Here is a 141,735-nt window from a genome sequence, read left to right as displayed (position 1 = left end):
GATGCTGGGGAGCTGAAGTACAGAGACATTCTGCTTTCTACAAGTCATTTGTTTACTTATCCCCTTCCCAGAGTACTTTCTCTTTGTTAGATGCTCGGCACTGGGGTGTGCTGGATCTTCAAACTCAGAAATTTAGCTAGGTAGATGCAATTTTTAATTTTAATTAATTTATTTATTTTGGGTGCTGGGGTCAAACTCAAGGCCCTGTGCACATACTCTACTATTGAACTGCACCCTCAGTCCAATGCAAGTGGTTTAATTCTGAGTTAGGGGTTATGCTGGAGGTAAGTACAGAGTGCTGTGGGAGTCAGAGAAGGCTCCCTGAATGAGATGGTATTAAGAAAGAGAACTAAAGGGAGATGAGTCTCCCTAGAGAAGACCCAGAAATACCAACCAGGGGGTTGGCATGGGGCAACACAGAGAAAAAGAAACTGAGGTTAGGCCAGGGACTGTTAAGTGCTGTCAGCCTCAAATCCAGGTTCGTGTGCACTTGGAATCCTACTGCAGAAGCATTCTAAGTAAAATAAATAAGGTAAAAATAATGAGAGCTGCAACTGGTAGTGTGTCTGCTGTGTTCTGGAACCTCTGTGGAATGTTTGGCATGCCATGATTAAGTGCTGTTTAACTTCACCCGTTTTGAGAATATGTTCATTTTATAAATGAGGAAATCAAGGCTTAAGGTCACACGCTGAGGAAGTAGTGGTTTTGAACTTGGCTTCTGTCTCCAAGCCCATACTGCTTCCCTTGGAAGAAAGCTCTTCCTAGGGCTGTGACAGTGGGCAGAGGTGCAGTCAGTGAGGCACCTGGGCTGGGCAGGGAGCCTCAGGCTCTGAGTTGGATGGTTGGCCCGGCTTCCCTAAGGCATATATTGCCTTTCCTTCACATTGGTACTAGAAGGCTACAGACAGGCTGGTGGGGACCTCCTGAGAAAGTGGGGTGACTGCCAGATCAATAAATGAAGGAACACTAACTGAAAAAAAAGGGCTCCAAACTCTATAAACTAAGAACTAACTGGGAAATAAAATGAGCTCATGGAACAAACAGAAGGCTTTAAATGAACTGTGATAACTTCAGAGGGCAGAATATTGCTACTGGGAAACAATCACAGATTGTTTAAAAAATAACTGATTTGTTGAGCACCCTGGTGCACACTTGAAAGCCTGGTGCATGCCTGTAATCCTTGTTTCTCAGGAGGCAGGAACAGGAGGATCACAAGTTCAAGGCCAGCATCTGAAGTTTAGCAAGGCCCTAATCAATTTAGTGAGATCCTGTCAAAAAAAAAAAAAAAAAAAAAAAGGCTGGGGATGTAGCTCAGTGGTAAATTGGGTTAAAACAAAACAAAACAACCTGATTAGATATTTAGAACATACCAAATATTGTAAAAATAAAAATCTTAATGGAGAGGCTTAATAGAAGAGATACTTCTGGAATATAAACAAGAAGTTTGGGGTTAAGGAATTCTCCCAAGAAAGTAAATCAAGGCACAAAGATATATTTTTAATATTCCTTTAAAGAGATATGAAGGACATACAGATTTCACAGTTCAGACAGATCTGGCAAATCCCAGGAGAAAAACCAGGGATCCTTAAAGTGATGGAATTTATTGTCTCTTAACTGGCTCAATGTCAATATCCTGGCTGTTGTCTTGTGCTATAATGTTGTAAGTTGTTACCATTGAGGGAAACTTTTTTTTTCTTTTAAGAGAGAGAGAGAGAGAGAATTTTTTTTAATATTTATTTTTTAGTTATCGGCAGACACAACATCTTTGTTTGTATGTGGTGCTGAGGATCGAACCCGGGCCGCACACGTGCCAGGCGAGCGCGCTACCACTTGAGCCACATCCCCAGCCCCCATTGAGGGAAACTTGACCAAGCTGCATGGGATATATTTCTTACAAACTATGTATAATTCTATTATATCAAATAATGTTTAACTAAAAATGAATTGTTTGCTCCCTGTTACTGAGTTGTAAGAATTCCTCATGTAATCTAGATACAGATTCTTTATCAGATATGTTTTTGCAAATATTATCAATCTATAGCATGCATTTTAATTTTCTCCAAGAATGGAAGATTTTTATTTTCATCAAATCTAATTTATCACTTTTTATAGTTTGTGGGGTTTTTTGGTGTCTGTAATAAAATACCATTGGCCAGGTGGCTTATAAACAACAAACATTTAATTCCTCACAGTTCTGTTGGCTGTGAAGTCTAAAATCAAGACACTGGCAGATTCAATGTTTGATGAGGGCTCCCTCTTAGTACATGGTGTATCCTGCTGTGTCCTCACCTAGTGGAAGGGACAAACAAGCTCCCTTGGGCCTTTTTTTATAAGGACATGATCTCATTAATGAGAGCTCTACTTCTACCACCTAACCACCTCTGAAAGACCCTAGTCCTTACTACCTTGGAGGTAGTATTTCTTCATGTGAATTTTGGTGGAATGCAATTTTTCAGACCATAGTAGTGTCCTAACTAAAAATTTATTTCTAAAACTAATATTGCAAACATTTTCTCCTAATTATTTTTTTTGGATAGTTTAAGTTGAGGTCTATAAACATATATTGAGTTATTTTATATATGGTGTGAGATGAGAGGGGCAAGATTTTTTATTTCCTATATGATATTCAGGTGATCCTGTACCATTTGTTAAAAAAGATTTTTATTCATTAAATTAACTTGGTACCTTTGTGTATTTGTATGTAGTCAATTACCTAGCATCAAGAATGAGAAAATAGGTGGAAGGCTTATCCACTGACAGAGATAAAGAAGATCTAGTAAATGAAGAGTTATAGATTAGAAGTCTTAATGCTTTTAAGAATCAATTCTTCTCACATGAATCCATAGAGTCTACACAGTCTGCATCTGAATTATATCAAGCCATTTCATAGAAATTGACATGTCGTTGTTACAATGTAAAAATTTAGACAGCCAAAACAACTTTGAAAAAGAAGAGCACAGATAACTTACACTGCCTTATATCAAGATTTATTTTAAAACTACGATGAAAGCCTGCTGAGGTTTTTGATTGGTATTATGTTGAATCTGTAGTCAATTTTAGGAGATATGATACCATCTAGTTTTTGAATATGTTGTACATCTCTATTTATTTATATCTTTAAATTCTACTCAGTAATGTTTTGTAGTTTTCAGCACACAGGAAGAACACACACTAACTTAATTTACCTATAAATATTTAAATTTTTTAGCCACCATAAATAGTATTCTTAAAATTTCAGTTTCTAATTGTTAGTATATTGAAATGCAATTAATTTTTATACATTGGGAATGTGCTTAGTAGTTTTAATGACTTTTAAAAAACATATTCAGGGCTGGGGTTGTGGCTTAGTGGTAGAGAGCTCGCCTCACATGTGCGAGACCCTGGGTTCGATCCTCAGCACCACCTAAGAATAAATAAGTGAAATAAAGGTATTGTTTCCAACTACAAATAAAAAAATATAAATATTAAAAAACATATTCTCTTGGATTTACTACCCCCCCAAATTATATTAACTGCCAATAGAGTTTGGGGCCTTAAAAGAGGTAATTAAGTTAAAAATGAGTTCATTAGGATGAGTCCTAATCCAAAATGACTAGTATCCTTATAAGAAGAGGAGATTAGGACATAGACATGCACAGAACAAAGACCATGTGAAGGCATAGGGAGAAGATGCCACCACAAGCTAAGGAGAGAGGACTCAGAAGCAGGCAACCATGCCAACACCAGGATCTCAGATGTCTAGCCTTCAGACTGTCAGAAATATCTATTGCTTAAGCTGCTTGGTCAGTGGCATTCCAGTATGGCAGCCCAGGCAGACTATTTACAGTTTTCAGGAAATTTGTCCAACCCACTAATTAGCATAAAAGTGTTTCCTTATTATTCTGTCAATGTCTGTAGGCTTTATAGTAATATCTCATTTCTAATTTTGAAAATTTGTTTTCTTTCTAATACTTCTGACTAAAATTTTAAAAGTTTTTGGATTTGTTTTCAAAAATCCTCTTTTGAGGGCTGGGGTTGTGGCTTAGTGGCAGAGTGATTGCCTAGCATGTGTCAGGCTGGGTTCAATTCTCAGCACTGCATATAAATAAATAAAATAAAGGTCCATTGACAATAAAAAAATTTTTAAAAAATTCTCCTTTGGGTTTTATTGATTTTTCTCTATTTTTTTTTTCATTTTCTATGCCACTGACTTCTGCTATTAGATTTTTCTGCTTATTTTAGGTTCATTTGCCCTTATTTTGTGTCCCTTCTTTAAGAGTCATATCCCATCAATATCTGCCTTCTTTTGTTTGATCTTTAGTTCCTCAAAAGATTGGTCTTTTCATATTTTGTCCAGAGTTTGTAAATGTTATTGGCAAGTAAATATAGGCTACTCTTATATTACTAAAAGCTGTTTCCTAAAACCACTGTTTCTGAAGGACATTGTGGTCATATCTGTTACAGGTAAAAATGCCCCCGTTTCCTGATTTCTCTTCTAGAGCTCTTCTTATATATGTGCACATAGAGGAGAATGCAAAGATTTTTCATCTCAGTATTTTTTTATAGTAGTAAAATAATAGAAACCCTGAATGTTCTGCAGTGAGGGTTGGCAAACTTTTTCTGCAAATAGCCAAATAGTAATTTAGGATTTGTATACCAGAATCTCTGTAGGAACAATTTCACTCTGCTGAGGTAAAGCAAGATTACCCATACAATATATAAAGGAATGTCACAGCTGTGTTTAATAATACTTTATTTGTGAACTCTAAATTTGAATTTCATATAGTTTTCATGTGTCACAAGACATCTCTCTCTGTCTGTCTCTCTCTCTGACACTTTCAACCAAATTCTTAGATTGCAGTTCATAGAAAAATAGGCATTGGGTCAGATTTGGCCTATGATTCATAGTTTGCCAACACTCATATAGAAAGTTAACTATGCTTGATTTATTTTCTCTTAAATTCTAATTTCAAAATATAGATGTATAAGAAGTTGCAAAGATAGTACGGCAATCCATGTACCCTTCACCTAGTTTCCTCTAGCAATTACATTTTACATCACTACAGGACAATATAAAAGCCTGATATTAATACAAAGTGTACTAGTGTCATTTTTAAAATGTGTAGACTTGTTTAACTAACACTGCTAACAATGTTGGTTAACAGTGAACTATCCATTCCACAGAGATCTACCTCATGCTACCCTTTAAACTTTCATCTGTATGGTTGTGTCATTTTGAGAAAGTCATATAAATGGAATCACACAGTAAGTCACCTTTAGAAACTGGCTTTCTTCTTTTCTTCAGCAAAATGCATTTACCTTCAACAAGTAAATTCTTTGTGTTCAATAAAGCTAAAAGCTTTAAGTTGAATACTCTACATGGACATGATTTTTGGCTTTGAAATAGAGTTGCTGGTTTACTTGGGACTCCCAAGTTCTCTTGGGGAGAAACTTCTATAAATTTTGTGTCTGACATTTTTAATTCTTTGAAAAAGGAAAAGACGTGAGGTCTGAAACGTCCAGGGCCTTGATTCTACTTCACTGTGCCTATCTCCCTCCAGCTAACTGCTGAACTGGATTTTCTTTCTTTCTTTTTTAATATATATTCTTTTTTAAAATACATATATATTTTCGTTATAGTTGGACACAATACCTTATTTTATTTATTTATTTTTATGTGGTGCTGAGGATCAAACCCAGTGCCTCACGTGTGCTAGACGAGTGCTCTATCACTGAGCCACAACTCCAGCCCCTGACCTGGATTTTCTTGTATTGACATGTTTAACCAAAGGTTCTGAGATGCTGGTTGAGGAATCAGTGGAAATGGGCGTCCACTTGCAGAAATTACAGAACAGTCCTTCTTCCGCCCGTTGTGAGCCCCAGGCAGCAAGCCAGTGTTCCCTGTTAGACATCACATGGGTGGCTCATTTGGGAAAGCACACCAAAGGGGACTGGGTCCCCTGGAGTGAGACCAGCTGGGGGACCATATTTGCTACCTGGGGGGAAATCTTCAGCTCCTCAGAACACTGGAATGAAAGGGACTCTTTGCAGCAGGGAGGCAAAGATCTCTGGTGGGCAGAGCCAGGTCCACAGAGCTTCCTTTCCGCACTGTCCCTGCCTGTTGGGTCTCAGCTGAGCCCTTATCAGGGTTGGGCAGTGAGTATTTACTTTCTGGTGTTGTGGTCAAGGTAAAGATTTGGGAATTAAATGGATCTTTATTTGATCCTGTTAAATAAAATTGTAAAATATCTCAAATGTATAGACAAGAGGCTGTGAGAACAGACATCTTTATATCCATCAACCACTTATCTTGAACAAATCCTGATGTCTATGCCCTATATGCTTTACAAGAGTTTTTTTTTAAGACAACAAAGCATAACAGTTATTATTGAAACTCATACTTTTTCATATTGAGTTATAGAAATTGTTTGTAAATTCTAGAATCTGATCCTTGGTGGTCATACATGTTAGAAATATCCTTTTTTTAAAATTGTAGCTTATTTCTCCATTGTTTTTATCCTATTTTTTGTTGAATAAAAGTTTAAAAATTTTCTGGTGGTCCAATTTATCCTCTGCTGATTTGGAAGCAATAAATATTGATATTCGTTTTATTATACTTTTTTATGGGTTTGATTTTATTATGTTACTTAGTATTTCTATCCTCCTCCTTAACAAAGGAATTTTGCAAAATTTAACTACCCACCCTACCCACTTAAAAACTCCCATTTTAGTCATTTTCAAAAAAACTATAAGCATGATTAAACACAGAAATTGTTATTTTAATATGACCAGATTTATTATTAATTAAATTTAATTACCTGTTTATTTATCACCTTTGCTTAATATTGTATCTTAAATCCTCTAACTTCTCTCAGTTCATTTCACTTTAACTGAAATAGAATCTTGTAATTTTGTTTTCTGTCTTTTCTGATGCCTGACATCTGGGGTCTTGCTAACCTTGGAGGGACTGCCCCTTCCAGTGTTAGCCCACTTCTGCAGAGAGTCAACAGATCTCCTGAGAGCAGGTCTTTCTCATGCAAACCAACTAAATCAAGGACTTGTACCTCCAACTACCTCTTCTAGTCCCTCAGGGCCCAGAACCAAACAAGACAATCTCTATACCCCATAATTCTTCACAGCTTGCTAAAATTATTCAAACTAGTGATCCTAAACCTGCTTTCACTACCTTTCTGCTTCCTCCCATGGAAACCATTATAAAGGATCCTGCCCACATTCCCCCGTCACTCCCTCTGCTGGCCCTGTGCTTCCCACAGTCTGCATGGCCTGCTCTGCCTCCTGTTTGTAAGGATATGTGAGAATAGCAAACATCTTCCTTCATGACAGTCATTTCCATGTCTGTGTCTTTATCATGCTTGATTAAAACAAATCCCAGGTACCCTTAACATAAGCCATTAATTTGGTGTGAGTCTGTAGGTGCTAAACCCTCTGAATCTTTTAGGTATTTAAAAAAAAAAAAAAAAGTCTTTCATGCCACTCACAAATGATAGTTTATCTGTCATAAAATTCTAAATTGACAGGTTTTCCTCTTCAGCCCTTTTGAATGTTATGCTCGAATTCGGGACCCCCAAAAGACCACCAGAGACCAAGATCGATGTAAGCAGCAAAGAGGTGTTTATTGCGAGCTAGCTCGGTCCTCCACGCACACACAGCAACTGGTGACTCTGAGAGGCCCCGAGCCCAGGGTTTGCAGCAGTTTTATACACTCTTTGGGGAAGGCCGGGACTTCACATACATCATAACATCTCTTAGCAAATCATCACACACCGCGAGAAAATCATAAAACAACTCTAAAACATGATTAGCACATTCACTGGCGGGAACAAGTTGGGTAGGGGTGATTGGTCAGTACAAGAGGGGGATTCGTTTGAACTGATTGGTTTAAGCTACGAATGGAGTACTTGCTGAAGTACATGATTTCCCAACATGTTATCTACCATAAACTACTGGGAGGGTCATCTAGCATCCCAGGTATTTTCCCTGTCTCATGCTGGTTGGTGGTTGCTAGGGGGTTGCTATGGGTCCTCATCTAGCCTGACTGAGTCAGGGATACCTGGAGCAGCAGATCTCTCCTGTTATTTGTAGATAAACAACTCAGCAGGGTGGGTATGTGCCTAGGGGTGCTCTGTGGATCTTTCCAAGGACAAGGGTCACACCCCCTTCCTTGGACATGCTTTTCTCTGAGATAGAGGCTGCTTTTTCATGAAGATAAGACTCCATTCTCTTTGGCTCTCTTTTTTTGTGCACGGAGAGTCTCCTCTTACTCTTACTATTGCTCTAGTAGCAGTTTGTTTTCCCTGTATGGTAGCATTTAACATTTTCTCTTTCTTTTCTTTGTCTCTCTCTCTTGCTTTTCCATTGCTGGGAATTGAACCCAGGGCCTCATGCATCTTAGGCAAATGCTGTACCACTGAGCTGTACCTCCAGCCCGTCATTTCCTTTTACCCTTGATGTTCTGTACTTTTGTTACAATTTCTCTAAGTTTAGATTTCTTTTCTTTCTTTTTTTTTTTATTCTGTTTTATGCTCGTTATGCAGTCTGAGATTGTTTTACTCAATTTTGGAAATTTCTCTTCTATTATCTTTTCCAAATTATCTATTATCTTTTTCAAATATATTTCCCCCATATATTGCCTCTGTTACCCCTATCAGATAGATGTTAGAAGATCTCAAAGTAGACTTCAGGTCTCATAACTATTTTTTCAAATATATCTTTTAATTTCTGTCTCTGTACTTGTGTCATGGGTGAATTTTCCGATACTATCTTCCAATTCAGTAATGTTTTTCTCAAATAGTTTCAATCTAGAATTTATCCTCTTTAGTGAATGTTAAAAATTTCTGGGCATATGCTTTTTTAAGATTTCTAAATTGTTTAAAGCTATTTAATATTCCAGTATGCATTATTCATTTCTGCCTGTTTCAAAATATTTCCTTTTATTTTGATGACTTTTATAAATCTCTTTGAGCAGCTTATAATAATTTTGAACTATTGTCAAGCTTCTTTAAAAACTTAATTTTCTCTGAAGTGAATTCACGTTCCAATTGTTGATTTTGTTGGCTATATGTTTTCTGTATTTGCATTCTCCTTTTGTTTTGGAATGTTGATTTTCTGGCTTCTTTTAAGTGGGATGTTTCATTTTGTTTTGTTCTCTTTTTTCTCCTGCTTTATCTAGTGGTTTTTCATTTTTATGGTTGTCTTCACTAAGCCACATTAGTCATCCAGGATTGAGTTCTCAACAGCAGTCCCCCCTTATCCTTGGGGTATGCATGGATGCTTGAAAACTTGAACAATATATTGTTTTCCCCCTATACATACATAACTGTTTTACAGTTTAATTTATAAATTTGTCAGAGAAAGAAATCAGCAACAATAATTTACAATAGATCTTAGCAACCTCAGTTTATGATTTTTCTCTTTTCTTGTCAAGTCGAGAACTTTTACTTTTTTTGCATTAAGGAAGCACTTTACTGCTTTCTTTGACACATCTGAATTGCCAGAATCACTACTCTTGAATTGTGGGGTCATTATTTAGTAAAATAATGGCTACTTGAATATAAGCACTGTAGTGACCAACAAGTGGGTAGTGTACTCCCATGGATATGCAGGACAAAGGGATGATTCACAGCCCTGGAGGGCAGGGGCCAGATAGAGCAGACAGTAAGAGATTTCATCATGCTACTGAGGAAGGCACACAATTTAAAACTTATGAATTATTTATTTATGGAATTTTCCATTTGATACTGTCAGACAGTAGTTGACTGTGTGCCGCAATCTCTGGCTGGGCACAAGATCACGAGTCACTCAAACAGGAACAAACTTTATTTGAAAGAACCGCCAATAACACGTCCGCCCGGGAAGCTTCCCGATCCACCCACGCGGCGTTCTGCTGCTCCTTTCCGGAACTCCAGCGCAAGCGCCTCCCCGGAATTCCCTCCTACTGTACTTTCCCAACCAATGGGAACTCTCCAGGAGTCCCGCAGCAGGAGTCCGGTATCCATATGAATGTAATTTTTAACATAATCATATCATCTCAATGGCTAGCTGGCATCACCTTTCAATCAAAAATGCCATGCATCATATTAATTGGCTGTGGCTCCCAGCATCTCCCCCCTTCTGTTTAATTAAGAAGCAAGTAATGTGGCTAGGGACCGTGCCTGTTAGGTTTGTCCAATTTAACATATGGTTCTTACCCGTCATTGGAAAACTGACCTTTAGGCGTCAGCCTCCTGTCTTAGGTTGATACCATTGCAATTGGATCATACCCGTCACTGACTACCGGTCCAGCAAATAGCCATAATTGTGGATAGGCCTATGCACCAGTGGGGGGGTGAGGTTCTTTGCCTCACCTCTGTTGGCCCCCAGATTTGGCCTTGGTGCCAGTGGGGGGGTGAGGTTCTTTGCCTCACCTCTGTTGGCCCCCAAAATTAGACCATCACTAGTAGAAGGGAGGAGGATACAGAAATGCCACAACACCACATCAATTGACGACTCCTAGGGAAAATTGCATCACTGGTGACACATCAGCAAAGATACGCCAGCATTACCATAATTTGTTGTATCAACGGATAGATCACAGTGCATACAAGTGATACATAGTCCAGGCAAGTTTTGTAAGCAGTTCAAAGTGGAGGAATCTATCAATATGTCCATTTCCTCCCAAGATCATTGATATATCAGTTTATACAGTTTGTTGTGATAATTATTGAAGAAGTTGTAGTTTGGTTTCATCTTTGTCTTCACCGGCACTGGGATGAAAAATAAGAATTCTGACAATGATGTTAAAGAGAAAAAGAAAAAAAAATGTAACATTTTAACAGGTACTAAGAAAACATTTTTTTTTTTTTTTTTTTTTTAGAACAATTTACATTATCTTGAACAGAATTATTAAATATAATGAAAAGGAAAGATGAAAATAAACAAACAGATTTGTTAACCTGCTTATTTGTACACATATTAAAATAATTTTTAACAGCTGTTTACCCAATTTAAATTAAACCATTAAAATGACGTGAATAATAAAAAGTACTTGGATCCATTTTTTTTTTTTTTTTTGAGCACTCCTCATATATGATCTATGGACATACGCACATATAGACACATAACACAAAACAGAAGTGTGCACATATAACATACAACACATAAGACAATAGTAAAGGCCTTGTAGTTTCACCTAGGTGAAATCTCCATTGCAATGTTAAAAACTCCACAGTTAAAAAATAAAACTGATCAGAAAAACATCAACCTAGGTCTGTATGAGCTCAAAAATAAAATAGAACCTATGATATGGAAAAATGCAATAATAAAATAGATATTGAAAAAAGCATCCTGGTTAATCAGTCGCAGATGTAAGAATGGCCAAGCTGGAGTTCTGGATATCAGCTGTTATGGATTTGAGTCAAATTATCTTCTTTTTGATCTGTAGAAATCGTTTTAGTTAGTCTTTCTGGAATCCAAATCGGCTGCTGTTCTCCCTGTGGAAACACGCAAACAGAGCCCCGACTCCAGACAATTACTGGGTCAGGACCTTTCCATTGTCCTGTTAGAATATCTTTCCAAAGAACTTTAGGCTTATGCACATTTTTTGGATACATATGCCTTTCCGCAGCACTAAGTCCTGATGAATCCAAATTTAAAAAGTTTAGAGTAAAGAGGGTTATTTTAAGTTTATCTTTGGGGGATATATACCCCTTTCCAATTCCCTCCTTTTGTTTTAATAAGTACATTTTAATAGTTTGATGAGCTCTTTCAACTATGCCTTGTCCCTGTGGATTGTATGGAATTCCTGTTATGTGAGTAATGCCAAATGATGAGCAGAATTGTTTAAAAGAGGTAGAAGCATAACCGGGACCGTTATCTGTTTTTAACTGTTTTGGAACGCCCACAGTGGCAAAATTTTGTAAGCAATGAGCTATAACATCTTTAGTTTTTTCTCCGGCATGAAGGGAGCCCATCAAAAATCCAGAAGAAGTATCAACTGTAACATGCAAATATTTTAATTTTCCAAATTCTGGCAAGTGTGTGACGTCCATCTGCCAAATATGGTTAGGTATCAGTCCTCTAGGATTGACTCCAAGATTAACTTGTGGTAAAAATGTCACACAATTTTGACATTGTTTTATTATATGTCTGGCTTGTTCTTTAGTTATTTTAAAACGTTTTTGTAAAGTATTAGCATTGACATGAAACCTTTTATGAAAATTTATAGCTTCTTCTATTGTGGAGAAAATATGTATGTCATGTGTAGATTTATCTGCTAATTCATTGCCTAAACTAAGGGCTCCAGGCAATCCTGTATGTGCCCTGATATGTCCTATAAAGAATGGATCTTTTCTGTCCCAGATTAGACTTTGTATAGTGGAAAACAAAGAGAAAACAGTAGAAGAAGGGGAAATCCTACCTGCATCTTCAAGGGATACTATAGCATTAACTACATATTGACTATCAGAAAATAAATTAAATACAGAATCTTTAAACATCATAAAAGCTTGTAATACTGCATTAAGCTCTACCTTTTGAGCTGATTGTTTGGGTACTAAAAATGTAAAAGTTTGATCAGGGGTAACTACTGCTGCTGTACCATTATTTGACCCATCAGTGAATATATTTGGAGCATTCATGATAGGGGTCTTTCTTGTCATTTTTGGAAAAACTACAGGATGCTTAGACCAAAAAGACAACAAAGGATTAGATGGCAAGTGATTATCAAATGAAACATTAGATTTACACATGATTATTGCCCAAGTATTTAACTCATTGGCTAACTCATCAATTTGATCCATAGTATATGGAGTAATAATTTTATTGGGAGAAATCCCAAACACTCCCTTTGCTGCTTTTATTCCTTTGAGTATTAATTGTCCTACAGCCTCAGGATATCTAGTAAGAATAGTATTAGGAGAATAAGATAAATGTATCCACAATAATGGACCTTCTTGCCAAAATACTCCTGTAGGAATATTTTTTGTTGGTAGTACAATAAATAATAAAGGCAAACTTATATCAATTCTATCCAAGTGCATATTTTCCATATATGTTTCAATGATTTTTAATGCCTTTCTTGCTTCAGGCGTTAGCATGCGGGGTGAATTTGGATCTGATGGACCTTTTAGGATATCAAATAAAGGTCCTAGCTCTCCTGTTGGTATGCCTAGATAAGGCCTTATCCAATTTATGTCTCCCAATAACTTTTGAAAGTCATTAAGTGATTTGAGTTGATCTACTCGTATTTGAATTTTTGGTGGACGGACCATGGTTGAGGATAACAGGACTCCTAGATAATTAATTGGAAGATTTAATTGTACTTTATCTATTGCTATCTCTAGATTATAATTTTTTAATAAGTTTGTAAGTGTGGCATAACATTCCAGCAATATGTTTTTATCTTTATGTGCCAATAATACATCATCCATATAGTGAAATATTTGTAGTTCAGGATTTTGATTTCTAAGTGGTTGGATTGCTTTGTTAACATAAATTTGACACATAGTTGGACTATTAGCCATCCCCTGAGGGAGTACTTTCCATTCATATCTCTGATCAGGACCTTCATGATTTAGTGCAGGGATAGTAAATGCAAAATGTGGACTATCCTCAGGATGAATAGGAATTGAAAAAAAACAATCTTTAATATCTATAGCTAAAACATACCAGGTTTTTGGTAAAGCAGACAATTGGGGAATCCCTGATTGAGCAGGTCCCATAATAACCATCTCATTATTAATGGCTCTTAAATCTTGTAATAATCTCCATTTACCAGATTTCTTTTTAATAACAAAAATGGGAGTATTATGGGGAGATATGGAAGGTTGTATATGTCCTTTTGCTAATTGTTGTTTAACCAGATCATGGGCTACTTGTATCTTTTCTTTAGTCAGGGGCCACTGAGGAACCCACACTGGTCTTTCTGATTTCCAAGTAATTTTTATTGTCTCAGTGGCCCTTTCTGAAAATCCAACCCATGTTTGTCTGTTCCTTGATCTATTTGAATTGGTGCTGCTATATTTTGTCCTTGTTTTCCTAATCTTTTTTCTTTTTTAAAACCTTGTTTAGCCCTAGTAGTGGGCGCATTAGGATTGATGTTATTTGTTAACGTTAAACCTAATTGATCTAGGACATCTCGTCCCCATAAATTTATAGGAAGATGATCCAATACATATGGCTGTATAGTTCCCTCACATCCTTCAGGATCCTTCCAATCTAATACCATTGCACTTCTATGGGGATTAGTAGCCACTCCTAGGCCTCGAAGCGTTTGAGTGGCTTGTTGTAATGGCCAATGTTTTGGCCATTCCTGACTAGATATGATGCTAAGGTCTGCACCTGTGTCCAGTAGCCCATTAAAGTCGTATCCTTGAATATTTAGTTTTAGCATGGGGCGAGAATCTAAATTTAAAGACAGCATAGCCCAATCTACACCTGTGGAGCCCAATCCCCTGGTACCTCTTTCTACAGTACGACTAGAAAATTTATCATGTAGGCTGGGTATTATTAGTAACTGTGCTATTCTATCCCCTGGTGAGATAACTGATATGCCTCTTGGAGAACTAGCTATAATTTTTATTTCACCTTCATAATCGGGATCAATTACCCCGGGACTTATCATAAGTCCTTTTAGTGTGGAAGAACTGCGTCCCAATAATAAGCCTACCGTTCCTTGGGGAAGAGGTCCTTTTACTCCTGTGGGAATAATTTGAATTCCCATCTCTGGAGTTAGTACTGCTCTTGCGGAGGCGCAGATGTCCAGCCCTGCGCTCCCTCTAGTTTGTCTGATGAGGGATTTAATGGATAATGTGTCCTGGGCACTACCTTGATGGTGCTGTTGGGTTCCTCCATTGCCCCGTATATTTGTGGTTTTGGGCCCCGGAGCATTGGGCCCTCCAGTCCGTTTTTTGGCAATGGAGCCTGATGCCTTTCTCCACGATATCGTGGGTAAACACTTGATCCTTGTCCGTTTTTTGATAACGGAGTGCCCTCTATGGTAGTTTGAGAACGGCATTCATTAGCCCAATGTCTCCCTCTACGGCATCGTGGGCAAATACCTGGTATTCTATTTCTTTGATACCTAGCTTTGTTAAACCCTCCTCCTATGGGACAATTCCTTTTAAAATGTCCTGTCTGATCACAATTGTAGCATGTTTTTGGCCTGGCATCTAAAGCCTGTTGTACTGCTGCTAAGACTTGTCCTTGTTCATTAATGTCTCTACATAATTTAATATATGTGTTTAAATCTTCATGTTTCCATGGTCTAATGACCTCTCTGCAGCAACGATTTGCTTGGTCATAAGCCAGTTGTTTTATAAATGGCATTGCTTGTTCTACATCTCCAAATATCCTAGAAGCTGTCTGAATAAGCCTATCTACAAATTCAGCGTAAGGTTCGTTAGTTCCTTGTATTACCTTAGATAACTGTCCTTGTAAATCTCCATGCCCCTGTAAAGTTTTTCATGCCCTAACTGCATCTGCAGCAATTTGTGCGTATACACCAGGATCATATTCAATTTGTTGCCGTTGACCCTCATAAGGTCCCTTTCCTAACAACATCTCCAGATTTCTTTGAGGGTAACCGGCTGCTGTATTTCGCCTAGCTGTCTCCATGCAGAATTCCTCATTGGCAACCTTCCATAACAAATATTGTCCTCCATTTAGCACAGATCGACACATGTTAGCCCAATCTGTTGGTGTCATGTCTAAGTTGGTAATAGATTCAACCATGCTTATGGTGAAGGGTGCTTGCGGGCCATAGGTTGTTACAGCCTCTTTTAATTGCTTTACTGTTTTGAAATCTAGAGCGCGATGAATTCGTTGCCCTCCTGCCTGCTCAAGTACAGGGCATGCTAGTCTTTGGGATCTTGCCTTAGGATTTTGTGCATTAACTACAGGAATTGAGGGCCGCTCAGCTCTTACGCCCTCTGGTGATAGAACGGAGTTAGTAGCAGCCTCCTGTTGTAACTCCCCAACTGATGGTCGTTTTTCCTCTAAGCTTTCTTTCTTCAAATTTTCCTCTGTCTGACTAGCTGGAGAGACCTTCTCTTTTGCTTGACCTGACATGTTTTCTACCACAGTTTGGACCTCTAACAATTTACTTAACAGTTTTTCGGTTTGTTTTTTACTAGTTTCTAATCTACTATAAAGGTAACGCAACCCAGTTAGGTAGCATAAAACAAACCCGAAACAGAATGAAACAAAAACGGAGCAAAGAATAGTTGTATCAATTTTCTCTTTCTCCGGGCCAAACAACTTCAAGCCTTGAGCCAACCATTTTTCCCAGTTTGCCTGAGAAAATTCTAGGGATAGGCAGCTTGAAACAAAAACAAAATAAATCAAAAGAAGAACACATTGTTTTTTGAAATGGTCACCCATTCTGTCGCCTTCCCTCAGGGGCGAGCAATTTTACTCACCTCCAAGCTTCAGGCGCTCCCCGTACAGGGCCACCAGTTGCCGCAATCTCTGGCTGGGCACAAGATCACGAGTCACTCAAACAGGAACAAACTTTATTTGAAAGAACCGCCAATAACACGTCCGCCCGGGAAGCTTCCCGATCCACCCACGCGGCGTTCTGCTGCTCCTTTCCGGAACTCCAGCGCAAGCGCCTCCCCGGAATTCCCTCCTACTGTACTTTCCCAACCAATGGGAACTCTCCAGGAGTCCCGCAGCAGGAGTCCGGTATCCATATGAATGTAATTTTTAACATAATCATATCATCTCAATGGCTAGCTGGCATCACCTTTCAATCAAAAATGCCATGCATCATATTAATTGGCTGTGGCTCCCAGCAACTGTGGATAATTGAAACTTCAGAAAGCAAAATTGTGGGTAAGGGAGAACTACTGTAAATTAAATTTTATCATAGCTATGTGTAGTACAGGAAAAACAGAGTATGTATCGGGTATGGACTATCCCTGGTTTCAGGCATCTGCCAAGAGCTTTGAAATGTATCTCCCATGAATAAGAGGGAACTACTGTAATGCAGAATATAGATCTTGTCTTGCAGTGATGATGCTAAAGAGATCCTAGGCCCAGACATGAAGCCAGCAGGGAGCCTTGATTAATTTAGCTTCTTTGCCCAGTCTCCTATTTAGGTACAGAACCTCAAATAAACCCATCTTCCAGGCAGTGCATCAATTTTGTTTTAGCCATATTTCCTGAGAAGCAGATCTGCATTTTGACACCTGACTTTAAACAAAGATACAGATGCCATCCCTCATTTCATATGAAATATTTTAAGTCCTGTTACCCTATTAGAAGCCAGACTCCCAGATTCCTTCCCTGCTGTCTCCAGTGCTCTGATGCCTTGTGGCTTCTGTACCATCTATTACATTGACCTTCTGCCTTGTTTCTGTTCTCAAAGATATTTATTTATTTTTTCAAACTGACTATGTCTTAGAGTGCTCCTTTTTCAAAATTTTATCTGTCACTGTGATGTATTTGGGGTAGAGTTGTGTGCTAAAGTAAGATGATTTCTTGAAGGATGTCTTAGAGTTTTTTTCATTGGAAGCCATAGAAATGACCTCTGGAATTTGCATGTAGAAAGTCTGGGAAGTAGTTCATGAGGTGGAGGGATGTGACCAGAATAGATCTGGGCATTTGAGCAGCAGGAGCTAATGGACATGCTCTGTTTCCAGGACGAATTCCTTGACTTTTAATCATTTTCAGTCATTTTATCACTATTCCTAAAGAGTTGAATTTTGGGAAAGAATATTCCTTTGGCCATTCATCTTTCTTGGGATAACTTGATTGACAGTTGACCTAAGAATATATGTAATAAATGGGGGATGAAAATTGGGGTATGGTTTTCAGAAGGAAGGATATGGATGTTGGGCAGAACAAACTGTAGGTGAGCATTCTATTTGGCCACTGAAGTGGTGTGAAAATAATAATAACAGTTGATATACATCAAATATTTTCAAGTCTTTACTATGTGTCAAACACTGTTCTCGGTCCCTTCTACATGATTCTCTCATCCTTACCACATTCCATGAGGCATGTCTTATTTTCATGCCATTGATTAAGATGATGAAACTCAGAGACATTAAGTAACTTTCTGAAAGTCACATAGTTGGGATTCACACCTAGCTGATTATGTCTAGTCCTTTGAGCCCTGACCCCTTACTCTCTCTGGACTCAAATGCTTCCTTATAAGGTTTTTGTGAGAACTAAGTGAGGTAAGGAGAGCACTGAGCCCATGGTGGCTACTTTATGCCCAGCCACATTGGTCAAAGTGGGTCTGATGGGGACTTACTAGGTTTTCTCCATATGTGGGGAACGGGAGAGAACAATGAAAGCTGTTTTGTCTTTGAATATCCAAGGAAACTTCTAACATAACAGGAGGGAATTCTCAACATCTGGAGGCCAGAGTGGAACTATGTTACAAATTATCTACCTCTGCATGCTGTTTGTCACTTCTCTTTCCTGCCAAAGTGCAAAATGAAAATATCCTGTGGGCATTTCCTTTTCAGAACTGCGGGACCCAAAAAGGCCACAGAAAACAGATGCTGCAGCTTTATTGCAGATGATCCTGAAAACCAAACTTTATGCTTTTCCTGATGGTAGAAGTAATATATGTCCTTTGAGCACAAATGAGAAAGTACAAAAAAACAAAGAAGAATAAACACTGACTTTTACCGAAGACTTACCAGTGTACCAGTGGGCGGTTATCTTTGTAGGCTTTTATTTTGTCCTCATGATAGTCCCAGGGGGGAGGTGTTATTACCACCTCCATTTTATAGGTGAGAAAACTGAGAATTGAGAGTCTGAGTAATTTCCCAGTAACTCGGTAAGAGGGGAGCTGACATTCACATCCCAGCTCTGACTCTCCACCCCTGACCATGCAGATTGCGAGTTAACAAAGAAAGCGGCAAAGTGTGTCTTTTTTTCATGCTCCATTTCATAAAATGATACACACATTTTTATATGAGCAACCCTGAAAACATTTTTCAAAAATACAAGTGTGTCCCAGATTGTGTCAAAGATATTGGGGCACTTTTTGCTGGGATCATAGCCTTCGAAATGTGCGTTTTGAACAACATGGCAGCCATCCGTGCTAGGTGGGGTCGGGACTCCTACAACATGCAAGTCCTGCTGTCTGGAAAACAGCAACAGTTGCTGTGGCAAACCGAGCAACATATTGGAAAGGGAGCTATTTTCCCAAACATATCACAGCTACAATCATTTTTCTCAGGAAAACTTCCACTTCATATACTTTTTTCCTTTGCCAAAAGCCCTAACATGTTCTAACACCTTTTCTTCTTCTAATTAAGTGAGTCCAAGTGTTCTCAGCCACCTCTGCTGTTTTCTCCTTGTTTACCAGCAACCCCCCACAGGAGCCATTTTCTCTGATCAATCTGGGCCACAGAGACCAGGATTTGAACCCTGTCTCTCCCCCTAGCTAGCCTTGGGCCTGTGGGCTGTTGCCTTCACTGTTGAGCTACTGTTTGTCTCATACAATCAACATAGCTACAAGAGAGAGATTTGTTTCCATCACAAAGAAATGATAAAGAGTTTGAGATGATGGGTAACCTAAGTGTCCTGAGTTGATCAATACACATGCACATGTCAGCTTTTTAAAAAGCCCAGATAATAAGGCTTGTTGCTCACAGGTTATGGAGAATTCATGATTGTATATGAAGAGCTTGGCATGGTTACCTCAGTCAAAACAGGCAACAGCTTCCAGAACTGTGGCCTACGTTCCCTGGAATGGAGTCAAGGGGAGGAGTTGACTGAAGAGAAAACTGAGGGAAGTGGGAGGCTGAGGATGTATGGGGAGCAGGGAAGGGCTAGGCTGGGTGGATGAGACAGAAAAGAGCCTCAGGAGTAGGATGAATCCAAGGAAGACTTTTTTCTTTAATTTTTTTTTTTTTTTTTACTTTTAATTGACACATAATACTGGCACATACTTATGGGGCATGGTGATGTATACATGTATACATTGTGAAATGATCCAACCGAGCTAATTAATATATCCATCACCTCAAACTTTTGTAATTTCTTTGTGATGAGAGGATTTAAAATCTTGTCACTTAACTATTTTGAAATACACAGTACATTATTGTTAATTACATTTATCCTTTGGGTTTGTCAGTGAGTATGAAGTTACAGTTAAATAAGAGGAATAAGTTCTGGTGTTCTGGGAAACACTTTTAGAGCATTTGCTATGAGTATGGAATAGAAGCCCTCTCTTTCCTCCCTGGGGGGTCTTCTACAAATTCTGCTCTGTGTACAGAGGCCGTGAGTGAGTGGACTTATCTGGGGGTGCCCGAAATGAGGGGAATGGCCATAGCTCCTATAGGAGTAGGTGATTGGTTCAAGTTCCAGACTGGAGCAGGATGTGCCTGGAGCTGCAGGGAGCTGCCTCAGTTTCTGTGTGAAAAGTGGCCCGGGATCTGCACTTTGCTCTGGGCACCAGATGATTTCATCTTGCTGAGCACTCACTGTTGTGTTTAGTGACGGATTTATTGAAAAACATTTCGGATTTAAATAATAGGAAATTTAATTCATTCTAACCTAAGAAAAGTTATGGCCTGGGGAATGTGGTGCTCTGATTGGCCAGACACGAGTCCCAGCAGCAGCAGAGCTGGGCATGGAGTCCCAGGGACCATGTACACTGAGTATATCACTGTCCACCACAGTGGTCAAAGGATAGAACCAAGTCTCCCCATTCCACAATCACAGAGATTTTCCAGCTAGCAGGACCCAATGGGGTCATCAGATCCCCAAGGAAGATACTGGGAAGCTGTAAGCAACAATGTGTACTACACACTCTCCCCCAAGGCATTTAGACACTTCCCAACATGCTTTTTGAATCAAGAATGCCTGCTGCCCCTCAAGCAAGTATAGGGTATCTGTTCAGGTTAGCAGGGTGAAATGTTGATTGCCTTCAGGTGTTGATCCCTTTGATTGTGGAGAATTGATAGGCAACACATGCTGTGATAGGCTCAGGGGAAGAGGCACAAGGATGTAAAAGATGACTTGAATGCTGTTTTGAGGTGCTCTCTGACCCTCCCAGGAGATAGACACACAAATGTAAAGTGCTAGGCGTTCACTCAGCCTACGTAGCATGAGGGCTGCGGGAGACCAGAGGAGGAGCCCACCATTCTGTTGGGGGAGATGGGCGGAAGAAAGATAACAAGTTTGAGTTGGGCAGCATCTTACCTGGTGAAGCTGGGATGATGGGAGGGCAAAGACCTGTACATGTATAGGGTCCAGCTGCTGGTCTTTTAGAGCTGTGGGGTGGGAAATGGACAAGTGAAGCCAGATCATAAAGGGTCCTTTCTTTATAGCCAACTGAAGAGTTTAGACCTGATTCTGAAGCCACCTAGGGATGTCTTGGTCAAGGTCTATTATTGTGGGCAATAAAGTTGACTCTGGCTGAGACAGATCAAAAGGGAGTTGTTTGAAAGGAAACCAGGAGAATCAATTACCAAGAAATCTGGAGAAAGAAGCTGAATAAAAGACAGGGACAAGGAGAAGCTCTGAAGCCAGAGGGACAGCCCAAGTCACACCACAAAGTCAGGCCTGGGATGAGCCTACATACAGCATGACTATCAAGGTCAAACATGGCAGCTTGCACCATGGACCATGGTGGGACATCAAGGTCATAGGATGCATGGTTGGTATGCTTTCCCAGGCTACACCCAGAAACCAAGCATAACTGTCACTGCCAGAACCACAGGTTGCATCATCCATTCTTTCACTGTCCTCATGCCACAAGTCCCAAAGACAAGGTGTAGGGCAGGTGCACCCAACTGACCAAGTAGGCCATTTGCTCCTGTCACTCAATACTTTGCTTCTACCAAGATGCATAATGTGAGGAGGTCCCCACATATAACATGATGACAGGAAGCTAAAAAAGATCATTTTAGCAGTCCTGTGGAGAGTGGTTCACAAGAGACCACAGAGACTGAATTACAAGCTAGGAATTGAGTGAAATAGTTCAGGTAGGAGATGTTGCAATTCCAACCTAGTGCAGAAGCATGGTATTATCGAGTGCTGTAGTTTGGATCTGAAGTAACTTTTAAAGGTCCATTTATTAAGGGCTTGAACCCTACAGAGGTGTTATTGGAAGGTATGGAAGGTAATTAAGCCTTTAAGAGGTGGAGCTTAGTGGCAGGTGTTCTAGTCATTGGGGATGTGGGACCAAAGTCCCTTTCTCCTCCTTTCTTTTGTTCTCTGGCCTTGAGATGAATGATTGGCTCTGTCACTCACCCTCACCAAGGTGTGCTGCCTTGCCACAGGCCTAAAAGCAATGGGGCCAATTGATCAGAGCCTACAGCTCCAAAATTGTGAGCCCAAATAAACCCTTTCTCTTTGTGAGCTGATTATCTTGCCTATTTGATATTGTGATGGAAAGCTGGCTAAAACATTGAGGAAAGGGCAGATTGGTGATCTTTCAGGAGAAATAATATGGTAAAGGAGTAATTGTGGCTGTCCCCAACTTTCAAAATTAGGTAGATCATTGATCATAACTTTAATTAATGTGGGGGTTGTAGTTGGGAAAAAGAGCATTGGAGAAAAAATGTGTTGGTTTTACTATGAGTCGTCTGTGAGACAACTGTTGTTTGTGGCTACTCAGCCTCTCTTCTTTCTTACTCTGGAAACAGATCCGCCATTCATTTTCTTCTGGGAAAATAATTCCTTTCCCACTATCAATTTTGTTGGTTCTAATAGGATTGAGTTTCCATCCTCTCTACTCCAGAAGTGAACGTGTGGTTCAGACCTGGCCAACTCAGTTCACAGAGATTGGTCTTAAGTGGACACAGGACTGATCCAATCTGAGCTGATAAAAATCAGGCTGTGCTTTTATTGGCACTCTTGGGAAGAAAAGCTATTCTTTCTATTCAGGTTTCTCAGCCAGTGAAATGTCAGCCTGGGCCTGCTGGTGGCTGTCTTGTCACTACTTGGGGTGAGCTTGCCTGAGAACAAAGTCAATGCTGAGGACAGCAAACAAGCAGCAGAGACAGAGCCCTGCTATTGCTTATTGATCTCTTGTGTTCAGTTATGCTAGAAACTGGACTTTTCAGTTATACTAATCAATATATTTTTTATTTCTTGAAGCCAATTGCAGTTGGCCTAACCCATTTGAAGAGGAAAATTTCCTTACTTGGCCATTGAGATTTGGAATTTTGTGCTCTACAAAGGAGTCAGGGCTAGAGAAAGATCTCGGGAAGTTAGAGCTGAAACTGTGGGTGTGACCTCAGGACGTACGGGGGAGAAGGTGGTTGTGGAAAGAACCACAAGATGGGCCAATATTTGGGAATTACATCCAGAAACACCTCTAACTTCAAAGCACTGAAACCTTCTTATAAATCCTGGAAACTTCTTATAAAGGTCTAATGTTTGTAGCAAATTGAGAGGAACATTAAGACAGTTAAAAACGGTAAGGTTCTATTGGTTGTTTTGGGAGCATTTTACAGAAAAAGGGAAAATAGATGACTCTTTAGAGACAGTTTCCAGAGTACCTCTACTCAAATGCCACTGTGCTGCCTAGATTTAGTGCTTCTCTGCTGCTTTCTTTAGAAAGTACAGCAATCAACAAGTAGTTTGGATATTTTTCCATTGTGAGTTGAGGCATCGAACTCATTTAACCCATCTTCCCAGTGATGCTGAGTCTCCAGTGAATATTAAATGACTGGCACATTTTGGGGGGTGTACCGGGATTGAATTTAACCACTGAGCCACATACCCACCCTTTTTATATTTCACTTTGAGGCAAGTTCTTGCTGAGTTGCTTAGGGCCTTGCTAAGTTGCTGAGGCTAGCTTTGAACTTGCAATCCTTATGTCTCCGCCTCCTGAGACTAGCACATTTAAGTTTTTCCCACATTTTTATTGGTTAATTTTAGTTGTACATATTGATGAGATTTACTGTTACATATTTGTACATGCACACAATATAACACCATAATTTGGGAGATGGTCATATTTTAAAGATAAGAATTGATCAACTCTTGGAGTTGCTCTGAGCCTCTTTTCATGTTATTTAGGCTCTTGCTTAAATTTTTTTCATATTTGGAATTAGTTTCATGAACCTGGTTTGTTTTATATGGGTACTATAGCTGGATTATGTTTATTGTTGTTAAGGTAGAATCCCAGAAGTTTAGTGTTGAGAAAGTTGCAAAAATAGCTCTAGCCCCATTCTAACAACTAAAGGGGATAGAACAAGAAAATTTAGAATTGGGGTCCTAAGCTTGGGCATGGACTCTACCTCCAGGCTTGGCCACTTTTTACCTAAGTGTTCCAGCCTCAGTAAGTACCTCACCTCCACTAAAGCTCAGTTTCTTCATCTGCTATATGAAGAAAACATTGCATGGGGCTGTGTAAGGCTCTTGCAAGGGTTCAATGGCATTAGCCACATCAGGCGATCACATCAGCTTATGTATAATAGGCAAGGGTTGATAACTGATAGACATCACAGTAGAGGAGTTCACTTCTTGGCTTTGACAATTTTTTATTGTATACTAACAAAGTTGCCTGTGCTCACTGTAAAGATTTCAAGCTATGTAGAAGTATATAAAATAGAAAGGAAAGTTTCTCTACTGCTCTCCTACTTCTTCAATTTGTTCTTGGATAACTCTGGCAATAACATTATTTCTGATATATTTTTCCTTGTGCAAACGTGTGTACATTCACTACATACAAACGGTTAATGTATTTGCGATATGGACAGCTTTGAAAAACCAGTACATGTAGACGGGTTGTTTTAGTTAGACTTTCTTCATTATGACCAAAAGACCTAAGAAGAACAGTCTAAAGCAGAAAAAGCTTATTTTGGTCCATGATTTCAAAGGTTGAGTCTATGGTCAGCCAACTCTATCGTTCTAGGTCCAAAATGAGGCAGAACATCATGGCGGAAGGGCATGGCAGAGGAAAGCAGCTCAGAGCATGATAGCCAGGAAGCAGAGAGAGCCCAGCTCATCAAGGACAGAATATAAACTCCAAAGTCATGCCCCCAGTGACCTACTTCTTCCAACCACATCTATCTGCCTATAGTTACCAGCGAGTTAACTCGTATCCATGTATTAATGCACTGATTAGGTATCAAAAAGGAATCCCTTATTCTTTAGCCATCACCTCTGAGTCCCCCTTCTGTTAGCCCTATACAACTACTTTCTGTCTCTACATATTTGCCTATTTTGACATTTCATATGAATGGATGCATATGATATGTGGCCTTTTATAATTGGCTTCCTTGACTTACCATAATGTTTTCAAGGTTCATTCATGTTGTTGCATGTATCAGATATTTGTTCCTTTTTGTTCTAGAGTAGTATTCCATTGTAAGGAGACACCACATTTTGCTTTTTCATTCATCAGTTGATGAACATTTACAACTTTTGGCTATTATAAGTAAATGCTGCTTTAAGTATTCATGAACACCTTTTGCATCAATACATTTTCTTTTTCTCTTGGGCATATAACTAGGAATAGAATTGCTGGGTCATATGGTAATTGTATATATTCCTTTTATAGGAACTGCCAGACTGATTTCCCAAATAGCTGCCCAAGTAGTCCAACCAGCAATGAGTGTATAAGGGTTCTGATTTTTTTTTCACAGACTCAACAACATGTGTTGACTGTATTTGTCAGTTTTGCATTACTACAATGAAATACTTGAGGTAACTAATATACTTAGAGAAAAGGTTTATTTAGCCCAAGTTTTGGAGGTTAAAAATCCAAACAGCATAGCACAGGTTGGGCAAGGGCCACCCTCTGACTGCATCATCTTATGGCACATGGTATGGCAACAGTAAGAGTGTGTGTCAGAAGCAAGCAACTACATCTCTATAAGGGCAGTTGGGGAAAAACTCAAGCTTTATAACAATCCTCTTGAAAGAACCACCAAGGAGTACCTTCTGAGGGCAAACATACAGTCATCTAAGGACTTCATTAGACCCCACTTATCAAAGGTTCTATGGAGCACTTCCCAATAGCATCACCCTAGACACAAGACTTCAATCACAGTGGACCCCTGGGAGTTACTCAGACCATACCAAACCAAAGCATTGACTGTTTTTGGTAAAAGTCATCTTAATGGGTGTAAAATGGTATGTCATCGTGATTCTCGTCTGCATTTCCCTGTTGACTAATGTAGTTGAGCATATTTTCATGGGGCCTATTGACCATTTGTATATATATTTATTTATTTTTTAAGAAATACCTATTCAGATCTTTTTCCCATATTAAAATTGTGTTTTGTCTTTTTGTTATTTAGTTGTAAATGTTCTTTTTATATTCTAGATACAAGTACTTTATCAGATAATATGATTTGCAAGATTTTTCTCACATTTTTTGAGTTTTTACTTTCTTAATGATGTCCTTTGAAGGGCAAGTTTTTTTTTTTCATCTTGATAAAGTCCAATATATATATTTTTATTTTTGCTGCTTATACTTTTGGTGTCATATCTAAAAAAAATCTATGGCCAAATATCAGGTTATAAAGATTTATTCCTAAGGTTTCTTTAAGGGGTTTTATGGTTTGGGCTTATATGTATAGATCTTTCATCCACTTTGATTTTTGTATCTGGTATGAGGTAGAGGTCCACCTTCAGTTTTTTGCATGTGACTATATAGCTATTTGAGCATCTTTTCTTGGGCCAAGTGAATTTTGAATATATATATTTTTCCAAATACTGAATTCTCTCTTTAGTTCAACACTCTTTCAGTTGCTTCTTGGTTTTCATGTCTTCAATGACCCTCTCTGCTATGCTAGAATCTGGTTTCTCTGTCAAGCTAAACCCAGATGCTTAATTTTTCACATTACTTTTTAATAGCAATATATGTACAATTTTAAATTTAAACACAAACTTAAAAGATAAAAGTGGTGTAGAGTGAAAGGTCTCCCTTTCATTGCTGTCCCACAGCCACCCCAGATCTCCCTCTCTGGAGGTAGCTACTTCCTCTTTTTTGATATTTTATAGAGATTTAGCATGTATACATATGTTCTTTCTCATTTTTGCATAAACTGTAACATAATATAGATATACTTTGCTATGCTCAGGTTTTTTTCTTTTTACTTAAAGCAATGTAATGTATCTTGGAGATCTTTCCATAAACATACTCCAAAGGTCTCTCATTCTTTTGACTGGACATGTTGACTTCACTGCATGAATGAAGCAGAGTTTATTTAATTGGTCTCTTGTTCATGGATATAGGGCAGCTTCCTTTCATTATTACAAGCCAGGCTCTAAAGAGTTTTTTTTTTTCCTATGTAAATAAGTATATGTAGATGTAGAGCTTTAGGATAAGTCGCTTAAGGGGAATAATACTTAATCAAGAGATATATACTTTTAAAAAAGAGAAACATGCTTTAAATTTTTTGGCAAATAATGCTAGATGGCTCTGCAGACATTTTATCAACTTATACCACCCTACTGACTCAGGAATGCCTGTTTCCCACATCCTCACCAACATAGAGTATTGTCACTTTTTGATTTAGTATCTCAGTTTCAGTTTGCATTGATCTGATTATAAGTGAGGTTAAACACTTTTTCCTGTGTTTAAGATCCATTTGTGAATTCTTTTCTGTGAATGGTCTATTTATTTCCTTGCCTTTCTTTTCTACTCCTGTTGGCTGTTAGTCTTCTTATTGATTTGTGGGAATACTATATTAATTAAAAATAAGAGTTGAAAATCCTTTTTCCCACAGGTATTTTAATTTTTTTAAATATTTATTTTTTAGTTGGAGGTGGACACAATATCTTTATTTCATTTTTATGTGGTGCTGAGGATCGAACCCAGTGCCTCACGCGTGCTAGGTGAGCACTCTACCGCTGAACCACAACCCCAACTGATATTTTAATTTTTGATGGCAATTTCTCTTTTTTTGTTTAAACACAAAACCATATTTATTCTTATGGAATTGAATTTATCCATTTATTCTATTGTGTCTTTGGTTTTTTGACTCATAATTAGAAAGGCCTTCTTTATTCCAAGTTTATAAAAATTTCAAGTTTATAATTTTATTTATCACACTTAAATATTTGACTCATCTAAAATTTATTCCAGAAGAAGGGTAGGTATAAATCCAGCTTTCCTATAGATAGCTGTCCAATTTTTCTGATAATATTTAGAAAGAATATTCCTCCCTAGTGATTCAACCTTTATCATAAGACATGTTCCTTTGTTATCAAGTTTGGATTTCTACTCTATTTTTGGCTATTTTACTTATCTATATTTCAATACAAACTCTATAATCATTTTGTTTTATTTTCAAAAAGTCCTGTTGGTATTTTTACTGGGATAACATTAAATTCAGATTTACTTAGGGCGATTTGATGGTTTTTCATGAATCTACCTATTATATCCAGCAGGATGAGGGAGATAAGATGAGAAGGGTTTTAGAACTGGTCTAGAAATGTTCCCAGACCTAAAACAGTTTGTCCTAAGACCAGCATCATAAGCCCTCAGTGATGACCAGGTCCCCTGTAATACAGTAGCAGACGATCAGTGAACACCTCCCAGAGCCTGCAGGTGGCAGACGCTGCTGGCCTCCTTCCATTCACCATCCTGCCCAGCTACTTTATTAACAAGGTGTTTTAGCAGTGCGTGGCAGCTTGGCTGAACATCTCTAACCTCCAATTCCTTTGGAAGTAGGTTTAGCCATGTGAGTGGAGGATCAAGTGGGGCTTCTGAGAATTCTTAAAAGGGAGGGGGTAAGCTAGGCAAGGTGGTGCACAACTGTAATCCCAGCTACCCAGGAAGCTGAGTTGAAGGACTGCAAATTCAAGCCCAGCCTGGGAATCATTATGAGACCTTATTTCAAAACAAACAAACAAACAGACATGAGGGAACATGCCCTTCAAGCCATTCTTGTCCCTTCCTCTTTCTAGCTGCCTGCAACACATACCTGATGACTAAAACTCAGTATCCATGATGGACCAGAGGGCTCCAGCTGAGATGCCAGAGCAGAGGGGCAGATGGAATCAGGGTCTCTGGAGACTGAGGAACTCCAGACTTTCATATTGTTCAGTGTTCTTGAGAGAAACAAACCAATAAGATACTTATATCATCTAGGGCTGGGGTTGTGGCTCAGCGGCAGAGCGCTCGCCTAGCATGTGCGAGGAGCTGGGTTCGATCCTCAGCACCACATAAATAAATAAATAAATAAATAAATGTGTCCAACTACAATTTAAAAAATTTAAAAAGATATTTATATCATCTATATTTGTATCTGTCTTTATAACTATATTGATGTGGCATTGGCTTCCACAGTTAATTAAGGCAGAGATAGTTCCATTATCTTCTATCTGCAAACAGGAGAACCAGGAGAGTCAGTGGTGTAGTTTCAGTCTGAATATGAAGGGCTGAGATCAGGAATTCTGCTGCTATAAGTTCCAGTTTGAGTGTACAAGAAGACCAGTAATCCAGTCTGAGAACATTTGTCAGAGAAAGCAAATTTTCTTCCCTCTTCTTGTTCTTTTCAGATCTCCAATGAATCAGATGAGGCTCACTCACACAGGTGAGGAGGAGTTTTGCTTTACTGAGTCCACTGATTTGAGTGTTAATCTCATCCAGAAACACCCTCACAGACATACCCAGAACAATGTTTGACCAAACATCTGGGCACTCTGTGCCCGGGTCAAGCTGATTCATAAGATTAACCCTCAGAACTTCTCACCACTAACTGGTTTCAACCAATGATATTTTGGATATTTTCTCAATAGGCTGATGAACTTGATTCTACTCTTCAAGAGCACAAAGGTGGAGAAAAGAGAGTGCCTCATTGCTGAGCTGCTCCTGCAGAGGTGGCAGGGGCACCAATAAACCAGCATCTTCAGCTTGTGGCAGGAAGTACCTGCAAGGTTGTACCTGGTGCTGTAGGTCGGGGTGGAGTAGGGGCAGGGAGGGTGTGATAGATGAGCCTCTGGGATCTGAAGGATTCTGTCAGTCAGAATATGGGTATTCCAAGAGGAAGCAGAAACAGGAGAAGAGCAGAAAAGAGTAAAAGCTATGACTTACTTGGAGGAATTATGAGAAACTTAGAGTAACCAGATCATATGTGTATAGGATAAGGTCTAGGTCAGTCGTAGGACTTAAAAGTCCTGAAAAACCATAATGAATCTTGGGAACAATTTGTGATACAATATTAGAGCAGTTCCAAAGCTTAAAATAAAATTTAATGGAAAAAGGAGTGCTTTATACAAAATTTGTAGTCATGGTCCTTAACCTAGTTTTGCCCATTCAATGTACGATTGCATTGGTATTAGAGGTTGATTGAGCCGCATATTCATGCCCTGGATATATTATATCAATCTCCATCAGAAGTGTCTGCAGATTGAACAGGCTGAAATCTGATAGTCCTTGGGGAGGTTGCTCTCCCTCTCAATTCCACTCCTTCCCTCAAAAATCACAGTTCCATAGTGCCCTTCTCTTTAAATAAAATACAAAATAGGTCTGGGGATGTGGCTCAGTGGTTGAATGTCCCTGAATTCAATCCCCAATAAAAGTAAAAGACCCACTAATATAAATGTATATTTTAACAAGTAGATGTGTATAGAAAGGTAAATGATTTTTATATGTATAACCCAAAGTCTGCCCCCGTCTTCTTGGTTTATGGGTACAAGTGAAAGATTTACCCATAAAACTCCAAATTTGCTCAGAAGTATCCTTCTGCATGGTCGAAGGACAAATCGACATCCTCCAAGGTACCCCTTCTCTGGACAGAAGTGGTAGGGGCTGTGTGCTCCCACACTCTGGGTGGCCTGCCTGTTTTGACTCACTTCTAGCAGATTCCAGGGCCACTGACTTCTGAGGCTACCACTGCTGCTGTGCTCATGTTGGGAGTACCCTTCCTGCTGGGCTTTGCCTCCACCTGAAGAGTAGATACAGCCTTTGCAAAATAAATCTTTCCATGTCAGTTGTTGCTGTAACTGTTAGCAAGAGCTGGCTGGAGGCTTAGGGACAGTCAATCATGCTCAAGGAGCACCAACCACAGGATAATTGCCAGCCTAACCCCAACATACCTCCAAGCTCTGAAAGCAGCTTCCCCACCCCTCAGGAGTATTTCCAAGCCTTTCTAGGTTACCTGGAATCCAGACCCAAGAACATGAAACCAAGAGGGAAGAAATAGCCCATTTCACTTGTCTAGGACTAGCCTTCCAGCCCTTTTTAGGCTGATTGATATAGGGCAGCTCCATTTTCCTTGGGGCAAGTGCCCATCTCTATTTGTAGGATGTGGTCGTGTCCTGACATCCCAGTGCCAACTATATCAGAACACAGATGAACTATGAGCAGCAGAATCACCCAAAGCATGTGTTACAAAGGCAGATTCCTGGATCTTACCCCAAATCTATTAAATCAGAACCCAGGAATGGGACTCAGAATCTGCCTACAGGAGAATGTAAAGCCAGTACATTCCTTAGAGGTAGAAGTTTGGGTCGTAAGTGTTACATATTGGGGGCATCGATAGTACAATTTGGACTGAGCTCCTCCTAACTTGTCACTCCCATGGGAAGAGGGGACTGGGAATTACCATTTTTCTTCCGTCTTCTGGGTCTCAGTTCTTGACTTCCTCTGAAGGACCACTCAAACAAGAACACACATTGTCACAGAGATCTGCGACTGTGTATGCAGATGTAGTCTAACACTTCACTAAGAGGCAGTCCCCATCAGAAAATGTGAGCCAAGAGAAGCAGCTCTGCCTAAAATGCCCTCCCAATAAAATGCCTTGATCACAGGAACAATAGGCTTTCAGAGACTCAGCTTTTCAGGTGTTATTTAAGAGATCTGTACTCTTTGTTTTTTATTTGCATAACCAAATGGTTGGGTCAAGCGGTTTCATTGGAACAAAAAAGTGTCTACACACATCACCGTTGTAGACCGGAAGGCTACCAGGGTAGAGAAACCTGTAGACAGGGGAGAGGGACGATGGAATTTATGTGGAAAATGATGCCCATACAATAAGGGGGAGAAGAGAGGTTCAGTGGATTAGACAATGGAGAATAAAGGGAAGGAAGGGGGGATGGGAGTAGGAAAGACAAAAGAATGAACTGGACAAAACTTTTCTATGTTCATATGTGGATACACAACTAGTGTAACTCCACATCATGTGCAACCACAAGAATGGGATCCTAATTAGAATAAATTATACTCCATGTACGCATAATATGTCAAGATGCACTCTACTGACATGTGTATCTAAAAAGAATAAATAAAAATTAAAAGAAAATGATGCCTAGACCAAAGAAGTATATTAGAGTGGATGATCCACAAATGTACTTGATTATGTGTTTCAGTTGGCATTATGTTTTTTAAAAAATTGAGCCAAAAGTTTGAGGGACTGGGGGTATAGCTCAGTGATAGATGCTTAGCTTTCATGTGGTCCTGGGTTGGATCCCCAGTACAGACACACAAAAAATGAAGTTTGAAATAGAAATCCAGATTCCTAGCCTTTTTGGAAAAATCCAGAAGATTGATGACCACCAGACCAGTTTCCTCCTGCACAGAAAACAGTGGTATTGGAGTTGAGGGGTGGTCACCCCCTCTAAGCCCAGGCACCTGTTCTACTAGTTCATACCATTCCCCCTCCTCCTCACAGTCCCCACATGAGGCGATATTCATGGTCCTCCCCATGCTTTACCCCTGTTTTCTTATCCTAGCTTAGCACTCAGCCTGTTGCTGCCTGGACTCTGTAAGCCTTAGAACACAGGGCCCCAGAACAGAGGTTCACAGCTGGTTACACTGAGTGCCTGATTACACCACAGTCTAATATGTTCTTTTCCATGATCCTTTTAAATGTTCACACAGTTTGGCAAGAATCTCTCTCCTCCCTTTATGTCAGACACCTGGGCTGGTAGTTTCTTGTCTTTCATCTGGATTTGGCCAGCTGATGTGTTTCTCCTGGAAACTTGGCATCCACAAGATGAACACACATTGTCGTCTGGGATGTTCCTTCCCTATAACCCTGCAATGCCTGGTAGCAGGAGGTAAATGTCACTAGCTAGATACATCTCACCAGGAGATGTATCAAATGGAGCAGACTTTGCCACTGAAGGAATAAGGATCCTTTGGGGGTTCTTCCCCCATCTCCCCACTGCTCCCTACCCCCAGTCCCTCAAACTTTTTTTTTTTTTGGTATTGGGAATTGAACATAGGGTGCTCTACAACTGAGCTACATCCCTGGCCCTATTTCCTTTTTGTTCTGGAACAGGGTCTTACAAATTTGCCCAAGCTGGTCTTGAATTTGTGATCCTCCTGCCTCAGCCTCCTGAGGAGTTGAGATTATAGGCATGCAGTGCTGTGCCCCATTGGGAACTGATTTTGAACCCAGTTCTCTTCTACATGGCTTTTTCATGGTATTGGTTAAGATTCTATTTACTTATTTATTTAAGATTTTAAAGGCCAAACCTAAGGAAGAGAGCAGGTATAGCCAGTGAGGCCCCAGGCAGCAGACCTGGAAGACACCCTGAAAAATTATTCTTTTTAACTGTTAAAAAGCAGAAGAAAGAAATGGAGCAATCTCAAATATCTTTTGCCGCAGTCTCTGGCTGGGCACAAATCACGAGTCTCCACACAGCTTGTAGATTCAAACAGCAATTCTTTATTCCCGAACTCACACCGGCCGTTCACGCTCTGGGGGAATCCACGTTCTCTGCCCAAAATTCACACCGCATGGGCTTCTGTCTCCCAAAATATACTGTCTGACCCTAAGCACTCAAGAGGAACTCAGCAGCAGGATACGCCCTATTCTAAAGGGGGAACACCCTAATCTCCTATTATGCTAAACTGCCCTATTCTAAAGGGGGAACACCCTAATCTCCTATTATGCTAAACTGCCCTATTCTAAAGGGGGAACACCCTAAACACGGATCCTGCCCTGGTCCTTGAGCAAGGTCACCTTTCAGAAGTCCTTCCACTAGACAGCATGGGAGTAAGCTGGCAAGGAATTTGTCATACCTACTTGGCTGATGGCTCCCAGCAATCTTTTTAAAACTACTGAGAGTGATATTTCTAATTTTATTCTAAAAGGTCACTTTCTTTATATGTTCCACTAATAGTGGCATTGATTTGACATTTTATAAAACTTAAAATGTGATCTAATTAAGTATTGTTCTAAAAGTGTTAAATGTATCTGTGTGTCTAGGTTGTTAAGCACAGATCACTTTTCCCTTGATAGGGAGCAAGCTATGTTTCCTGGCCCTCTGAGGGAGGTATGTTCAAGGAGACAGAAGATAGACAAAGGTTCTTCAGATGTTTCCAAAGAAAAGTTCTTCCTAATGGCAGAGGAGAGTTAGATTACTGCTAGCTGGAGGTAAATGTCACTAGAAGATAGATGGCTTCTACATCAAAGTCTTAATTCTATTTTCAATGTTTATTTGAAAAGTACTCCTTCCAAGGTTTGGATATGGTTTCTCCTAAAGATCATGTGCTGGGAGCTTGATCGCCAACAAAATAGTGTGGAAAGGTGGCTCAATTTTTTAAAAAGAGCTGACTGGGAGGTGACAAGGTCATGACCACTCTCGTGCCCTCCCCTCCCTGAGTTCTTGGGTCTCTCAGGAGTGGGTTGGTTTCCTCAAGGTAGGTTGTTATGAAGAGTGAACCTTGTTTCTTGCTTCTCTCTCACATGTGATGCCATCTGCCATATTGTGGTATAGCCAGCAGCCATCACCTGACTCTGATGTCATGCTGTTTGAATTTCCCAGTCACAGAATTGTGAGGTAAACAAATCTCTTTTCTTTATATATTATCCAGTGTCAGGTATTTTGTTATAACAAACCAAAGTAGATGAAGACAACCACTTACACACACTTATGAACAAGGAAAAATCAAGGCACTGAAAACATTTATGATGTGGAAGGAATGATAGGCTTACTCTGTCTTCCCCATTCCACCCATTTCTTCACCTCTGTGACTTTTCCAAGTAATGTTGGATCAAACATCATTTGCCTCTGATCTCAACTGGAGTGCAGAGCCCTGGGCACAAGCATCTTCCAGAAGCTTTTTGTACTCTGGATTTTCTAATAATCTGCATGCAATTTTTCCTTACCTGCCCTTCAGTTCTGGTCATGGAGGGACAGAACAAGGAGGCTGCATGGAGCACCTGGTACCAGTTCAACATTAGGGTTACAGAGCCCCCAGAGAGGACATGGGATTCCACAGTGCTTGGAGCTGACATTACCATTCCCAGTGCAGATGGGGGAACACTTGTAATTTTAGTATTCAGCAGAAGTAGTTTTGGCAGTGAAAATGGGAATCATTGCACAGGAGGAAGAATTTTCCTGATTCAATGCCTGTACTCAGCAAAGGCTCAGTCACACAGGAAGAAACTCAACATAATATGTTAAGTTAAAAAAAAAAAAAGTACAAAATGTGTACAGATAATATGATCCCAAATGGGTAAAAATCAGTTTCTGTACCTGCCTCTTTATGGACGTTCAGATCATAAATAGAAGAAACCCAAAGTAAAATATAATAAAATGTTATTAAATTTTTCATCCTTATCTTACCTTTTCTTTAATGAAAATGTATTTTTCTTGTACTAAAATGTTTATATTGAAACAAAGATAGAATCCCATAGAATCTATAGAAACTGAAATTGGTCTTTGGAAAAAAAATAAGACTGAATCAAGGGTCACTAAAGGCATGAAAATCAACACAAACACTGAGAGAAAGAAATTTTTTGAGCCTGTTTCTTACTAAGGCTATGATTAAATATGTTCAAAGGTTCTAAGTGATTGGTAATCTGGGTCAGCTCTGGTAAGTGATGTTTGACCTGAAGTTTTAAAATTATATCTTCTATTTCATCACATGTGAGGAAAAAAAAAAAAAAAACCTGTACAAGGGGTTTTATGGAGTGTCTGTTGGCCTTTGGAGTCTGGGGTGTGGGAGGGTTTGAGGCTGCCCAGGTTCATCAGAAGGCTTGCTCCCCAGGTATGTGGGTTCCCTACAGGCCTTGAAAGTCCTGCTCCTTCAACACAGGACCCAGTCTTCAGTGGGGTAATCTGCCTGTCTGAGGCCTTCTTACCAGGACTTCACCTTTAATGTCATTAGATTGGTGTCTACATTTCTCCCCTCTTCCTTACTCTATAACTAAGAATTTACCCTGCAGTTTGTGTATAGAACCTGATAGCAAAAAGAATATTATTTTTTTTTATCCAGACCATAGCTACAACCTTCTTTATACAGTGCTATTTTCCCCTCCAGAGGAATGGGCTGCTACTTCCTGCTTCTGCTCAGGACTCTTCCTGCCCTGTTTAGAGCATCCTGTTGGACTGGCTAATATAAGAGAAGGCAGATACTTTTCTTATTTTAAAGGAGGATAATTGAACGTTTATTTCAGTTAATTTTATATTAGCAATTTAAAATATTTATTCCAGTGGGAATAGGAAATTAATCTATAAAAATAACCAGGTTTCCAAATACTGTACTGACATTGACTTTTGGTTCAGACTTCCCAAGGCCTAAATTCCTGCCCCTACCACCAACCCCAACCTTTTCCCTCCCTTTAATTTTATCTGTTCCTAGCTCTTCACTTACTATAGAATGGAAACTCAAATGCTTCTGGCAATGATGCGTTATTAGTAAGGTATGGTGCTTTGTTATTAGATTGCATTTTATTATTTCCTTCAGCTCAGTATGTATCTGATATTGGAGGGCTATTCCTATGGGTCAATATTGAGAGATGCTGCAAATGATGTGGTTTTATTATTTTTGTGACCCCTGTGCAGCCATACAGGAAACCAGAGACCAGCATCGCCTTGTTCTGATTGGTAGAGCCCGATGTCCATGTTCCGGAAGGCCACTTTGCTGGCATCCCAGAATGGCCAGAGGCAGCTGACATTGTCTGTTCCACGAAGGGATCAGTCGGCATTTAGCACGGCTATTCTGGCCTCTTCACACAGTGGGTCTAGCTTACCATCACCTCCTTGGGAGAGAGAAATCATTTTCTTTTGGCCACCTTTACACTCAGTTTGATATTATATTAAATACAACTAGGGCTTACACCAGGAGTGCATTTTCAAAGGCCACAGGCATTTAAAATGTTAACTAGGCTTTAACAGAGTTAGTGGATTGTAAAAACTCTTACTTCTGAGCACAGGGATGCATGCATAGTGCCAGCCTTCCAGGCCAGAAGCCCTCCAGGGCAAAGAACTCCCTAGAATGTTGCTGATAATGCCATATACTACAAGCATATTGACTTTAATTGTCTTAGCAAGTTTAGATAGAACAAACAAATGGAACATAAATTACTTTAAAAGCAAATAATAATAAAACACACCTTATTAAAGAGCAGAAAAAGCTATTATCTTTAAATTCCATCATATATTTGAAAGCTCAGGGCTTAAGTTCATTTTTTTTTTCTTTTCTGTTTTCAGTGTTCTGGAAAGAAGCTCAGTCACAAGCATTTTACTGTGTGTGGTTGGAATGCTCTCCTTCATGTGCTGCAGGTTGCGGGGCTCTTAGTTTGAATTAAAAACTCAGAAAGAAGCTTACCAAACTCCAAGTCCTTAATGTTGCAATGGAAGACGATTTCTTCATTCACCATGAGTTCTACCACATTCCAGTCTTCTATCTTCTCTAGGAAGACATCATGTCCATCTTTGGTCAACACAGCTGGAAAAGAGAGTGAGATGGGGACATGGGGACAGGCTCCAGACTAATCTGATTGTAGTTGTCCTCATGGATGACAACAGTTTGTTGGCCCGCTCATGGCTGTAAGTTAACCAGATGGTGGGCACGTACATGGACTGACCTAATGTGTACTCACCCTGCCTGGGAAGCAGAGCTAGAAACGAAAAATTCAGATCTTGGTTACAAATTACTCCAGACCCAGAGGATCTGCTGGGCAGTAGCCTTTCTCTAGGAAAGGGTTACTGACCTTTCCACAGGTTTAATCTCACAGAGATGATGCTCAGTGTCAAAGGGTACTTAGGATTAGGCAGCTTCTTTTCTTACTGAAGAAATATAATTGGTAAACTATCCGGATGGAAATTAACAGTACAAACCAAAAGCTTTGAGAAACAATTGTAGTCTTTGGCCTAGGAAATTGTACTTAAAATAAATCCTTTCCTTTTTCCTATAAAGGAAAAAACTAGAAAAACAGGGAGATTTTGGCAACAAGATGTTCTTTCTTTCCATATTATTATAATGGCAAAATTCCATGAAAAAGAGAATGGTCGGGTAAAATGGTTCATATGCTGAGATTTTATTTAGATGTTTGTGAACTTTTTTCCCCACCTTTTTTATTGGTGCACTATAGTTGTGCATAATGATAGGATGTGTTTGTTGTATATTTGCACATGCACACAATATAACAATATGATTTGGCTACTATCACTTCCCAGCATTTCCCCCCTTCCTCCCTACCTCTCACCTCTTGGTCCCTTTCCTCTATTGACCTCCCTTTGATTTTTAGGAGATCCATCCCAACCTGTTTTCCGTTTTCCTCTCTAACTTTTGCATATGAAAGAAAACATACAGCCCTCAACCTTCTGAGTTCCTTTCATTTTCCCACAAATGCCATAATTTCATTTTTCTTATAGCTGAGTAAAATTCCATTGTGTATATATACCACATTTTCTTTATCCATTCATTCTTTGTGAACTTTTTTAAATAGCAAGAATAATACTTGTGATATAAACAAAAATCAGGCAATAAATATGCATAATTACATATTAAAAATACATGCCCAATATCTATTAAAGTACATATTCAAGAAAGAAGGAAAAAAATAGTGGTTATCTCTCTGTGCTGAGCTGCGATGGAAAGAGAAATCAGATTGGGGACATATTTTTTAGAAAAATATTAGCATTTCAATCAGTCTTCAGAGGAGAAAAGCAGACATTTATGTCAGTTAATTGCATTTAATTACAGAGACAATTGCTGTTTCAAAATGTTGGCGTGTCCACTTCTTCATCTTTCAATCAGTTCAAGAACATCTAGCCCCAACTGTGAGCATTTTAATTGTGTGATTTTAATTTCACTTGTGGAAAGAAACTTCAGAAAGACTCAGTGAGAATCTCTATTAACAAGATAACACTGCTTGGGCCCCTGATGGCAACCCTAATTGACCTGCGTCAGCTAATGCCTCTCTCTACAGAATGCCATGTCATTTTCTTTGGCATATTTATGTTATTGTATCCTGTTTAAGTGTCTTGTTCTTAAACATCTTTGAAGAAGGCACTCAGCTTGGACCAATGACTTGTTTAAATGAAGCAGTCCTGCTGGTGTGGAATGGTAGTTGATTATCTACCTTTGATTATCTAGGGAGACATGCAGGCAGTACAAAGCACAGGTTTTTTGGGCTTACAGTTCCTCAAGCAGCACCCCCTGAGGAGGGAGCATCAGTGGAAAGGTACAGTGAGGCCTCCATGTTTGTTGGCTTTGCACTGTCTGAAGACACTGCAGAGGAAGGGACTTAAATCTGACAGGAAGGCATCAGGAAACAGCTCCCTCTTTGGAAGTAAGGTGCTGCTACTCTCCTAGTCACACCCAAGGCCAACTCTCCAAGGTTTGAGGGATTCTGGAGAGAATGTTGGACAAGGAACTTGGAGGAGGAGTCTAGGGGGCATGAGCACCCTGCAACCTGCCCATATTCCCTTTCCTGAAGGGCCTAGCTGACACAGCCTCACTTTGCACCTGGGTTTGGAGTTTGTTTTATGGGGACAGTGTCACTCTTACATGACATAGTGTAGACCTAGAAAGAAACAGGATTTGATCCACCAAATAACCCACCATATGAGTTGGGGTGGTGGTGCTGATTAATGCAGGTCCACCTTATCTGTGAGCAAATGAAGCTCCTTAGGAAGAACCCTCTTAGGAGAGCATCTCCTCTCACCCTGCCTTCCATGGGGTTACCAGGAAAGGCTCTTTAAGAGCATGTGTCTCCCCCACTGACCACAATCCCTTCCCTGCCCCTCCTCCAGGTGCCTAGTGTTAACACAGTCTCCCCGAATAAACAAACAGAACGATGCTGGGCATCACCACCAGTTCTTGTGGATCAAGGGACGAAAGTCTGATTTGTATTGGAGTGATAACTGCAGCAGCAGGGTCTACATCATACATTCAGCCTCAGGACACTTGTCCCCTTCCCATCAGTCCAGGATGTGATGCGCCCAGCTAGCTGCATGGCCAGGGCAGGCTTAAGGGATCAAAGAAGAAGAATCCCCAGAATTCCAGCAGCTCATCCAAATGCCACCGCTCTATGTGGAGGACCCATTTTTTTTCCTGAGCTGCTGTGTAGTTGTCTATTCAAAGAAAGGTCAGATAAACATACTTCCTGAAGCAAAGTCTGTGCAAAGGCAGTGGCTAAACTCCAGCATAAATCAACCAGAAGCTGTAAGGCCACCCGCAGAACACCCACCTCTTTGAAGTGGCACCACATTCTTCAAGAGGGATCTGGATAAAGCGAAGGGACTCAGGAAGAGCTCCATCCTCTTGCACCCTCAGTGGATGATTTAAATGCTGCCGGATAGGAGGGCAAGGCATACAGACAGGTGTGGTTCTTTCCTCAACACAGATGCAATGCGAAAGGCCATTAATGAGTGCAGCTAATGTGCAGCTAGGGATAAGAGAATGGCGCTTGGGGTGGCTTAGCTAAATAACGGTGGTTCTAATTTTAAGGGTCAGTTTCAATTCCTTCCAATTGTTTGGAATGAGTCATTTGGCAGATTTAAGTACAGCAGGCGGAGAGTAACCCTGGCCAGGACAATTACTTAAAACTCATTGTTAAACATCAGTATTGAGGCTAGAGTGGAGACGTTTTTGCTGAGCTATTATAACTCATGGATAATAAAGAAAGAACAAACCTTTTCAGATTGTTTAAGGCAAGGTAAGTTCAGAAAAGATTGGGCATATTTCCAAAGCAGCAGGGCTTCAGGAAATGATAAAGGGTTATGAGTTTTTAAAAATAATACCGAGAATTCAGATGCAGATTTTACGGAGGAGGGCTTGCAAATACATTTGCTTGCTGTGATGTTAGTGTTTGGCCTAAAGTGGTGGCTGGCAGGGTCGGGAGATGGGAGGGGAGAGCATGTGCCCCCTGCTTTGCCGCTATTAACACCCTGGCTCTTGTCACCTGTGGTGACTTGTTGGCAGCCAGTATTAGATGAGTTATCATGCATAGATATACAGAGCTTACTTTGTAAATCAACCACCTGCTGATACCACACAATCCTCAAATCTCCTTCAGCCATAAAAATGCTCCTCTGGATTTTAAAACTCTCCTTCCCCTCCATTACTGGGGGAGGAGCAATCTGCGCCTGTGGTCTGGGTCTTTGCCTTAGCTCCACTGACTCCTTTACCTTCTGCAGAATGTCCCTAGAGGAAACCACCCACATTCAATGGCCCACCCAATTCTCCCCCACTCTTCTCTGACCATTCTCTTTTCTTAATTTTTAAAAGTACTCGTGTTGGGGAAAATTGATTTTAATCTCTAAATTTTTGTTGGACTATAAAAGTAATGCAGATTTGTGATTAAAAAAATAAAATTATAGAAATGGACAAAATATTTTAATCATCCATAATTCTACCCTAGTCCCCTCTTGGTCTAAAACAATAAAAGTGGGGTGGTGGTATTCATGGTTTTCAGGAAGGTGCTTTATGACCTTAACACTATGTCATGGGGACCAAGCCCTGTCAATACACATAGTCTTGCATTATTTTGCACTTCCACATTGTACTTCACATTCTGAATGTGCTCCGATTTATTTAGCCATTCAAATTTCTGGGGTTTTTTCCCTCCCAATTTTCACTATCTCCAAGAATGTTGCAGAAAACATTCATGGGCATACCTCCTTGTTTATGTGCAATTTTTCTTTAAAACAAGAAGTAGTTAGAAATGGAACAGCTGGATTCTACAGTATGGATTACATTTTAATAGACACTTCCAAGCTTACCTCCAAGGTCACTGTCCAATTTTCCTTCCCACTGAGAGAGTATGAAAGCACTCATTTTCTAAGTCCTTTTCTCAGCCATAAGTTCATCTATTTCTTGAGATAACTTCTGCTCAATAGTTTGGTGTTCACTGGCCATTCTCTTCTTGAAATTCCTGTCTCACCTGCCTCCTTCCACATCCAGTGCCCATTCTTTCTCTGGGTTCTCTTAACACTCTGACCCTCAGATCCAGTCCTGTCAACATCCTGCTGTCTGCCTGGTTCTGTCTTTCATTGCTTCATTCCCCTTCACCTCCTGAGATTCCAGCATTTGACCTCATGCAGGTTGATTTACTTAACTAATCTTCATTGCTCCTTATGATATGCCTGGCAGAGTTCTAGGCACTGGGAGCTAGAAGAGAATGGAACAGGCAAGAATCCCTGCTCCCCTGAAGCACACATCCAAGTGCGCAAGAAGGATAATGAGGTAAATAGGTGAAGCATATGTGGTTTCAGGTAGTTATGAACAGAAATAAAGGAGGAGGGAAGAGACGAAAGAGAGAGAATCAGAAAGAAGAATTGAGATTTTAGGTGGGAATACCCAAAGAAGACCTGCCCATGAAGGTGACTGTTGAAGCAGATCCAAAACATGAGACAGTGAAAAGTGAAGACAGTGTTGGAAACAGCTTTCCATGTGGAGCAACTGCCAACACTTGGGTAGAAGTTTGCAAGGAGTATTCAGGGGTCCTGGAGGAGGTGGGTGTGGCTGGGCCCACAGGGTGAGCAGTGTGGGAGAGGGCAGGTCAGGAAGGCCATGAGGAGTCTGGCAGCCATTGCAGGCTCTTGGCTTCTACCCTGAGTGAGCTGGGAGCCACTGGATGTTCTTAGAGGCAAAGGTCATGCGCTAACTCAGGATTAACAGTGTCGCCTGGCTTTGATACTGAGACTGCAAGGGGACAAGCGGGGTCACAGGAGTCCAGTCTGGAGGCCAGTGCAGTAATCCAGGCAGGAGATGCTGGCAGCTGAACAAAAAGGTGGAGGAGGGAGGTAAGAAGGGGCAAGAGGGCTGGATTGTGGACATGCCTTGGGATACAGCTGACTGGATGGACTGACTTGGTGGGGAGTGTGAGGGAAGGGGAGTGAACAATGACTGCGAGGTTTTTGGCCTGAGTAACTGAATGAGTGCAGCTGGCATGAACAAGACAGGGAAGCACCCAGGAGTTGCGGAGGTGAGTGTTAGGGGTCCAGTTTGGAAACCATGGACACACAGAGACTGAGCTGCCTTCTCAACATTCTGGCAATGAGAGCTCCTGATTAAAGATATAAATTGGGGAGTCATTAGCCTGTAGATGTCATTTAAAGTCAGATACTCTTAATTCAAATTTCCTGCCCTCATTTTTCTTCTGAATTCCAGAACATAATTTCTAACTGAAGCTTAATTTCCCCCCACCCTCTTCTTTGTTTCTTGCTGGGAAGGAAGCAGGAAGCAAACCCAGAGCCTCCCACATCCTAGGCAACTGCTCTACCACTGAGCTTCATCTTCAGCCCTTAATATTTTTTTTAATAGTTCATTTTCCCCCGTTTCTCTTGCCAGAAGCTTCGCCTTCAGAATTGGCTTCTTAGAAGACAGTCTGATCTCATCATACTTCAGTTCAAGAACCTTTGCTGGCTGTCCATTGGCATAGGCAAAACAGGCCAGACTCTCTTTCTGGACACTGTCTTCCATCCGACCCAACCACTTGCTGTGCCCCAAACATGATCCAAGCGGTCCCCTCCTCCCTTTCCCTAAGTTGACCTGCTCCCCCGGAATAATAAAAAATGACACTTGTTGAGCCCTTACTATGTACACACATTTCTTAGCAGAATCTCACTCCATGAGGTGGGGATTCACATTCTTCTTTACCAATAAGTAAACAGAGGCTCACAAAGGCTAAATGACTTTGGTTTTGCCCACAAAGATACTAATTTGATGGGGACAAGTTCAAAACCAGATTGGTTGGACTTCAGAGCCTCTGTTCATACTGTCTCCCTGCCCAAGAGTATAGGAGATAAGCAGCCAGGGAGAGGTGACAGGTAACATTGACAGGATTTGTGGACAAACTAGAGGAGGGATTTTCCCCTCAATACTAATAAGTTATATATTATAACAAAATGTTCATTTATGCTTTCTGCTTTAATGATTTTGGTATGTAAATGATCTAATCGAATTTTTATGATTGTGCCAATTATGGAGGCAGTAAGGAACACAATTTAAAGGGCCTGCAGACATCAGCAAAATGGCAGAGTAGATAGCCCAAAACTTCCATATCTTTGCAGAAATATAAAAATAGACAAAAATAATCCTTCCTCCCACCACTGAAACTGTAAGAACCAACTTTGTCATAATTCTAGAAAATAGTCAAAGGTCTATAGCAATAAAGAGAGCACTAATCAAGAAAAAGGCAACCTGAAAGCAGTAAGCAAGCTTTGTGGCATTGTTATGTGTCCTTACCCACTTTCTCCCTGACTTGGTGTCATATTGAAGACTGTAGCTCACGTTCCCAGTATGGACCCTCATCTTTAATTCCAGAGAATGCAAAGCAGATCCTATTGGCAGATTCTTGTGTTGTATGTTCTAATCCATTTGGGGACTTCCTGAAGGACTGACACAAGGCACTTGTCTTTGCCTAACTTGGGATTTACACAGGGTAGAAAAGCCATGAGCAGGGTTCAAAAACATTGTGAGGCAAATGGAAAACCTACAGTTGCCTGGACAAAAGATTATAATCAGGACATACAATATAGGTCATAAAGTCCAAGAGGAAAAGTCAGAGAGAGAGAAAGAATTTCTTTGAGAAATTAGGGCTTTCAAAAGCATTCATATATCTGAACAATTTAGAAAACAGAGTGCATGCCCAGTGTGGGATGCATGCTCAGAAAAGACTGAAGATCCTAGCTTTCGCCACTGATCTATAGGCTCAGTGAAAGCAGGGGGTAAAGGCGGAGGCAGAATTGTAGACAACCTGGATAAGTGCTAAAAAGTGTTTCAACCGGGCACAGCGGTGCATGCCTGTAATCCCAGTGGCTTGGGAGGCTGAGGCAGGAGTATTGCGAGTTTGAAGCCAGCTTCAGCAATGGCAAGGTGCTTAGCAACTCAATGAGACCCTGTCTCTAAATAAAATACAAAATAGTTCCAGAAATGTGGCTCAGTGGTTGAGTACCTGGGAGTTCAATCCCTATACCAAAAAAAAAAAAAAAAGAGAGAAGAGTTTCTCAACAGAGCAACCACACAAGAAATGGAAGGATTTTTGTTTCATTTTAAAGCTCGTGGCATTCAAGGAAATCTTTGTCAAAACACTGACTAAATATAGGCCAAGCCTTCAAAAATTAAGAAGAGCAAACTCTGGGGGGAAAAGGAAAAATTAGTTTCCAGGAGGAATAAAATAAAATATTTGCTGTCTTGGGGGCGTGTGTGTTTGTGTTGCTGAGGGTGAATCTGGGCCTTGTGAATGCTGAGCAAGCACTCTACCACGACATATTATAACTTTTGGATGTGTAATTTTCAACAAAAGCAACAGCAATTACAAAGCATACACAGAAAGAGGAAACAAAACAATTGTCAAAAACTGTCCCTGAGGAATAAGAAGCATTGAACTTATTTTAAATAAATTATCATAATATTCTCAAGAAACCAAAGAAAACTGTAAACAAAAACTAAAAGAAACAAGGAAAAATGATGTATGAACAAAATAAGAATATTATGAGAAAAAAAATCAAAAAAAAAAAGAAAAAGAAAAAGAAAAGAAAGAAAGAAAGAAAAAGAAAAAAAAGAGAGAGAGAGCCAAACAAAAGTCCTGGAGTTGAAAAGTACAATAACTGAAATTAAAAATTCACTAGACAGTTTTGACAGCAGATTTGAGTAAGCAGAAGAAAGAATCAGAAAATCTGACAACAGGATAAGTGAGGGGCAAAAAGAAAAAAGAACAACAACAACAACAAAATAAACAGAATCTTGGAAAACTGTGGGAAACCTTCATATATGTATGTATGTTATGTAAATAACAACATATACATAATGGAAGTCTCAGAAGGAGAGGAGAGAGAAAGGGACAGAAAGGTTATTTGAATAAATAATGATTGAAAGTTTCCAAATTTAATGAAAGCCATGAAAATACATATCCAAGAATCTTGACTATCCCAGCAGGATAAACTCTAAGAGATCCATATTAAGACATGATACAGTCAAACTGCCAAAAGACAAAGTCAAGCAGTGAGAGAGAGGAAACTCATCACGTACAAGATGTCCTTAATAAGGTTAGTAGCTGATTGCACACCAGAAGTCAGGGAGGCGTGATGCTCACAGGAAGACACATTTAAAGTGCCAGAAGAAAAAGTAAGCCTGGTGCATGGGACAGAGTTCTTCAGGGGAATAGAATCAACAGGACACTACATTCATCATAAGTTGAAACTATTTAAGTCACACAGGCACTTAATATACCCTACTGCCAAGCATTATAGCTTAGCAAAACAGTGCACTATAGAGTGCCTGTGGTTTCCTGTCACGATCCTGTGGCTGACTGGGAACTGCCACTTGATGCTGCTGCTACCTAGCATTGCAAAGGAGCATCATCACTAGCCCAGAAAAGGAAAAAAAAAATAAAATAAAAGATCAAAGTTTTAAATTTGAAACACAGTTTCTACAGAATGCATGTTGCTCTTTCACACTATTGTAAAGTCAAAAAGTTGTAAACAAAATCATTATAGATTAGATTCAATCATCTATGGAGAGGAGTTTTAAGGAACGGACTCAGAGACATAGGCATGGTTTCTATGTTGCGGTCTCGAGGAAAACTTTTTCTACTTCAGGAAATCTCAATCTTTTTTCTCTTAAGGCTCTAAACTGATTGGAAGAGGCCCATATACATTATGAATGGTAATCTACATGAAGTCTAATGATTATAAATAATAATCACATCTAAAAAGATACATTGCAACATGTAGACTATGGTTTGACCAAGCAATTGAGCACCGAAGCCCAAGTTGAAAATGAAGGATCACAACTGTCAGCCAGTATATCTGACAAAACTATCCTGCAAGAATGAATGAGAAGGGGAAAAGTCCTGGGGAATGATATTGGCCAAATTGTATTGTTATATTGTGTATCATGTGCATGTAGGAACATGTAACAACAAATCTCATCAGTATGTACAACTATAATGCAAAAAGTGAATGAGAAACCAAGACATTACCCAATAAATAAAAGTTGATGGTGTTTATCATTGGTAGACCTGTGCTACATGAAATGCTAAAGGAAGGCCTTCAGGATGAATGAAAGGACACCGGAAAGTAACATGAAGCCAAAGGAAGAAACAAAGAGGACAGGTAAAGGCAGTGATATAGATACATAGAAGAGCAAGTATCACTTCACTTTTTGTTCATAACATCTCCTTCTTTTTGCCATATGATTAAAAAAAATCAATAACAGAGTAATTATAAATCTATGTTAATTGGTACATAATGTATAAAGATTGGATCTGCAACATAACAACCAGGCATGGTGGCACATACTTGTAATACAAGCATTTTGGGAGGTTGAGGCAGGAGGGTGGCAAGTTTAGCCAACCTCAGCAACTTAGCAAGATTCTGTCTCAAAAAAAAAAAAAAATCTCTATATATAGCTTAGTGGTAAAGAGTTCCTGGGTTCCATTCTCCATTCCCAGTAATACACACACACACACACACACACACACACACACACACACACACGGGGGGTGGTGGCGGTGGTGGTGTTTGTATACTAATTAAAATTAAATTGGTATTATTTAAACAAAGTTTTTGACAGTCATTAGTATGGCATTATGTAAAAACGTGGATGTGTAACGGATGTGATTCTGCAATCTGTATACAGGGTAAAAATGGGAGTTCATAACCCACTTGAATCAAATGTATGAAATATGATATGTCAAGAGCTTTGTAATGTTTTGAACAACCAATAAAAAACAAAGTTTTTGAAAGTTTAGGATATTAACTGTAATTCCCAAATTAGTAACTAAAAACATGCCAGAAAGGATACAGAAAAGTAAAGAAGAGGGGCATCAAAGTGGTACAGTACAAGAATCAACATAGAAAAATAATAATGGAGAACTTTAGAAACAAAATCATGTAAGACATACAGAAAATAGCTAATTGGCAAAAGCAAGTCCTTCCTTAGTAATAATTACTTTAAATGTAAGTAAATCCAACTCTAAACAAATCAACTTACTGCTAATAAATGAAATTAGCAAAGTTAAAGGATACAAAATAGCACATAAAAGCAGTTTTATTCTACACATTGACAATGAATAAATTAAAAAGGAAATTAAGAAAATAATTCCATTTAAGATACCATCCTAAAGATAAAACACCTAGAATAGATTTAAGCAAGAACTGGGGTTGTGGCTCAGAGGTAGAGTGCTTGCTTATCATGCATAAAGCACTGGGTTTGATCCTCAGCACCACATAAAAATAAAGATATTGTATCCACCTATAACTAAAAAAATTTTAAAAAGAAATAGATTTAAGCAAAAAGATGCATGTCTTGTACACTGAAAATGACAACAATTGCTAAAGAAAATTAAAGAATACCTAAATAGATGGAAATACATCCTGAGTTTAGGGAATTAAAAGACTTAGTATTGTTAAGATGATGATACTATCCAAAGTACTGTACAGATTCAATGAGACCTCCATCAAAATCCTCTGGTGATTTTTTTTTTTCAGAAGTGGAAAATTTATAGAGAATTTTAAAGGACCCAGAATAGCCATAATGAAACTGAGACTCATTATTTCTTGATTTCAAAACTTACTACAAAGCTATAGTAATCAAAACAGTGTGGTACTGGCATAAGGATAGACATATAAAACAGTGGAACAGAACTGAGAGCTGAGAAATAAACCTTGAGAAATAATTGATTGAGGTTAATGACTGGACAATTGATTTTTGAAATGGGTGCCAAGACCATACAATGGATAAATAGTCTGTTTAGCAAATGGTGTTGGTAAAATTTGATACCCATGTGATTACCTCTTGAATGAAGTTGAATCATTATATTATACCATATACAAAAATTTACTCAAAATGGATCAAAGATCTAAATTTGGAAATTTAAAACTCTTAGAATAAGTAGGGGGAAATCTGCATGAACTTAGATTTGGCAATAGTATCATAAATACCAGAGCACATGCAACAGGAGAAAACTACAGATAAACTGGACTTCATCAAAGCTAAAAATTTTGTGCATCAAAAGACATTATCAGGAAGGTGAGCCAGATGCAGTGGTGCACACCTGTATTCTCAACAACTTGGGAGGCTGAGGCAGGAGAATGGCAAGTTCAAAGCCAGCCTCAGCAAATTAGCAAGACCCTGTCTCAAAATGAAAAATAAAAAGGGTTGGGGATATGGCTCAGGGGTTAAGCACCCCTGGGTTCAAACCCAATACAAAAAAAAAAAAAAAAAAAAAAGATTAGCTATATTTCAGCAGTCAACCATCTCTACGTCACTGAGCCTCAATAAAAACTCTGGACTCAAAGTTTAGGCAAACTTAACCTTGTTGGCAATATTCTGTGTGTATTGCCACACATTGTTGCCAAGAAGAATGAACACCACTTAATAATTCCATTTCGAGAAGAAAATTGGAAGCTTCACACTTGGAACTCTCCTGAACTTTGCCCTGTGTATCTCCTCCCTTAGCTGATTTTAGTCTGTATTCTTTCATTGTAATAAACTATAACTATGAGGAAAATAAATTTTTTTTTGTAAATCATAGGTTTGATAAGGATCCAGTATCCAAAATATATAAAGCACTCTTCCAATTCAACAACAATAGAAGAGCAGCCCAATTTAAAAATGGGCAAAGGACCCACACAGACATTTCTACAAAGAAGACACACAAATGACCCATAAGCACATGAAGGAGGTCCAATATCATTAGTTATCAGGGAAACAGAAGTCAAAACCATGAGAAACCAATTTACACCTACTAAGATTGGCAATAATACAAAACAAAACAAAGAAACAAAATAATAAGTATTGGTGGAGAATGTGGAGAAACTGGAATCCTCATGCATTGCTGATAGGAGCGTAAAATGATATAGCTGCTCTGGAAAGTTCTTCAAAAGGTTAAATGTAGAGTTACCATATGACTCAGCAGTTCTACTCCTTTGAACAAAGGGACTCAACCAGACTCTTTATAAGGTTCATAGCATCTCTGTTGGCAATAACCAAAAGGTGGAAATGGCTCACATGTCCATCAATTAATGAGAATGAGCAAATCTGGTATATACATAACATGGAATATCATTCAGTCATAAAAATAAAATATAAATACATGCTACAATATAGATGCTAAGTTAAAATAATCCAGACACAAAACAACACATATTATGTGATTTTACATATATTAAATACCTAGAAAGGACACATGCATAGAGACAGAAAATATATTAGAGAATTTCAGAGACTGGGAATGGGAGATAGAGAGTTATTGCTTACTGCCTACAGAGTTTCTCTTTGGATCTTAGAAATTTTTTGAAAACAACTAAGTGATGATGGTTCTATTACAATGTGAGTAGAATTTGTGTCCCTGAGTTAAAACTTTAAATGCTTAAAATGTCAGAGTTTGTTATGAATATTTTACTCAATAAAAAATAGGAAAGAAAATAAATAGATGAACCGCCAGAAAACGTACAGATGGGATGTGGAGGGTGAGCTTGCATACCTAGGACTGGGGCAAAGAGGAAACAGTTCTGCAGAAGTCAAGAGTCTGTGGACAAAAGGAGAAAGTGAAAAGGGGTAGAATTCTCTTTCAGCAGTCTAAGATTCCTGCTATTTTTAGAGAAGCACTGTAGCTGCTCAGTCTTATCATTTAGTGGACTTTAGCTAGAGGTGGTTGCGAGGTGAGAGGTGGGTGGGGGATCTTATTAGAGGGGCAGGAAGAGAAGTCAATTGTATAGGTTGGGTCCTTAGCCAAGACTACAAATCATTTTAAGCATCATCATGTAACAGTGCTGTGGACTGAATTGTATTCCCCCACATAATTTGTATATTGAAGCCCCATCTTCTTTATGACTGTATTTGGAGAAAGGACCTTTAGGAGGTAATCAACGATAAATGAACCCTAATCTGATAGAATAAGAGTCTTTATAGAAAGAACCTCCAGTCTCCCCACCATGGGAGGGCAAGAGAGAGGGTGGCTGTCATCAAGCCAGAAAGGGAGCTTTCCCCAGAAACCAACCTAACTGGACCTTGATCAGGGAGTTCTAGCCTCCAGACTGAGAAAATAGACTTCTGTTGTCAAATCACCAATATGTGGCATTTTGTTATGGCAACCCAAGGAGACTAATGTGCACAGTAGCTCTTTACAACAGAAATTTCTCAGCCAACTGTTTTCTCAGAGCAAGTAACTTTCTTTGTCAATTGAAATTCTACATGTCTATCAAACTTGAACAAAAAGCATTTTCTTCTAGGATTGTCTTCTCTGAAGGCCGGACCAAGACTGATTTTTTTTTTTTTTTTTTTTTTTTTAATCCTCTGGACTCCTATAGCATTTTGCCTGAAAGATCCTTACTTTGGGTCAAGACTTAGTCCTGGATTCCCTTTCATTTGGAATGTTCTCTCTAAATTACTGATGCATCCCTTTCCATCTTTTTCTCTGAACTCCAGAACTGCAGATCTGACTGAGTACTTTCATCTAGGAAGCTGAAAGCACATAAAATTTAATATGTCCAAAATGTTCCTCCAAATGTCTTTGGTGTTTTCAATTTTAGTGACTAACACCTCCATTCATCAACATCTTCTCAAGCTAGACACAAACTAGATGTAGTTGGCATCCTCTTTGCCCTTGCCTACCACATCCACCCTCTCAGGCAGTAGCATTGCTTTTATTTTGACCCATTATCCCTTTTGTGGCTATCCTGGTCCAAGCTACTCTCATCTTGATCCTGGACCACCCTCAAATTGTCCTTTCTTCCACATTTGACCCCTCTAATTTGAGTTCTAAACAGTTCTCAGACCAGCCGTGGTTTCGTCTCCCTGCCTAGAGTTTTTATGTGACCCTGGAGGATCTGGCCCCTGTCTATCTATCCAGATTCATTCACTTCAACAATTCCATCATTTTTCCATGCCTCCAACTTTTGCAGGTATCAGTGCTTCTGCCTGGAATGCCTCCGCTACCTCCTGGCAGTGGTGAGGATTGAACCCAGGGACTTATACATGACGGGCAAGCACTTCACCACTGACCTATACCCCCATGCCTCAGGATTGTTTGTGACAGTCTTTACCTGGTTAGTTTCTATTCATTCTTTTTTGGGGGTTGGGATTGGGGATGGAATTGAACCCAGGGGTGCTTTTCTACTGAGCTACATCCCAAGACTCTTTTTACAATTTTTTATTTTGAGACAGGGTTTCACTAGTTGCATGGCCTCAAACTTCCCATCCTCTTGCCTCAGCCTCTTGAGTTGCTGGGACTACAGGCATGCACCAATCATGACCTGCTTCTACTCATTCTGTAAATCTCAACTCAAATGTAATTCCTCAAATGAACCCTTTTCTCCACCATGTCACCCTCCACTTTCTGTGCTTCGGCACACCTGTCATTTAATAGTCAACAATGATAAGATCACTTTAAGGACATACAGCATGGTTCAACAGTGTGTCCTAGATACCTGGAAGAATGTCCCACACATATTAGATGTTCAGTAAGTGTTTGGGGCATAAATGATCAAGGAACAAAATCTCAGCACTCCCATTTTCCATCCATTTGACTTGGAAAAGTCACTTAATATTCCTTTTTTTTTTTTTTTTAAGAGAGAGTGAGAGAGAGAGAGAATTTTTTAAATATTTATTTTTCAGTTATCGGCAGACACAACATCTTTGTTTGTTTGTGGTGCTGAGGATCAAACCCGGGCCGCACGCAGGCCAGGCGAGTGCGCAACCGCTTGTGCCACATCCCCAGCCCACTTAATATTCCTGATTCCCTGTTTCCTGATTCATAAAGAAGGGTTATTTAATTTTTAAAATTTTATATTATTATTATTATTATTATTATTATCATCATTATTTTATCAAGGTGGGCCTTAGGCTCATGTTTTCATCCACTCTTGTGTCCAAACAATGAAAGCCAGAGGAAGCTGTTTAATCATCCTGGGTAGTGTGGGCTCTGGGAAGACTTCCTGGGGGAGGTGGCACTTGGTTAGGATCTAAAGGGGGTCTAAAGAAATCTAGGCAGAGAGCACACACTGCATGGATGCTGGGAGGTTGCGGCTCACAGAAAGCCAGGCGTGGGGTGGCCCACCTTGCAGGCCCTCCAGGCGGAAGGTGCGGTGTTCCACTGAGAGCCCCGCCGCGCTGTATGGCCCGTAGCGCAAGATGACCACAGCGTTCCTCGGCATGGCGCTCGCTGCGGCCAGAGGCTGCAGCCCGGGATACCAAACAACACGCGTTGCTGGGTAACCGCTCTTCCTGCCCCTGAGGACTGGGCGAGGCCTCGAGTGGGCGGGACTAAGGCGGGGCTCGGGAATTCCCTTGCGAGGCAGGATAAGTCACAATAACCGACGTTTACGGTGCAGATATAGGAAGTTTGTGTCAGGCTACAGTGCTAATCACTTTGCAGATTTGTCTTATATATATATATATATGTGACCCTGGAGGATCTGGCCCCTGTCTATCTCTCTCTCTCTCTCTCTCTCTATCTATCTATCTATCTATATCTCCCAGGGGATTAAACTCGGGGGCATTCGGCCACTAGGTCACATGCCATATCCCCAGCCCTATTTTGTATTTTATTTAGAGACAGGGTCTCCCTGAGTTGCTTAGCACCTCCCCATTGCTAAGGCTGGCTTTGAACTTGGGATCCTCCTGTCTCAGCCTCCCGAGCCGCTGGAATTACAGGTGGTGATTTCTCATAATTTAACCATGATATTATCCCTATGAAGTAAGTTGCATTTTGTATTTTTTATTTAAAAAAAAAAAAAAAAAAAGGTCAAGCAACAAGCCAAGCAGGGGTTTGATTTAGAAAATTTTTGCATTTCCTCTACTTTTTTGCCTGCTTTTGGATTGATTCAATATGTTTTTTTAATCATTCAGTTTCTCCTCGTTTGAAAGTTGTTTCTTTAGTTAAAGAACAGAATGGTGAGCCCACAGCTCAGGTTTGTCCTTACTCTTGTATGCAAGCCGTGGAAGTCTATTTGGTGAAGATAAAACTACAGGTTCTATTCATTTGCTGGGTTCTGCCAGTTGGAATGCAGACCTAAAAGACATCCACTACTTCTAGCTCTGGCCTCTAAAACCTCTTCTGCACTCCTGCTGGCTCTCTCCTCATTGTCAGTCAGACACAGAGGATGCCAGGAGGACCTGGAGGTCCCATGGATTGAGGGACCCAAAACCTGTCAGGCGACTGGATCTCTGAATATCTGCACTGAATAAAGCCGGGCAAATCTGCATCAGTCTGTGACAGGAGCAAGAAGGAACAATTATTCTGCAACCGCTGAGATTTCGAAGTTGTTTATTACAATGATTAGTGAAATCTAATAATTACACCCTTGAAATTACAACATATATCTTTAATTTCCAAAAATCAATGGTAACTGTTATTTTTTATCCTCCTTTTGAACAGTAAAAAGATTTAAAAACCCTTTATCATTACTATTTCTCCCATCATATGTTCTTGTTTCTGTGTTTTAATTCTTTCTGTGAGTACAATCGGTTCTATTATGATACATATTTCTTTGAAGTTAGTTTATACATGTTTGGTAAATAGAGGGATGATGCCAGTAGAATTCTGAATTGGGGTGGGGGTCATAAATAATTTCCCCCAGCACATTGTTTTCACCATCAAATGACAACTGAACTCACCAACAGAGTTGAGTACAGTAAATTGGGGAGGAATGTGGAACAGTACTGACATTGTTAATCTTCCTGCTGGCTCAGTATGGCCGGGTGTCCTGTCTTAGGGGATTCATATTGGCTGGTTCTCTCTAAGTTTTATATACTTTTTATGAGGCAAAAATCATCATTTCATTTTAATGTTTTTTATTTATTATAAATTTAACTGTAGCATTAACTTTGCTAAAAATTTTAGAAGTATCATTATTGCTTTGTTGTTATTGTTACTGTTCTGTTTTCATGTTTATCACTTGCTTTCTACGGTTTCACTGTAAGGTGCCTATGTATAAATTTATTTTTATTTATCCTGCTTGGAATTTGTAGAGATTCTTGAAACTAAATTAATGCTCTTTATTAGTTTTTGGAAAAGCTTGAGATATTACTTTTTTCTTCCCCACTTGGTACTGGTGATTGAATCCAGGAGTGCGTTACCACTGAGCTCCATCCCCAGCCCTTTGTATTTTTTCGTTTGAGACAGAGTCTCACACTAATTTGCTTAGGGCCTCACTAAGTTGCTGAGGCTGACCTTGAACTGTGATCCTGCCTCAGCCTCCTGAGTCCATGGGATTACAGGTTTACACAACCATGACTGGTTGAGCCATTAGTTCTTCACAGGCTACTTCTGTTCCATTTTTACATTTCACGGACTCTAAATATGCTAGACCTTCTTACCATATTCTTTATGTTTCTTCTCTTTGGTATTTTTTTCTCTTTTTACCCCTCTTTCCCTGCTTTTTTTTTTTCTAGAATGTATATATGCTTGTACACTATATATGTGCAATTGTTCATTTTTATATATAATCCAGTTTACTAATTTTCTTTTCATCTGTGTCTTCACTTAGGTGAAAGCCATCAACTTGGTTATTTATTTTCCAATTCTAGAATTTTAGTCTGTTCCTTTTCAAATTTTCTGTGTCACTTTGTATAATGTTTCCCTCCATATGTGTTTGGTGTGTCCATATGTGTTTGGTGTGTCCCAGAAAGTGGTTTTGTATTTGATTCTGCTGAGGTCCTTTGGGTCTTACTGACCCAGGCCAATTTTTTTTTTCATGCCAGGCTTTAAATCTGGGGCACTTAACCACTGAACCATATCCCCAGCCCTTTTTTATTTTTTATTTTGAGACAGGGTTTTGCTAAATTGCTGAGCCTGGCTTTGAACTTGTGATTCTCCTGCATCAGCTGGGATTACAGGTGTGTACCACTGTACTGGGCCCAATTGTTTTTTTTTTTTTTTTTTTTTAATTATAGTCTTAGAGGTCCTACTTTACATAGAAGGTGTGTTGATTCAAAGTCCTCATGTGGCTCAAGTTTGTGGTTTTGATTTCTCATGATTGTGTCTCCTTGTCTTCTACAGCCCCGAGTACATGGCAGATTTCTTCATTGCTCCCTTGAGCCAATGGAAAGGGTTTTTCTGTTTTTGTTTTTGTTTTTTTTTTTTTTCACAAGGTTGGGATACCTCTAGGAGGTCTTGGTTTTGTGGAGGGAGTTCCTAGCTGCTTTTCCCACCTTCCATGGGCTACATGGCCTTTCAACTGGCAGCAAGGGTAAACCCCACCAGCCCCACTGGGGTCTGGGTCTGTCTGACGCACCTTTAGCTTTTGCTTATTGTTGTGTTTTGAACATCCTTCAGTTTATTCTGGAATATGAAGATTCCTTCCTTCCTTCTTTACCTCCCTACGTCTTTCCTCCCTCCTTTCTCCCTCCCTTCCTTCTTTCTTTCCTTCCTCATTTTCCTGGGGATTGAACCCACAGTGTTTTATCTCTGAGCCACATCCCTAGCCCTTTTTTTCCGGGGATTGAACTCAGGGGTATTCAGCCACTGAGCCACATCCCCAGCCCTATGTTGAATTTTATTTAGAGACAGAGTCTCACTGAGTTGCTTAGCACATCACTTTTGCTGAGGCTGGCTTTGAACTAAGTATCCTCCTGCTTCAGCCTCCCAAGCCACTGAGATGTGCCCTGTGCCAGCCCCTTTTCTCTCTTGACCCCTATAGCTTTTATTTTTATTCTATTGTTTTTTTTCTTAAGAGATAAGTTCTCAATAAAGTGCCAGGTTGGCTTCAATACAGGCAGAGATACTCCTGCCTCAGCCTCCCAAGTATCTGTGACTACAAGTATGTACCACTGCACCCAACTTCCCTATATCTTTTAGACATTTGCCACTATTGCTGGCAAAATATAGACAAAGGCCAAAGAATTGTTGATCCAGTTCACAGAATTTACAGCATTATATTTTATAGCATTTGTCAGTAGATACAATGACAGGTGACATCTTTCTTGGCATTAGGTTTTATTGAATACAGAGTTACAGTCTTTTAAATAAGTTGAATAGAATGCTTTCAATATACAGTTCTTTAATCATACATATATTTCTTTAAAGCACAAAACTATAAATTAAGATGGAAAGGCTATAAATACACATGTACATATTGCCATAAATCTATAACTATTTTATAAAAATAGAACTTAAATATTAACTTTATATATTTTGGCAACTTAGCAGTATTGTAAGGTGGCCACATTTATTATGCATCACTTTTCCAAATGACTGTCTCATTTTCCATCTCTTTGGGGACACATGGAACAATCTCCTTTTCCCAGAGTCCCCACAGAAATGCCCATGGCCATGGCTCAGTGTTGCCTTTGCATAAAGACGTAGTGGACCCATCTGTTCTTGGAGGGGGAAGACCAGCTTCCAGCCCCTTCCTCAGAGAGAAGAGGTGTTCCCTCCAGCCAAGTGTCTGCCATCCATGATTCTCAAACCCTCACAGTGAATGGTTTAATATCTGAATATACAGAGTGAGTTCCCTTTCCCTATATTCAGAGAATAGCAGCTATGAACTTGGTTCTGTCCGAGCAGTGTGAACAATCCTGCTGGGGAAAGCCATTCTGAAAGTGGGCGTTACTGCCCACCTGCCACACGAGACCTTTGCGCATATGGTTTCCATCCCTCAGAGCCTGGCAAGATGGGGAGACTGTTGTTCTCATTTGACAATGGAGGGAATTAAGTCTCTGGGCATTTAAATCACTTGGCCACGTTCAGTGTGGCTGCCTGACCCTACAGTCAGAGAATTTTGTCTGCAGAAAAATCCACGGAGGGAAACTGGAAGAGAATTCAGATCTGGCACTGAGGTCACTGAGTGAGATCAGACAGGTGGCTAGCATTCAGAAGGTAGACTGCAGGTCCCCAGAAACCCCCAGAGTCTTTGGGCTGCGAGTTGCCAAGAGAAACTGGAAGGTAGGCATCAGGGGAAGCCACAGGGACCTACAGACCAGTGGCTTAAGTTTAAATGTTAGAAGCCAGTGGCCAAATCTCCCCCATCATCCAATAGGAGATCTTCCTCCTAAAACCAGGGTCTCAAGGACTCCTCCCCTTTGGGTTGCTTGTGTTCTCAAATAGCTAAGCAAGGTCAAATGCCTGCCTCACCTTAGCCCACCTGTGGCAACCCAAAGCAAGGTGCAGACAGCTTTCACATGGCCCAGAGAAGGGACTCTTGCAGTATCCCTGGGTCAGAGTGGATGGAGCGCTTTGAATGACACAGAACTCACCAGGATTGGGGAGGGGGCTTTTCTAGGAACTCCACAGGAGGGCACAACAGCATAGTAGGGGGTGGGCTCTGCCTGCTCCTTGTACTTTAGATGTTTTACTTTCCCATTCTGCTTTCTCTGCCATTTAGACTTCCAACTAAAAAATTGATCTGATTTACAGAAGCTGAGAGTAGAAAGATGATTCCTAGACATAGAGGAGGGTGGGAGAAGGAAAGAGCAGAGGCGGGTCACCAGGTACAGGGTTATGGTCAGACAGAGGGGTGAGTTCTGGTGTCGTGTTGCACAGGAAGATGACTGGAGTCCATAGCATTGCGTGGTTTACTTCAAATCTAGAAGAGGGGATTTGGAATGTTCATACCGCAAAGGCGTGATAGGTGCTGGAGGTGTGCTAGATCTGCTAATAACCTTATTTGATCATCACATAGTGTACACGTGTATTGAAACATCACATTGCATCCCATAGTAAGTACAATTATTATCTGTAACTTAAAGAATTTTAAGGTGCCTCTCACACCTCCAGTACAGTCACAGCCCTGCAGGACAATCTTCACCTCACCTCCCTGTCTGGCTCTCTGTCAGCTGTACCCTCAGGCACCAGAGGCCAGAGGAGAGCCTTGTATTGGGCTCCTCCAGAATCCCTGAAGGGGAATCTTCCAAATAAAGAAGCCCAAACACTTAAGGGTATCGTGCTTGAGCCATGGAGGTCATTTCTGAAATTAATGTCAATCTGATTTTCTTTTTCTTTTCATCCACCCCCTCTCCCTCTCTACCTCCCTTTTTGGTACTGGGGGTTAAACCCAGGGACATTTTACCACCAAGCTACATCCTGTCCTTTTAATTTTTTTTATTTTGAGTTAGGGTTTCACTAAGTTGCCAAAGCTGGCCTCAAATTTTTGATCCTCTTGCCTCAGCCTCCCACGTTGCTGGGATTACAGGTATGCCAAGGTCTGATACTTTAAATCTGAAAACAAAGCCTCCTGTCCCTCCCCCAAAGAAAAGAGGTAATAACCCAGAGCTAGCCTCTGCCTTCATGCTTCATTTGGGTACACTGCATCCTGGACAGAATGGTTTTCTTAAAAAAAAATTCTCTTGAAAACAAACAAAAAAGAGTAAGGTGCAGTGGCACATGCCTGTAATCCCAGGAACTCTTTTGAGAGACTGAGGCAGGAGAATTATGAGTTCAAGGCCAGCCTTGGCAGGTTAGAGAAACCCTATTTCAAAATAAATACAAATTTTAAAAGACTGGGGATGAGCTCATAGTAGAGCAACCCCCCTAGGTTCAATCCCCAGTACCACAAAAATATGTTTTTAAATAAAAAGTTTTAAACAAAAGATAAATAATAACAACAATAGAAAAACCTGAAGCAATTCTCTTTGGCCTCCACCTATTGGCACCAATCACACACTGGGCCTGTTTAGTGTGAAGCAGGGGTGAAACAAATAGGGAAAAAAAAAAACTGCAAAAGGCATGACCTTAGTGAGTGAACCTGTCCTCCACATGTCCACTCTGCCTGCTCAGGGCCGTATGGTTTGCTCACTTTGAACTGTCCCTGATGCTGCCTGAAAAGCTCAAGAGTCACAAGTCACAAGGTCAAGGGAGACAAAATATTTTTTCTTTCTGAATAGCTGGATAAGATTTTTTGAATGCAACAGAAGGTTTCTCCCAGGGAGTGAAAGGAGAAATGTGTTTGGGACATAGGTCACTGTATTTTGTGAACTTGGAGTGTGGTGTGTGGTGTGTGTGTGTGTGTGTGTGTGTGTGTGTGTGTGTGTGTCTGTGTAGAAGGTAGAGCAGGGTCTTGCAGGACTGTATGGCTCAAAGGAGATGCTGTGAATGCCAAGGTCTGATACTTTAAATCTGAAAACAAAGCCCGCTGTCCCTCCCACAAAGAAAAGAGGTAATAACCCAGAGCTAGCCTCTGCCTTCATGCTTCATTTGGGTACACTGCATGTAATTGAGTGACTCATTATTTCATTGGGCAGAAACATTACCTGGGCACACTACATCCTGCTGGGGAGGACACATGAGCATTAAGCTTCTGAGGACTGTGGAAGGAAGACCTTGATGGGGATCTCCTACCTCCAGGCCACCTCCAAGCCAGTCTGGTTTCCCTTCCCAGTGCACAGACCAGAGGGCACCTTGATGAATAGTGATGATTCCCATGCATAACGAGGGACCCTTTCTTGCTAACCCTGCAGCCTTGTGTGATGCCTCTAGGTGACCCGTGGGTTGGGTCCTGAGGAGAGGGGAGCTACAGAAAGCTGGAGTGAGGGATGGGAGCAGGGATTTGGCAGGGTCTGGCAGCCTCAGAAGGCTGGGCTCAAGGAGCTGAAACCGAGTGGCAGGAGTCAAGGCTGGTGCCCCTGGCTGGGCCTCATGGCTTTTTCCTTTGTTGCCAATGACTTGCCGTCAGCTGGCTGCAGCGAACTGCAGAGGTCTCTCATGTCGGTAAGGCTCGCTCCCACAGCTTTTGCAAACTCTGTAGAAGAGGTTTCCTTGCAGTTGTGAAAACTGGAGATGCAGAAGAGGATGGTCTCAGGCTGGGGGTTGTAGCAGGCACCGTAGCCATTGGGGACCACAGGACCATAGCAGCAAAACATTTCCATGGTTGTGGGCACCTGAAGAAGAGATCAGGTCAGCAGCAGCTTGTTCTGAAATGCAACCTGTGAACCTGCTAGAATGTGGGGCGTTCCAATATCCCGGGGTCTCTGCTGGGTATTTGCTTCCCTATTTTCCACTCCTGGGGTTTGACTGAATTAACCAAATCAACCGATTGCTTCAGCATGGGTGGACACAGCCAGAGTCATAAAAACAAATGCATCTAACTGCATGATTTCAGAGGGAGAGGGACCCCAAGCCCACTCCCCAGTGTACAATCTGCTCTACTTGTGGAATTGGAAGCTCCCAGGGTGACCTGGTGCTGGGGCTTGGGCTGAGTCTCTTCTTCACCTGGGGGCCATTTGAGGCACAGTGGCAATCAGGGTAATTTACTAAATGGCACCCTGGTGGCACCCAACTGTTAGATGGCTTCCCACAGGGAGTAATTTATGAACTAGAGGAAATCTGGCCCATCTTCTCTGTTGATTTCCCCCAATCCTTAATTACTGTCAGTGTTGCCTGGCTGGTCTGATTTTCTTTCCACAGCCTGGCCATGCACAATTACCCAGGATTGGGCTTTTAAAAGGTTGCCATCAGCTGGAGTTTTAGTTTTGTGCCTGATATGTTTTAAAGTCAGAGTGCTAAGATTTTGTAATCTGGATCATAAACACAGTAAGTGTGTTTCAGAAGGCATTTGAGTCATGAATGCTACTTTCCAGTGGGAAAAACAACCATCAAAAAACCCACACCCTAATTAATTAATTAAACTAGCTGTCCCTAGGTGTGGGGCAGGGTTTGTTTTTAAACCTAACAGGTTTCTGGTGCTGTGTTCTGGTGCTATGTTCTCTGGCCTTCTTTAGCGATACTGGCCATTTTAATGGGGCAGAACAAACCATTAGTCTTACTAATAGAGTAACCGCATCGTCAGATAAATTTGCCGTGCAATAGCCGAAGGCCATAAAGCCATTCCAAAGCACTTTTTGCCCATGGATGGTTTCCTGAAGAATTTATGTTGTTATGTTCTGTCCTCGTTTATTCATGTCGGCAAGCTCACTGCCGTAATGACAAAATCAAATTACTGAGTGGGCTTTTATCCTCAAACACAGCTTTATCAGCCCCTTTTATTGCCCATGTCCAGCCGTTCACAGATGAGGTGGAGTTTTAGTAAATTGACGAGTGTGGGGGTATTCCTCCCCTCGACTGCTGCTTCCTGCTAATGGATTTCATTCTGTCTCTGTGACAGTGGTCCTCCAACAGAAGGGGCCTGTCTGTAGCACGGATTAGAAAATATTGGGCTGGCCACTCACCTTCTGCTATTGGTGGCATGACCCTTTATAATAATGCCTGTGACTTGTGTGGAGGGCCCATTTAAGCCTGTTGGGCTTCAAAGTCTTTGGTCCCCATGGTGGGACACTACCTCTCAGGTTGAAGGCAGTGCCGCATAATGGTTAGAGTACCGGCATGGTGTGTTCCTAGCATGGGTCTGTGTCTACCTTGGCTAAAATGGAGTCTGTGGTTATTCTCATTTAGGAGATGGCAAACCAGTACTCTGAACTTTTAGATTATTTTGTCAAAGGTGACATAACTTGTAAGAAGCAGAGACAGGCAGAGGAGGGAGGGATGGAGAGAATGGTTAATGGGTATGGGGTGGGGGGGTGGTTAGATAGGAGGAATCAGTTCTAATGTTCTATGGCACAGTAGGGTAGATGGTTGACAACAATTAATGAAATATTTCAAAATGGATAGTAAAGAAGATTTTCAATGTTCCCAACACAAAGAAATGATAAATGTCTGAGGTGATAGATATGTTAATTATCCTGATCTGACCATTACACATTGTATATAAGTACAGCAATATCACACTGTACCCTGTAAATATGCATAATTACTATGTGTCAATTAAAATTTTAAAAATTTTTTGAAAGAGGCAGAGGTAGAGTCAGAACTTGCCTGACTCCAGTCAGTGGGCTCTCAACTGCTGAGCCCTCTAGAAAGCTCACTGCTTACACTCTGGGTTCTCTTGGGTCATGACTGTGCATACAGGGGCTGTACCTGGCTGGTGGAGAGGACAAATCGGTTGCTCATGAGATATGTCTCATCTGTAAACATCTCAGGTGGCTCCTTGTACAGATCCCGGGCCAGCTCCCGCAGTGCTAGCAGGTGGTTGTCGATGGCCATTCCTGTTATGGCCTGGGTGGTTGGGGACAAAGAACAAGAGATGGGACATGGGCTCCTCTGTGCATCCTTTTCCCTTACTCTCTACTCCACAACACTAATGGTGACTCCAACAGTCATGGCTCATGCTTACCCAGTGCTTGCTGCAGCCAAAGTAAGTGAGTGGACACTTAGTATCACCACTTTACTTCTGCCCCTTGGGCCCGGTGCATTTCTGCAGGTATAGGATGAATCCAGAGCAGGTTGGACTGTACCCTGAGGATGTCTGAGTTAAAGGTCAGCAAGCATCCACTGTACACCCACATCCACATGGTGCTCTAATGGAGGAGTGAGGTTAACCTGGCCAACCCAAGTACCAACCTGCTCAGACCTGGGAGGGAGTTTGGGGAGAAGGTTGTGTGCTGGGTCCAGGGACTACTGAGCCCCATTCAAGCATTGGGAAGGGTGTCTCTGATTGTCATGGTGGGGGGACTCTCTGATCACAATCAATGCTTCATCCTTTAGCAGGAGACTAAGGAAGGCAGGCCAGAGAGCAAAAGGTCTGTTGCTGAAATCTTTGCCACTTTGTGGGCCCCAGATCAATTCACTTTATCTAGATTCGTAATCTAAGAAATCATTTTGAGTCAGGAGCTAGATAACTTAGCAGAGGCTCTGCTGACATTTTCAAGGGGAAACAGCTACTTGAATAATGAGATATTTTCTCTCTCTCTTTTAAAAAAAAAATTACAAAGATAAACTCTTATAAAATCATAGGCTAATAGAGCTAGGGCTTCAGAATTTGAATGCAGGAGGGACTCAGAGGGGTGGTGTGTCTGGAAGTGGGACCAGGGCACTAGTTCTGACCTTACTTTATTTGCATACTGTTGTTATTATTATTATTATTATTATTATTATTATTATTATTATTACATGTTTATCTAGGGGCAATTGGGGGACTGTGGAGACTTGCGGGGAGGGCTATCCCATCCCTATAGCAGTAAACTTTAGATTAACTTCAGGGTAAGTGTAAATTTGGGGGTTTCATAGTTCATAAATTGGCCGTTTCCTGCTACAGCCCGTCACAGGGGGAAAACTTCCTTCCCTGTAAACTTTGCTTAGGTTTACAAAGCACGTTTTGGGATTTGACAGCTGTTCTCTTTCAGTTGAGAATGAATGCATAAAGATGTGATGCATAAGGTCTTTTGCTAAATCTTGGCCACTTTGTGGGCTCCAGATCAATTCACTGAATCTAGATTCATAATCTTCAGAGGCCCCAGGCTCTCTAAAGGCACCTAGTTAACAGTCTGAAAAGACAAGGTATACAAACCACAGCTCACTTTGTATGTTTTATTTATTTATTTACTTGTCTGTTTGCTTTGCAGTGCTGGGGATTAAACCCAGGACCTCATGCATGCTAGGCAAGCACTCTACCACTGAACGGCACCCCCATTCCCCCATCTCACCTTAGATGTGCCCCATTAGGACAGACAGGAAGAGCTACGAGCCTGTCCATAAAGGAGATGGCTCTTTTCATTTCTCAGGCCACCTCTATTTAAGCTCTGATTTGTGTTGGTCCAAAAAAGCAGCCGCTTTCTAGAGCAGCTGATCCACCTCTGTTTCACCAACTCTGTACCAACTGCAGCAAGAGCTGAGTTAACAGGATGTTTAGATTAGAGCCATGAATAGTTATGAGTAAAACGACTCATGGTTCAGGCTCTCATTTAGGGAAACTTTCAGTGTCCACCATATGCCTGGTACTTCGAGGTACTGAGCAACAATGGAGAACAGAGGAGTCAAAGTCGGAGCCCTCATAGAGCTTATGGTATAGTGGGGGTTGGGGGACAGGGAGCCACCAACTACCAAAAAACATACCATCATAAATGAGGAAAGAGATGGGAAGGAGAAGTATAAGGTGATAAAAGAGTTCATGAGAGGGCACCTAAACCACATTGTCTCTGTTATCCAGTCTTAGGTATTCAGTTATAGCAGTTAACACTAACAAATCAACCAGCCCTCTTCTTTTCAACCCCCATATCCACCCTGTTTTTGTGGGTGTCCACAATGCCTGAGACACCCCAAGGCTCTGCAGTGCAGTTCATTGGGGACCCCGGCTTCTCTTGCTGTTTGCTAAGTCAGTTGCTAGCTGTTCTACTTTCTAGCTTGGACACTTTGATGTTACCTTCTTTCCCATTCTCTTTGCCCTACTGTATTTATGGGTTAAAAAATTCCTGTCTTTTTAGAGAGTTTCAGAGTGAGTGCCATAAACCCTTGTGTTCAGTTTAGTATGTTAAATCAAAAGTTTGCGTTGTCTTCTTTAACCCCTCCCCACGTTGCCCAGTGGAAGCCCTTAATCAATTCTCCTTCAGTGTCATAGAGCTTCCTAATCAGCATCTCTGCTGGTTGGCACACCACCTACCAATCCCACTGGCCCTTTGTATACTCCATACTGGGGTAAGCTTTTAACAGGAAATCCAACATCTCCTGTTCCTCTGTCCTTGGTCAGCTGTACACACAGAGCTACTTTTCTTCTAATGTCTCTTGTTCTCCCAAGACTCTTTGCCTTTGCACCTGATGTTCCCTTCTTGGGTTATCCTCTCCTCTCTTCATCCTTCAAGTCTCATGTGAAGCGCCACTTCTTCTGGAAAGTCTTTTTTGGATTTTCCAAGCAGAGGAAAGAGCTTCGTTCTCCATGTTTGCTATTTCCTCCTGAGTGCTCTTTTCACAAGGGATTGGACTTGACTTTGAACAGCCTCTCCTCCAACTATATACTAAGCTCCCCAAGGATAGGGTTTATAGGCTTCATTTTTTTTTTTTTTTTAGTACCTAGCACTTCTCCTGGCCTATAGCAGGAAAATAAAACAACAACAAAATATCCACTGAATACAGAATATAAACTTGGTGTAGTTTGAATCTGAAATGTCTCTCAAAGGCTTGTGTTAAAGGCTTAGTCCATAGGTTGGCACTATTGGATGGTGGAAATTTTAAGAGGTGGGCTTCATGGGAGGTCTTCTGGTCACTGAGGAAGGGGTGTGTGCCCTTACCAAGGATAGTGGAAACCCAACCCCTCCTCCTCCTCCTCTTTCTCTTTTGCATTCCACCATGAGGTGAATGGCTTTGCCCCACTATGGGCTCCCATCATGATGTGCTGTCACCAAAGGCCCGAAAGTCATGGGGCCAACTGACCATGGACTGAAACCTCTGAAACTGTGAGCCTAAACAAATATTTTCTCTTCTTAAGTTTATTATCTTAGGCATTTTGTTATAATAATGGAAAGCTGACTAGCAGAGTATTTAATTTTTCCCCTACAGAACAAACATAACTCTTCAGATAAAAGGGACATAGCAACTGAGAAGAAGTTGCTAAAATCCAGAGCCAGGTGCGGTGGTACACACCTGTAATCCCAGTGGCTCAGGAGGCTGAGGCAGGAGGATCACTAGTTCAAAGCCAGCCTCAGCAAAAGCGAAGTGCTAAGCAACTCAATGAGACCCTGTCTCTAAATAAAATACAAAATAGGGCTAGCGATGTGGCTCCGTGGTCGAGTGCCCCTGCATTCAATCCCCAGTACACCCCTCCCCCCCAAAAAAAAACCCTCAGAAAAAGTATTATAGTTGCTTTCAAATATATAGAGTAAAATTTGATCAAAACTTTTCATATAATCCTTCAAAGAATGTATTGGAATGAGTTTCTATCAATATATTGATTATCAGCCCGAGTAGATGCTTATTCTCTATTGTTTGCATGCAAGTGATGTCTTTGCAGTGCCAGAAAATAAATTATTTCCCTAAACCAGGGAAAAGACCCCCTTACAGTTTTTTTTAATATTTATTTTTTAGTTATAGGTGGACACAATATCTTTATTTTATTTTTATGTGGTGCTGAGGATTGAACCCGGTGCCTCATGCATGGTAGGCGAGCACTCTGCCTCTGAGCCACAACCCCCGCCCTTCCCTTACAGTTTGAATTCACTATTAATTTTCAGTGCGGGTAGCATAAATAAACACATGGAAATTAAAAGCAAAAATCAAACCTAGGTGGGAATAAATACTGCCTCCCTCGCAAGTGCAAGTACAATTGTGAAAGGTACACAAGCTGCTTCCATTTGTCAGCCCAGAACCCCTTTCCCTCACATTTGACCTCTTTTGTATAAACTGTAAAGTTCTATGTTATTATTAACATTATGGTTGTTTCAAAGGACTCCTAATACTCCTATAAAATCTGAGGAAAATAAGGAACAGGGTGCTCTCTATGTTCTAAAAACAAGAAAAGAAGACTCTGAGAGGGAGGTGGCCAAACCACTAGCAGTTGGAGATGCTGTTCTCACCCAGGGTCTTGTGCCACAGCCCCAATCCTGGCAAGCTCTGGCTCTGGGCACAGACTGTGGTCACGAGGAGGCACAACATCACTCACCATGACTGTGTACTCAGTCTGGGCTCGAATGGCATCCTTTAAAAGCAGCAGTTTCTCAGAAGCCTGTCAACAGAGCAGAGAGTCAGCACACAAGGCTTTAAGGAGCTGATGTCCAGGAGCCCAGCGGATGGGCAGCTCACAGTGGCCTCAATGTCTCCTTGTATCTCCTTAGGATGGTATGGGACTTACTGGAATGGCAGCCTTGTGGTCAGTCATGGCTCTCACAAAAGTCAATGCCTGTGGGGTGGCAGATCTGATGTTGTCCACTCGCCCCTCCCGGAATCGGCGAATGGATGCACTCTCATAAGTGGGCACCAGTCTCTGGTGGAGCCTGCAGAAGATAAAGGATGAATGGCAAATGGTAATTTATTCTCAAGGAATCATAAACACTGAAAGAAAAATAGCCTTGGCAGGCTTTATTTTTACAGTCCTGACTTGACTTGGCATAGTATTTCATTTTAATGTTAATAGAATTCTAGAGGAGAATTCCCGAAGATGAATGCTAGGGGGTCTCTAATAGGAAGAGCTGTGTACATTTTTATACATTGGAAATGCTGTGTTGATATAAAATAAGAGATGACTGGTTGCTTTTTAAAGAATTCCCAATCTGTGGGAAAACCTGGAATTTCTGGTGAGACCTGATGAGTGAGTGATTAATAGCACAGAATGGAATAATTGCACCATTAATCATTTACACCCAGGAGGGAATCCTATTTTATTTAAAACAATTCAGCCATGGCCTCTGCATTAAGGCAGGGAGGGGTTTTAGTGATGTTGAGTGTAAACTGCTGCCCAGGTCACCCTTTCATGGCTGTGCCTCTCCTTTCTTCACAAAGCAGACCTGAAAGAGGTCGTTCACTTGACCTGCGTAGGAAGGTGTGTCGGACATCTGTATGGATTATCTTGACAACCTGGTTATCCCAGCAGAGCTCATGATACTGGCCAGGATAACAGTAGCTACTCCCCACGACAATCAAGGGATACTTCTTTCCTTGTGTGTGAGAACCAGGTGAGGATCCCCAGGCTGGCACACCCCCTTTCCTACCAGTCAGTAAAATCCTTAGTGTTGAGGGTGAGAGAGCAAAAAAGATACAGAGCTCAGAAAGGGATAGTGATCACCCAGAGTCACACAGCAAGTTATGCCCCTGTATTTTAGCCCTCTTGCACTGGGTGGACTTTTGAGGGGACAATGAGGTATAACAGAACTGGGTGGCAGGGGAGGGCCCAAGGTGGCTACTTCAGGTAAGAGAGTCCAGACAGACCTCTGAGAGCTGACGCTTGGGCTGGAGGTGAGTGCGGTGGGAGGGCAGAGGCATAGGCAGGACAAAGTTCTAGAACTAGAAGAGAGCTTGCAGGAGGGTCTCAAGCAGGGAATCCACCAGGAAGTTTCAAGGGGGCAAGGGATGAAGTCTGGTTTGCAGATTTCATAGTTCATATTTCATGAAGTGGGGGTTACAGGGGAAAAGAGGGGGAACAGAGAGCCCTAGGGAGTGTGCTGCAGTGGGTTAAGCCAGGGATGAAATTAGCTTGGGAGGGGCTGATGGCAGTGGCAGTGGAGGGCAGAGGATGGGCTTGAGAGACCTTTGGAGAACTGACATGGAGAAGTGGCAGGGTGAGGTGTGGGGTGAGAGAAGAGGTAGAATCAAGAATTAGTTCCAAATCCTTGATAGGACCAACTAGGGGACTGTTGGTCCCATTTCTTTATCAAGGTTGGGGAACTGGGGAGGAGCAGATTGCCCCCACAGGAACTCAGGTGGGCTGGGTAAAATGGAGATGCAAGGCAGCATCCATAACTTTGTGGTCCTCCTCACCTGCCTGGCTCTCCTTAGCTCTGCATGCCAGGACCTTTGAGCCATGGCTCAGGCAGTTCCCCGACTGTGACACCCTTCTTTTTCTTTCCTGAGGTTGGATTTTTACTCAAAACCCAGTTCAGTGGCACTTCCTCTATGCAGCTTGCTTTGGTCATCCCCAGCCCACTGGGCCCCCAGAAAGCCAGCTCTCCCTCTAGACTCCAGAAGCACCTTGTCCATCAACCCACTCAGACTCAGGTCCATCTCATCTTTGCTCACCTGTAGAAGGCCAGCTGTAGGGCCACCTGGATGAAGGCATCAGGGCTGCATTTCTGCTTCTTAATGAATGTTTTCCCATAGTTGTCAAACTTATAGACAATGAAGTCAAGATTCTTTACTATTCTGTAGGAAAGAAAAGATACTTTTATTGCATGTTAAAATAAAATGCATATACCACAGAGCCGACCCAAGTTTCTCACTCCTGGCTCATATCTTAGTCCTCCAGAAGATGAGGACACAGTCCCTGTCCACCAGGAATCTGCTGGGGTGTCAGAGACATGCCTTGACCTATATAAGTGTGCAAGACCAGGGCTGTCCTGGGCAGATGAGCTCAGCTGGACAGGGGGTGGCTCTGCTCTGGCAGGGACGTGGTCCTAGCTGCATAACAAGGCAGGGAGAAACATGGGGAATTAGCGATATTTGCATGGGCAGGGCCAGCACTGCCCACAAACCAAATCCTAGCAGCCTGCTGCCCACAAAGTAGGCCTACAGAGGCCATTCATTTGACCCACGTAAGAAGGTGTGGCTAACATCACTGTGGACTCATCTCTGGCTACCCTAACAGAGCTCATTTCTTAACTGGCTGCCAGCAGCGTGACCTCACCAAGACTCATCCTCAGTGTCCTGTAGGGAAGAAGGTCCTGCAGTCTGCCTGACTGCTTGTCACAGTCACCTTAGTCAGGGTTACTCATCTGGAGCTTTAACAGTGGCTGAAAACCTGGTTTATCCATGATATGCCCGGGTCTTTATCAGAGTAATAGGAAACTTCCCTGAGTCTACATGAGAATCTTAAGCTCCAGCCACCCTTAAATAAACCAGTCTCCTCCTTCAGACTGCCCAAAGGAGCACTGTCCAGCAAGGTCCACACCTTCTGCCCCTATTCTTGCCTGAGCACGAAGCACTGGGAATGCAGCCCAACCCCTGCTCAAAGCCTCCCTTGGGCCTCCTTGAATTATCCCTGCCTCACAGGAGCTCAGCTCTCAAGGGGCTCCATCAGGTGCTGGGGACACGAACAGACTTAGAGGGGACCCAGTTTCCTCAGTATTTGCCCCTCAGCCTGGTCTTTGACAAACTCTTTGGACAGACTGAGCTCTGTCACCATAGCCACTTGGAAACCTCCTCCCCTGGCTCTGCCCATTCAGACCTCATCCCTCTTCCAGGGGCTGCTCAGGACCCTCAGGGATCCTCCTGATTGCCCACCCACAGACCTTACCTTGGTCTCCAGAAAGAGGAGCCAGGGGCCTTGCGAGCACATGGGGCCTGCTTGGGGACCTGGAAGTGAGCAGGCTCCTTCTTCCCCCAGAACTCATAGGCCCACCAACTTATTCCTCTGGCAGCCCACTTATCCCCCGAAACCACCCTGTGAAATTGAGACGTCAGGATCATTCTATAGAAATCCTGAGACCCCTGCTCTGCCCGGCTAAAGCTAAGCAGCCTCCACAGCAGCTCTCAGTAAAACAATCATCTCCATCTTTGGGCCTCCCAGCCTGACCACACCCTGTCCTTATCATCTGTGCTATCCCCACAGTCTCCTTCCTGGCTCCTGCAAGTTTCCCCGCACAAGTTCCTCCGGGGGCTTATCACCTCCAGCAGGGCAAGCTCCAGAGCCCATAATATGAGGACAGTGCAGTTCTCCACAGTATGGCCCCACTTTCCCTTCTGTGCCCTAATTCTGGCCATTCTGCCTTTGCTGATCTCCAGACTAGCCTGGATATTTAAGAGCTGGTACAAGCTTGAACAATCTTCCTTTCTACCTCTTCCCCATCTACCTGCCCCTGGAACTCCTATTCATCCTTGAAGGCCCACTTCTGCAAAGCCCTTGCTCACTGTCTAGGCACAGTTCAATTTCTGTCTCTCTGTGGGTTCAGGTCTATATGCCTCTCTTTCATTTGGGCACTTATCTTCCTACTTCACACGTTTGGTCCTAGAATCTGCTTCCTCCACTAAAATTATGGAGGATAGGCTTCATGGCACATTAATTTCTGTGTTCCCAGAGCATTGCCACAGTTCTGGCTCAAACTAGAGCTTTGCACATGTTTGATGAATGAATAAGTGAGTTGATGAATGAATTCCTACATTCATACTCACTTACTGAATGAAGAAATGAACAACTACATTTGTCCAGATATGGTTGCCAGTCCCCAGCTCCCACCACACATTACCATTGTCCTTGGCCAAAGCCCACCCAGAAGGGCTCACAGCTGTCCCTGGCCCTCCTGCCTGGCTCCTTCCTGCCTGGGTCCCGTTAGGGCCTGAACCACCCCCCTCCCCTTAGGGAGAAAGGCCCCCCTTGTCAAGTTGCAGTGTAAACTCAAGCAAATTGAATAGCTTGGATTCAAATGACCTATTCAAACCAGTTGTTTATTACTCTCCCAAAGCAGGGGATGATTTCCTGGCCTTGACTCTGCTCAGTCAGGTGAAACCTGCAGAAAAAAATAGCTCCACGTTTGCATTTTATGGAAATGACAGATACTTCAGCAAGGTTATTTCCTGAGAGTTATAACTCCCTTTTAGTTTGACTACATTTCCATGAGGGGTGGGGGTGGGGTGGGCCCTGGAACGGAGGCCGAGTTGCTGGGGGTCTTTGGAAACTTCCAGGGTGCATCAGCAGCTGGGGGAGGGGCAACTCCGGGCAGCCCCTGGAGGATGACCCTGGAGGAGACTTTGAGTTTCTCTTACCGTTGAAGTTTTTCAGCCGAGGAGGCTAGGTGGCCTTGAATTTCTGGAGAACATTTCCACCTCAGCCTCCTGGGAGCTGGGAGCTCACTGACAGAGTCTGCTCGGACCAGCTTCTTGCTGTTCTTCATCCTGTGGGCACAAAGGGGCCACCTCCTGAGGCTTGGAGGGCTGCAGGACAGCATTGTTCCTCTGCCACTGCAATCATCTTAACTGTTGGTTGGTGCAGCCTTGGAGTTTCAGAGGGTATAAGCTGCCCCGAACTGATAGGTAACGGATAGCTATGAGTGGTGGGAGCTTGAAGTTAAGGGGATAATCTAATAAACTGGGCCTACTGTGCTGACCCCCGTATGCTTTCTGTTAAAAACCAATTTACCTGCAGCCTGCCAATCTTAAGTCAGAAGCATGTTACATTCCCCAGCAAACAACCTGTTATCTGCAAAAGAAATGCAGGCCCAAAAAGCCAATAAGAGGAACACAAGTTATCTGAGAGCGGGGAATTTTGTGACCCTTAAATAGGGATCTCAGGGAGATAAGGCTAATTCTCCCAACCATAAAATCTATAAGAACAAGTTCTAATTAGAACCAGTCAACGTGGACCACAGCAACCTAGAGTTGCCCTGGACTGTTAACCATGCTCAGTGGGGACTTGGAAGTTTGAGGCAATCCTGCTGTCAGTCAAAAGTCAAGGGATAGACCTGGGTAGGACTTTCTAGAAACATCTCTGGGACCCCCATTAAAACTGGAGGGCAAGAGTGGGTATGAACTTCCTTCTCATCTCTGAGAGGACCCACTCTCTCCCTTGAGGGTGTCCCCTTTTCTTTTTTCCTAATCTTCCTAATAAGTGTCATGTCTGAAATTTTTCTGGTATGATTGCAACGATTCATGAGAGAAGACTGCTATGGCTGCCTTGGCTCCTTGGTTCTGCGGCAGGTCCTCACTCTGTAACAAACCACTGTACAGATGAATAAACTGAGGCTCACAGAGGCCACCAAAATTTGTAAGAGGCAGAGCATGATTCTATTCAGTTCTGCCTGACTACAAAACATATTATTTTTATTTTTTTTCCTGTTGGTCATGTTATACCAATAAGATTTACATAAGACTTGGAGAGAAATATAGGAGCAAGCTGTTGTTCTATTTTCAAGGGTTGGTTTGGGTTTTAGTGATCCCAAAGAGTTCTGTGGAAGAGATTGAGAATTTAGAACCAGGGAGAAGGTGCTAGAAGAAAATGATCAAAACTAAAAGGAAGAAAAAAAATGCAGTGTGTTTAAGGGATAGAGAAGCAGAGTTCAGAGGCTGGGGAAGACCCAGGCTGGGGAGGGAGTAGTTGTCACTCAGAGACCTCCCTCTGTGTGGGTCATTAGTTGGCCCAGTCCTGACTCAGGACAAACAGCAGGTATTGGTCTGAGCTTCCTGGACTAAAGCAGATGTTCCTGACAATTCTTTGCCCACCTCTCCCTGACAGCCCTACATCTCTTGTCCAGTTTGCAACTTCCATCTGGGCCACATTTAAGCTGCTTTCCCCCAAAACATCTTTTACTAAGCCACTTTCCAGATGGACACAGAGCCCCTCTCTGGTGCCACCCCAGTTTTTCCTGGCCTGGTGTGTCAGCTCTGGGTGATCTTCCTGTGTTCTGCCCCTGGACTCACATGTGTTTGAGCAGATGCTCTGTGCACTGCACCAGAACGATGCCATCAAATGGGGAGTGTTCACACACCACGCCACAGGTGCCGTCTCGGCCCACCACAAACTGCAACAGGGAAGAGAGAGGTGAGCCTCTGGGAGTCAGCCTTTCACACCAGCCCCTTGGTTCCAGGTCAGGTTCCCCTGGCGTCTTGGGGTACCTCTCCTCCAAGGTACTTTATTTCCTAAAGAGAATGTTGCATGTGATTGCAGTGGCCTGAGCCACTGCATGTGAGTCTCAGACAGCTCTACACTGGGGACCTCTTTACCACAAAAGCTAAGTGCAAAGGAGACCCCCATGTTCCCTGAATGAGGCAGTCCAGGGGTTCCTAATGAGCACACGTGGAGCTCCTTCTCAGCCTCGTTTCCCCTTCATTGCACACGTCACAGACACCTTCTTTACTGTGATCATTTGCCTGATGAACCCTGTTTGTTTTGTCCACCACTGATTTTATTCCCAGGATCTAGATCCGTGTTCACTCCAGAATAGGTGCTGGATTATTGCAATGAACAAATGAATGAAGATGATGATCTGATCTGGATAGTAAGCAAATTCTTAGGGAGAAATAAAATACCCTTGACAGGGGTGAAGGCAAAGTATACTGAGGATGCTTTGCTCCTTGCTGCCAGGAACCTGGTTCTCAGTTCTGCTGCTGCCATGGGGAGTAGGGAGAGCTTCAGCAAGATGCTTTGGGTCTTTGGACTTCAGATTGCTTCACTTAATACAGGCCCAGCTCAGCCTAGCTCCGCTCAGCTCCAAGGATTAAGATGAGGATTAGAGAAAAGGAGTAGGATCCATAGATACCATAAAGATTACTTGACTTTTTTTTTTTTTGATGACTTTACAAAACTATATTTATCTTACTTGTGAAAGGACCATAATCAGTGCAAAAGGAGGAGATGATGAGAGAGATAAAATTTGGTTCTTAAAGTTTAACTCAAAGTGGGTCTGGCATGTGGCTCATCACACCGAGGAGACACAAGTGCTTCATCCATAAAGGAACAAACAAACAAATAAAAGCTCACTGGGTGCCCTAGTGCACATCTATAATCTCAGCAGCTCAGGAAGCTGAAGCAGAAGGACTGCAAATTCAAAGCCAGTCTCAGAAACTTCGTGAGATCCTTTCTCAAAATTAAATACATTTAAAGGGCTGGGGTGTGTGGTTCAGTGGTTAAATGCCTGGGTTCAATCCCTGTTACAGAAAGAAAGGAAGGAAGGAAGGAAGGAAGGAAGGAAGGCAGTCAAAAAGCTCTTGCAATCTCTTTCAGGGGACCAGAACATATCACACACACCCCGGGGCTTCTTTCCAGTCTTTCCTATTGAATGCCACATACTGGAATCTTTACTACTATTCTACAAATGAAAAAGGAAATTAACTAACTTCCCACAGAACTTCTCTCCAAAGGCATCCCTTGCTGACTTCTCTCTTTCTTTCTCCTCCACTCCCTGCCTTTCTGTGCCGAGACTCATCCTTCATCTTCTCAAATTCAGATTGATGGAGCCTCTCTGGACTTCCTGGCTCATCTGATAAGCTGTCCTGCCTATGAAAGCCACCTGGAGGCCAGTACAGACTCTCCACATTAGTGCCTTCTGTCCCTGCCACTCAAAGGAAGGGAGGAAAACAGTATCTTTTAAAAACTGCTCACTGCTGGGTGAGGTGGAGCACACCTGCAATCCTAACTACTCAAGAGGATTACGAGTTCGAGACCAGCCTCAGCAACGTAGGGAGATTCTATCTCAAAATTTAAAAAGGCTGGGGATGTAGCTTAGCGGTAAAATGCCCCTGCTGGGTTCAATCCCCAGAACTGAAAACAAAACAAAAAAGATGCTCCAAGTCTTATTAAGTTCCTCTTCCTGGGCATCCATTATATCATTTCATTCCACAGCTGCTCCCTGAAAGATCACAAGCAGTTAGCTACACTGTGACAGCTAAAACAGCCAGCGCACTGGCAGGAGAACCCATCAGAGACAACAGAATTGACAACGCAAACCATCAAAAAGGATAACACGGGGACAGAGCTTGAAAAACGAGACGTTCCTAAGAAGTGCTCACCAAATTGAGCCATGCCACGCCGAAGAGGAGCCATGGTTTGCCTGCTGTTTTAAATGGTCACTGTGAGAGTAGAGTAGCTTTAAAACTGAACACGAGCAGATCTGGGATTGGTAAATTGAGGGAAGAAAAGATGGAGAACAGGAATGAATGGCCTAAGTTCCGCTTCTTCCTCACCTGCCTGGGTGTTTTCCTCTAGGTGGAAGTACATATTGTGCTCTAGGATGATGTCATGTGAATGAGAAAACATGAATTATTTGGTTTCATTTGAGGACTTTTCTTCTGCACGGATGCTAGGCTGCCCTATTTCTCAAGGATTAAGGAAGGTATGTTGGAATCAGGTGGTAGCCATTAGGAAAAGCTGACATGATTCTCGCTGAATGTGCCGAGGATTTATTTGGTAGAAATGTGGCAGCCTCCCATCGCTTTTATGTCCCCACCTTACAGTGTGTGATGGGGGTGGGGGATGAGACCCAGGTGTGACCCAGATCTTCCTGGCACAAGCTGCAGGAGACTGGGATTTTCAGCTGGGCTCAGTCACTTACTCCTGAAGAGCTCCGGACAATCCAGAGGTGACGGCAATAGCACATCTCAGGACCCTTCAGCTGCCCCACCCCCACCAAATCCAGCACCCTGGGTACAGAGGCCAGTGGATGCATGTGCTGGCTGACAGTGCTGGGCTTGGCTCTGCAGAATGGGGCACTCACCTGCAAGGACTTGTCATACCAGCGGTTTGCCCCATTCTTGCTGCAGCCTCCGCCATGAAGGAGCTGGAGAGCCCTGTTGGTGTCACTGAGTTCCCCACCACCTGGGGCATCCAGGCACACCAGGCAGATGCAGCGCTCGATCATGTCCAGTGAGTCCCGGTTGGTGGAGTCTGTAGGACAGGCAAGGATGGCCTCAGCACCTGCCCCAGGCCTGGGGTCCCTCTCCCAGAGCCCACACATGGAGGGCAGTCTTGAAAACCTTAGGAGGGCAGTGAAGTCCGCTAGACTGTCCTGAACCTTTATCCTACCCTAGTGGTCTCTGCAAGAGTCCTGGCCTTCAGCTGTGGCCAGTTCTACCTCCAGTGTGCACCATTGGCCCTCCCTATTAGGGTAAAAGGAGATATACTTGGACCCTCAGTTCAGCCTGTGTTGCAGAGGGACCCCAATTCATCCTCCACTTGGGCACCCTTGAGCCATACCTATGCATAGGCATGTTTATTTGTCTTGAACTATGATTCTCAAATATTTAAATTAGTGGTTGAAGTTTTAAAATTAGGCAATAATTTCATGCAAAAATCTGAAGGAAGGGTTCTGCTTGCCCTCTCTTCAGTTCATGGTTTGGAGTCAGAATCATAGACAGAAGGGCCAGGCTGCCCCTGAACCTGCATCTGGATGATCATCTGGGGCCATTTCAGGCATGTGGAACTAACTCATCAAGACAAATAAACTAAAAGCCACTAGGTGTGCAGGAAACATGTCACTTGGGAGCCCCAAGCCTGGCCTACAGCTTGCTTTAAAAAATTCTCAGGCTGCTGGACATTATCCTTCAGGAAAGGCTTTTTGAAAGCCATGCAGGCCCCCAAATAGTACCCCCCCATCCCACCACAGTGGCCCTGGAGGACCTTAGACAAGGATGGTTCCTCAGGAGGGGGAGTTAGGCACAGGGGGCTTGACTTCTCCACAGAGGGCACCGAACACAAGGTTCTTCCTAGAAAGTGGAGTCAGGCTAGCCAGAGGGGCTACCCTGTGATTCTTCCACCAAACATAGGTTTTTGTTTTGTTTTGTTCTAATCTCCTGATGGGGCCTCATCACAGATGCCAGTGGCTGCTGCTGCTGGAAGTGTTTGCCCTTCTTCCAAACTAAAGTCTCTTTTGTGTTGGTGCCGTGCGTTCTCCACCATCCCATACTGAGTGAGTGGGGGAACAGACAACCTATCTTTTGGTTTAAAGTACACCAAAATTTTTAAAGTCCACTAAAATCAAAGTTTAGTATTAAGTTCAAAATTCTAAGGAGCCACATCAAGACCCACAGGAGAGGGCTGCAGATCTCCCAAGACCCTGATCTTGGGGCTAGATACAGTGATAAGATCTGGTGCAGGGAAACTAGCCTCCCTCAGCCCCAGGGAAGGGTTGAGAGTGCTCTATGCATGGGAAGACAAAGTGCATGGTATTGGGAAACAAATGGCCATTGTGTGGCAGAGATTCCTAGCTTAGTGCCAGGCCTCCTTTCTCCCCTTACTCATAGGACTCCTGGTACTTAGCTTGGCACCGAAATTACCAGTTAAAGCTACGTTTCCCAGTCTCCTTTACAACCAGGAGCAACCAAGTGTCTAAATTCTGCCAACAAGATCTGGAAATGCTATATTACAGCTTCTAGGAAATCTCCTTAAAGGTAACTAGCACGTGTTCTCTGCCCTTCTCCCTACTTTCCTCCCTCCTGCTGCTTGGAAGCACATGTAGTGGCTGGAGCTGTCACCTCCATTTTGTCTTCTTCAAGCATGTGGTGTACACCTCCCCTTAACCCCCAATGTGGTTGCTCGATCCTAATTTCTTGTGATGGGTCTTCTCAATAGCTGCTGGATATGTGGTCACCTGTGCTGGTCCCTGCTCTGCCCAGGTGATTTCTTCAGGTTCATGAGAGGTGTCCACAGATGTCCTTGAATAAGATGTCCACAGATGTCCACTCTGGGGAGCCAGCCCATCTTTGGGACATCCATTCATCCATTCCTGCTTCCTGTCTCCCTTGCCCCATTATACTCCTGCATTGACCTCATGGTCAACCACCTGTACCCCCTGCTCACCTGTGTACATTCCATTTCCTCATTAGAGCCCTTCTCCTATTCTGCCTATCAAATCCTGATGGTTAATCTCTTTTGAGCTCCCTGATCCCCTAGCAGTGCTGGCCCTATCCTCAAGGACTCCTGACACCCAGAATACACTGGCTCTGCAGCCAGCTCAGTACAGACATGAAGGCCTCACTTTACCAGCCAGGTTGGATTCCCTCAGTACCTGAGTCCAGGGCTGGACCAGCTCTCTCTATGCCCACTGCCTCCTACTATATGGCATGTGACCTTGCCAGCCCCACAGCCCCACACTTCAGGCAGTCACTGCTGTCCAGCACATGCAGTCCCCTGAGCACTGATCTGATGCCCTTCCCATCTGTGAGCTCACCAAGGACAAGACCTGGACCTCTATACAAGGTTGGCACAGGAAAGTGTCCATGGTTCGTAATGGACTTCAGTGTGCTTCTGTTGGTCTGGCCTGGGTAGGGCTGAGATGTGTGAACTCAGCACAGAGAAGGACCTGGAGGAGCTCTGCTAGCTAATGAGAAAGATCCATGGTTCCTCAAGAACAGAAAAACACTACATTTGGGGCATCAAACATCAGGTATAATGGGGGAGTGCAGGCTGGGGGTGACGCTGAAAACAGGGTAGGGATTCCCTTTCCTCTGCAAAGTTCCTCTGCCCTGCCCACTCCCCTCCAGTAGGCATCTCTGCAGATGGCCATGGTGCTCAGTCAGTCCTGCACCAAGCTCTGTGCCGGGCATCCCCTTGGGCTTACAGGCTGTCCTGTGCCTTCACAGCATGGGAAGGTCTTGGACAGGCCTCAGTCAGATTCAGATGCGCAGAGAGGAAGACAGTGATGTGTCAAGAGGGAGAAAACAGTATGGGGAAAGGCTTGGGAGACTGGGAGCAGACCCCCCGCTTGCAGGTAGAGCTTGGCCTCCAGCTTATGGATGGAGGCTGGAGGATTTAGAGGTGACTGGAAAAACAATGATGTGAGGCTATTAACCAACCTCTGTTGAGCACCTACGATGTGCCAGTATCAACCTAAGCATGCATGTTGGTGAATATGCAATAGACATCGTTGTCATGCCTCATCTGCAAGTGAGAAACAGAGAAACCAAATATCTTGACCTTAGGCAATTTCCAAGGCCTCACTTGTACATGGGGGATGACAGTAATCATCCAATAAGAGGGAGGAGTAGGTTTGATCCCAGGCATTGAACTCCAATGCTTGTGTTGGGAGCAGATCATCAAGGGTTGTGAATGTTAGGCTCAGCAACAACAGGGAGTCACCAAAGAAGGTTGGACCAAGGTTAAAATGGTCAAAGTAGAGTCAAAAATTCCTGGCAGCATGGGAAGGGTGTGGACCTGGAGGCCAGGCAGGGACCATGGGCAACTCAAAAGCTGCACACCTTAGCCCTGTTGGCTATGCCTTGCTGAGCTCCAAGAGCCTGCTGGGTATGTGGCCTCACCAAAATTTCTTGGAAACAGCCCTAAAATCAGTGTGGGGTGGACAAGCTGCAGCTCCCTAGAAAGCCCACAGCAAGCCTGACCTGCTAGGAGGCTGGAGGAAACCTGATACAACCCTGAAAAGGAAAGTAAAGACTTTCTGGGCATCACAAGGCTGGCAGCAAGAAAGGACCGTCCTCTGGGCATCAGTGTCCCAGCCTCCTCCAGGCAGGAGAGAAGGATGCCTGAGGAGTGGCTGAGGTCTTGCCATCTCCTGCAGGCTGAGCAGGGCCCAGCAGCTCAATGCTGCTCAACAGAAGCCAGGTTTTGGCTCATTAGACAGAGTGAAATGGGAGCAGGACAGAGCTGAGAAACCAGGTGGCCTTGCAAATGAACTCCCTGCATACAAGTGCTGATCGTTCAAATGCTGACAAGTTTATCGTGTAAGGCAGAAAATGAACTACACCCAAACCCATCCACCATGACTCTGGCCCAAATGTAATGGAAACACAGGGCGGTGGGATGGAGGCACACGGCAGGAGCTGTTTGTCTTGTGGCATCCTCATGGAGCATATCGGGACTCACTTAATGTGGTAAATCAATCTTCTTCAAGGAGGCCCTGCTTAATAGTGAGGTATGTGAGTTGAGTAAAAAGAGGAGCTTGCCCTGACACCCATACTCAGGGCATTGACAGCTTCGATGGTGCGGAAATTCCAGAGACTAAAAGGCCTTGGGAACCCCTGAGGCTTCTGTTAGAGGTCGAAAGCTTTAAGACTGACTCAGGTGAGCAAAGATAACAGGCACATTTAGTATCTCTGTCTTAGGAGGGCTGCATGACTCTGTGTTGCTGCTCTTTAACATGCACATCTGTGCATGAGCACACAAGGACATACATAGTCCTCTCTAGGACACTTGTCATCTTTGATCTGTTACCAGGGAAATGGGCACAGGTCAGATTTCTACTATGCTGACTGTCCCCCATCACACAGGGAGATAGAGGTACTGACCTCCTCCTCAAAAGCATAAAGCTTCTAATCCCTTGGCAATCCCATCTGAACAGCATTCCTCCCCTGGTGAAGGAATTGTGTCACCTTTGGGGAAGTAAATCTACCATCACAAGTCCCATATTCTTTCCTGCTCTATGGCCTGGAGGGTGAATTTTATGTTCCCAATAATCCCCAGAGACTGAGAATCCAACAAAATTATTTCTTGCTCATTGCAAATGGTTCTTGCAAATTAGAACTGCATTGACTTAAGTTACAAAAGTATCCTTTAAAAAGTTCAAGGGGGCAGGACTTTGGCTTCCAGGAAGATGGAGTAGGCTTTTCTCTATTCCTCCCACTGTAAACCCTGGATGTTACACTTTTTAAAAAATATTTTTTTTAGTTGTAGTTGGACACAATACCTTTATTTTATGTATTTTTATATGGTGCTGATGATTGAACCCAGAATCTCACATGTGCTAGGTGAGTACTCTACTGCTGAGCCACACCCCAGCACCCCCTGGATGTTACATTTAAAACAAACATGAATCTGGAAGTCAGAGGAAGGAAAACAGACCAGCCTGGGACCTCAGGACCAAAACAATATAGAGACAGATCTGTGGGTGTAATGGACTGAATTGTGTCTTCTGCAAATTCATATATTGAATCCCAGACCTCTAGTGTGAGTGTATTTTGAGTAGGACCTTTACAGTGGTAATTCAAGTTAAATGAGATCATAAGGGTGGGGCTCTAATCCACTAGGACTGGTATCTATAAGAAGAAGGAAAGACCAAAGATGTGTGCACAGAGAAGGGCCACGTGAGGAGACTGTGAGAAGACAGCAAGCTAAGGACAGAGGCCTCAGGAGACTCCACCACTGCCAATACCTTGATCTTCAACCTCCAACCTCTAGAACTATAAGAAATGCATCTTTATTGTTGTTTAAACCACCCAGCCTATGGTAGCCTGAGAACACAAATATACAGGGTATTTTTTCCCCCTAAAATATCCCACAGTTGGAAGAGGAAAAGCCAGCAACATAAACTCTCAAGTAAGCATAGAAAACAAAATGGAAAAAAAAAAATCTCAATAAAAGCCTGCTCTCTATGTCCAGGGAACAGAGGGTTGGGTGTGATGGGAGGCAACCTGGAAAGATATAGACTTTTAGATAATAGCTATTCTTGTTCAGTTAAATATCACAGGAAAGACTGTCATTCTACACACACACACACACACGCACACACACACACACACACACACACACACACACACAAACACACCTCAAATCCCAACCCTCCACCATTTACTGCAGCAAAAGCCAGTGAGTAGCCTAGACTTTGTACCATCACTGGTCCATAATGAGGCATCTCAACCTCTGGGGCTATCAGAGAAGACATGATATCATATGGAAACTTAGACTTCATCTCTACTGGATGGTAATTAGTCCCCTGGACCCTGTCCGACTAGTATTAATAGAGACCACATAGGGAGCAGGAATCCCCACTCAGCAGCAATAAGAGCTACCTGCCCTAGAGTATTGATAGAGTCCAAGTGAAGACCCTGGATTTCTGTTTTTACCTGCTGCAGCAGTGTCAGAGTGAGCTAGCTTAAAAAGAGTAGGTTTCAATAAGCTCTAGAGTCCCAGAACATCATACATCCAAGTTTCAACTCAACAGAGATGACAGATATGTTAGGACTATGTGACAGATATGTTAGGACTATGTGACAGATAATTCTAAACCAATAAATATAAAAAATATGTCAAACAATTCTGAAGAAATTTGAAACATATGAAAAGAACCATAAAGTCTCAGCAAAGCATTATAAATCTCAGCAGAGGGTGGGAGAGGAGATATAAAGAGTCAAATAGAAATTTTAGAAATGAAAGATAGGATAACCAATGTAAGAAGCTCAGTGGATGGACTCAAGATCAGAATTTAGGGGGTGGAAAAGAAAATAGGGAGGTTGAAGCTAGAACAATGGAAATTACCCAATCTGAACAACAAAGGAAATAGATTATAAAAATAAAATATAAATAAATGAATAAATAAACAAATGAGCCTAAGAAAACTGTGGCACACAAGATCTAGCATTCATGTCATCAAATTCCCAGAAAGAGAGGAGAAAGAGCAGAGCGGAAAAGTGCACAGAGAAACAATGGCAAAAAATGTCCCCAAATTTGTCAAAAGACATCATAAACCTAAAGATTCAAGAAACTGACAAAACCTGAAACAGGATAAGTTGAAAGATGTACATATTAATAAATATCATAGTCAAACTTCTGAAAACCAAAGACAAAGAAAAATTTTGAAAGCAGTGAGAGAAAAATGATACTCTGTCGACAGGAGAAAAGCAATTGGAATGACAACAGATTTCTTAGTAGAGGATAGAAGGACGGGGCACACATTTTTCAAGTTCTGAAAGAAAATAACTGTCAACCCAGAATTCTAAATCCAGGTAAAAATATCTTTTGGAAATATCTTCCTTAGAAGGCTGGGCTCAGGGTGCATGCCTATAATCCCAGCAGCTCAGGAGGCTGAGGCAGGAGGATCATGAATTCAAACCTAGCTTCAGCAACTTAGTGAGGCCATGGGCAACTCAGCAAGACCCTGTCTCTAAATAAAATATTTTTTTAAAAAAAGAGAAAACAAAAATTAAAAACAAAACAAAAACAAAAATTTAAATGCCAAAGTCTAGCTCTCACATATAAACTATTGCATTAAGTGTAAATTATCTAAATATACCAATTAGAAAACAAATATTGGTAGATTATATTAAAACATTACCCAGCTCTGTGCTGTTAATAAGAAACTCCCATCAAATATATTATAGGTTTGTTGTGAGTAAAAAGAAAGAAAAAGATCTATCATGCAAACATCATGAAGAAAGCAGGAATCACTATATTAATGGCAATAAAGTAAAATTCAGAATAAAGAAATGAATCAGTCATAGGGGAAAATAATTTAAAATAAAGGGTAAGTCCATAAAGCAATCATAAATTCATGTGTACCAAAAATATCACAAATGTGTGAAGCAAAAACTAACAGAATTAAAAGAAGGAATATATAAATCCACTATTGTAGTTGGAGACTTCAACACCTCTCTGTTGACAACTAATAGAACAATTAGACAGAAATTTAGTAAGGACATAGAACTCAGCACCATCAATTGACAGGATCTAGTTGACACTTATAGAACATTTGTTCAGTGACAGCAGAATGCATTTTTTTTTTAAGCACCCATGAAACATAGGTTGAGATACTACCTCCAGGGATAAAACAACCTCATAAAATTGAAAATAATTTAAATAATACAAAATGTGTTTGTTTCTGATCATAGTGGAAGCAAAGTGGAAGTTAAAAAAACTGAAAAATAACATGAAAAATGTTTAACATTTAGAAACAGAATAACACACTTCAATAATCTGTGAAGGGAGATTTTAGGGAAATTTTAAAAATACACTGAAATAAATGAAAATTAAAATATACATGTCAACATTTGTGAGATGAAGCTAAAATATTAAGATAAAGGAAATTTATAGTATTAAATGCTTACTTAGAAAAGAGGAAAAGTCTCAAATCAACAATATAAGTTCTCACCACAAAAACCTAGAAAAAGGGGCTGGGGTTGTGGCTCAGTGGTAGGGCGCTAACCTGGCAAGTGTAAGGCACTGGGTTCAATCCTTAGTACAACATAAAAATAAATAATTAATTAAAATAAAGATATTGTATCTATCTATAACTAAAAAACATTTTTAAAAAGAACTAGAAAAAGAAAAGTAGGAGGAAAGAAATCATGGAAAAGAGGGGGAAAAAAGAAAGAAAGAAAATCAATAAAAAGAAAATAAACTTGATTCTTTTAGAGGATCAATCAGATTATTAGCAAGACCAATGAGAGAGACGAGAGGGAGAAGAGGGGGAGGCGGGGGTCAGGGGGAGGGAGAGAATGCATTACCTATATCAGGAACAAGATGGAGGGTATCATTTTAGGTCCTATAGATACCAAAAGTGAATAAGAGAATACTCTGAACCATTCTGCACATAAAAATCTGATAATTCAGATTAACTTTAAACTTCTACTATGCATTAAATATAAAACAGATAATTCATGTATGTGTGTGTATGTGTGTGTGTATGTGGTGCTGGGGATTGAACCTAGGGCTCTATGCATATTGGCAAGCACTGTACCACTGAGATACCCTTCTGGACCTCTATAGCTATGAAGGAATTGAATTTGTCAGTTTAAACCTCTCCAAAAATGTATCTCCAGGCCCAAATGATTTTCACCAAAAAAACTCTACCAAACATTTAAAGGAAAATTAACACACCATATCTGCACACTCTTTTCTAGAAAATATTACAGGAGGAAAAACTTCCAATTGATTTTATAAACTTGCTATTACCCTAATGCCAAACAAAACTAACATAGTACAAAAACAAAGCAACTATAGACCAATGTCCCTCATAAATATAGGTGCAAAGGTACTGAATAATACATTAGCAAATAGAACTAAGCAAATATAAAAATAATTATACACGATGTTCAAGCGGTGTTTGACTCAGAGATGCAAGGCTGTTTTAATACTTAAAAAAAATCAATGTAGTTCATCATATTAACAGATTAAAAATGAAAAATCACATGAGTATTAACTGTCATATAAAAAACATTTAGCAAAATTCAACATCCATTTATAATAAAATCTCTTAGGAAACTAAGAGTAGAAGGGAACTTCCTCAATTTCATAAAGAGCATCTGCAAAAAAAAAAAAAAAAATCTATGGCTAATGTCATATTCAAAGGCAAAAGAAGGTATTCTTCCCCTAAAGATCAGGAATAAGACCAAAATATCTACTCTCACCACTGGTACCCAACCTAGTACTCGAAGTTCTGGCCAGTGCAATAAGGCACACACACACACACACACACACACACACACACACAAAGGGTGGGGTGGAGGGGAAAAAGACTACAGATTAGAAAGGAAAAAATAAAATTGCCACTATTTTCATGTAACACAATTTGTTACATAGAAATTCTTAAAGAAGCTACAAAAGCAAGCAAATAACAACAACAACAAAAAACCCCACCTAGAATTAATAAAAGAATTCAGCAAGGTCACAAGATACAAGATTAACATAAAAAATCAATTATATTTCTTTCTATCACTGACAAATACAAAGACATTAAATTAAAAAATACAGAGCCAATTCTAATCATTCAAAAGAAATTAAGTTTTTTTAGTGTAAATCTTGAAAAACAACATATAGAACTTGTATACAAAACACAAACCAAAAAGAAATCACAGAAGATATAAGTAAATGGAGAAATACACCATGCTCACACTTCAGAAAAGTCAACATAGTCAAGATTTTAGTTCTCCTCAAATTGACATACAAGTTTAGCAGTTTCCATCAAAATTTCAGTAGGATTTTTTGTAGATACAGATGATGTTATTCTAAAATCTATGTGAAAAAGTGAAGAAGCTAGAATAGCTAAAACAATTCTGAAAAAGAATAAAGTTAGAGGAATCAGTATATCTAATTTAAAGACTAATTATATTAAACTATTTTATCAAGCATGGGTTATACCGGCAGAGGGATAAACACATATCTCAGTGGAAGAGAACAGAGAATCCAAATACAGACCCACAAAAACATGCCCCATTGATATTGATAAGGTATAAAGATCATTCAATGGAGGAAGGATGACATTTCAATAAATGGCACTGGACCAACTGGACATTCATGGGCAAAGGAAAGAAAAACCTTGACATAAAACTTATGCCTTATATAAAGAATAAATTTAAATGGATTTTTGGCTTAAACATACAATATAATACTATATTACTTTCAGAAAAATATGAAAGAAAAGCTTTGGCTTTTGGTGAAGAATTCTTTTGGCAAAGAATTTTAGATAAAACCAAATACATGATCTATAAAAAAGAAAAAAATGATAAATTGGACCATAACAAAATAAAAAAATTTTTACTTATTGAAACACTGTTAAGATATGGAAAGATGGACTGGGAATGTATCTCATTAGTAGAGCACTTGCCTAGCATATGTGAGGCCCTTGGTTCCATCCCCAGAACTGAAAATAAAATTAAAAGATGGAAACACAAGCTACAGAAAAGGGTAAAATATTTGCAAAATACATATTCAATAAAGGACTGGTACCTAGAATATATAAATAACTCTTAGAACTAACAAATTCAAAACAACCCAATTAAAAAATGGGCAAAAGAATATGAAAAGACATTCAATGTTATTAGTCATTAGGGAAATAGAAATTAAAACCACAATAAGATATTACATCACCTCTCAGAATGGCTAAAACAAAAATAGTGACAACACTAAATTCTGGCAAGGATGCAAAAAAACTGGATTGCACCCACATTGCTGATGGGAACACAAAATGGTACAGTCACTCTGGAAAACATTTATCAGTTTCTTAAAAAACTGAACATGTAACTATCATGTGACCTACCAATTTCATTCCTAGGTATTTTTCCCGGAGTGAAAACTTATGTTCCCATAAAACCCTGTACATAAATGTCCACAGTTGCTTAATTTGTAAATAAGTTTTGTTTTCAGTTTGTTTTCAAACTGAAAACAACCCAGGCAACCTTGAATGGGTAAGTGATGGAGGAAACTGTGGTATGTCATACCATAGAACACTACTCACCAATAAGAAGAATGAACTATTGACAAATGTAACAACTTGAATGAATCTCCAGAGAATTATGTTGAATAAAGAAAATCAATCCCAATAATCACACATAACGTATAGTATTTAAAATGTTCTTTTTTTTTTTTCAGTACAGCCATTCTCTCTGTTCTGCCTATAGGTCAGGCTGCTGTCTCCGTACCACAGAGCACTTCACCACTGAGCATCCTAGGCCTCTATTTTATTTTTTTTCTGATACAAGGTCTGATTCAGTTGCCCAAGCTGGCCTTGAACTTGCATCCTCCAGCTTAAGGTTCCTGAGATGCTAGGATTGCAGGCATGCATCACCATACTGTGTTTTCATAATATTCGTCAAACAATAAAATTATAAAAGTGGAGAACAGATCTGGTAGCCAGGAACTAAAGAGGGGTTGAGTGGGAGAAAAGTAGGTGTGGCTTAAAAGGGCAACTTGGGGCAAGCATCCTTATGGTGATGAAAACGCTATGACTCTTGACTGTGTCTATGTCAATATCCTGGTTGTGATATTGTCCTGTAGTTTTGCAAGACGTCATCATTTGGAGAAATTGGGAACACGTACAATCTCTATTATTTCTTGCAATTGCAGGCCTATTGACAGTTGTCCCAAAATAAATGTAACTTATTTAAAAAAAAAAAAAAGAACTCAAGAATCAAGATGTTCTTTTTTCTTTTCTTTTGCTTCTAACTCCCTTCCCATAAATACAGAGGATATGAAGATCTTTCACTCTTCCAGAACTTGGGAGAAGGGTGGTAGGTGATAATAAAAAAAGCACTTCTCAGATGCCTTGTGCCCCAGGTATTATTGCACTGCACCAAAAAATGGGAGAAAAAGGCCACAGTGATGGTGACCAGGGAAAAATTAAAGAAAACAGGTATTTGGTATGTTGGCATACAGAGCATGTGATAGGTGAAGAGTAGGGGAAGCAAAATTCACCCTAGAGATAATGAGGTTGATTAAGGTTAGGACTGCATGCAAGGAACAATGACCCTCTACACCCAAGGCCCAGGGTCACTGTCTTTGATCACATAGGTATTGCCCATCCAACAGGTTCCAATTTTCAGGTTTGCCAGATTTTTTTCAGAGAGGTTGAGGGCATTGGGCAAAGTATCCCCAGAGTATCTCTCTAAATCTATTAAGTACTCTCATTTAGTGAACATTCTTGGTGTGCCAGGCACCAGGCCATCTGCTTAGCAGCCATTCCCTCTGTTCTGTCTATAGGTCAGGATGCTGTCTCCATGTCACAGGCCAGGAAGCCTGGGCTGCAGGAGACAGCAACAGGGGCAGGTCAGGAAAAGCCCTTTTGCCCTGGACCACTCACCCCTCCCTGTCTGAATGCTCTTATCCATGAAGGCCTCGATGCTTCTACTGTGGGGGTGAGGAGGAAGCATGGCCCCAGGCCCCCACCCCCAGAGAAAGAAAATCACATTGCCTAGAGAGTGCAGCAGGTATTTCTAGGCCAATTAAATCAGAGAGGCTGTTATTGCTAATGTGTAATTGGTTTTAAAATCAGCAGACTTGCCTAGCTCTGGATGACAATATTTAAACAGCAAAATGCCCCCATCCTGAGTAGTTCTTGTAAACTATGACCATGGCCTTCTGCAGCTGCAGCTGCCTTCTGTCAGTTCCCTCCTTGAAAGCAGTGGCTCAGCTCTAATTGGCTGCTGGGGATAAATATTTACGGCACTGTGTAAACGAAGAGCATCTGCCTGTGAGGTCTGTTCACAGGATCTCCACGCAGCATCCAGGAAAACCAGCGGGCTCGGGGGGCCTCTCCAAGCTGGCCATCCTTTTCCTACAAATTGACAAGTGCTGCAGTCTTCCAGACTCAAGGCCGAACGTCTAATTAAATTTCCAGACCAGGATAACGGTGTTAACTCCTCCTGGGTTCAAGAAGGCCACAGCTTCATGGCTCAACGAGGAGGGAGGTCCTCAGAGGATGTGCAGGCCCCCTCTGAGGCCCCTAGCTCATCTTCAGAATCTCATCACTGCCTGCTGGGTGCTGCAGGCTTCAGATGGGGAGGTGGATGTCCTGGCCCTACCATCAACTCTAAAGGTGGGGAACTGCTCGCCCCATGGGAGATGTAGCTGTCTAAGCTATTCAGAGGGAGGAAATCTCCACCTCCCAGAAGACTTGTGACAATACCGAACAGAAAACACTGGGAACAGAATCACGCACAAAGGAAGGGCTTGACGTGCAGCCGCTGCTAGTATCTGAGTAAGTGGGTCCCAACCTGGGCTACACATGAAGATATGAGGGTTCTTTAAAAATAGATTCCTTGGCCCCACTTTTGTCCCACTGGAAAATCACTGAGCCCAGGAATCTATCTTTTTTTAATGGAATGCTCTAGATGATTTTGATGTCATCAGCCAACCCCAGTCTGCAGCGAGGGCTGAGTCACGCTGACCTCAGCCCACCTGGGCTAGGCCTCAAGTTCCACTTCCTCCTGGGCTAGGACAGGCCAGAAATGTGGCCTCCGCAGCCCTTCATGACTCTGTCTGAAGTGCCCTTTGGTATTAGCCTGGTACCCTGGGCATATGACCCTATAGGAGGGCACTTGTCATGGTTTGTGGACGCTGGAGCTGCTGACTGTAGTAACCACAACATGCATACTTCTGTGCAGTGTTAGTGAGCTCTTCATGAGCAGCTCTGAGCAAGGGCTGTGTGGGGTGAGGTGGGGAAAGATGCAAGTATCCTGGCTCTCCTGCATGTGCTGTGTCACCCTGGTGGTCCCTCAACCTCTGTGAGCTTCACATACTCAATGTCAGGGCAGAATGTCTGATGGGGGTAACCTGGGGGCTCATGGTGGGGGCCTGTCCTGGTTGGAGGTGGGGCTGAGGAGCAGATACTGTGTCTCAAAGGAGAAAGGGTTGATGCAATGAAGACTGTGGGCGGACAAGCCCCTGCCCTGTCTGGTCTCGGTTGACCGGATGAGAACTCAGGGACACTCTTTGTCTGAGCATAGTCACCATGATTCAGCCCTCTGCCAGGATGAGAAGAACCTGGTTGATGGGCCCTCCTGCTGGACAGCACCTTCCTGATCCCTGTGCCCAGATCTCAGGGAATGAGGAGGGGACCTCAGGGCTTCAACTGAAGAGCTGGGATGTGTGATGCTCTGAAATGTTTCTACCCATCCCAGGGCATTAATACAGATGCTGCTGTGGGCCTCGAAGACCCTGGGGCCTAACAACCACTCCCAGACTAGGAGAACACAACTTCCCAGAGGTTAAGGATTGGGGAACATTGTTGGCAATGCTGATCTCCAATCCCTGGGTACTGGCCCTCCCATCCCCCAGCTCCACATACTCAGCCTCCTCTCCTGTCCTCCTTTCTGGGCCTTCGTGCCTCTGGCCTGGTGACGGACCGGTTCCCAGCATGGCTGACCTCCTCTGTGAGTATTCTGTTCACCTTCTGCTTTAACCGAGCGTGGAGGGACCCAACCCGGCAGTCCCCTGCTATTTTCCTTCACACTCATGTACCTCAGGGCCAAGCCAGGTATATGGCTCCCTTATCCTTGTTCTCACTTCTAAACAATTCCTCCTGCTGCACCCACTTTCCCTTTGGAGCTGGACCTCTTAGATTCTTACCACCATTGGCATCAATTTCTCTGTTGCTGTGTTGTGCTCAACACAAAGATCTGGACTCCCGGTTCTCCTTCATCTTCCCGATAGTCAATGGAATCCTCATTCTTGCTCACTTCAACAGTCATGAAGATGACCCAGCCCACATCCTCTTCTCTCAATTCATTTTTCCACCCACCTTGGACGGTGCAACTCCAGCACCCACTACCAGGAGCACTTCTGAGAACTTTTCACTACCAGAAACCCAGTGCCTCTGAAGTCTAGCACGCACTAATGTACCCTGACTTCCTGGTTCACGTACTGTCAGCTACTGAATAACCAAACCTCACCAGGACCTCCCAAACCCATTGGCCTCTTACCTACTCTCACCATCCATGGGATACTGTCCTTCACTTGTCTCTTTTTATAGGCTGATGGTGTCCTCCCCAAATACATATGCTAAACTCTAGCACCATAGAATCAGAACATGTATTTGGAGATGGTGGGGGGGGCTTTAAACAGCTAATTAAGTTAAATGGTGTCACTAGGGTGGGCCCTAATCCAACAAAACTGGTGTTAGGCCCCAGGGAGATGAGAATACAGGCTCACACAGAGGGAAGACCACGTGAAGACAGATGGAGAAGCTGCCATCCAAAAGCCAAGGAGACAGGCCTCAGGAGAAACCAACCCAGCTGATGCTTGGATTCTGATTTCCTGCCTCCAGAACTATGAGACAAGAAATTTCTGTTGTTTACTACTGAGTCTGTGGAACTTTGTTGTGGCAGCCTGAGCAGACTAGCACAATCCCAACTCAGCTCAGATTCCAACATTACAACCATTCTCTTGCTGTACCTCTCTCCCTCAGTTGTATTCACCAACTCTGGCTGAACCAGAGTAACCTATCTACTTCTTGCCGAACCCAAGAAGCTGAGCAATGTATGTGTGTGTGTTGGGATGGGGTCCTATAGCAACTCTAATTAATGTGCTAAAATTTATGACCCCAAACCCTCCTATATGGCCCAACACAGCTCATAAATCTCAGTCAACTTTCCTGAGCAAGTTTTCTTTCCTTTCTACATTTCAAGAGGCTCTATCATGGTTTTTTTTTTTTTGTTGTTGTTGTTGTTGTTATTGTTTGTTTGTTTGTTTTGGCTTGAGAATCCCACCCCACCTCTCAGCTCCTTCTGTGACTCTGCAGATCTGGGACCAGGTGGTACCAGTTGAGAGCCTCCTCATACTCTACAGCCATCACAGGTATAGTCCTGCAGGTCATGTGCTCAAATTTTCTGTTTCCCCTGTAAAACAAATGTCTCTTCAGCTCCTTTTGGTCCTTTATTGGTCTCCTCATCCACCTCCTTCTACTGGATTCCTTCCTTGCATTTGTCTACGTACAACCAAGAACTTGCCTTTCCTTTTAGAAACACTTCCCTTGACAGTCGTCCTCTTCCAGAAATTCCCTTATTTTTCTGCTTCTTTTAATACCAACTGTCTGATCAGAGTCACCCACGCTTGCTGGTTCTACTCACTGCTCCATCAACAATCTTTTTCTGCCAATGGACCATTCCCATCCACATCCATCCAGTCTTTCTTCCTACTACTCCAGCCTGATCCTTGCCAGGTTCACTGACAATGTCAAGGTTGCCAAGCTTGGCATCTCCCCTCTTCCTTGAGCTCTGTACAGAATCTATATGGCTGGCCAGTCTCAGCTTCTCTCTTGAATCTGTGACTCATCTCCTGTTTTTACGGGCTGCTGTTTCTCACTCCCTTTGCATCTTTCTCTATTTGACCCCCTGTCCCTGTTCTCCTGTTTCTAGATGATCTCATCCAGGTCGGGGACTTTAAATATCATTTAGGTGCTGATGGCTCTTGAATTTATATCTCTGTGCTGACCTCTCCCTTGAGCTCCAGACACATAGATCTAACTTGACATCTCCATTTAGATGACTCAAAGCATCTCAAATCCAACATGCTCTGACAGGATCTTTATGCCCATTCCCCACCTTGTTCCCCATCTCAGGAAATGGTGCCATCATCCACTTAGTGGCTTATATTAAAACATACAAACAAACACAGGAATCTCTCTCACTGCCCTTTTCCTTCCCAATGTATCTGATTTGAGACACACAGACCTACGCACATCTTTCCATCTTCACTCTCAACCCTCATCCATACTATTATCCTCTTTCATTTTGAAATGGAAACTGTTTCCTAAATGGTCTCCCTGCCCCTTTGTGGGCAGGGGCTGCTCCCAGAAGGAGGGCTCTGGGGAGGATTGGTTTCTTGCCTTGCCCATGACACAGTTGATGGTGCTAATTCAATTAATCCATTTGCCCAAGAGGCGGTGCCTGTGTTCCCTCTTTTCTGTTCAACTTGCTTCAGAAGCAGCACTTCCATTCACAAAGCCAGATCAAGTGCCATTAACAAATTAATTCTGATTAGCGCAGCCCAAGCACTCAGGCCTCAAGGCAATCCTGGTCAGTCGTCTGGGGCCTGGCCTGCTAATAAAGTGGAAACCGTGCTGGAAACAGAGGCGATTATTTTGATGCCTGTCTACGTCCCTGGAGGGGAGAAGAGTGGGATGTGATTTCACTACAGTCTCTAGAGGGAATTAACTCACTTTCAAATGATAAGTTATTAATTCCCCAATGTGGTGGTCAGCTCTGTGAGAACAGAGTCGGTGCAGCACACCTCCCTGTAGCCCCTGAAGCTTCTATTTAGGAATAAGTATTCATCAGGTGCCCAATAACTGGGAGAGAAAAATAATTGGTAAGTGAGAAATAAATCTAGGGCCTGGTATCATCAGTAACACTACATTCTTTTATTATCAAATGCAACTGGGCTGCTACTCTGATTGGCACAGCTGATTCAGAACCAGTTGGTTCTATTTAGACAGTGCCCTGTCCTCTTGGACCACACAGACTGTGGGAGGAAGGCAGAGAATCGGCATTAGCCAAACAAATGCAAAGCTGCCCTCAGAGATCTGGCTAGCAATACAATCAAGACAGGAAAAGTGGTGTAGGTGACAGAGTGCTGATGTGAGGGAAGGATGCTCTGGGAGAGCCTGAGGCCCTGACCTAGGCTGGCTCTGCATGAAGCCAGGAGCCAGCTCTAGAGAAAGAACCTTCTAGAGAGGAACTATAAAAATGCAAATGCCTGTTTTTTAGAGAGCTAGGTGCATCCATCCAGCATAGCCATCTTTGCCAGCCAGCTGTTCTCCTTGTGGTCCCCAGGGCAGGAGACACATGTCCTACTGAAAGGCTGACTTTGTCCACACTCATTCCACCTGCGTGGATGTCATCCCTCCATCCTTCCTGCCCCTCTCACTCATGACACAGGGCTTTGCTCCATACCTACCTTGTCCAACAAAGCCTTTCAATATTCTAACTATAAGGACTCCTTGCCCTCTCTCAAGTCCTGGAGCACTTGCTTGGCACCTGCTGTCTCCGTTTCTCTGCAATTGGGCCTCCTCTCCTATGCTCTCTCTTGCCCTGTTCCTATCACTGGGTGGCTCAAGGGTAAGGGGCTTCATCCCCTCTATCTCTCATACTCCCAGGCTAGTCACAGATTCCTCAGTTGTCGGCACACAGGGAGTCTGAATAGATTGCCTGGTCCAATGCAATCCCTAACTGAATGAAGACTCCTAGAAGTCTTGCTTCTAGAATGCCTGATGTGGACAAGAAAGGAAGGCACTCCATAGAATTAAGGCTGCTTTGGTTGGAAAGTAGTTTCCAAAAGGACGATTAAAAATTTTTTGAGACTCCAATAATATTAGCTTTCTAATAATAATATTTGGATTCCAATAATATTAGCTTTCTTATGGGAATGCTTGGAAGCTCTTATAAGAATCAAGCCAGCCAGAGGGATAATGATTGGCTTGAAAAAGACCCAGGACTAAGAAACCAGGTGAAGAAAGAGGCCAACTACCTTCCCAGAGTCCAATCTGACCATCTCCCTACAGTTCAGAACTCACCATAGCCCAGCCCACCAGTAAAACACAACCTTCTTCCCATTCAAAACCTCCCCTCCCCCAGTATTCCCAGAAGCCCCACAATTCCAGTACTCCTTAATGTCACCCCAAAAGCTAGAATATCATCCAACAAAACACGAAGGTACAACAGGGTCTTCAGCTTCAAGACACCTTGCCATCCCATCTTGAGTTGAAAGGCGTCCTGAGCACCCAGTGCTATGGCTAATGGGGATGAGGCCATGGTGCCCAAACATGGAAGAGGGAAAGCCAGTGGGCATGAGGATGAGATGAACGTGGAGATGTGCTGGGCACTGCTGCTAACCTTTCACGAGGACCGTCCTGGCCTCAGCCCACTCGCTCCTCCCGTCTGACGTCAGCAGGCCGATTGGAGGTAAGCGTTCATCCTCGTTGGAAGCCATTTTGACTATCTTTCTCAACTGAGTGAACAGATCCCCCTCACTGAGACGGCGGAAATTAATGACAACATCCAAGACAAAGAACTGTGGGGGAAACAGGTCAAACATGTCACTCATGGCAGCTGGCCCAACGTGCCAGGCCTTCACTGAGACTTCACTGGTGAGCTAAGGTTCGGGACTACTCAGGCCCCAGGTTCCCAAGGTACTTGGTAATTCTGAACTGTCCCAGTTTGGGGAATGACCCAATATTATTGATTGTGTTGGACTTCGATGGTGTCCCCTGCCACCCCCGGAGAAAGCCAGATTAAATTTAGCCAAAACAAAACTGGCTTTTGTGGTTTCTAGTTCATGTAAAACCATTATGTCTTGGAAGAATGGTTCAACCCCACCATGGGAGGGCAGCGTCTATCAAGACTAACATATACATACCTATGACTCAGCAATTGCTTCTATAAGTACATATGGTTTAGCCTACAACTTGGAGAAACATGTGTATCAGGGAGATATGAAGGAATGTGTGCATATCAGCCTTTTTGCATTGGCAAGACAATAGAAAGAGCATCATTGTTCTCCAGGAAGGGAATGGATAAGTAAAATACAGTGTTCTTATATAGTGCAGAGTTAACTAGAATGAACTAGTTAGAGTTATGGGGCTAGATCTCAAACACACTGGTGAGCAAAGAAAAATAAGCAAGCCAGCAGATAATATGCAGAGGAAGATTAAAGTAGAAAACCAATACACAAAACACTCTCTGCAACCAAGTGCACATGCCAGTATGTCTGCATGTACTCTGTATGGTGCTGTCATTCTGTCACTTTGAAGGTCAGAGCCTTCATAAAGGGCTTCATAAAGGGCCAATTCCCAAGTTGAGACATCATTTTTAGTTGATTGACATGCGCATCTAGCCCTTTCCCTGAGCAGTGTCTACATGGCCTGGTCTAGAGCAAGGGTCCGAGAGATTGTTTCTGGAAGGGGTGAATACTGTGCCATATGGGGGCTAGGAAATCCAGGGTTTGACTTGTGAGTGAAGATGGAAAACGGCTTTTGTTTTATGGCTGGCTGACCAGGTGCCATGTGGGCTTCATAGCCTCTTGCTGGCCTTCAAACCTGGGAACAGAGGTCTCAACCATCTCAGATGGCAGACTTTCACTGGGCTCCCCACTTATTAAAAATGTGAGATGAGCCCAAGAAGGAAACACAAATACAGGGGGCTGAAAGTCCATGGTATGGTTGTCAAGCTAAGGTTTACCATTTAAAAAGCAAAAACAAGAAAATATCCTTTTTTTCAGGTGAAATACTTTTGTGAATCCTCAATATATAAAATATATTTTATATATATATATACACTAAGAAGGTGTCAGGAACTCATCTTGGCCTGTTTCCAGGAGCCCCATGGAGCCCTTACTAGCTCCTCTGTGGAACGCTGTCTGAAGACCTGAGCTGCAGGGCATAGAACATGGCCTTGGGGCATTGGCCAGACCTATGGGGTCCTTTCTACTCTTGGACAAATCTCACTTTCTTATCTGGCAAAAAAAGAGATTCAAAGATCCCTTCTGGAGGTTCATTTTGAGGACTAAGTGGAATGAATGAGGGTTAAAAGCTGGACCCCTGATTTAGCATAGGGTGTCCCATCCGACAGTCCTTTACAGAGTTCACCTCTCTGGGGGGTAGTCTCCAGGGAGGCCACAGCCTGGGTAACTACATGGAAATAAACAGAGTGCCGGTGGCAGCACCAAGGCCATGCTGGGTTTCACTCATGACCCTCATTCTGTCACTCAGGAGCTTGGCATGAGAGCCCAGGGAGCGCATTCCCTATCTGATGACTCTCCTTGCTAACTGGTGAACAGAAATAGGATTGACTGGAAGTAGGAGAGCCCACGTTGCGGGACTATTCCCCAGTTCACTGTGTGCCTCAGGGAAGTGGGCTGAGCACCCTTGGAGAAGGAAGAATGGATGAGCACACTTGGCCACTGTGTACCTTATTCCCTCCTCCAAGTTGGAGAGGCTGCAGAGGTGACAAGGGGCCACTTACCTGGTTGCAACAGGCCACAATGACATGTTCAGGCTCAGGCATAATGCTGCTTTTTTGGGCCACCAGTGTGTCCTGGGTGTGACCAGGGAGCCGGTAGGAAGAGAAGAGCCCATAATACTGCTTCATACAGAGGGGCTGCCCTGAAAGCTGGCCCCTGGCACTGTCCATGGGGATGGAGTGGCTGGAAGAGGAGAGCAAGAGAGAATCAGGCAGCCATGAAAGAATGGACAAGGGGGAGAGAGGAAATTTGAATCAGTTCTATTGTTTCTCTGTGAATGTGTGTGGTGTTGGGGATTAGACCCAGGGCATTGTGTATGCTAGGCAAGCACTCTACCACTGCTACACCCCCAGACCTCTATTGCAACTTGATTAGGAAAGATGGGGTACCAAGCCCAGAAGTGAATTTTTATGTCAATTTCAAAACTCACTTCTCTACTTTTGTTGAGGGGGGGGTTGGTGGGCAGTACCAGGGATTGAACTCAGGGGCTCTCAACCACTGGGGCACATCCCCAGCCCTATTTTGTATTTTATTGAGACATTGTCTCACTGAGTTGTTTAGTGCCTCGCTTTTGCTGAGGCTGGCTTTGAACTTGGGATCCTTCTGCCTCAGCCTTCGGAGCCACTGGGACGACAGGTGTGCACCACTGAGTCCAGCACTTCTCCACTTTTTAAAATAGTAGAGTGACCCATTTCTGTGGCCCAGAGAGACCCTCAGAGTTTTCTCAAATCTCCCCTAACCCACCCCATCTCATGCATTGCTTATGTGCCCTCTGTGCCTTTGCTGATCATTGATTAACACAGTTTTGTTCTTACCCCTGTATTATGCAGTTCTGTTTAGAAAACTCTCTCCTCTTCTCCAAAATCCTCCTGCTTATCACCTCTTCTAGAAGCCTTTTTTGATTTCCAAGCATAAAGTTTTCTTCTATGGTCTCTGCATGACTGTGTCTATCGTTCCTCCCACCCACCCCCCACCCATGTATCCATCCATCCATCCATCCATCCATCCATCCATCCATCCTTTCATGCTTTCAACCAACAAATAGTTGCTATGCCAGGCACCATTCTAGGGTCTGGAATATAGCAGCAAATAATCCTACTATGATGGGGTATGAGTCCTAGGATATGTTGGTGAGGGGGCAGATCACATATAGCAAATTGGTAAACAGGATAACATCAGATAGTGAGAACAAATGACTGGCAAGAACAGGAGGATGTAGCCAGTTGGAGTGGGGAGGCAGTCTCACTGAGGCCCCAGTTCACTGAGCTGCTACCATGTAGGCAAGGAAGGTGGAGTGTCCCACCACCCTGGCACCAAAGGTGCAACATTTGTAGCGACAGTATGGAAATTTAAAATCTCGAATTCCATGATAAAACACATTTTGTCCTTGGTGACATTTTTCTAGTAATTCATTGTGGTTGTGTTTTTAAATTTTTTTTAAAAAAGTCCTCCTTAGAAATAGTTTGAGAAGCAACTATGGAATGCTGAAAGACAGAAAGGAAACCAGTAGGATTGAAGTTGAGTGAAGAGAAGGCAGGTAGAAAAGGCCAGGTCCTGTGGTTGGTTTTTTTTTTTTTTTTTTTTTTGGTGCTGGGAGTGGAACCCAGAGCCTCACCCATGCTAAGCATATTCTATACCACTGAGCCACACCCCAGCACTGTTTTGCTTTTGTAATGAGTTGAGTGGGAAAAAGGAGACCCAGGAAGAACAAGGAAGAGAGCTATAGCTGAGATGGAAAAGTGGCCTTGGTCTTTGTGGGGAGGGAGAGGGAGAAGAGCAGCTGGTTCAGCTCTGAGGGAAGTGACCACACCAGAACACAGTGAATAGATGTGGGGTGAGGAAGAAAGAGGGCCTTCATAGTTCCTAGACTTACCACCTGGGGATGTGCTGATGCACTTACTGAGACAGTGAGACAATGCAAGAAGCAAGGTGGGCAGAGGAGGGGCATCAGAGTTCATAGGGGCTCTTCTGTAATGACTGGGAGATGCCAGGGGCGGGGCGGGGGGGGATGCCTGGGGCTCAGTGGAAGAACAGAGCTGGACAGCTGTATTTTGTGTCTATGTTTCTGTCTTGCCCAGTATCTGAGAATCTTTTGAGGACAGGGATGAGGCTTTATTTCTCATCAGTATGTTGCAAAGTGAATTAGTTAATTAATTAAGGTCCAAAACAGGCACTCAGGCAAATGTTCCAACCTTATGGCATTTACAAACATTGTGCAGATAGGCATGGATGTGGTGTGTGTATGTGTGTGTGTAGAGTTCATGTTCAGGACTGTCCATGATAAATGTCTTCAAAGTCCCTAGGCCTAGTGGGCAGGGTCAGTGCCCTTTCTCCACTATGTGGCTGGGTTGCTATAAGTGATGAGGTGCTCTGAAGACAGAGATGGGGCTGTGAGCTAGAGGACTGAGTTCTGGGAGGAGACAGAGTATTGCCAGTGAGGAGGGAGATGGCTGAAGAAACACCTGAGGGGGTAGAAGTTCTGGAGATCCAGTTTGGGAAGGTACAGTGACCACCACATTAGAGAGGAGTGAGAAGAGTGTCACAGCGTGCATGGTTGGGTGCACACTGGGGAGGCTGCTGTGTGCCTAGCTTAAGGCTGAGAGATTTTAGGCCTCAGAGGACAGTCATGGTCCTCTGACTGTCCTCTGGAGAGGCTACTGTTAATATTTCCATTTGACAGGCAGGGGACAACAGCTAGAAGTTGTCAGACTCTGAGGTCCACACTTGCCATTTGTGGCAATCTGAATTCAGATTCAGGTTGATGACCCCAGGGCCTGACCTCTGAGCCTTTCTACCCTTTGTTTTCTGAGAGTCCTGCCTCCTCCTCTCTAGAAGGTATGTGGGTCTAAGCCTCAAGGCTGGGTAAAGCCTGAGTTGGATCCAACTGAACAAAGAATACAGGTTGGTCTTTGTTCCCTCCTTACCCTGTCACCTTCTGGCTGTGTGAACACAGGCAAATTACTTAATCTGAGCTTTGGTTTTCTTAATTGTGCAAAGGACACTACTTTGGGCTCCTCTCTCTTTCTAGCACCTGATGCCCTTATATACTATGCCTCTGCAGACCCGGGTCTTCAACTCTCCCTGCTGTTCCTAGGAGCCTTGGGGCTTGGCCAGGAGAGGGACTTTCCTTCTAAAATCACAGATAACCTACTGTGCTTGTACAGCTCTTTCCATCTGTGCGAGCATCCCCATGTCCATTGAGTTTGGTGGGATTGAAGAAAGAAGCTCAGAGCATGGAGACCACTCCCACTGTGTAGCACGGCTAAGTCTAACAACTCTTCTTTCTCCACCCTCCACGTGTTATGTAGACTCCTGACAAATTCACACTGTGTGAACATCTAAATTTTGGAGGGAGGGAGGCATTTTAAATAGACCAAGGAAATATGGTGCTTATTCTAGGAAGAAGAATGTTCAGTGGTCAGGTCAGCTGGTTAAAGGTCCTCCTGATGCTGAGGAGTGGACAAGGAAACACTGGCTCTGTGACTAGGGTCAGGAATCCAGATCAGGAAAAAGACAAGATCCCTGCCCTCTGGAGCTCTCTGTCTAGCGTGGCAGGGTGATAGATGCATGAACAGGCCGTGTCAGAGCAGAATACTACCCATCCGGGGCTGGGCCCAGTCCTACCTGTCCAGCAGAGTCTTGTAGCTAAGCACACCCGAGATGAGGCTGGCTGCAAACCTGCAGAGAGAGGAGAGGCTGAGTTTGCCTGCTTCTCTCCCTCCCTCCCCTCTGCCTCCTTTCCTCCTTCTTTTTCTCCTCCCTTCCTTCTTCCTCCTCCCTACCTTTGTCTCTGCTCTTCCTGCCCGCTCCTTTTGTCCCAAACTCAACCATCAACCCACCATATGCCAGGTCTGTGTGTGCACTAATCAGATGTGGCTCCTGCTGCCCCTCCCCCAATGCTGTCAGCCCATCACAAGCCTTGCATTAAAAATGGTCCCTGGGGGATGAAGCAGTTCTTGGGGAATGGAGAGGAGAGGAAACTGGAATCTCCTTGAGGATGAGAAGGAGAAGGAGGAAGAGAGGGCCAGGAGAGGCTCCAGAGTCAGCAGGAAAGGGCTAAATGGTAAGGTGGAGTTCTCCTTAGGAAAGGCCACTACGGGGGTTGGGACCCTCAGAGTTCTGGAAAATTCAGTCTACTGGGAGAAGTCCATAATTTCATTCTTTTAGTGGCTAATGAAAAGGAAAGTGAGTAGTGAGTGGGGGGAGGGATGCCCCAGAGAACTGTGCCAGGGGACCATGTCATCTTAATTGTCCATGGATGATGAGGCAGGGCTTAATTGCACAGGGGGGAAAGTGCCCCCTCAGATGCAATTTGGAGAAGTGTTTTCAGAAATTCATCCATCCACACTCTTCCTTCTGCCCCAGTGAAGTTCTGGCTGCAGGGGAAGAGAAGGTTACCCCCATCACTACAGTCAGTGGAGCTGGCCTTGTGGCGAGGATGAGGGTTGTGGTGAGGGAATTCCCAGCATGGCTGAGCCCTGCCCAGAGACTTAGGGGCCCTGTCTTTTCTCCTCAGGCCACTTTGGCCTGCCTTCTCTCTGCATTGTCCCCATTCAGTCTTGAGAGCAGAAACTGAGACTCCAGCCGGGGGATCCTTCTACCCCCACCCCCTACCCTCACCAGTCATCGTCATCAGTGGGCCCAGAGGCCCTTCCAGCGGCTCAGTGAGCTCTGAAATTGCAGCAGATGGCAGAGACTCTGGCAGCAGCGGCTGGCAGGGAGCGATGTTTCCACCCCTCTGGAGTCTCAGTTTGGAACCTGGGCTCTGGAGCAGCAGGAGCTTCACCCTCAGGCAGTCTGGGGCAGTGTGTCCCAGCCAGGAGTACTGGTGAGTAGCAGAACACATGCCTCCTCCCAGGGCCTCAGCCAGGTCAAGACTGCTGTGGGGATCCCCAGGGTCCATGACCTCCATTTAGAAGACTGTGTGTTTATTACCTGAGTGCAGCTATGCCTAAACTCCTTTCAACCCAATGCTTTGGATAGCCACTGTCTTGAGGCATTTGGCTCCAGAAAGCTCAACCAATACACAAGCTGTGACCTTTCTTGTGCTGGGGCCAGACCCCATACCTTGGGCAGGTACCCAAGCTGCAAATTCAGGAGCACAGTAGCCTCACCTTAGCTGGTCGTTGGTGTCTTGAAAGTGCTGCCGAGCAAAGATCACAGCTGGGCTGGAGTTGACGGGCAGAGCCAGGCGGTTATTGAGATACATGTCATTGAGCCAGAACTCAGACACCTGCCAGGAAGCACAGGGAAGAGGAGCCATTCTGGATGTTTGGTGATATCCCTCTGTTGGCCACACAGACCCCTCCCAAAACAGGGCCCTTGCCAGTAGAGATTACCAATTCTATCCTGGTGGTCCCAGGGGAAAATTGGGGCACCTCATTGGATTATTCACTTCATTCATAACTGAGCCCCAGTTATGTTCTGGGGCCCAGGTGCTCCCCAGTCCACCAGGCCCACCCTTCATCTTTGTCCCATTCTGGATGGTTAGTAATACACCCCTGTGCCCTGCCTGTGGGTCTCATTTCTGCTTTTCACTCTGCTCTGCTTCTCTGACTTCATTTCTATCTCCATTTCCCCAAGACTTGTCCCCATCTTTGTATCTTGTCTCAATCCCCCGTCTCTATTCCTATCTTTCCTTTATTCCTATTCCCCACCTGTTGTATCCCCATCTCTCCTCTTTTTTCTCCATCCTTTTTTCTCATCTTGCCTTCCCCACACTCTTGCCTTTTGCGGTCCCCCAACCCATGTTACCTATCTGTTCCTATCTACCCCCATCCCTGTCTCTTCCTGTGTCTCTGCATCGGCTTCCTGCCCCTTCCTCATGGGACCCTTGTCAGCCTGTCCCAGCAACACTTACCCAATTGGCTGTCTTCTCCTGTCGCTCCAAGAGTTTCTGTTGCAGGGTCTCACCAAGGCCACCAGGGGCCCCAAATCTCTGCACGATGGCCTGGCTGTTTCTGAACTGCTCCTCAGGGACCAGATGTTGCATGCACTGCAGGTAGGTGGCCAGCGTCTGCTGCAATGGGGGCACTGGCAATTTGGGCAGCTCCTGGAAGAGGGGGTTCACAGGCACTCAGTGTGCATGTCCTTATTTGTAGCCCATGACTGTCCCTGAGATGATTCATAGCATGTGTCTCATTCTGTCCTCTTTGTTCCCTATTCAGGTCCTGTCTGTTTCTAGGATCTGGCTCAACAGAATTATAAATTAAGGATACTTCTGTTTCCTTTTCCTGTCTTTCACTATGCTTGGGTCCCAGAAGGTCACAAAACACAGAGGAAAATACCTTGATGTTGGTATCAGCGAGACCTTGACCCTCTGGCTGACAGTGGTATGACCTTGGGCAAGTTCCTTTCCCTCCGTCAGTATCCGTTTCTTTCCATATAAAATGATCCTCTTATAGGATGAAAGGGATAATGCATATGAAAATACTTACAAAACATAAAGGGTAGGTCTAAGGTGAAAATTACTGACATTGTCGGATAGGAAGGGTGCTACTCTTGTAGAGATTTGGATGGGTCAAATATTGCTTTGGGTGGGAGACATGGTTCAGTGCTGCCTAGATGACCAGAGTCATTAGTGCTGGGAAAATGCTGACAGCCACACTTCATAATCCCCAGGTCCCCAGCAAGATGTCTCATGCCCTGAGTTCCTTGTTATAACCCTCCCAGTTATGAAACCTAGGAGGAAGATTTTGTTCCATGTGGGAAGATACAATGGAAGCTCAACCAATACACAAATCTCTCCAAGTCTTGGCTTATCGTCCATAGGACATAAATAACAACTCTTATCTGAGAGGGTCACACAGAGAATTAAATGAGAAAAATGAATGTCTACAAATAGGCCCATTTGGGGATATTACCAACCTTATCCCTCCAAAAGAAATCCTAAGGGGAAAACTGTAATCTTGGGGTGCTCCAAAGTGTGGCTGGAGTCAGGAGAGCATCCCAACTGCTGAGAAACCCCACCACTGAGGACCCAGTCATGGTCCTTACATGGGCACTGTACTTCCTATTTGCCCAGTTGCATTTCATTTGGGGGTGTCATGTCTGTCTTCAACTTTGTCACCTAGCCAGGCCACAGTTTTTCATCCCATTTGCAGAAGAAAAAACTGAGGCCCAAAGAGTGGAGAAACTAGTCCAAGGTCACAAAACAATTTGATGGCAGAGCCTGAACTGAAACCAATCTGTACCCAACATCCGGGGATTTGCTTCTTTCTCTCCAGTTGTTCTCTCTCTTTCTCCCTTTTCCACCCCTTCCCTCCCTGCTCAGTCTCTGACAATAGGATAATGCTTAATTTGTAAAGTTGGCAGACAGTGGGCTGCCTTCCTTGGAGGAATTTCTCCTCTGGAGGGTGGAGAGTTTCCATGAGGTAGCCGTGTTCACCCCACCATGGCTGGTTGAGAGCGAAGAGGCCCCTGGAAAGCATTTCCTGCTCTGTTCCTGCCCCTGCACCCTGGGCAGAGCAGAGTGCTGATGGATGAACACAGTTCCCTACCTGTCTGATCCTGTCTCTAGAGTTCCTTGCTTCAGCAGGGTGTGGGGGTTTGGTGCCAACTATGGGCTGCTGCTGCCCTGGGGACACGTGAGAACGGGTTTGGGCAGTAGCTGGGTTGTTCAGCCCACTCCCAGAAAACCAAGTCTGGTTCCCTACTCAGCTGCTCTGGTCTTACTTCTCTTGCATTTGGTGGGGGTGGTCTCCTAGTGGTCAATAGGTGAGCAAACAACTACAGAAAGCTCAGCCCAGGTGGTGACCTGGCCAAGAGTGCTGGCAAGTCTGACAGGAGCCACTGCTAGAAATGGCTACCCTTCTTCCAGGCACTCATTGTGGGCTAGGGCTCAGCCTGGGTAACAGGGAATCAGAGATGGGTAAAAAGAAATGAAGCAGGAAATTTCAGCTCAGGCATCTCAGGTCCAGAAGGGCCTTTTTCCAGGCACTTCTAGACTTCTGAACTGAACCAACAAAGGACTTTGGTACCTGGAGTCTCTCTCAGATCCATACATGTTTTCTAGGGAGTTCACAAAAGCCAGGCTCTGGACTGGACTCAGAGATGATGAAGAGACAAGAGCCTGCTTTCCAGGAAACCATAGTCTAGGGGAATGGGGGCCTCAGCATAAACTAGAGGTAACAGTAGAGGAGTTGATCAACTGCAGAGGTTGGGGCAGCATTAATGAGCAACTTCAAGGTCAGAAGTCAGAAAATTCTGATTAGGGTTTCAAATGAAGGCACAGGAAGGAGGAAGAGTAGTGGCAAAAAGATGTGTATGGAAGAGGAACCAGCACAAGCAACAACTTGAAATTAGATATCTTGTTCTATCACTTGGAGGATGCTACCCAGGGAGAGTGGCACTGTCCCAAAGCAGTGGAGAACGCAGTGCTTGATGTTCTAGGGCTAAACCGTGACAGCAGCTGGTGCTGGACTGTGGCAGGGTCTGGAGTAGGGAATTCAGCCTCACCCTAAACAAACACACTGGGCTCAAAGCCATCTGAAATAGAATTTGGTCTGGGGAGGTGGCAGGGGGAGTAGTAGTGTGTGGCAGAGTTCAAGGGTTTTCCCTGATCTGGTGATTAGGAAGTGTGGCTGTCAGCATTCCCCAGCACTTCTGAGCCACACCCAGCCCCTCCAGGGCCTCTGGGCTCCTCTGCTGGCCTGGGGCAGCACTGCAATCTGGGCCTGCTGCCCAGGAGAGTGCAGCATTGGGGAACAGGAAAATGCTGGGTGTCAGTCCCACTTAGGACTATTCTAGGGCATGTGAGTGAGGAGGGTACAAGTAAGATAGAGGGCTCTAAAATGACTCACAGTTTCCTCCTCACTGTTTGAAGTTTTTTCAGCCATCTTATGGGTTTTTTTTTCCAGGATAGGCATCTTGGTGACTCCTGGTCTCAAGTAGCAGAGGTGTAGATCTGGGGACAAAGAAGGAGAGTCATTAATACAAGGAACCCTCCACTGCCCACAGCCTGACTTCTGCCCCATGCAGAGGTTAGAATTTGAAAACAGTATCTAGGGGTCACATTGAAGATATGGCTCTAATCTTTGATCCCATGCCTATTCCTGTGAGCACAATGACCTCCCTGAGCCCCCAAGTTGGAAAGAGTGGGTTCTGAAGTGAGCCTCCAACTAGGACTTACCCTATCAAGGTTGCAGCTACCAAAGGCCAAGTGATCACCCCAGGGCAGCATTGGAGGAAGCAGGGCTGGGTTTGCCCATTTCCAATCCATGAGAGGTCACTACTGAATTCTAGCTTTGCTCCTGCCTGGAATCCAATTGGTACGTGCTTTGTTAATTGAAATCTCTTTTTCTCATTAGATTTTGAGCTTCTCAAGGGCAAGACTATATCTGCTGTGCCCAGTGCTTCATCTTTGGTGCTTGGCCTGGGGTGTGGCATGGAGTAGGGGGAATGCTAGTCAGCTGAGGAAAAGAAATGCTTGTGTGAATTAACATGAGCATGAATGACTCCAAGGTCCTCTAAGGCCTTTTGCTCTAGAAGGCATTCTGGGATGCTTGGGAGTGGCCTATGGCCAAGGCAGGAGGGACCTTAGGGCCTGCTGGAAAGGCTATGACTTAGGCTATCACTGGTCAGCAGGCTCCAAGGGTAGGTACCATAGGAATGTGGATGGAGATGATTTAGGAAACTGGATGACTAGGGTCCTTAAGAGCCACCTGACAACCTGGGGGTACACATTAATTTTGAAAGTAAAGTAGAAGTGAGCCAGCTCAAGAGGGGCAAAGGCCAGTTTTTAAAGCTGTGGAGGTAGCATCTCTACCCCCTGCAATCCACTTAAACCTAATCTGCAGAGGTATACAACCAGGATTTCCATCAAACCATCATCTATTTTTTTCCAAGAGCCTGAGGCATATGTTTAACCCATTCTACTACTACTACCCCTAACCAGAGGCAAGCACAGCCCTGGTGCTTGCATGTGGGTCAGCTGACCTTTGTAACACAACATCCAGAAAGATGGATGCACTAAAGTCTAAGGTTGGAGGATCCTGGAACTGAATGGCCCTGCTGGCAGAAAGATGTAAAATCTTTGCAGGCAAGTGTAGGGCACTCCCAAACTAAGCCCAGAGATTGCAAGGACTGCCTAAGACTGTATGGCCAAAGTGGCAGTGTTCAGGTGAGAGTCCACCCTAGCACTATGCTGTTTTGAGGAGGCCATGAGGGCAAGGTCAAGTTTGTAAAGTCCCTGCAGAAGGTGCCACATGGGTAACACTAGTCAGGCCTCATATTAGGAGCACAGACCTCAGCCACTGATTTCCTGGTGGTCTCCACCTGCCAGCTCCTCTTCTTCATGGGGCCAGCACCTACATATATATGAATATATGTCTTTCTACCTTTTTTGGTGCCCTCCCATCTGTATTCCTGCTGACCTGGTCGTGAAAGCCAGGGAAGGGATCTCTCCTCTGCTCTGTTGGTCCCACCCTACTCTGGTCGGGCATCTCAGCGACCCAGGTCAGAATTGCCACCTGCTGTCCCTCCTTTCACTTTTCTGCAAGGGTTTGAAGTCAGCTGGGTGCTCCCAGTACTTCAGGAAGCTCAGGTTGGGTCACGCGGACCCTCCCAGAGGCCACCGAAAGTATAGTCCTCTGCGGTTCTAGGTGAGATGAGAACACACTCGCGGAGTCCGGAGCCCTGATGGTGAAGCCCTTCCAAGCCCAGGCACCCAAGCTGCGTAATACCGCAGCCTCCTGTGTGTTCCCCGACGGCTGTTCCTATCATGGGTAAACCTCCGAGGGTCCTGGAACCTCTGGGCCCCGATGCCGTCGCTCCTTGGATAGTTCCTCCGAAGGGACAGCACCTCTGTACCCTGCCCTCCGCTTCCCCGGCTCCGCTTCCTGTGCCGCCCTCTGCCCGACCGACCCAGCCCTTCTCACCTGCTCGCCTGGACTCTGTAGCCTCCGCTGCCGCTGCACCACCAAGCAGGACTGGGGGCGGAAACGTGAGCCAGGGGGTGGGGGTGGGGGAAGGCGCGTCAGCGGCGTAGAGGTGGGGGGCTGCCACCTAAGCGGGTAGTGGAGCCTCCGACGTCGCCGGGTCCCCGCGGCAGCCCGACTGGCGGCTAGCGAGCCGCCGCGCCTCTCCTCTCCTTCCAGTTCCTCCTCCCTCCCCTTTCTCCTTTTCTCTCCCTCCCCTGGCCCCTCCCCCCGTCTCTCTTCCTCTCGGTCCTCTGGCTTCTGCAACCCATCCCCCGCGATCCCACCTCCCAGTCCCGGAACCTGCCTGGACGGCTTCCCTGATGATGTCGCGGACCAGCTGCGGGATTCAGACACAAGAACTGGGTGAAGAACGCTGGCCTGCCGGCGCCGGTCGCCCCCAAGCCCAGTCTTCCCCTGTCTCCGCAATCCCCCCCAGCCCCCCATCACTGTGTTTGCATAAGCAGAATTGGGTGTGTCCATCTGAAGGAAATGACTGTCCCCCTCCCCAGTGGCTAGGCCAGGCTCAAACCCTACATTATACCCCCTTTCAAAATAGTAATAATGAATCAGCTTGTGGATCCCTGCAGGACATTCTTCCATTTGCCATCCCATCCTTTCTGGCACTTTGGGGTGGGAGGTGGAGTTGAGGAAATGCAGATTTGGGCCACCCTGGATGGCAGACCTGAGCTGCTTAGGACATTTGGCAAGAGGCACACATTCCTCCCAGACGACCCCTGTCCCATATAGATGCTCCCAGAAGAGTATATATAGATTCACCACAAAGATAAACCCTGCTCACACCCACCTTGCCAGAGACCAAGGCAGACATGCACACACCAGCAGTACAAACACCCCCCCCACACACACACACATAGATGACCCTAACCCAACTGCCTTTTCTCTCTGGAATGGAAGGACTTGCAGCAGTGGTTGTGGGTTCCGTGAAAGGGAGAATCTGGCACACTTGACCCTGGGGCTCCCAGTACTAGGACTCAACAATGGGAAACTTCTCTTCCAGCACCCACACTCCCATCTTTTCCCTTCAGGACCCAAACCTGCTCGGCAGGGACATAGCAGGGGTGCTGACAAATGACAATTCCTTGTAGGATACAGTCTGCCTCTCTAACACACATACTCCCTGAAAGATGGGGCCCATTTTCCTCCCTCTCTCCACAATAGCTCTATTCCTACTCCTTTCTGCAAGCCTGGATGGATCGGAATACTGGTAGGAAGGGAAGCCCCGACTAGGATCCTAGGAGCTCTGGCCTGTTCCAGGAGTGTCCTCAAGGGCCGGGTGGGGTACCCAGGCTTCCGCTGGTGCCCCCGGGCCATCTGCTGAGCTTGAATAGGAAGGGCTATCTCTGGCTGAGATGAACCTGTGCTCTACTATGTATGTGGAGAAAAGTCCATGATGGGTTTGCTTCCTTTGTATCCCCTTTCCCAGATAATAAAAGAACCACAGATTCTCTCGCGGCTACCAAACTCAGGGCTGAACTGGGGTTTGGAGTCCCAGATCACCCACCCTTCTCCCCGGCTTTGTGCCAATCTGCCCACCCTCACCAGTAAAGAGACTCGGCCTCCTCGGACAGACATGGTTTATTAATTCGGCCGGAGGTGCCGCGGGGCAGCAGGCCAAGTTTGGCACTGGGAAAAACCAAAGAGAGTACAGACAAACGTTCTGCTCCACACTAGGGAGCGCTGAGGTGGCCGCTCACACACCTCCATCTCTGCCAGGAGTGCAATCTCTTCTCATACCTTGGTGCTCCAGGCCCCATTGGATAAGAGAAAGGGGAACAGGGAATGGGTAGCGGAAAGGGGATTAGGACAAGGAAAGACAAGACTGGGATGGAGCTGGGGAACTCGCTGGAGGAGGCGGTCCCTGAGCCCGAGTTGGCCAGTGTGCTCGCAGGGCACCTTGACTCAAGGGGGTAGGCTGGGTGGCTTGGAAGAGGAGCGGGGCTGCTAGCTGTGTGTGTAGTAGTAGTTGTAGTCATCCTCGCACCGGTCAAAAGGGCCAGGCGGGCTGCAAGGCTCGCCATCCGGGCCCGGCACAGAACGCTCACGTAGGCGCACCGCGTCGTACAGACCCTGCGGCGGCTCGTCGAGCAGCACATCCCGTTCCGACCGGGAGCGCGTCAGGAGGCCCACGTTACGCAGGAGCAACAGGACCGGCGCATAGAGCAGGTTGGCCAGGCCCATGCCAAGGCTGAGCTGCTCAAAGCCAAGCGAGTGTACAATATGGCCAGCTACTATGGGCCCGAGCGCGTAGGCCACGGAATAGGAGATGTCAGCGATGGCATAGACACTGCCGTAGACTGAGACGTGGCGCACGTCCACGAGAAAGGCTAACGTGGGCAGCAGCGCGGTGTCCACTAGTGCAATGCCGAAGCAGAGGCCACAGAGGGAGACCACTAGCGGCGCGAAGGAGCGGCAGGCTGGCACAATGCACGAGCTGGCGCCAATCACTGCCAGCCCCAGCGCACCATACAGCCACTGCAGGTGTGGATAGCGCGCTGCCAGGCGTACGGTGAGGTAGACACCTAGCACGTGGGGCACAAAGGCCGGCAACCAGGCCATTCCCATCTCCCACTCCGACGCCGCCATCGTGTTCTTCATCCACGTGGCGATAGTGGGCTCGAGGAAGGCTAGGGGAATGTTGCAAGTGGTCAGCGCGCCGGCTACCACAGCGATGTAAGGGTCCAGCATGAGGCGATGGATGGGCGTGCCCACTGGCAGGTTGGCTCGAGCGCGTGCAGCTGCAGAGAAGGGCTTGGCCACCGCCAACAGCAACAGCGCGTCGAAGAGTGACACGGCAGCAAGCACCAGAAAGGGCACGCGCTTTCCAGCGAACTCATAGAGGATGCCCCCGAAGGGCGGCGCCACTAGGCTTCCAAAACTGATGAACGCCAGCGCCACGCCCAGCGCTCGACTGCGCTCGGGCTCCTCAGGATACTTGTCCGCGATCATGGCAATGCCGGAGGTGTCGGCGAAGGCTGAACCCAGGCCCTGCAGGCTGCGTGCTGCGAACAGCGTGGCGTAGTCCTCGGCGAAGGCGAACATAACTGTGGAGGCAAACATAACGCCCAAGCCAATAAGCAGCGGCACATCGTAGCTCATGCGGTCAATGAAGGGCCCGCTCAAGGGATTCACCAGCAACTGCAGTATGGCCTTGGAGGCAAACAGAACCCCAATTTTCACATCTTCACTTTCCGTGGGGTAGCGAGGCCGCAAGATCGATCGGACAGGCCCGGCAGCCGTCGGGGACGAGGTGTTGGCAGTGTAGGCGCTAGCATTAGCCAAAGTGGGCGGCGGCAGGGTGGGCTCCCACACCTCGGAGGTCAGGGTGGGGCTCTCGCTGCCCCCGCGCATGTGAGCGATGTAGTCGGGCACGATGGGTACGATGACCATGTACAGCATGTTGTCCAGTAACAGCGCCACGCACACGATAACCAGCACCAGGCGCCGCTGCCTCTGGGGCTCTTGCAGTGCCGCATCCACCGCTTCCGACAGCTTGGTGGCCGCTGCCCGGGCCTGGCCGGCCGGTGCCGCAGGTTCCATGCCCCCACCTAGCTGCTCCTCCGAGGACGCCTCCACCGGAGTTGGGCACCAGCGTCCCGCAGTGCAGAGACCAGGGCGCGGGACTTCGGGGGCGCGGTCCTCGCCGCGCAGCGCCCCCTGTGCCTCAGGTGGCTGTGGGGCTCATGCCCCCGGGTCCAGGGAAATGCAAAGACTCCGTCCGGCAAGGAGCCGCCTCCGCTTTGAGCAGATCCTGGGACCCGCCGCCAGTGGGCTCAGGTGCGGCTGCGAAGGCGGGTGCGCAGAGGGGTTGGGGCAGAGACTGGGAGTGTTAAGCCTGGGGAGCGCAGCAAGCACTCCCTGCCGTGCGGAGGCCGCTCGCACGGGCCGAGGGGCATGCTTCTGCTGCCCGCCGGTTCACTCGCCCTGCCGCCGCGTTCCCCTCCCTTCGCGTCGGCTCTTGCCTCCTCCTCCGCCTCCTCCTCTTTTTTTCCTTTCCACTCGGGGCTGTGACGCGGCGAGTCCCGGCCCCCGAGTGGTGCCCCGGCCACTTGCGTCGCTCATGCTAATGCAACGTCGGCGGGGCGGGGGCCAGGGGCGGGGCGCGGCCGGGCAGGGGTCTCCTCCCTCGGTGCGCCGGGGCTACAAGCCCCTGGAAGGGGTCTTAGTGCAGAATGGTCCTGCACAAACCCCTAGAGATGTGCGCACCATGAGAGGAACGGGCCCTCTGTCTCTTCCAGTTCTAGGACCTACGGGGTCAGCCCCCGCTCTTCTAATGGGAAGAGGGGCGCGGCCGCCAGTTCCCCGCAGCCCAACGGGAGATGGGGCAACCCGGGGCTTGAGATCGCCACCTCAGAAGGATTTCGGCGCACAGCGGGCTGGGAGCCCCCGAGGTGAGCCGTGCTGCGTCCATCTGTTCTCGCAGCTGGAATGTGGAGCCGCTACCCGAGGGGCGCTGGGCACTGACCCCCAAGCCCTTTCTCTGGCCCCGCCCCCTGGCTCCTTCCACCCCCGCGGAAAGGGAGGGGGAAGCTCAGAGACTGCTGGGCCTGCTTTGGACTGACCAGCCCTTCTTCAGAATGTCACCGCAGCTAATTCCCGGCTATGAAACAAGTGGGGATTGAGGGGGAAAGTCGATCGCCCCCAGGCAGGGTTCGCTAATACAACCCTGTTCCTCGCAGTCTCCCGCACTGCCTTGGCACCCTCCTCCCTCCCGCTTTCCTGGACTCTCCCTTCTGCTCTCTCAGTGCGGGTCCCCCAGCTCCGCCTCTTCTCCCTTCTATTCTCCTCACCCCCTCCCCACTCTTAACTCCTCCCAGGCCCTCGCCGCACCAGACCCAGCCCTCCCTCAGCTCCTGCGAGTCTCCTCCCACTTTTCTACATACCCTGATTCGGCTTCCCCCAATTCCAGAGCTGCTTCCCAGCCCCGGGTGGGCTCGTCAGTTATGTCGTCCTCTCTTGGAGCTGTAAGAAACCCCGCCTGGGAGCTGCGCCCACTCACTACGCAAGGCCCAGCAGCCTTGGTGTCTTGAGAGATTCAAGGAAGGCTCACCTTTAGAGAGAGTTGCACACGCCGAGGTGCCCCATTCTCAGCTGATAGGCTGAGCTGTCTAGGAGTGTATGCTGGGCCTGATGCGTCCCCAGAAGAGCTTTGACCCTGGGTGGCACGTAGAACCTGTGTTCCCCTCCTCAGATTGGCAGGAGAGAAGCTCAAAGGCAGCTGAGGTTGGGGGATTGGTGTTGTTGAGATTACAATTTGTCTCTCTTCCAGAGTCTCCAACCTCATTCTTCTGGCCTCAAAAGCAAACTAGCATTTTATTAGATCCAGCTTCTCCCACTGTGACTCCCACCTTGCAGGAGGCATCGTGATGCAGTACAAAGAACGTGGTCTTTAGAGGCAGACAACTTAGGATGGCCAGATCTGCCACTTACTAGATAAGGGGACCTAGGAGGAATTATTTTGCCTCTGTTTGTTGGTTACTTTTTCTGTAAAATGGAACAATGGATTACCTACTGCTTAGTGTTCCTGGCTTAGTAAGAGCAATGTAAGTACTTGCTATTGTGATTATCATTGTAAAATGTGCTGTTTTATCCTCATGCCACAGTTGAGGGACATGTGAAGAGCAGATAAGACCTGGAGGCACCCTGGCTAACTGGATGGGTCCTCTGGTTAAGTGGGCATTGTGATTTCAGGCTCTGTCTAGGCTGTTGGAGGGTGCAAAGGGAACTGGGAAGTTGGCTTCTGTCCCTGAGCTCTCTGTGAGATGAGGCAATGGAGACCAGAGTGTCAGTGTGAGAGGCAACAGCTTTGCCATCTATTGCCCAATCTTCCCAGGCATCCCAGGGAAGGAGAGAAACTCCTTTACTTGTGGCATTGCTGGCACATGCTCTACAGAGAACCTCCCTTTTGTCTGAGGGAAGGAAAGAACCCTATTGTGGGGACAGCTCAGCTTTGACTTTCCTTGGGTGATTCATAATTCCTATCTGGGACTTAGCCTTGGCCTCTGTCTAGTAAGGGTTTAGGTGGGAGTCCACTCACTGCAGCCATCAAATGGAAATGTATGTTGTAGAAGGGCTCTTTTAGGGTAAGAGAATTATTTTAAATTTTATTTGAGAGTCTTTATTCATTACATATAATTCTCTAGCGCATCCTAGTCTCACCCTTAGCTGACTTTTCACATTTTTGTCACTTGCCCGGGTCTAATCATTTAAGACTTCTGAGCTCTTTGGACACTCCCATTGAGGCTTTTAAAGGGGGCTGTCTTCCAACATGCAGTTATTGTTTATGCATATGTTACTTGCCCTGTGTGATTAAAAACAGGAGGCAGGAAAGAATTTGAGGCTTAAGTTTTCTGCCTTGTGTCTAAAAAAACAATGGAATATTAGAGAAAATTTCCCAGTAACTTCAAGGTGAAGACCATTTCTCCCAGCTCCCTAGCCCACATAATTCATAGCTATTTCTGAGCATGAAGCCAAGTTGTCTCTGGGATCATGCTTAATTCTCAGTCCTCCATTCCTATATGGCAAGAATTAGGCTCACTTATTAAGCACTTGTTCTGTGTCAGAGGCATTGTGTGTTCAGTTTTACTTCATTCTTTCTCAATCCTGGTGCAGTATAAATGCTATCCCCCTTGTCTTACTGGTTGAGGAAACTGGGCATAGAAGACTTGGATCTTAGCTCAAGATCCGTGTAACAGATCCTGGCTTTAAACCCAGACTGTGGAACCTGCCTTGTGGTCCTCATGCTGAGTCTTGTTATGCTGCAGCTGCTTTACCCACACCTGGTGGATTAAGCAGATGAAGACCCAGGAGAAAAGGAAGGTAATGGGCAGGTTCCTTCAGCAGGCCCCAGGGACAGTAAACTTCATTCCTCAAATTCCAGATCTGAAATAACCCCATCCCTTCTTCAATTAGCAACAAGGACTGGGTACAGGGGTTAGAGGTAGGCAATGGCCTTCTTCAGCAAAAGGTCTTAGGGAGAAGGATCCCCTGATCTGGGACCAGCTGTGAGACCAATCCTCTTTCCCTGCTGAGGATGTCTGGAGCTGTCCATGGTGCTGGCCCCAGCGCTGTCACTTGCTAAACAGTCTCCAAGGGCCCAACTATCTTCCTGTGCCTGTGACTTCCCTTCCTTGAACTCTTGGTAAGTTTTCTCCCCAAGATTCCTCTATCTAAGCATAACTTATAGGTGAAAGGAAGCTTCCCATCCAATCCTGGGAAAATGGAAGCTTTTTTTTTTTTTTTAACCACATATAGCCATTGTTACTGCAGGGTACATCTGTAGCACTAAGTTTCAGTTGAATGAGTAAAGGAAGAAATTAATTTTTTAAACACATAGAAGTACTTATGATGTGCCAGGCACTGTTAAAAGCATTTTACAAATATTAACTCATTTAATGCTCTCACCAACATTTGTATTACCTTTTTATGGTCAAGGACACTGAGATGAAGTAATTTATCCACAGGGAACTCACAAGCAGTGGGGACTTATTCAAATACAGGGGATCTAGCTTCAGTGTCCATCTTCTAGTCACCATGATATTCTGGTGCAAGACAGCTGAGAAGAGAGGACTTACTTGACAAGATATACCCAAATGCTTGAATCTTGGTAGGAACATTATTATTCTATGTGGCTAGAGATAGTTTGGTGATTTGGGCTTGACAACATTCTTTTTATTTTATCCAGTGGACACAGCTGTGGCCTCAGCCTGATAGAACAAAGTCTGTCTTCTGCTGGACTAGTGCCATGGGGAGCTGATTGGGGACTGGGGATTCCTGGTGTATGGGAATTTGGGGAGGGAGTGGAAGGACAGCCATCCTGCAACATGCCTGGGTGAGGTCTGCTATGTATATGGGGGGTCTTGAGTGGGTTGCAAGGTTGTGGTAGCTTTAATGGAGTGAGCTACCAGTACAGCCTGGTCTCATTTCTGAGAAGGACATAGGGACACATCAATTCTGGGATTTTTGCCATTAATTACTTCACTAAGACATGGGTCCCTGAGAAGTGAAATGACTGTGTTTTCATGAGGAAGCAGGCTGGTGTGGTGGTGGCAGCATGTGGGCGGGGTGCCTGCTCCTGATTTATTATTTCTTTGTCTCCCTGGAAGCACTTAAGTACAGGCTTAGTTCCAATGAAGCTCATGAGCCTCTTTGGATTCCGGCACTGGGGTGAGGGGTATAGTTTGCCCAGGCCTAGTTACATCTCCCCTATATGCTGCCTTGGGAGGGCCCCAGGGCTTCAACATCACCTAATTAATTTAGGCTTCCACAGCCATATATTCTCAGATTCAAAGGAACATAGTGGCCTGTGTCAGCTGTTCCCGGAAAACTGTGAGTCGGGTGGCTGGAAGCCAGAGCGCTACGTGCCTGCCTGGCTGCCCTTGGCTAGTCTGTCCCAGGGCCCAGAAGTGCCTTGTGCACAACATAGAAAGGGACTGTGGCTTCTGCAATGTAGGTGAGCCTCAAAGCCCACCTGCTTTTCTTTTGACCCTCAGATAGTTCACATGAACCATTGATTCAAAGCAAAGCCTCAAAAATCCCTCTGGTTTCTGCTCCCACACTTACTTTCCATTCCAATCCAATGAGTCTTTCAGATTGATCTCTCTCCTCCATTGAGGCAGACTCCTGCCTGCTGTCAGCTCAGACTCTACATCTCCCCTTAACACTATATACCTCCCTACACTATACCTCCCTACACCCCTGCCTCCTCACTCAGTCAACCCACTCCTGCATGGACACCAACTGTTTCTCTATAAAGTTCTAGGCAAGCTTCCAGGCTCACAGACCCTGCATAGCCCCCTTGCTTCCTGGGACTGCTGCCCAGCTTCTTCCCTGAGCATTGTAGCCTTCCAAAATGCCTCTTTCCTCCCATCTTCCCTAATTGATCCCAGAGCTCTTACCTGTGCACCATTGAACCAATGTTCTTACAGCTCCTGCTTGTTTTCCTCTCCTTGGTTCCTGAAATAGTGTAAACAGCTCCCCCCAAGCCCCAAATTCCATCAAATTTCCTGCTCCTCTGGAATCTATCCCACATAACATTGAAGCTATTCTCCCAAACCAGGCTTGAAGATAGGTACTGTGTCTTGCTTATTAGGTACCTACACAGCACCAGCTATAGCACCTTGCATGGAAACTGATGGGTCAGTGGTGTTTGAATCCACTTCTACATTTATTAAAATAAAAATTAATCAAATAAGTAATACAGAAAAATATTCTTCTTATAGAAACTAGAGCATGATAACTGTTTGGTCTCCTCTGCCACAATTACTCTTTCTTTCCTTCTATTTATTTATAATTTTTAAATTAGTTCATTATAGATTCACTGAGTTTTAGTTAGTGCATAATAGTTACACATAATATTGGGATTCACTTGGACATAATTATACAAGCATGGAATATAATTTGTTCCAATTCAATCCACAGTTCTTCCCATTTCTCTCTCCTCCCTCCCACTGTTCCTTTTTTTTTTTTTTTTACTTTTTTTCCTCAATCCCAGAAACTGTATTTATTAACCCAATACAAACACCATTTCAAAATTATGTTAATTACATTTATGCCAGCTGATTCCTCTTGATATCAATTCCTTTAACATCAGTGATAATCCACTGACTGAGTTTCTTAGGACAAATATGACCTAACTCTGCATACACAGAATTACCAGAAACTTATAAACCTGCAGTAACAGTCCAGGAGACACAATTACTCTTTTCAAAGTATATTTTTCAACCATTTTCTTAACTCTTTCCACACACATATATGAGCTCATATAAAATTTAACAAACATTTTGTTCACATAAACATATTTAAGAATTTTTTTCTTTTCTTTCTTTCTTTCTTTTTTTTTTTTTTTTTTTTTTGGGTGGTGGTGGGGTTTGAACTCCAGGGCTTGTGCATGCAAGGCAAACACCCTACCAATCGAGTTATATCCTCAGCACTATTTAAGAATATTTAACATGAATTTTGTTATATATGTCTCCTCTGCTCTCGTTTTTCATTGAGCACTCTATCCACTTTAGTCTCTAATTAAAATAGCTCTATTTTCTTAAGCTGCTGAATAGCTTTTGTGTCATTTTTGTTCTTATGAGTAAACCAGTGCTTTTTAACGTTTCCCTATCAATGGACATTTAGATTATTTCTGATTTATAGATGTTACAGTGTGACAATGAATCTTCTTGTGCTAGTGTGGAGATGCTTAATGATGCACCAGTAACTGGGATTGCTGAAACCCCAACAATCTCTACCCATTTTACATTTTAAAAGAAATTTCCAAATTGCCCTCCAGAGTGGTCGCATAAATGTATCACTCTTCGAGCAATGTGTGGGGGGTACAAGTCCCCCATGCCCATGCCCACATTCACTCTTTACCAGTATTTTCCCCTTTCATCAGTCTGATGGGAAAAAAGTGGTATTCAATATCATTATAATCATTTAACATTTTAATTGGCCAAAAAACTTTTTGTATATTTATTAGCCATTTGTTTTTCCTTTTTCTCTCTTTGCTTTTCTATTAGGTTGTTTGTCTTTTTTTCACCTGAGTTGTAAGTAGTTTCAATATTTAAACTGGAATATCTTTGTCCCAGATATGTACATTAGAGATTAAAATTATTGATACTTCTTCATTACTAGATTTGATGTTTTTATTTATTGGGCAGGATAAATGAGAGTGGATATGACATTGCTGCATCAGTTAAAACCCTTCAGAGACTCTTCATCAGCAATAGGAGAGAGTCCAAGTTCTTTAATTTAACATAAAAGGTCCTCTATTATTCATCCATCTCTACAGTCTCAATGTGATGCCCGTATTTGATCCTGATTTCATCACCTTCAATCTCTGTCTGTCTCTTTAACTTGGAGCAAGTTGACTTAAATTCTCTGGGTCTAGGATCTGTCATTTAAAAAAAACTTACAGAGTTGTCCCTCCTTTACAAGTTTCTAGCTCTGATCTTGTGCAAGTTACCTAACCTCTCTGAAACATACCTACCCATCTATAAAATGGGTGCATTTACAGTACCTTATAGGGTTCAATATAGATGGAATGAGATTACTTGTAAATTTTGATGCTATTGTTCATTATACCACCTCCTGTTTGCCTAGAGGACTTCTACTCAATTTTTATGATCAAATCAATCTCCACCCCAAATAGAATTATCTCTTCCTCCCTTGTGTCATGACCACATACCTCTTGCTGTATATATCACAGTATTTTACAATGATATGCTCTGCTTCCTCTAATGAAGTGTGTACCCTTGACAGTTGGGTCTGAGACAGACAGGTCTCATTCCCTGACTGGTACAGAACAGCCTGAATAGTTAACCATGGAATGGAAGAATGCACCTGTTTATCATTTTAAAAGAATTAGGGCTTTTTCATTGTGCCAAAGTTCTGTTACCCTGGAATGTACTGGGAAATCCTTAATGGGAGGATGAGAGATTCCTGAAAAATACTCTCAGATATACCCTCAGGAAACTGGGAAATGGTTCCCCTGATTGAATAGTTGAGTAGGCAAAAAGATATTAAAGGAAAATTGCATTTTGCTATCAGAGCTGCCTCTGCTGAGAAAACCAAGAGTATAGATGAAGGCCACCAGTCATCTTTCCAGATTCTGAGGCTTGTCCGAGCTCAGTCCAAGCAACCAGAGTCACTTCCATTTTTAGACTTGACAAGCATGGGTTTGGGGTAAGGACAAGATAGTTCTGAGGACAGAGTCATAGATAGAGGACTGGTATGGGAGGATGCATCTGTGTCTCCCTGGCACCCAGCACACTGTGGTACATGGAAGGGCTTTGTAAGAATCTAAAGGAGATACTCATCACGGAGCCAGTCATTCTGAATGGGTAAATAGTGGCCATATATCTACTCTATGTGCCTGGCTAATGTGATCACAGCTTCAAGATTATCTGTCTTGGAGTCTCTGAAAACAGGCTCCCAGGTGTGGACATGGATGGTAGCGATGCAAGAAGAAGGCCCCATCTCGTGGGAAGATTGGGCTTTGAAGAGCCTGTGTACTGTGCCCACAACCTCACTACAGAGGGGCTGAGTTTTGTACAGGGGTTTCAAGAGGGCCAGTCGTGCTTGTAGTCAGCCCTGTGTCAATGACTTGTGTCTGTCTGAGTGGCTGGAAGTCGGGTCTTTCCAGCCTGGCAGCTGGTGCCTTGTCCAGACAAATCCGTGATGTGAGAGAGGTCAAGAGCAGCCGCAGTACCAGCTGCAGCACCATGCCAGCCACGGTGGAAGGCTTTTATCATTATTAGTTTTCAATCTCATAACACCCTGTGAGGTCATTCTTCTTCTGGACTCTTTTAGCTGAAGATTGGCAGGGCGGGAAGATGGAGTAAAGTACCAAGGTCACAAGCTGTCTGACTCACTGTTTGGTCATGTGGCTCTAGTGCTTTGGGGGCCTGTGGTATTCTTCCACGGCCTTCAAAGCCCTGTTTTTTCCACAGCACCTCCACTTCCACAGGATCGATGCCGCCGTACTCCCCCGAGTGCTGGAGATGATCCAACCCCAGGTACCTAGGAGCAGGTACCCTTTATTTCCTTCAGCGTCAGACAGATTGACCTCTGTCCTTGTGAACTCTTTCTGGGGCTATTGCAACAGCCTCTTGGGAGGTCCCCCGACTCTAGTATTGATACCAGTTCTTGATGATCCCCCAAACTGCTCTAAGAGTCAACTTTTAAAATAGAAATCTTCCCCTCAGTAGGTACACAATGGAGAAGTTGTTAAAGTAATCAGCCTCCTGCTTCAAATTCCCATGGCCTGGGGTCAGCCACCCACTCATTATGGTTTCCAGGCCTCCTATCTGTGGTCTCCAATCTCCCCAATGCTGCTCTTCCTAGCACTCTCTGCCACTTACAGCCTCGACTGCCCAGGATGACCGGGTCCTGCTGGGCCAGCCCCACTGTTGACTATGTCCTCTTTCCCAGCAGAATGGGTTACTCCCTGCAGGGAGCACATACCCACACGTGGACCTCCACCCTGACATCACCAGGAGGGATTCTGGGCCATGTTCAACCCATCTCACATCTCCCGAGCCCACCATGGGGCCCCAGGCTGAAAAACACCTGGAATGGTTCTCCACATGCAAAAATGTCTGTATGGATCCCTCTGAAGTGAGGCACATTCTTTTTATCTTTATTTTCATGTTAAATGTTGGTCACAACTCACCAAATTGGTCCTATAATCAACAAAAGGCTGTTGACCTGTACCTCCTTACCACATCTTCGTCATGTCAGTACTGTCACTCCTTCCCATTTTATTTGAGATGAAACTGAGATGCAGAGAAGTGAAGTAACTTACTCCAGCCCACACCACTAAGAAGCAACAGAGCTGGGGCTGCAACCCTGGCAGGTGGCCCCCAGCCTGCTCCCTACCACCCTGAACAAATGTGGTTTTGATGACGATTACAAGTCTCAGGGCTAGATGATGCATGGGACACAAGGCCACACTAAGCCTCCTCAGAGATGTCCTGAAGCTCCTATCCACCCTTGGGAATTGGCAGAAGAAAAGAATGAGCTGGAGCTACCACCCTTCCCTCTGGGTCCAGCAGTAGCTGCAGGTGATCCTGCCCAGAGCCCTGATCTTGCCCTTGTGGGGAGTTAGGGACAGTCAGCTTGGGCTGAAGCCATTGGTATCCAACCCTTTCCTCATTTGCTATTTATGCTCAGGGACAGAACCGGGCCTAGGGTGAGAGGTGAGGCAAATCCCCAGTGAGCAGGATCACCAGAGCAGTTCTGGGAGTACTGGGCATCTAACAGTGGAATACTGAACCATGACACCCCCATCCCTACCCAAGACTACATGCCCATGATGGTTACTGTTTCAAGTACATGATCTGGGATCCTCTTAAGATCTGTCACGACTGTGTTCCCAGCACCTGGCACATGTGAAATGAACACATGAAATGTTGCTCACCTTGAAGACACTCAAGGAGAAGAAAGGGTCCAGAGTTCTGTTCCTCTCTTGTTGAGGTTCAAAGATGTTAAACATATCTCAATAATCTCAGAGATCTCTACTGTGTCCACATGGTACGATGAGGCCCCAGGGGAGATCTCCACGAGATCAAAAGCTCCGGGCTGATAAATTGAGAGCCTAAGGGGATCTGACCCCCGAATTCCCAACGATGTTTACGGTGGGGATAGAGAAAAATCTCTATATTTATGTTGAAATGATTAGCCCCTTGGGGTGTGGAGAAGTGACAACCCTGACTGTGACCTGTCCATATTGGTCAAGCTTTTCGGCAAACCCTGATTCACTGCTGTCTGAGCAGGGGAGGGAAAGTCTCTTGAATACCCTTGAAGGGCAATGTGAACAGGAACTCTGAGACTTCGCAGGTGGAGATGGGAGTGTGGATGTGGCCTCCACCCTTCCACAGCTGTGAGGAGACCCGGCAGCATGGGGTGATGGCTGTGGGGAAGGTCACCCAGGCACTCTGATTTAGTTGAAAACATGATCTACTTTGAGTGTCAAGAAAAATAACCAGAGCATTGGTTTCCCAGCTAAGATGTGATTAATTAAGCTGCATTTAAAGTTAGTGTCAAACTAAAGCTTGATGACAAACATATGGCAGGCATCGCTTACAAAAGGAGGGTGCCGCCTCCCTCAGGATGTGCAGTCCCACTGCATGAGTCAGACCACTGGTGGGCTTCATGCCCCACCATACTGGCTCAGAGTGGACTGCCTGTAACTGATAGGTGCCATTTCTTCACTGAAATTCCTTTGATATCATCTAGTAGCACACAAAGTGGCCCAGAGTGTTTTCATTTGAGCCCAGATGTTGTGTAAATTTCAGACTCCCTTGTGCAGTGTTCAGTCTGCATGGTGGTTGATTGGTTCAGAATGCCTCTGTCCTGCCCTTGACTAGCCCTTCTCAGCTGTCCCTAGTGAGACGTAGGATCACTGAGAACACCACAGGGCTCGGGAGGGGCCAAGTTATCCAAAAAAAGGTTTTCTACTCATGGTGGGAGCAAGGGGCTGACCTGAGCTGTCCTCCCTCTTCTATGAGACCTCCATGAGAGGGATGCAGAGAGGCCTATGGCCCAGGACTGAGGCGATATATGAAAGGGGGAGAAGAGGACTTTTCTGTGCAAGAGTGGAGAAAGGCTGCTCTGCCTGAGGGCAGGTGGAAGAAAACTGAGGTCACACTAAGGTAAGTGCTCCTGGTGGTCATGGGCAGGGGTGTTGATGGAGTGCAGACTCCCAAGGGCTGGAGGGGCCGTGTACCAGTCTTGGTGAGCCACAGGGTTTCCATGGCTAAGCAAAGGGACCAATACAGAATTCCCACAGTTGGAAATCTTCTTAAGCATGCAATTCCAGATATAGGATGTTCTTTCCAAAAGGTAGGACCATTTTTATATCTCTTCATAGATAAAGCCAATGGTCTCTAAAAGCCTGATGCTGAATTCCACTGCATCTATTGTGAAAGGTGACATATTAAGGTTATTGCCTAAAGTTATTTTGAGGGGAGGGTACCAGGGATTGAACTCAGGGGCACTTAACCACTGAGCCACATCCCCAGCCCTATTTTGTATTTTATCTAGAGACAGAGTCTCATTGAATTGTTTAGTGCCTTGCTATTGTTGAGGCTAGCTTTGAACTGGCGATCTTCCTGCCTCAGCCTCCTGAGCTTCTGGGTTTACAGGTGTGTGCCACTGGCCTGGCTACCCTTAAGGTTATTACCTTAGAGGAACCAAAGAGCTAACAGGAGATCCTTGCCATCTTGTTTAATATCTGCTCTTTGATGATTAGGGATGTGGGTGTCATGCCCTCCCAGGCCCTCTGATCTAGATACCACCTTTGCCTCAACTCAGCATACCCGTATCTACTGCCTTGGGCCTTTTGTGTGACCTCCTGCCCACCCACCCCCAAAGGCATTCATCTGCCAGTCTCATTCCCTGCTGTCTGTACTCGACAGTGAACCTTCCCAAACTTCCTCATTTAAAACTCTACCCCAGCACTTTTTATCTTCCTCAGTTGCTGACACATAACATGGTTCATGGATTATGTGTACTGTCTGTCTCCCTCCTTAGAAGGCATGCTCCATGAGAGTGGGGTGGGGAGGAGAGGGTGGGGAGGTAAAGAGTTGAATGTCAGCTAGAAAAGGGAGAATCTGACCACCCATGGCCCAAGGAGAGCTATAGAAGAGTTGGAAGCTTCTAAATTCCTGTCTAAATTTGGGTGCTAGTCCAGTCCATGGCATGTAGTCCAGGCTGTACACCTGGCCCCTTCTGATGTGAGTCCTGGGAGTGGCAGCTGCTGGCAAGCAGAGACCCTTGAGGAACTGCTTGAATTAACTCAGAGTGGAGGTGGTAAAGAGATGGTGTCCTACCAGAAAGCCAGGATTCAGGAAAGCCCCAAGGTTGGGGGCATGTTCAAGGAAGGTGGGCTTAGGGAGGAGTTAGCTGCCTGTAAAGGCAGGTTTGGTAGGAAGGGGACGCTGAGCTGATCATAAGGGACTTTGAGAAGACATAACAGAGAGAAAGGAAGAGAGTACATAGAGGCAGATCTGCCCACTCCTGGGAGTGTGAATGCACAACCCAGATGATCTCAGCCTTGACGACAGTCTGGAGAGACTGACCTCTGATCTCATAGGCACTGACCTTCCCCATCTTGCTTTAGCTTGTTCACAGTCTCAATAGAACTACCACTGAGGTGGTCCCCCTAGCCCCTCTGCCTGGGAGATCTGTGTTCTTCTTTCCTGGGGCCACCTCAGGAGAGGGCAGACCACAGCCCTCCTGGAAGGGGCCTGGTCCTAAGGGAATTTTAATCTGCCAGTTGTGAACCTCCTTATGGGTGAAAATCATAGACTAAACCTTGCAGGTACAGACCACCACCCCATGAAGCTGGAGGCTTTCTAGAAGGGAGATATTCTGTCCAGCTTCCCTCCTTGGCAGGACTGTGCCCTCCAACAGCCATGCATAGAAGGGAAGGAGGCATAGATGGTCTCTAATGGCTTATTCAGGATCCTGTAGGTCCCAGTAGAAGGAGGCAATCAGGAGCTGCCTGGTAATCTCATGCTTCTCTGCCTCTGCCCCCAATCCTAATAACTCAGATATTGGTTCTGAGGAAGAACTAAATGATCAGGCTGGCACCAGCTGAAGGACCCACCAAATCCCTATCCTTCAGTGTCAGGAATAGGATGTGGAAGGTGGGAAGGGGAAGGAGAAAGGGTGGGGCAGGCCAGGCCAGGCTGAGGGCTCATGGATATAAAGGATGCCATCTGGTGCCTCCTGGGGTGGGGAGGGCCAGAACTGGTAACAGAACTGTTCTCTGAGGGGAGCCCACCCCATGGGGACAGTGCAGTACTGGTGATGCTCAGAAGAGGTCTCAAGGGACAGGAAGGAGCTCTGGGAAGGAGAGAATGGTACACATTATGAGAAGCCATATGCCTAATGGCTGGTAGTTTTGAGTTTTTGCCATGTGCCTCTACATGGAACATCACAAGTAATTCCCCAGCCACCTGTGAGCCAAAGATCTGCAAATCCTTATCTGAGATCCTGGAGCCTTACGGATCTTGGAATTGGGAATCTTTTTATTTTTATTTTTTTAGTTGTAGTTGGACACAATACCTTTATTTTATTTGTTTATTTTTATGTGGTGCTGAGGATCGAACCCAGGGCCTCCTCAGTCGTGCTAGGCTAGTGCTCTTCTGCTGAGCCACAACCCCAGCCCTGGAATTGAGAATCTTAAACATTTTAGGGCAATAATATGGTTCACGTACTGTCAGTTACTGTACATTTTATAACTACTCCCAGGATCTGGGGAGCAGCTTATAACCAAAGGCATGTATATTTGTTTCAGAGACATGTACAAATATTCATATTTTGCAGGGTTGATGAAGATCATAAATAGACTCATGTCACTTCCGGTTAGATTTTGTTACCCAATGAGCCCTGAGAATCACAAGAAATCTGGCCTTTAGTGCTTTTTAGAATTTGAAATTGCAGCCAAAGGACTGTGGATTTGTACTCATCTCCAAACTGAGGCTTTGCGAACTTAAGTGATGGGCCAAGTTCACTGGTTTAGGTGTGTTGGCCCCCAAAATCTCATGTGTAAGAAAATGCAAGAAGGTTTGGAGGAGAAATGATTGGGTTATAGCCTTAACCTAATTAATGAATTAATCCCATGATAGGTATTAACAGTGGTAACTGAAGTGGTAGGGTATGGCTGCAGGAAGTGGGAATTGGAGTGTGGCTTTGGGGTATATATTTGTATCTGGCAAGTGGAGATCTCTCTCTCTGCTTCCTAATCATCATGTGAGCGGCTTCTCTCTGCCACATTCTTCCTCCATGATGTTCAGCCTACCTTATGCCCTGAGGAATAGAGCCTGCTCTCTATGGATTGAGACCGCTTAAACCATGAGCCCCTAAATAAAACTTTCCTCTTCTACAGTTGTTCTGGTCAGGTCCTTTGATCACAGCAGCAAAAAGAGCTGGCTAATACAGTCACAGAGCTAGGAAGTGGTAGAGCTGGGCTCAGATGCAAGCTTTATAGCCTAGCAAGGGTCTTCCTAGCCCAACATTGCTGGAGGGGTGCTATTGTGATTAGTATACCACCATGATTTGTGGGACCATGGAAAACATGGTGCTGAGAAATCTTGCTTTTTTTAAATCATATATGGTCAGAGACTAGGCTATTTGGAATCATGACTGAGAAGGGGACATCCCAGTTATCTCTGGAGGATCTGTGCCATGGGGTAGCTGAGCTTGATCAGCAGTCCCCATTTCCAACCGAGGTGCAGAGCAGTTTCAGAAGCAGCATTCCATATTGGTCTTAAAGTTGCTGGAAATTCACCCTCTTATGAAAATTGCCCTGTACAAAGTACTAACACAATGTTTCTAGAAAAGATTAAGCAAAGGGAGATAAGATGTTTTTAAAAACCTATAAAATAGGTTACATTTCAAACATTATCTATTGATCAGATAGAGGAGACTAGAGACTAGAGACTCACAACAGCGAAACCACCATAAATCATCTTGCCGTGGCCAAACTAATGTCATCCCCATATATTTTCTTTCCCAAGCCCATCTGTTGGGGTAAACACTTGTCAATACTTAGGAAAGCTTTTTGTTCTAGACAGTGAGATAAGGACTTTAAAGACTGTGATAACAAAGTAAATGGAGAGGGGAAGCTGGTTACTTCCTGTGTCTCCAGTCTTTAGGTGAGGATCAAAGCAGAGTGAACTTGGTGGCAAAGTAAAAGAATGTACACATAGAACATCTAATGAAATCTACGTGCATAGTGGGTGTGCAACCTGTCCTATGTACTCCACCTGTTTGAACGCACAGCATGACTCTCCATTATATGTAAGCCTGCCGTCACTGAGGAGCAAGTGAGTAATAAAATCTTCCAAATCTTTTGATTGAGTCCTTCAAGTTCCTTCTTTGAGATTAGTAAACAGTATGCTGGGGGTCTTTGAGGTTCTGGGTTGAATGCCTTCCCTCAATAAGTTTCCTTTAAAAGAAGAAATTGAGATATCAAAAGCAATCTCACTTTGGAGATAGCCTGTATCCTCCCTTGAATGTGTACTTGCCTTCCTGATTAAATTTCTGCTAATGCCTCTGACTCATATTGAAATTCTTTTCTGTGATGTTTGTGAGGGACCCCATCATCCTGAATTGAGGTCGCCCTCTCCAGGACCTCTTGGACCTGCTCGAGTGATAGAGCATCTTATTAAAGGTGTAGCAAGGCAGAGGGGGTGGAGGGCAAAGCACAGAAGCGGAGTTAAATGAAGTTAGTTTAGGTAAAGGAATCATCCTTGAGGTAGTCAGCGACCACCATGGGTACAAAAAGCAGATACATTCCCACATACATGCTATGTGTTCTTCCCTGTCCTCCTCACTCTCAATCTTATCATCTCCAGTGATCCGGTACATCATAAAACATTATATGTTTTATCATAAACATTCTATGTTCCATGTGTGCATCATGTTAAGATACTTAACATCTCCAGGAATAAACTAGATGAGGAAATGACAGTATTGGGGTATCACCACAGGTTAGAAGGCAGACAAACTCCTGGGCTCTTAACATGTGAACTTGCTAAAGCATGGTTTGTGTTTTCTTCCATCCCCACTGGAGGGCACTCTCAGAAGCTGCAACAGCCCAGTCCTATCACAAGACCACAATGTTTGCACATACTCATGCATACAAAGACAAAAACAAAAACAAAACCTATCTTTTAAAATCTTGCCCCTGAACAATGAGAAACTACTAGATTTTAGCCCACCCCATAAGTCCATAAAAGCTTACATTTTCCATTGTTCAGGGAGCAACCTGCTGTCTCTCTCCTCTTCCTCCCCCCCCCCCCCCCCCCCGCCTCCTGCCACCAGTGCCGTCTCCCCTCTTCTTGGAAAACAGTCAAGACATGAAAATGCAGGCCCTACTTCCTGCAGGATAGATCATAGGATTCCTCCCCAAGAGGAGACCCAAAACAAACAGCAAAGCCCCCCTCGCAGATAATCAGCGTGAGAAGCATCAAAGCAGGAGAGGGGGCTAGGCTGGAATAGTCACGTACCCAGGACTGGGACACAGCTAGGAGCAAGAGTGACCAGGCTGGGCACTTTCTGAAGACACTGGATTCGAAACCTGCCTACATTTACCTGGTTAAACTGCAGACAAAGTTGGGTGGGGGTGGTTGACATTTGAGTCTGATATTGAGTTGACCACATTTTGTTTCTTTCAAAAATAAGAAGTTTGTGGCTAGGCAGAAGATGTTTAGAAAAATAAAGAAATCCGTGATCAACTTGCACTATAGTGATTGCAAATTTTGAAGAAAACTGCCTCGTGTTGGGCTGCAGGATTTGCCAAAGGTAGTTAAAACTGAACAAGCATCCAAATCACCTTGTTAAGATGCAGGTTGCTGGGGTCCATTACTAGAGGTTTCAGATTCCTCGGGTTTGAGATTTGCATTTCTAACAAGTTCTCAGCAGGGTTTTATTTGCTCTCGCCTGAAATGCCTTCTGGTGCTGATCAACCTCCTGAGAACCAGGCTGGGATGATCCCATTACTGGTCTTTGCTGCCACCATCTGGTCATTGTGGAAAATGGCATGCTGTTCTGTCTCAGGCCAATTCCATCTTCATCCATCTAGCTGTTCTTTTCTATTTTTATTTCACCAGAAGTACCTTCATTGGGATAAGTTATTTTCCTTAAAAAATTCTCAATAAAGATCTTATTTTTCCATAGGCCTTTGAAATTTTTTTCCAAAATAACTTTTACCTCTGTAAGTTTTCTTTAGGGACAATTATTAATTTATCCAGTTTTATCTATTTTATCTAATATATAATATATAGTATATGTTATATATAATATATATTTTACATGTGTGTATATTATATAATGTGTACGTGTGTGTGTGTGTGTGTGTGTGTGTGTGTGTGTGTATGTGTCATAGAAGGACACAACATAATCCCTAATTCTGCTTCCTGGTGGCTAGGTGGGAGTGAGATTCTGGGCTGGGGAGGGCTGAACTTCAGGGAAGAAGAAGAGCTGCTGCCAGGCATGGAGATGGCAAGGAGCAGACCCCACCCACCTTTATATGATCATATTTTCAGCTGATGGTGTATGCATCCTGCTGTCACATTTAATTCTCTGGTTCTAGGTGATGATGTTCTTCTTGTCTAGATGATTTGGTTGGGGTTGTTTCTGTGGTGTTAGGAGTATCTTAAAGGAGAAAAGTAACCCCATATGTTCTGGAGGGGAGGAAAGAGATGACATACAAGCCAATCTTCTAACAGCTGAGAAGTTAGAGAGAGAGAGAGGCAGAGAGAGAGAGAGAGAGAGAGAGAGAGAGAGAGAGAGAGAGAGAGAGAGAGAACCCGTGCAATAAGGTAGAGTCTCTTTTTTGGGGGTCCTCAAATTGACCTAAGAACAAATAAGTGAAAACAGACTTAGAGGGAAGGACAGTGATTTTATGGGTAAAGGGACAGCCCATGTGAGAGGGAACCTGCTTGGGTCAGAGATCCATAGGGAACTGAGAAGCATTGCAGTGTGAAGGTGGGAGAAGTAGAGGGAGAGTATGTTAGTCAGTTTCATGTTACTACAATAAAATATCTGAGGCATTGACTTTATAAAGAGAAAAGGGTTATTTAGCTCACAGTTTTAGAGACTGGAAGTCCAAACAGCATAGAAAAGGCTTGGTGGTGCCCCTTGGCTGCACCACCATGGCATGAGTGGCACTGGATGGCCATTTGTGGGGAAACAAGTGAGTGATTGCATCTCATCCAGAGCAGAGAGGAGGGTAGAACAATTGCAGGCTTTATAACAGTTTTCTTGCAAGAACTATCAAGGAGTCACAGAACTACTTTCCATGGGCACACCCCCAATGACCTTCCCCACTTCTTACAGATTCCACCACCTCCCAATAGCACCATTCTGGGAAACAAGCCTCTAATAAAAGGGTCTTTGGAGGACTTTCACTATCCAAACCAGTTGAGGTCTGGTGTATTTCCCACACAGCGCCTGTTCTCAGCCTGAACCAGAGATCATCATGCCAAGGCTAACAGGAGGATTTCAAGCAAGGCTGGAACCTAGATTGACTGAGATTTGAATTTGCTTGTGTTCCCTGACTCTTCTTTACCTTGCTTTAAATAGCTATAAACAGTCATTCGTCCATTGCTTTCTTTGCCCATTCACCCATTTGTGTATCCATCTTGGGTCAGTTTCTTTGCAGGGCAATGGGAATGTAAGAAAAGGAGCCATGAACCCTGCTGTCCAACACCTTTCTCAGGGGTCTTGAGGAGGAGTCACTCACCCTACCTGCTTTTGTCCACGAAATCATACTCTTTCAAGGACCACCCTTCAGTGAATCTCTCCTCTGTGAGGCTCCTGCCGACGGTGGCTGCCAGAGTCAGCAGTTCTGTATGCTGCTGCCTAGGACATATGGCAGCTGAATGAATGGATAGACAAGCCAGGTGTGGTCACTTCCTTGTTATTAACCTGAGTTGATCCATTGATTTGCTGTTGGGTCATGAGAATTAAGGAAATGAGGGAAAAGAAACAAAAAGGAAACCTTGGCAGCACTTCTTCTACATCCTGTGCTCATAACTGAGAGCAACTGGCAGACTGCAATGGTCAACCCATAGTTCAGGCTCACAGGAAATATAAATGCTCTTTATTTGAATTCCAGACTCTACTTTTCAGAGGTAAGGAAAGCCTCCCCTTTCCCTTATAGCTGAATCTGATATTTGGGAAAGAGAGGGTACTATGAGTTAAATGTTTCTCTCCAAATATTCATGCATTGAAAACTTAACACCTAAAATTTTATGTTTAATGATATTTGGAGATGAATTTTTGGGAGGGATTGATTGGGTCATGGAGGCAAAACCTCCATGGATTAATAAATCACTGAGCGAGTGAATTAGTCATCACAAGAATGAGCCTTCTAAAACATCGGTTTAGCCGTATTATGTGTATCCCCTTATCATAAAATGCCTTTCACCGCCTGGGGACTCTGTAGACAGTCTGCACCAGCAAGAAGGCCCTCATCCGATACAGAAACTCCACCTTAAACTTCCCAGCCTCAGAAATGTGAATGGAGCAAACATTTATTCTTTATAAAGTACCCAGTCTGGTATTCAATTATAGCAACAGAAAACAAAGACAGAAGATTCTAGTCCTTGATGTCATTTGTCTTTGCAGTTCACAGTGGTGGAGAGGATGGCATCCCTCATCTCTGTCACATGGCCTCTTAGGGGCCTGTCTTCTGGGCTGTTCTTAGACTTCATGAATTGTTGTGTAGAGAGTTTGCCCAAGTTGCTATCTGCATAGACATCTACTGCTAACATTTTCCCCAAGGACAGTCCCTGACTCTTTGCCAGGGTCTTCACCAGGAGGCAGTCATAACTTACCTGTGCTCATGGACCCCACTGATAAGATAAGTGAGGATTTGATGCCTTTTACTCAGCTGAAAGTAACTTACAGAACTTCCTTTCTCGCACTCAGATCTGCATGGGTAAGGAAAAGGGTTCCCCTCCAGAACTATGGGCTGGCTGAGAATTAAAAGCCAAGAAAAGTAGCACTACAAAATAACTACAGGACACAGAAGTATAGTTTCAGATGTGGGCAGCGATGGGCCAAGCTGACCAGACAGGTAAAAGCTTCTGACAAAGAAGGGAGCCCGTGCTTGCTTTATTTATATTGGAATAGATTAAAGGGATTTGATAGAAAGTTCATCACTAAAACAGGATAGAGGTGGGGGTCAGGCAGGTTGCTTGGGAACTTTTTGGGCAGAGCTGAGAGGGCGTTCACTTTTATTGGGCGATGTTAATAGCGGGAGTGCCACTATAAGTTCCCAATCTATCCCCTCACTGGCTTCAATGCTGAAAAGGCCACACATTTCATGGGTGGCTTCTCACACCTCTCATCTAAGTGCCTTCTTAGATTTTGAAACTCAAAGCCAGGAAAGTTTCCCTTTTTATAATTGCTTATAGTCATCTCCTTTACTGTGGGGACCATGAACACCTGTCTTAGTCTGTTTTCTATTGCTATAATAAAATACCTGAGAATGGAAATCTTATAGAAAATAGAGGCTTATTTTGGCTCATGGTTCGATAGGCAGGAAGCCCAAGAGCATGGCAATGACATTTACTCTGTACCTGGTGGAGGGCCTCTTTCGGCATCATGACTTGATGGAGGGTATCACATAGTGAGACACAGCAGCTTGCTAACTCGAGTCTCACCTCCTCTCCTCATAAAGTCACTAATTCACCATGGGGGCCCATCCTCATACCTCATTGCTACAGTGTTTACCCATTTGAATGTCCTTCATATGCCCATTTGTTAAAGGACTGGTCCCTACAGTGGCACTATGGAGAGGCAGTGGAATCTGTAAGAGATAGGGCCTAGTGGGAAGTCTTGAGGTCATTGGGGTCATGCTCTTGAAGGGGATTGTGGGATCACAGATCACTTCCTACTCTCCTTTATTTCCTGGCCATGAGGTTTTGCTCCACCACACACTCCTGCCATAATGGGCTGCCTCGCTACAGGCCCAAAGCGACAGGACACCCAGTCATGGACTGGGACCTCCAAAATGGTGAGCCAAAATAAAAATCTTTCTTCATAAGTATTTCATTAAGCTGATGAACATATTCATCTAACCTAATTACCTCCGACAAATGCCTACTTTCAAATACCATTAACATATGCCTTGAGGATTAAGATTCCAACATGTGATCTTTTGGGGGATGCATTCAAATTATAGCACTGTCCAGTGGGAAATAACAGGTGGGGTGAGGCAGGAATAGTCAGGAAGGAATATCCTCCTCCTCACTGTTGCATAGCAACTCAACTCTCTAGGCCCCAGAGGCTCCAACCTATACCATGCAGGATCCTCTCAAACACCTGGCCATTGCCATGAGTTTGCACCAACTGGTGCTATCCATGTCTATGACTAAAATCCTCTTCCATCACTCTCGCCTCACTCAGACCCATACTCCTTCCTTTCCTTCCAGCGTATGTCACTCCCTTGGTTTGAAGCCCCTCCTATGGTGGCTAAGGCTGATCAAGTAGGCCTGAGCTGGGGTTTGAGCCCCAGGAGCTTAATCTGGGTCAATTCATCTAAGGGGACCTAATAGGAGGAGCAGAGCAGAATGAGCTACCGACTTTGGGTCACACCTTACAGAGTCATGTACTGCTCAAGCTAAAATCCCTCTAAGAGGACACCCAAAAATATGTGACTTAAAGAACAAAGTTCCCTAGTGAAGTTTCCAAGTCAGCAGGAGGTTCTATTCCATGTGGTCATCAGGGCGCTCAGTTCTTTTCATTCTATTTTCCCCATTACCCTTCTGACAAGTATATCAACCTTGACTGCATATTAAAGTCACCCAGGAAGATTTTTAAAAATCCAGGCATCCAGGTCCCATTCTAGACCAATTAATCTGAATCTCTGGATGTGAGACACAGGTTTTGGTGTTATTTACAGGTGCCCTGGCAATGCAAATATCCAACATGTTTGAGACATGATTTTTAGATCAAAGGTTCTTAAACTTTAGCCTGCATCAGAATTACCTGCAGGGCTTAAAATCACAGAGTGCTAGGTTAAACAAATTAAAGTTTCTAATTTTGCCTGGTATATAGCCTAATATTAATTTCTAATAAATTTCTGGGTAGTTGCTGCTATTGCTGCTCTGGGACCACAGTTTGAGAGATACTATGCAGGATTCATGAGTAAAGCTGGGTCCTTGCTCCATCTGGGCTTAGTTTGTGGAAAGGGACAAGGGAGGCATTTGTCCAGATTCCAAGGCCATTACCATCCAGACAGTTTCCAGCAGGAGACCCAAAAAAAAAAAAAAAAAAAAAAAAAACCAAAAAAAAAAGAAAACCCGCTGCATAGCTACTTAATTGCTTGGCATCCGGGGCTCACTTTTACCAGATGACCAAGGATTTTATGCCTTTCTGTTAATTATTTCTCCCTCTAGGTTCAACCCAGTCTAGCTACTCGTTGCTAAGAAGGCTGTCTTAATCTGTTTTCTGTTGCTATGCCAGAATACCTGAGACTGAGTAATTTATAAAGAATAGAGACTTATTTTGCTCACAGTTCTGGAGAATGGGAAGTCCAAGAGGTTGGTGCCAGCATTTAGTAAAGGCCTTCTTGCTTCCTCAGAACAAAACAGAAGATATCACATGGTGAGACAGAGCAAGTGAGCCAGAAAGGGCTTACTTTTACAACAAAGACACCCCTCCATAACCTATTAATCCATTCATGAATCCAATTGCCTTACAAAGGCCCCACTTCTCAACACTGATGCACTGGGGACTAAGTTTTCAACACATGAATTCTGGGGAAATACCCAAATCATGACACGGGTAAAGAGCTGAAGGGGCTGGGTTTGCAGCTCAGTGGTGGAGCTGCTTCTTTAGCATGTATGAGGCACTGGGTTCAATCCTCAGCACCACATAAAAATAAACAAATAAAACAAAGATATTGTGTCCATCTGCAACTAAAAAATTTTTTTGAAAAAAAAAAAAGGAGCTGGAAAACAGTGAAGATGATGACGGTGTTCTTCCTCAAACAATTTCATCTTCCAGGTGTCCTCATCTGAGATAGGTAGGACCAAGACAAAGTGTAGTTTTAAATTGGTTTAATTTATAAAATGGTTATTACACTGGTATAAAATGGAATTATATTTTTATTATACTGGGCTGCCAAGGATGTATTTATTTATTATCTAAGTATAACTAGAAAAGTTACAGAATCTATCTAAGATTTTTAATTTAGGGTTAAAAATAAATGGCCTGCAGATCAGGTTTAAAGGCACAAAGGAAAAGTTATAAAGTTAGTCTCTGCTGACATCCTATGAATCCTGTTCATTAAAATAACTGATTAAGTGATGTAAGTGAAAATACTGGAGTAGATGGTTCCCAGGGCCCGTTTTTCCACAGAAATAGGGGAAAACCCAGCAGACACTATCTGAGTCGACTTCTTCAGAACTCTGAAAAATAGCCAGAAGTTTACAGCAACCAAGAAAATCCTGAATCAAGAGTGGGGAGGAACTTAGGAATAGTTAGGAAAGCTCCGCCTTGGCATGTCAGTGGCCTTAAAGACCGCAACCTGAGCTCCCAATGTGGTACCCTGGCCCATGCTTCCAGAGTGATCAGAGTAGACCCTTTTCTGATATAATTGTGATTTCATGCATGATCACGCCCTGCATTCTCTATCCTATCTAAAATCAAGCTGGAAAAGAACAAAAGATAATACTGGCCTATTATATACATCTGCTCAGGCATTGTGAAAAAATGCAAAAATAATAAAAGCTTTTTAGATTTTAAAGATTATTGATAATGGAATAAAAGCCAGATTCCTGAACATGCAGCACACTGTCAATGCACTCATGTAGAAAACACACAAGTGAACATGCATTACAGAACTCTAGCTTCTATATGGTCTATTCCTATGGTTTTACTCTGAAGTTTTACATGACCTAGGATGCTGATGGAGATTTAATAAAATAAAGGTACATTACATATTTCTGATCTAATAACCAACTTTAAGAAGAAGTACAGTGGAATGATACAGGATGTTTTGTATCTTTCCAAACATTTAAATCTAATTTGATTTTTGTTGTAATTTGATATTTTAATTAACAGTATGTTAAAGACGAAATTGACTGAATGATAGTTGGGTCCATAGGGTTCAACTGTCTTATTGCTAAATATACAAAATGAATCCAGTAAACACTTTCCATTTCTAATGGCCTGAAAAACCTACTTTAAAAAAATTCAGGTACAGCTAAACTGGGCTGAGGATGGCTACAATAAATGAAAGTCAAGCAACAAAAACTCTAAAACATGAACACTTTCTATCCAGGATAAAAACAAAAACAAAAAACCACGCAAAGCAAAGAGAACCAAGACTGACCAAGTAACCAATCAAAAACCAATTCTCTGTTATTCAAGCTAATAATTACTTCATTATTATTGGTAGTTCCTAGAGTTTCAGCTTTGATGTCAAATGTGACAGTGGATCCATAGGTCACCGCAGGCAATTTACTGGTCGTTTCTTTTCCATTTATAAAAACTGCACCATTGGTGATCTGGCTGCAGAGATTCCTATCCATTCTGCTTCTCTCTGAATGTTAATGTCTGTGCACAGAAATAGGTTGGAGCGCTGGCATAGAGAACACCTGAGGATTCAGAATCATTCCAGAGTGCTGTATTTCTTCAACTGTTCAGGCTGAATCCCTCAGAGCCAGTTGTCCACTCATGAGGCACCTATGTGGGGGGATGTTCCAAGGACTCCACTCCTGTCAACCATCTCGTCCGGTGTAGACTCTAAAATGATAATCAATATTGCGGTCTCTGTGCAATACTCTGAATTCAGTTTCAAAATGATTTGAAGTATATTTATAGAACTGGAGCCTGTCCTCTTGGGTTTAAAGTGGTCATCCACCTTACACCATCTTAGTATGATGCCTCTAGGTTTCTCTATTAGTTCTTCTATCTGCACTGGTAGGTGAGATGCTACTGTTTCATGCTTTAAAGTAATGTCTTTATGTTAGAACTGAATCATCCAACTAAGCAGATAAACAAGGCATATAAACCAGTGAAGGCACTTGTGGTAAACTGCCCAACTGAATGTGTGAAGCCTTCGTGGTAAAGCCCCACTGTTTCTCATTGTGCTCTTCTATACCACTAAGAATGGCAATCTCCCCTTCCTGGACCAAGTCCTCTGCAGTGTTAACTCCACATTTCATGAGCTTCTGGCAGTCATCTAGTGGTTTAATGGATTCCTGTTTAATGGTGTTCCCTACTTACAAAAGGGTCACAAATCATTTGTCCAGGAGCTTACCAGACTTCCCTTTAAGTCATTAACCTGCCATTTGAGGACATCCCTTGTCTGTGATGCACTCTTTTTGATTTCTGTGCCTCCTGCAGCCCCTGCAGTCTGTGGTCCAGCGCAGGCTGGTAGCTCTACACGTCCTCCGTGTTCTTGTGGGCCTCCTGCAGCAGGAACTCTGGGTCAGCTCCATCGCTGCTCTCATCAGGCAGTGTAGCTGCTGCGGCATGCAGCCTAGAGCAGGTAGGAGGAGCAAGTAACCCTTATTTTACTTAATAATGGCTCCACAGTGTAAGAGTATTTATGCTGGCAATTTTGTTATTGTATAATGTTATAATTGTTCCATTTTATTATTATTGGATTTGTTATTAATCTCTTACTTTGCCTAATTTATGAATTAAGCTTTGTCATAGGTATATATGTATAGGAAAACACACAACACACAAAAAACAACACACACACAGAGGTATAATATGAGGAGTTTGGGCATCCACTGGGGTTTTGGAACATATCCTCCCTCCACTGATAAGTAGGGACCACCATAATGGCCAAGAACTCTCCAAATTTGACATTAAATTACATGCATAAGAGGCTCAACAGATTCAAAGGATAAACACAAAGCTATCCATACAGAGCACATTATAATCAAATTGTCAAAAGCCAGAGAGGACAAAAGAATCTTGAAAGTAGCAAGAGAGAAGCAACCTGTTATACACAAGGGTCCTCCGTAAGATTAAGAGCTGAATTGTGTTCAGAAATCAAAGAGCCACAGGGAGTTGGATGACAGATCTAAAGTGCTGAATAGAAAAAAAAATCCTGTGGACCAAGATTTCAGTATTTAGCAAAAGTATCCTTCAAAAATAAAAGAGGAATTGACATTCCTAGATAAACAAAAAGTAATAGGGTTTGTTACTAGTAGACCTGCTCTACAAGGACTGTTAATGGGAGCACTTCAGGCTGAAGTGAAGATACTAGACAGTAATTCACAGCCATCCAGAGAAATATAGAACTCCAGCCAAGATAATCCAAAGGTAATACAAAAGCTAGTATTATTAGATTTTGGTATGTAATTCCACTTTTTGTTTTTTATATGATGTAAAAGACAAATGTTTAAAATAATACTTATAAATCTATGATAATAGACAATATATAAAAATGCAATTTGTGACAACAGCAACATAAAATGAGTCAGAAAGAGCAACAGAAGTGCAAAGATTCTGTATACTACTGGACCTAATTGATGACAATTCAAATTAGATTGTTATAAATTTAGGATGCTAGTAGTAATTCTCATGGTAACCACAAAAAATAAAATCTAAAAACTGAAGAACAGGAAATGAGAAGGGAATCAAAGGGGTAATTACAAAACGAAACAAAAGGCAAAAAGAGGAATAGGAAAAAATATAAGATACCCAGGAAAAAAAAATAGTAGAATGACAGAAATAAGTGTTTCGCAGTAAGTAAATACTTTAAATGTAACTTGATCAAGCTCTCTAATCAAAAAGCAGTGATTGGCAGATGGAATTTTAAACAATGATCCAACTATTATAAGCTATCTATAGGAAACTCATTTTAGATTCAAAGACGCAAATAGGTTGAATATGAAGGTCAGAAAAACATATTCAATATTCCAAGCAAATTATATTCAAAACAGAGTCGAAGTGGCTATAATAATATCAAAAAAAAAAAAAACCAGACTGTAGGGAAAATTGTTACAAAAGATTGTTACAGAAGATAAAGAAGGCATTATATATTAAGAAAGGAGTCAATTAATTAAGATATAACATTTAGCAGGGTGTGGTGCATTCCTGTAATCCCAACAACCCTGGAGGTTGAGGCAGAAAGATCACAAGTTCAAGGTCACCCTGGGCAACTTAGTGAGACCCTGTCTCAAAATAAAAAATAAAAAGGGCTGGGGATGTACCTCAGAATAAGGTGGGCAGTCCAGGTGAGAATGAGAGTCATCATTATGACCTGAAGAAAAATAGGGTTATACAGGAGAAAATAACACAGGGAAGGGGTTTAGAGCATGGGGTCTGTCCATGGACAGAGAGGACAGTGGTGGAAAAGACCAAGGAGAGGGCAAAGATCCTATAAATGGGGCAAAGGTAGATCACAGAAGTGGTCTATGTGGAAGTGTGGTTTTGCAAACACAACGTGAGCCAAGGGGGCAGATACGACAAAGGAAAGCAGTCTGAGACAAGAGTGAGAGTTTGTGCAGCCAAGGACAGAAGTTGAGTAGCAGTGGGGCTAAGTCTGTCCAGCTCATCCCTCAGGTTCCCACAGTGACCCAAGCCAGGTCCAAGTTATGGAACCATATATATTTACCAGGTGGAGGGTCCTCGGGTCTTGTTTTCCTGAAAGAAAAATTTTGCTGAGAGACACAGTTAGAAAAGCATAAAGGGTTTATTGAGTGGAACAGAAGCAATGCTCTGAAGTATATGGAGCACACTGCCTCCAAGAGGAAAGGGTGGGTTTTCTTCTTTCTGTACTCTAGGGAGTACAATATAGGGTCTTATTTACCTAGGTACAGTTGTATTTGTAATATTAAATTTAAAAGTCAATAATATGTTGAATAATATGTTGAACAAAAGAGGACTGGGAAGGAGTGAAGGAAGAGAGAGACTTAAGGAGAAAGATGTATGATTCAGTACTATATCACAGAGAGATCTGATTTTCTTTTTTTTTTTTTTTGGGATTTATTTTTTTTTTATTCAAAACATTACAAAGATTTCAGAATCACATGAGATCTGATTTTCAAAAGATTAATTTATCACCAAATTTAATGATCTGATTCTGTCTCCAGCTCTCTCCTTTGTGCTGTGATCTCTCTCCCTCTCCCTCCCCGCCCTCTCTCTCTCTCTCTCTCTCTCTCTCTCTCTCTCTCTCTCTCTCTCTCTCTCTCTCATTCACACACATACACATCACAAAGTCTAGCACCTGAGGTTCATAGTTGTGAAGTTTTAGTTGTGGTCTGTTCAATACCTAGAGAAACAGTAGAGATCTTTGGAAATGATTGGACCATTTGACATTTTGAAATAATGGTTTCATCCCACATCTTATAAATGGCTAAAAATTACTCAGAACTCTGTGTTGACCTACCCATCCATGCTCAGCCAGGGACTGACTAGGTATTATTTAGCTCTCATGTCCTAATGATGTTTGGAACAGTCTTTCACTCTTTGGCAAAACTTGTTTTCTGCATCCTTGGTGAAAATTCTGGTTCTTAGCCACGACATTTATAAGCCTTTCATTCTTGTTTTCTATTTTCCTCCCCCATTTGATAGTTCTGGCCTCATTACACTAGAATTTTCCTGTTTCCCAGTGACCACCACCCTTACTTTATTTAATAATAGCCAAAGTCCAAGAGTAGAGATGCTGGCAATTCAGATATGCCAAAGAAAAGTCATAAGGTGCTTCTGTTGTGGTTTAGATGTGGTGTCCCCCGCCCCCAAAAGCTCATGCGTGAGATAGACTATACAAAAAGATTTGAAAAAGAAATGATTGGACTATAATCTTAACCCAACCAGTGAACTGATCCCTGATGGGATTAGCTGAGTGGTGACTAAAGGCAGGTGGGGTGTGGCTGGAGGAAGTGGTTCGCTGGGGGTGTGGCTTTGGGGAATATATTTTGTATTTGGAGAGTAGAGTGCCTTTTTCTCTCTGCTTGCTGATCATCATGAGAGGCGCTTTCCTCCACTACATTCTTCTGCCATGAAATACTGCCTCACCTCGTGCCCCGAGGAAAGGAGCCAT

At 43.6% G+C, this 141,735-nt stretch overlaps 3 protein-coding genes and 1 pseudogene across 4 annotated transcripts; all 4 read right to left on the bottom strand.

The window, feature by feature from the left end:
* Positions 1–22,652: 22,652 nt before the first annotated feature.
* Positions 22,653–53,205, bottom strand: C15H10orf53 (chromosome 15 C10orf53 homolog). Its single transcript, XM_076835341.1, is given in 4 exon segments — positions 22,653–22,830; positions 22,832–22,904; positions 37,421–37,540; positions 53,109–53,205. Coding segments are annotated over 4 exon segments (468 nt in total).
* Positions 53,206–60,595: 7,390 nt separating this feature from the next.
* On the bottom strand, positions 60,596–108,684 carry Chat (choline O-acetyltransferase). Of its 2 annotated transcripts, XM_076834770.1 has the most exons (15): positions 108,651–108,684; positions 106,575–106,678; positions 103,634–103,822; positions 102,888–103,006; positions 101,398–101,451; positions 97,776–97,956; positions 95,649–95,826; positions 76,598–76,767; positions 73,806–73,906; positions 72,156–72,284; positions 69,477–69,599; positions 67,597–67,738; positions 67,408–67,470; positions 62,898–63,035; positions 60,596–60,865 (listed from the first exon to the last, which is right to left on the bottom strand). In XM_076834770.1, the coding sequence occupies exons 2-15, from the start codon at positions 106,638–106,640 to the stop codon at positions 60,596–60,598; spliced, it is 1,923 nt and encodes a 640-aa protein (XP_076690885.1). In that variant the 5' UTR covers positions 106,641–106,678; positions 108,651–108,684. The 2 variants fall into 2 exon arrangements, with proteins under 2 accessions (XP_076690885.1, XP_076690884.1); XM_076834769.1 differs by lacking the exon at positions 108,651–108,684 and having other exon boundaries at positions 103,634–103,825; positions 106,575–106,640.
* A 1,970-nt stretch (positions 108,685–110,654) lies between these two features.
* Slc18a3 (solute carrier family 18 member A3) lies at positions 110,655–112,250 on the bottom strand. Its single transcript, XM_076835232.1, has one exon. It carries the CDS (start codon positions 112,248–112,250, stop codon positions 110,655–110,657), a length of 1,596 nt encoding a protein of 531 aa, XP_076691347.1.
* Positions 112,251–137,002: 24,752 nt separating this feature from the next.
* Positions 137,003–138,184, bottom strand: LOC143381551 (cytokine receptor-like factor 3 pseudogene; annotated as a pseudogene).
* Between the last annotated feature and the right edge of the window lie 3,551 nt (positions 138,185–141,735).

The sequence above is a fragment of the Callospermophilus lateralis genome, chromosome 15 (assembly GCF_048772815.1).
Source record: "Callospermophilus lateralis isolate mCalLat2 chromosome 15, mCalLat2.hap1, whole genome shotgun sequence".
Taxonomy (NCBI): Eukaryota; Metazoa; Chordata; class Mammalia; order Rodentia; family Sciuridae; genus Callospermophilus; species Callospermophilus lateralis.
The sequence above is the reverse complement of the archived record's forward strand: the minus strand, read 5'-3'. Positions and strand labels throughout refer to the sequence as shown.

Bases quoted from the DNA above. Each gene is read 5' to 3' on its own strand.
- Chat (XM_076834769.1), bottom strand. From the start codon at position 106,640: ATGCCTATCCTGGAAAAAAAAACCCATAAGATGGCTGAAAAAACTTCA. The intron at 103,826-106,574 runs GTGAGTCATTTT...CCCCTCTTCCAG, and splicing joins CAAACAGTGAGGAGGAAACT to GAGCTGCCCAAATTGCCAGT. The intron at 73,907-76,597 runs GTGAGTGCCCCA...TCCCTGTTGCAG, and splicing joins GGTATGACAAGTCCTTGCAG to TTTGTGGTGGGCCGAGACGG.
- Slc18a3 (XM_076835232.1), bottom strand. From the start codon at position 112,250: ATGGAACCTGCGGCACCGGCCGGCCAGGCCCGGGCAGCGGCCACCAAG.